Raw genomic sequence first — 144179 nt, 5'->3', positions numbered from 1 at the left:
TTCTCCTCGAGAGGCTGCGCAAGCCTCAACAGTGCAACCTTGTTAACCTTGTGCCCACAGAGCTCACCGAGAGACAGTGAAGTGTTAGAACTGCTCCAAGATTCAGCACCCAAGGACGACTTTCGGGAAAACAGCCAGGGAAGCCAGGACAACATATTACAACCTCCGGACACATTATCCCTCTCTCCAGCATCCCCTCTTCTGTGCTTCTCAGAGAAAATGGAGGAACTGGTGTATGCTGGAACCAAACTCTCCCACTCTTTTGCTGCGAGCCCCCAGATATCAACAAAAAAGCGGCAAGCCCCGAAACCACCAAAGCCTGTGGGCCCAGCTCGCCCTCCTCCTCCTCCTGCGAGAGCTCTTCGGCCCCTGCCACAACGCCAGGGCCCTCACCCTCCTCCATCTGTTCTAGGTGAACCAAAAACAACCGATAACAGCTCTCAGTGATGTGTGTCGGGTCCCCGCTATGATAACAGTGACTTTATCAAATGTTTACAGAACTAGCGGGAACCCAGTGTGCCTGTTGCTTTCTCTATTTCTGTTTCTATTATGTGATAGAAAGCCTAAGGCCTTCCTCAAATCGTTTGGCAAACCCATTTAATCTGCTGCCTATTACATGTCAAACTAAGATTACTGTAGAGACAGAAAGTAAGACTGTTAAGTTAGCACTTTTAAACATCCGCTCACTTAAAAATAAATCACTTCTAGTCAATGACTTAATAACCACAAACAACCTAGATTTTATGCTTCTAAATGAAACATGGCTTGAAGATAGCTGCAGTGGTACAAATACTGAATGAAACAGCCCCTCCTAACTTTACTTTTATGAGTGTCTGCAGAGCTGTTAGGAGAGGTGGAGGTGTTGCTGCTCTATTTAAAGATGTCTATCAGTGCCGGCAAGTGTCATTTGGTGATTACTTGTCTTTCGAATACCTGGGTATTGTGTTAAAAGGTGCTCCTCGCATTCTACTTATAGTTATTTACAGGCCTCCAAAATACTCTCCAGCCTTTGTGGAGGACTTTACAGAACTGTTATCAGCAATTTCCTCTGAGTTTGACTGTTTTGCTATTACTGGGGACTTTAACATCCACATAGAAAATGCAGAATCCAATATGGCAAAAGAAATCCTAACAGTTTTGAATACTTTTGATCTGACTCAGCATGTACATGGACCCACACACAATCGTGGACACACTCTAGATTTAATTATCAGTAAGGGTCTAAACATTTCATCCATTGTCATTAAGGATGTAGCGCTATCTGATCATTTCTGTATTTTCTTTGATATTGATCTCTTCAACAAGCTAGATCTATCTCGGTCAAAAAGCGATGCTTAAATGAGAATACTAGTGCACTGTTTATGAAGGCTATATCTTTAACACCAAGCATATCTGCAGACTCTGTTGATTTTCTCTTTGATTCTTTTAACTCAAAAGTACAGAATTGTTATTGATAACATTGCTCCTGTGAAAGTCAGGAAGAAAAGTGGCAGACAAAAAGCACCGTGGAGAAACTCAACAGCAGCGCAAAATATGAAAAGACAATGCAGAAAAGCTGAGCGCATGTGGCGAAAGACAAAACTTGAAATCCATTATAACATCTATAAAGATATTCTTCATGCTTTCAATGTGGAATTAGGCAAAGCTAGACAGACCTTCTTCTCAAATATAATAAACAGAAACTTAAACAACACCCGCACTCTTTTTGCTACTGTAGAGAGACTAACAAACCCCCCAAGTCAGATCCCCAGTGAAATGCTCTCAGACAGCAAATGCTGTGAGTTTGCTTCCTTCTTCTCTAAGAAAATTAATAATATCAGAAAGGCGATCAGCACATCCTTGAGCTGCACCGGGGTAAAACAGATCAGATCACAACCATCAGAAAGTAGCTAGTATGTCTGTTTTCGAAGCAATTGATGGTAAAATTTTGGAAGAAACAGTACAGCACCTTAAAACATCAACCTGCGTCCTTGACACACTTCCCACATCTTTTTTCAAAAGCATGTTTAACTGTTTAGAAGCAGATCTCCTAGAAGTGGTAAACGCCTCACTTCTCTCTGGGACTTTTCCAAAATCCCTGAAAACTGCAGTGGTTAAGCCCCTCCTGAAAAAGAGCAATCTGGATAACACCATATTGAGCAACTACAGGCCAATCTCAAATCTTCCTTTCATAGGCAAGATCATTGAAAAAGTTGTTTTCAATCAGCTGAACAAGTTCTTAAGCTTGAATGGATACTTTGACAACTTTCAATCTGGTTTCCGACTGCATCACATCACAGAGACAGCACTCATAAAGATAATAAATGATATTCGCCTTAACACAGATGCAGGTAAATTATCAGTGCTGGTTCTACTCGATCTCAGTGCTGCATTTGACACTGTTGATCACAACATCCTTCTTGACAGGCTGGAAAACTGGGTTGGGCTTTCTGGGATGGTCCTTTAAATGGTTCAGGTCATACTTAGAAGGGAGAGGTTATTATGTGAGTATCGGTGACCATAAGTCTGAGTGGACATCCATGACATGCAGAGTCCCTCAAGGTTCAATACTCGCACCCCTCCTGTTCAACCTATATATGCTGCCACTGAGCCAAATAATGAGAAAGAACCAAATTGCATATCACAGCTATGCAGATGACACCCAGATTTACCTCGCCCTATCACCTAACGACTACAGCCCCATTGACTCCCTGTGGCAGTGCATTGATGAAATTAAAAATTGGATGTGCCTAAACTTCCTTCAGTTAAACAAAGACAAAACTGAAGTCATTGCGTTTGGAAACAAAGATGAAGTTCTCAAAGTGAACACGTACCTTCACTCTAGGGGTCAAACAACTAAAAATCAAGTCAGGAATCTTGGTGTGATATTGGAGTCAGATCTGAGTTTCAGTAGCCATGTAAAGACAGTAACTAAATCAGCATATTATCATCTCAAAAATATTGCAAGAATTAGATGCTTTGTCTCTAGTCAAGACTTAGAGAAACTTGTTCATGCTTTCATCACCAGCAGGGTGGATTACTGTAATGGGCTCCTCACTGGCCTTCCCAAAAAAAGACCATAAGACAGCTGCAGCTCGTACAGAACGCTGCTGCCAGGATTCTGAGCAGAACCCAAAAACATGAACACATCACACCAGTCCTCAGGTCCTTGCACTGGCTTCCAGTTGCATTTAGAATTGATTTTAAAGTACTGTTGCTTGTTTATAAATCACTCAATAGGACCTCAAAACATTGCAGATATGCTCATAGAATATAAACCTAACAGATCACTCAGATCATCAGGATCAAGTCATTTAGAAATACCAAGGGTTCACTCAAAGCAGGGAGAGTCTGCTTTTAGCTGTTACACCAGCCGCAGCTGGAACCAGCTTCCAGAAGAGATCAGGTGTGCTCCAACAGTAGCCACATTCAAATCCAGACTCAAAACACATCTTTTTATCTATGCATTTGCTGATTGAGCACTGTGCTATGTCCGAACTGTTTGCATTTTATTTTATACGTATTATCTTTTTATTCTTTTAATTCCTTTTCCTGTTTTTATTTCATTTTTAATGTATTTTAAATCTTTTATGTATCATCCTGATTCTGACTTTTAATACATTTTAAATATTGCTGTCTGGTTGAAAGAGCTGGGAGAATTAGGAAGAAAGTGATTAGGTTAAAAATTTGGTAAATCTGGATAAGGGGACAAACCATGGGGAAATTTGAACTGTGGTGCATGGTTAAGATATCTCTGGATTACAGTCAGGACACTTTCCAAAGGGGGAAATTTCCAAAGGGGAAATTTGAACTGCGTTGCATAGATAAGATATCTCCGGAAGGGGGATTAGGGCTGTGTGGTGCAGTTTGAGGTGTCTTGGCAAAAGGGGAGATTGAAACTTTGTTTATCAGTTTGAAGTGCCTTAACAGGTAGCAGTCCTGTTGTGTGAGGAAGATCCATTCAGATCCTCTCTGATGGATAGATCCGTTTAGATCCACTCTGACGGACAAAAACAACAACAAAAAACTCCCTAAGACTTCCTAGCTCTTCTATCCAAATAGCAAAATTTCTCTGTTTTTACTGTTATTTCTATTCCTTATGTTCTATTTTTCTTCTTCTTCTTTATGTAAAGCACTTTGAATTACCATTTTGTATGAAATGTGCTATACATATAAAATTGCCTTGCCGTCCCTTGCCTAACAACAGGAAGAGGGAAGATGCTGGTTTTATACCTTGGTATTAATTGGAAGATTTCACAGACAGGGCTTAGCTTAAGATAGGACTAGTCCTTACTTCTATTATGATATTTATTAATTAATGATTATTATTATTATTATTATCTTAAGATGTCAGTGAAAGTTATTTTAAGTTAAAGGGATAATTCAACTAAAAATGAAATTTACTCACCCTCGATTCTAAACCTGTAAACATTTCTTTGCTGAAGACAAAAGAAGATATTTTGAAGACCCATTGACTTCCACAGTAGCCTGGAAGTTTCTAATATGCCAAGTAAGAAGCTGATTAGCTGGTTCAGGTGAGCTAAACTCTGTAGGACAGTGCAGGCCTCCAGGAGCAGGACTGGACACCCCTGGACTAGGCTGTTAGTCACCAAAACTGACAGAATTAATAATTAGTGAATTATACACACTGTTTGTTGACACTTGAGTGATTCACAATGTATTTCCATATTTCGTGTTTCTGCAGAAGTCAGTCATGTGGGCAAAATCATGAGGGTGAGCAAATAAATCTCATTCTTCATTGTTCATTTAAGCAACAGAGCAGAATACCGTTAATCTTTAGATACTTAAGTTATGTTTTAACAGTGGGGGGCAAGCACTTTTTCACACAGGGCCATGTGGGTTTGGATTTTATTTTCCCTTCATAATAAAAACCTTCATTTAAAAACTGCATGTTGTGTTTACTTGTGATATATTTGATTCATATTTAAATTTGTTTGATGATCTGAAACATTAAAGTGTGACAAACATGGAAAAAAAAAAAAAAAAAAATCACTTTTTCACACCACTGTATTTAGTGACATGGTTTTAAAGCTATATGCTATCCTGTTTGTTGGCCTTAAAACATCTTAAAAATGCACATATGTACACCAGGGAAATCTAAATTTTCTAGGGAAACATGCCCCCGTACCCCCCAAACAAACAAAATTTTCTGACCTTGGTAATCATGAAACCCTGCGTACGGCCGGCTTATAATCTATCAAATGAAATCTGAGGTAAACGTGTATTACTGTGATAAACTGTGATAAACAAAAATAAATGGGGCCAAACGCGATTGAATGTAAAGGTTTGTGTCTCGTTATTCTATTAATAACTACCGATTGATTTTGTATTTCTATCAGAAATTAAGAATTATTAGTGTCATTGTAAATAGTGGTGCAAATATCTAAGCTATCTAATACTTCAAATCTCAAGGTTAAATCAGAAGATTTTTTGTAAAAATGTTTCTGTAACAGCTGCCAAAAAATAGTAGCTAGTAAATAATAGCTCCACTGTGGTTTTTAACAAAACAAACAAAAAAAACTTTTCACAAATATTTTTTAAAACATCGTTTGTACCATATTTGTCACTGTTTTAATTTTAATATACAAAAAATTATCTGGTAAAATAGTTGGTTTTCTATGCACTTCTGTGATTGTAGACAATGCATGACTTTTATTTTGGAGTGACGACATGACGTCATAAGAATGCGCCGCGCTCCTGCATCTGTGATTCTGCTGAATAAAGGTTTGTTTTAAGAATTTAAGCTCTTTTAATCGATAGGAACAGTTAAATGATTTATAGTTGTTACCGTTTTTTAAAGTGATGTGAAATTAATTAATTTACTATCTAATGTAACATGGTTATTCTTTATCTAACTGTAATGAAGGATATTTGTGTGAGTAAAACTCATATCCACTGATGAGAAACAGTAAACCTGCGTCTCATTTCTCTCTATAAATCATAAATCAGTTTATCATGAACACGAGTTCAGTCTCTGGAGAGTAATGATGGAGAAACTGAACTTTTCAACTCCGAGTCAATTGAATCAAACACTTTGAGAAATGATTCAGTGAATCACGACTCGTGCTGTTCGAACAGTGAACATGAACGAGAACAACAAACATTAACAAACTAATTATGTTTTCATCAAAGTGTAATCATTTAAATATAATCTATAATTCATTAAATACCATATGAGGATCATAAATGCCTGAAATATGAAGTTTATTAATTTGTAGTGTTAGTTTTGAGTGGGTTTTTTTTAGTCTAACAGGTCATTGAAGACTTTTAACTCTGTTAATTATTCTGTACTTACAGATGGAGTTTATTAAAGAGGAAACTGAAGACATGAAGATTGAGTTTAATAAAGAGGAGACTGAAGAAATAAAGATTGAAGAAACATTCAGAGTGAAACATGAAGATACTGAGGAACAAACAGGTTGGTTTTATTCTCACAGCTGAACTCAGTCATTTGATCATTATTAAAATGTCCAGCTCTACAGAAATAGAGAATATACTGAAGTATAATCTTACAGAAAATATTAAAGAATCCATTCATTACAGTATAATATCATTCAGGTATAAATTCCTTGATCATGAAATCGTTTAATTAAGGTTTGCACATGCTGAATGAATCAAATGATTAATAAACAGCAGCACAAACTCTGTGAAATCAGCAGCCCTTCTGGACTTCGGTAAAGTTGGTTTTATATTCGCACATTCGGACATCCGTATTCAATAGCCTTGTTAATCACACTACATTGGACGTTCAGTGGACATTCACAAGTAAATATGCCATTAAAACAATACTTGCCTATTTTGATCGACTGTGAAAAATGTTGTAAGTTGACAATCGTTGGTTGTCAATATCATGTCACTGCTTAAAATTCGCAAACATTAATTTATTGCACATCAGTGTTTCCATTAAATGTGACCCCAAACCACAAAACCATGTCAAAATGTATGCATTATGCAATATTAAGTAAAGATCATGTTCTATTAAGATATTTTGTCCATTATTTTAGTCCATTATATTGAAACAAATCAGTCTAGACTTTGAGCATGTCAACTTTCTACAGAAGCTGAAACATCAAGATATGACGTGAAATATTTTTAAAAACATACGAATAACGAATAATAATAACTCCAAAATTTTAAAATATACAATCTACTCCATTTTACTGCAAACTTCACTTGATCTTGTGTTTCTGGTGTCCCACATTCACATGTGTATGAAAGGAAGTCAGTGGAAGGAGAAGTCTGCTGTGAACGGCCCTTAACAATTACACAGTTTTAGGAAAATTAATTAAATATCAACTTAAAAATTGATGTTAAAATATGGCTGTTAATATCATTTTGTCATTGATCAAATATATTACTCAAAATATTTCAGAGCAATGTTTTCTTTATTTTCTTAATATTATTTATAATGAATTATTAAGAATTATTTAAGGGAAGGTGGCAGAGCAGCTATTTGGGAAATTCTGTAGCCAGAAGACCTCCATTCAGTGCTGAATGTCTTAATTCAGTAAATCTTGATGTAAAAACATTTGAAATTGGAGATTAAACGAGCAGCTAAAGTAAAATTGAGACTAAAGTCTAAAATTAAGTGAACTTCACAGGAGCGCTGAACAGACGTACACACTCATTATACCTTCACCAGACCACTGGATTCTGTCTTTGGAACGACAGCTGGTCCTTTACGATTGGATGATTAATGTTAAAGTTTCAGGGACATATGCAACTAATTTATGCAAATGCATCAAAATGATCGTAATGTTTTGTAGCAGTTGTCTATCACAACAAGTCTCAATTTTATCACCTTTAACTTCATATTTCTCTCTTTAAATTATTTTGATTTACTGAAAATTAAATGACTTTTTTTCTCTTTCATTTCAGAGCTGATGGAAGTGAAGCAGGAGAGTGAAGAACTGAGTGAAGTGGAGGAGGAACATCATGACAAACCTGGAGAAAAACCTTTGAATCACTTAAAGACTAAAAAGACATTTTTAAAGAAAATAAGAGCCAAGAAATCTACAACCTGCACTCAGTGTGGAAAGAGTTTGTCAACCAAACAACATCTTAAGATTCACATGAGAGTTCATACAGGAGAGAAGCTGTTCACATGTGATCAGTGTGGGAAGAGTTTCACACGAAAAGGAGATTTTAAGGAACACATGAGGATCCACACTGGAGAGAAGCCGTTCACCTGTGATCAGTGTGGGAAGAGTTTCACACGTAAAGGACATCTTAAGGATCACAAGAGAGTTCACACTGGAGAGAAGCCACACACATGTGATAAATGTGGGAAGAGTTTCACACGAAAAGGAGGTCTTAAGAGGCATATGAAAGTTCACACTGGAGAGAGACCGTTCACATGTGATCAATGTGACAAAACATTTCTAAGGTCATCAGACCTGAAGAGACACCTGAGAGTTCATACAAAGGAGAAGCCACATTCATGTTCTGTGTGTGGAAAGAGTTTTTCACAGCTGTGTAGTTTACAAAAACATGAGAAAATACACACTGGTGTGAGAGAGTACATGTGCTTTGAGTGTGAAAAGACTTTTACTACAGTAAACCATTTAAAACAGCACCAGAGAATTCACACTGGAGAAAAACCTTACAAGTGTTCATACTGTGACAAGAGATTTAGTCAGTTATCAAATCTGAAAACACATGAGAGGATCCACTCTGGAGAAAAACCTTACAAGTGTTCATACTGTGACAACAGATTCAGTCGGTCAGAACATCTGAAAACACATGAGAGGATCCACACTGGAGAAAAACCTTACAAGTGTTCACACTGTGACAAGAGATTCAGTCAGTCATTATATCTGAAAACACACGAGAGGATCCACACTGGAGAAAAACCTTACAAGTGTTCACAGTGTGACAAGAGATTCAGTCAGTTAGCACATCTGAAAACACATGAGATGATCCACAGCACAGAGAAGCCACACACGTGTGATCAGTGTGGAAAGAGTTTCTCTTTTAAAAGTCACTTGAAGATACACATGAAGATCCACGCAGTGGAGAAACCACATCACCACTCTCTGAAATGAAGTAGTTCATTTTTATGTGCTGAACAAAAAAATCTTCTGTGTAAGTTAGCCACAGCCAAATCTCTCCTCTCCAGCTATAGTTGGCACCATGGGTGACAAGTTTTATTTATTTATTTTTTGCAGTTACAAAACGTCTTTTTGTACCTACATCAGCAAATTATTCACAAAAATTTTAAGCAAAGTTTAACCCTTTAACGACCCAGTGGTCCGCTGGCGGGACGATAGAGTTTTATAATGTTAAACAAGCTGTTTTTTTAAATGAGGAGTATGCCATCTAACAAATCATTTATTATGCTCGCAGTGCGTCGGTTAAATGAATTGGGATATTCATTTAATAATAAAAGTGGCATAATAATAATAATAATTAACAGCCCTGTGCGCCCATCTGCTATACGCCACTGTGAAGGGATAAAAGGTGTTCAGGCATGGCATCAAAGTGATAACCTGTTTAATCCAAATCCACATGCGTGGACTGTTCAATATTCAGTACTGCAATGTCTGAGTCTCTCCAGTCACATGATGTTTCTCATGTGTTTTCAGTCGGCGCTACTACAAAGAAACGTTTACTAGACTGTGGACTAGCTTTGCTCTCTGAACAGTGGCAGTCTGCAGCTGAATTTTTGTGATCACTGCAGCTGAATTTTTGTGATCACTGAAGCCCCGGGTATACTTCGGTCATCCGCGTTTGTGAATTTGATGTATGTAATTTTCATCATGCGGCTGGCGTGAGCAGTCTACATGAGGCTGGCTGAAGGGAAGGAAAATATGTGGTAGAAAAAAGTGTACAAGCAATAGGGATAACCGCACCCTGGAGAGGATTGTGAAACAAAACCCATTCAAAAATGTGGGGGAGATTCACAAAGAGTGGACTGCAGCTAGAGTCAGTGCTTCAAGAACCACTACGCACAGACGTATGCAAGACATGGGTTTCAGCTGTCACATTCCTTGTGTCAAGCCACTCTTGAACAACAGACGGCGTCAGAAGCGTCTCGCCTGGGCTAAAGACATAAAGGACTGGACTGCTGCTGAGTGGTCCAAAGTTATGTTCTCTGATGAAAGTAAATTTTGCATTTCCTTTGGAAATCAGGGTCCCAGAGTCTGGAGGAAGAGAGGAGAGGCACACAATCCATGTTGCTTGAGGTCCAGTGTAAAGTTTCCACAGTCAGCGATGGTTTGGGGTGCCATGTCATCTGCTGGTGTTGGTCCACTGTGTTTTCTGAGGTCCAAGGTCAACGCAGCCGTATACCAGGAAGTTTTAGAGCACTTCATGCTTCCTGCTGCTGACCAACTTTATGGAGATGCAGATTTCATTTTCCAACAGGACTTGGCACCTGCACACAGTGCCAAAGCTACCAGTACCTGGTTTAAGGACCATGGTATACCTGTTGTTAATTAGCCAGCAAACTCGCCTGATATTAACCCCCTAGAAAATCTATGGGGTATTGTGAAGAAGAAGATGCGATATGCCAGACCCAACAATGCAGAAGAGCTGAAGGCCACTATCAGAGCAACCTGGGCTCTCATAACACCTGAGCAGTGCCACAGACTGATCGACTCCATGCCACACCGCATGGCTGCAGTAATTCAGGCAAAAGGAGCCCCAACTAAGTATTGAGTGCTGTTCATACTCATACTTTTCAGTTGGCCAAGATTTCTAAAAATCCTTTCTTTGTATTGGTCTTAAGTAATATTCTAATTTTCTGAGCTACTGAATTTGGGATTTTCCTTAGTTGTCAGTTATAATCATCAAAATTAAAAGAAATAAACATTTGAAATATATCAGTCTGTGTGTAATGAATGAATATAATATACAAGTTTCACTTTTTGAATGGAATTAGTGAAATAAATCAACTTTTTGATGATATTCTAATTATATGACCAGCACCTGTAAGTGGTATCTAAATACATACAGAATGCCACCTTAAAATAAAAGACATCAAGAAAAAAGTGGCATACTGTTGAGATAACATTCGCTTTCTTCGCTTTCAAGACCAGAGTACCTTCCTGCTACTAAAGACAAATGCACATGGTTTTGAATGGTATGGCTAGATGAAAAGTAGCACTGATCATGAGGACACAATCCGAAGTCCGTACAGTTCAATCCGTAGAGTTCAGCAAAAGTGTAGAGTTCAGGGCAAAGCAATGCATTTTTTGTAAGAAAAATATCCACATTTATAACTTTAAACTACAATCCCTGGCTTCCAGTAACAGCTAAACAAAAGTTCGAGTTTCGGTCGAAAAGTGGCAGAAGTTTATTTGCCCTGGAATTTTTACTGAGGTTGTGTGAGATGAACAACAATGCTATTTTTGCCTTGCCTCTAAACAACAACATATCTCTGACTATCGACACACAAAACTATCATCTATCGGGACAAATTAAAGACTAATTAAAGGATTAGTTCACTTTCAAATTAAAATTTCCTGATAATTTACTCACCCTCATGTCATCCAAGATGTTCATGTCTTTCTCTCTTTAGTCCAAAACAAATTAAGGTTTTTGATAAAAACACTCCAGGAATTTTTCTCCATATAGTGGACTTCAATGACCTCCAAACGGTTGAAGGACAAAATTAAGCCCCGGGTATACTTCGGCCGTCCGCGTTAGTGCACCGTCCGCATGATGTAATTTTTGTCATGCGGAAGGCTCGCGGCCGGCTGCACACCCCGTCTGCGCGCAGCCCAAATTTCGAGACCACGCGGACAGTCCGCGTGTAACAGCACATGCTCAAGTAGTACAGATTAGTCCACTAGGTGGCAATACGCACAGAATTGAGCACGGTTTTCAGCCGTCGAAACAACATGCGTGAAAAAAAGAGAAAAACACGACAATAGACGGCAAACTCGACAAGCATTTGTGTGAAGAGATTAGAAAGTACCCACATTTGTACAATTCATGTTTGAAAGAGTACAAAGACGTGTTTAGGGTGGCAAATTCATGGAGGGAGATCTGTAAAAATATCGCAAAGGATAGGGACTTTTTATTGTTACATTGTTTCAGATGGAGTGCTCCAGTGAACCTGGATCTTTGTCGTCGATCAACCTGGAATGCATCAACCCAGACCCCGTTGACCCTGTTGAACCAGTTGCCCTTCTGTCCTCACCATCATCTTCCTCATCACACTCTTCACTATGCATGTCTTCATCGGCATGCACATCTGTGCCGTCGCATCTTTGCTCGAAGAAGAGGAAAACAGAGCAGTTAACTCCAGTCCAAGAAGCCATAATGGCGAGATTGCAGAAGTACGACGAGGACAAGGAACTTTAGGACAAATATATGTGCTTTGGCAAGATGGTGGGGAAGAAGCTGAGCAAACTGTCCATGAGAAGAAAGGCCCACGTGTATTTGGAAATTTCGCAAGTCTTGTTCAAGTGGCAGATGGAGGGCTGTGACTCTTGATAAAAATAGACTACCTGTTTGTTTGTTTGTTTTTTACTTGTGTACTAACGTTTCTACTTTGCACAACATGCACATAACACACGTTAAGCAAAGACTGTATGTTTACATAGTTTTATGTAACCAATTTGCTTAAAGGTACAATCTGTAAGATATTCACAGTAAAATATTCAAAAACCACTAGGCTAGTGTTATATATTTTGTCTAGCTGATTACTAACAATATTTCTAATGTTTTCAACTACTTGTAAATCATGAGAAAATTCCCATTCTAAACAGTGACACGGGGCAGTGCAGTCGCCTGTCAATGACTTCAGTTACCCTTTGTTACCGCCTTTACTGACGTAGAAACCACATGACAACAGTGTCGTGGACAAATGCGGAAGTAGTGTCTAGCGTCCAGCAAACCACTAGCTTGCTTCAAGCAGTTCCTTATTTACTTCTTGCGCGTTTTATGGTGGATTGTGTTACTTATTTATGGAACATAATTACTGTTTACCATCTGCCGCTGGTTCTGTCGACAAGGACAGCTCCCGTAAACCTCATACTCATGACCGGAAAAGCGGAAGCGGCGCCGGTGTCATAATAAAAGTCCCGCTGCTCGTGGGACGTGTGTTGATCAATCGCTCCAGCGGCCTCATTCAGCTCCCGCAACACTCGGTCCTGCTCTGCTTCATACTACAGTAACGTTAATAATCGCATCCATGAACATGAGTTCTTCCTGAGTCCAATCCCTATTTTGCACCGTCCGTTGAGATGGAGACCACATGTCCCAAGTTTCCGCTCTAAAACTTGGTGTCATCAAACTACGCCTTTGTTTTGAATAGGCTTCTAGCGACCTCTAGCGGAAAAAAATATCACAGATTGTACCATTAAAATAACATTAACTCCAGGTCAAACATGGCATGGCATTGAGAAACTCAAACAATAACCAACAAACTCTGACTAAAACCGGGACCTATTTATACAGAGAAAGACTAATGAGGTAACAAGGGGGAGGGGAAAATCATCAAGGCAACTAACAAGGGTGGCCATAGTAACCAACAAGGGAGTGAGGGCAAGCACAAGGTGAAGATGGACATGACAAGACAAGAATACACTTCAACACAAGAGTCCCGGACTCAGACACACACGTACTGAGTTCCTTACAAAAGATTACCACGACAAACTATTTTTTGTTTGGATTGACTTGCACAGATAAATTCTTTCTGAATTGAATTTTTCGAACTAAAACTTTTTTGATCTGATTTATTGAACTGTTTTCTTCTGAACTGTTATTTTTGCTTTGTGTTCAATTCCAAGGATTTATTTTTTTGGAATGTGATTGAGTGAACTGCTCAAGTTAACAACTGTGAACTTTGTAAATGTTTATTTGAAAATTGATATTAATGTAGTATTCTAGGAAAATTATATAGCCTAGAGGGTGCACCCAACAGAATAATTTAACGAACAAACAAAGAGTCAGGTGAAATTGTTCACTTACTGTCAATTGAATTTAATTGAAAAATCTGTGTTGTTATTGAACAAAAATTGTGACAAATTGTTGATTTAACATTTTTATTTATTTTTTCCCTTTAAAAAATCATCAATTTCTTCAATAGTTAATTTGAATACAAAGATTTGCTTTATTCTGTAACCGGTGTTGTCTTTATTACATCTCCATAATCGAACCTACTGGCCTATGGTGATATTATGGTTTGACAGTAAAGACAATGAAATAAGCAATACATATATAATAAATACATACTAAAACAACAGTGTTAACACACTCTAAAAAATAGTTTTGTTTTTTTTAACAGGAAGAACATCCAATAACAAGTTATACCCAGATCAATGACCAGGTACCCATCCTGGTCAAGTTTTTTTCTGGAGATGATTTCAGGCTCTCCAGAAACAACATCAACATGCTGGTCCAGATGCTGCCCCATCAGAAAGCCCATGGATGGAGCCATGAAATCAAAGTGCTGGTTATGGTATATTGGCTTGTCTGTGGAGCGTCCTACAGGTCACTTCAGACACTTTCAGCATGCCACTTGCGACGGTTTGTATCACTGTTCACAACATTGTGGAGGAGATGATGACCATCCTCCACAAACTTATTCATTTCCCTAAACCAGAGGAGATGGAGCAGGTGGGGGCTGGCTTTGCTGACCTTGCTGGTCATGAGGCATTCCGGCATGCAGCTGGTGCCATCGATGGGTGCCACATCAGAATTCTTCCTCCTGCAGAGCCACAAAAAAAATGTTACATTAATAGGAAACTGTTTCCTTCTATAATACTGCAGGGCACCTGTGATGCCAAGGGCACATTTATAGATGTGTACATTGGCAATCCAGGCTCTGCTCATGATGCCCTTGTCCTGCGTAGATCACCGATGTACCAGCAGGCTCTGTATCCACCAGCTGGATACTTCCTTTTAGGAGATGGTGGATACCCATGCCTGCAGCATCCTGTTGCAATCATGACACCATACCGCCAGCCTGTCTTAGGTAAGAACACACACACAGATGACAGAAAATGGTTACTTTCATGACTTTGAAATATACCACACATTTTTCTACATGATTTTTGAAAAACAGGTCAAGTTGAAGCATCATTCAAGGGCAAGGAACATCATCGAGTGTGTCATTTTCTTAAGGGCCCTGGAGGTAAGGCCTCTGTTCGGCCCAAAGGTGATTGGTGCCTGCTGCATCCTCCACAACATTTGTGTGACAGCAGGTGATATGATGAAAGAGGAAGGGGAAAGCCACGGAGAAGACGACAACGAGGAGGACACGGATAATGCAGCAGTGGATGAGAGGGACCTGTCTGGGAACCGTCTCCGTGAACAACTTGCTGTTCAGCTTTCTGCTCCTGAACAGCTGCCTGTGTGTCTGGGTGAACATGACTACACTAGACAGTAAACCTCTCCAGATGTGTGTGAACATAAACAATTGTAATATAGTTAAAATATTACACCGTATATTGTATTGAAAAATAGATATGAATAGATGTGTACATTATTAATGTGTTACTTTCATTATAAGTCATTATTAATTGGTTAATTTTTTGATGTAGGTATGTTTTTCTGGATCATTTATTTATTAATTGTAATTAAATAATTTTCATAACTGCAAGACACTGGGTTGTATGTTTTCTATTTAATTCTTAAGTTATTGTAATTTAAACAGAGTTATTACAGCACTTTTCTGATTCTTAATGTCTGTGCATTAGCTGCAGAGTTTTTGTGGTGGAGCAGGTCCTGCAAGGAAAGGTGACGGCGGCATTTGTGAACAAAAAAAAAGGAAAACCTGTCCTGAAACAAAAATATAAAGTAAGATCATTTTGTTACTTCTTATAAAGAAATGTCATTAGCCGTGGATGAATCTACCGCTGGTAGAGATGTGGGACAGCTTTGTCTCTATGTGAGATTTTCTGATGGGCTGTGCTTTCGGAAGGAACTGCTGGGATTAAAGGTCCCGTTCTTCGTGATCCCATGTTTCAAACTTTAGTTAGTGTGTAATGTTGTTGTGAGAGTATAAATAAAATCTGTAAAATTTTAAAGCTCAAAGTTCAATGCCAAGCGAGATATTTTATTTAACAGAAGTCGCCTACATCGAACGGCCAGTTTGGACTACATCCCTCTACTTCCTTCTTTAATGACGTCACTAAAACAGTTTTTTGACTAACCTCCGCCCACAGGAATACACAAGAGTTGCGTTTGTAGAGTGTGTTTGTTGCCATGTCGTCGAAACGCTGTTATTTTCATCCCGCAGTCCAATCACCGGGTCTGATTCCGGCTCAAATTGATAGGGTAAAATTAAAGACATGTTTACAATAACACTGAGCGCATGCATCTCCACGTTATGGTAAGAGGCGTGACCTTTCCGGGCAAGATGCGCTAAACTGCTGTCGAATCACAACACAGGAACCGCTGGCACAATCAGAACTCGTTACGCATTTCTGAAGGAGGGACTTCATAGAACAAGGAAGTCATCAGCCCGTTTTTATGACAGTGGAAACAGCGGTATACAGATAAGTAAATTATGTGAAAAATACTGTGTTTTTTCACACGCGAAACATGAACACATGTTTTATTGCACACTATAAACACAATCAAAGCTTCAAAAAACCACGAAAAACTGGACCTTTAATTCCATTGGCGGGGCATGCAAGTGGTGCGATACTTTTTAAACTCTTAATTTCATTTCCATATCAGTACAAATGATTTCCATCGCTTTTCCCAACACAACAATCTGCAGAAACTATTTTTGATTTTAATGTGAAGTTGTTGTTTTTTCAATTGAAAATAGTGGCTTAGACCACAGTTTCTGCAGAGCTACTGGGTAAATAGCAATGCATTTTATGATCATGTAAAGAGGGTAATTTAATTTTGCAATTACTGATTACCTATTAAGGAACTATCTTTGTCCTAAATTGACCTACTTACTGATTAGTTCATCTTTTTTCCATATGACCAAATAGTGGTAGCCAGCGGCGTTACTAGGTTTTAAAAACATCAGCAGCAGGTTATTATTGGGGGCTGGATGATAAGATAACATGATTTCCAAGAGCATTTTTTTTTCTTTTCTTTTTTCTTCAAAATTTTAATTGGTAAACAAAGTAGCCTAACACAAGTAACAATGGGCAGGTTTCCCGTACGGGGATTAAGCCTAGTCGTAGACTAAATGTCATTTTAAACCTGGATTTATTGAAGTAGCTTTCTCACACATGGATTACAATAGTCTCAGACTTGCACTAGTCTAGACTTAAACAATCGGATTTCTAGAAGTAGGATTGGACCTAATTCAGATCTAAATGAAGTCTTAAATTAAACCTGGTCAGAAGCAGGTTTAACCTCAGATTAAAAACTTCTTGCCTCAAGGCTCTCGTCCACAGTAGCAGAAAATGGATTACCTCGACTATTTCAACGACAATCAGAGACCACCACCAAGACCAGAAAGAAGGTTGCTGAAAGACAGGAGCAACCCACTAAATGATTTTGATGATTTACATTTTCTTGACTGTTTCCGTATGTCAAAGGAAAATGCAACAGAAATAATTGGTTTGCTGCAGCCCAAGCTTTCAGGTGACTTAGTCAGGGGCACCCCTATTTCTCCTTCCTTACAAATATTAATTACCTTAAGGTTTTTGGCATGTGGAACCTTCCATCGTGAAACTGGGGATTTGTGTGGTGTAGGTGAATCAACAGTGTGCAAAATAGTACACAAAGTCTGCAGTGCTATATGTGAACTGAAAAAGGATTTCATCAAATTCCCAAATGCTGCTGAACAGGCCACCTACAAGGTAGATTTCTGTGAATATGGGAACTTCCCTGGAGTCATTGTTTGTATCGATGGCTGCCACATTCCCATCAAGTGTCCCTCTACAGCAGATGCTGAGGAATTCAGAAATCGTAAAAACTGGTTTTCTATAAATGTACAAGGAGTGTGCACTCCCATTATGCAGTTCTCCAATATTGTTGCACGTTGGAAAGGTTCAACTTATGACTCAAGGATTTTCCACAACTCCTCTTTGTACGGTCAGTTTGAAACAAGACAACACTCTGGAATTCTACTTGGTGACAGTGGGTATGCACAGACAAACTTCTTGTTCACCCCTTATCTCCATCCAGTCAGACCAGAGCAACAGCGCTATAACCAAGCTCACATGCTCACCAGAGGGCTAATAGAGCGCATGTTTGGTGTATGGAAGAATCATTTTCAGTGTCTCCGAAATACACTGCGGTTTGAACCTAGGAGGTGCTGCGTTGTTATTATTGCAACAGCAGTGCTTCATAATTTTCTTAAACAGTGCGGCTGCCCAGACCCTGATATTGAAGATGATGATGATCATTTGAGCATCTTGACTGTTCCCTGCGCCCCCCAAGTCCTGTGTCAAGATCAGGTCATCTTTGTATGGAAAAAAATGTAGCATTACATTTGACTTCAACAATAAAGGTCATTACATAATTTTTGTTACAAGACATGACTTGCATTTAATTATGTTGGGTGGGATAGCATGTTACTGTAAATGAGACGTGTCCTATCAAATGAGTCTTTGAAAGATTCCTCACCTGAACTGTCCAAATGGTCATCATCTGGAATACCTTCCAGGGGTTGCTGACTTTCAATAATCCCAGCCAACAAGTCCCCCAACTCCTCTGTGTCTGGTGGAACTGGGAGTCCCCCACCTGTCTTGAAACGCTCTTGACGCGTAGCAGCAGTTGTTTTTTTCAGGTTTATTTTTATGTTTTTCCACAGGACCTTTACAAGATAATATATACTCTGAAGTAGGAGTTCTATATAATATTGTTTTCTTTTTACATTTAATTAATGAAAACATTTATAATTGACTGATTTGTAAGAATGGGGCAACAATAAATCTTACCTGAACTTGTTGGAGTGTCCGTTTGGTTACTTTTTCATTTGAGTTGAATTCATTCAATATGGAAATCCATGCCTTCTTCTTGTTTTCTGTACCTGAATCATGCTGTTTGTTTTCAATTACAGGATAGTTTGATACAATTTGTTTAAAAAGGGTCTTCTCAAATTCACTGAAGTTTTTTGAGCGTTTTCTTCTGCCTTTATCCATTTTTTGGTTAAGTGTAGTGACTCCTGTTCCACACACTCCTTAAGACTAATGAATTACAAGTATTCCATACCAGGTTTTTATAGCAACCTCTCCTTAGCCACATGTGCATGCCATTAATCTAATCGGGTTTCCAAAAGATGGGCCGTTTCTCAATATGCGTACTTGTCTGTACTTGTGTTCTTGTGAAACGTCATCAGTCGCTGTCCAAGTTCTGTTCCAATTCAAAGTTCACATCTAGCCAAGTTCAGTTCAAATCCCCGGATGTGTTCTTGATCCGCCCCTTTTACCGAGGATGCATCGAGAGGTGACTTGTGCAGACTTGAGAGAGCAAGGTATCCCAGAATGCATCACGCACTAACCAGCAAACATCATAGTAAAGGAGAAACCCCGCATAATTTAAACATATTACTGTTATTATGTCATGATATGTAGTTTTAAGAGTTTTTCAGGCGAGAATGTGCTGGTTTAAAGCTCAAATTTGTGGTTTATTGATAAAGATATCGCCTTTCTGAAAATTTAAACTGACGTTCTCGGAGCTGTGAGATCCAGGCAATCACCGGACGCACAGCGCCCAGCCGAGAGCAGCCTTACCTCGGCTAGTCCTTCTGACATTTGCCGCTGGCTCTGTTTTGGCTGAGGGCAACGTGACGTTTCATAACTTTATATGGCTATTTAACTTTTGTATCCTAGTAAAGCGCTGATTTTATACGCTTGACTGAATTGGTTGCTTTATTTCTTATTGTATATTCTTAGACCTTTTATAATGGCTATTATTGAACATTAAAACTGACATTTAACAAAAAGAGACAGAGTTGTGTTTTATGTTATAGCCCATTTCATTATAGTGAAGATAATCAGAGTATGCACAAATAGTATTGTTAAATATTTTTGAAATATATACGAAACGAGGCAGGGTTGTTTAATATTTCGTTTTGTTATAAATTTAAGCATACATTGCAGATAATCAATCACTCATTGCCTGAAGCTGTTTTTGTTTGTTTTTTAAATAAAACGAAAAGAGACAGAGTGGTGTTTTATAACACATTTCGTTTTATTGTTGACTAAATATAGCCTACATACAGAGATAACCAGAGAAGCCAGAGCGAGCTGAGTGACGTTATCAAGAACGCTGCTGTTCCATTTGCAGAATCACCGGACTTGTGTTCTCCCGTCCACGGGAGTTTGTTCTCCTGAGTCGAACTTGCCAAGTCCCAACTACCAAGGACGCGAGCCCGAAGTTTGCGAACTTGGTTTTGAGAAACGGCCATGATCTCACTGGTCCTTGATTACCTTAATGTGAGACTCTGTAGTCTAGAACTAGTTAATCCAAACTTAAGCAACATCTCAGAAAGTCAGTTGTTTAGTGTGGATTAATTTAAGTAGAATTAGCCTAGTCCTGGTTTATTTTAAGCCCTTAACGGGAAACTGGGCCCATGCGATTAAGACCTTAATCTTATTATGAGAAATAATCGCATTATTGGTGCACATGTTAATTTATTTATTTTTTAAAAATCTTTGAATGGTGCAGTACTAAATGACTTCGTCTGACTAATTCAAATCATCAGAATTCAAAACACTGGAGGCTTACTGTATAAATATGAACATGTAACTGACCATAATGCAGTGCACTGTCATTGTAAAAGACTGTAATTAACCCATCATTTGGAAAGGAGTTCTGAACCTCAAAATACTCTTTAGTCTGAATCAAAATGAAATACTACAGTATTTCACAGAGGGTTCAGGAAAATGCAGCTGTGCTTTAAGAATACTTCTTTAGTTAGTCCACAGCTCAGTACCTGACCGCTGTGTAATATATAACGAATGTAGCGGTTATTAATAAATTTATGGATGAAATATGAATATAATAATTCATAAGGTTATGAATAAATTATGATTCATATATCGACCCAACGGGGAATTAAACATATATTGTGAATCAATTACAACGAATTATAATCAATTACATATATGATTAGTTCTGGTTTAATAATTATTTAGAGAAACTGTTCGTTTGTCCAGCAAACTAGGTCCCTCACAGAATATTATAAACAGAGTTATTCTCTGGCCATGAAAATAACTTGCTATTATAGCATCAAAGCATAAAGCGATCGAAAAACGTTAAAGTGACTTGGTCTTCAGTTGAAAGAACGAACAGAACAATCGAGCATGAATTAAAGTGTTTAATATATGCAGCTATGACTGAGATTATACGTCTAAAATATATACAGAAGGTATACACATATATATACACAAGAGTGAAAATGAAGAAAAGACATGGAAAGAAAGATGATCAAAGGATGGCAAATTCTTTGTTAAACCTTTTTGAGAGAGAGAGAGCCAGCACAGAAATCAGTTTAGACAAATTCAGATAAATGATAATACTTGCTTATTGGTTCAAGTCCGTGTGTAGCAGTTTCAATGCGCCTGGCTGGGTTGGTCCTTTCAGAGAGGGTTTCTCCGGCGGGGTTTTCAAAAGAGGTTTAAGCTTAAGTAACTTAACCGAAGAGAGAGAGAAAGAGAGAGTCCAGAGAAGTGGTCCCGAAGATGGGCGCGATGGCAACGCGTGGTCACCGGAGGCGTCCGTGCACGAGGTGCTCGTGAGTCATTCGGGAGACAAAGGAGAAGGAAAAGAGGAGAGCGGAGTGAAGGTGTGTGTCGTTGTCTTTATGGGAACCCAGGCTAACACACCTCCTGAATTGTAGCGACCAATAGATGCGCAGCACTATTTGGCGGGCAAAGTTGCTTTGTTTGGTCTCCTAGCTGAATTTGCATACTTGATGATTATCCGATCGGATTTCGAGATGGAGTGCGTTCTTCGCAGGATCATTAAACACATAGAAAAATGCATTTGTCCGCTATGTGACACATCTCAATGAATAGCTCGAGTCCGGAGCTTTAAAACGAGATCAAACTCGATAGGTCAGAAAGGCATAGAGAAGGAGTTATGGTTTACAGACAAAATTCTCTCATTAAAATGCACACTAGCACAAATACACTCATTTAACACTAGGAAACATGCATGCGCTTCAAAATACAGGATGGGTATACGTCAGCGTAGTTGTATTTTACATATACAGTCAAAAATGTATGATTGTGTGTTTTTGTGTGTCCCTGTGTGTGTGGGGTGTTGGAATGTGGATCTGGTCAGTCTCTGGGGGGGGGTGCTCCTTTTGAAGTCACCAAAGTGAGGAAGTTGGACTTTTCTGTTTACCATTGCAGGCCCACAAACCTGCCGAAAGTCACAGCCGTCCGGCGCCGATTTAGTGATTTATAAACAAAGTTCACCAGGTTAAAAGCGTTCTGAAAACTCCAAAGCTTATTGACTCTGAACGGATCCATCCAGGCGTTACAGCTGGAGCGAGGTCTTTTCCTCTGTTTCTTCTATATTACAAGAGGGTCTGTCATCACCAGAGCGGGAACGGTTAGCTTCACCCTGTTCTAGACAGGGGAAAAAACAAAACAAAAATATAGCTGCAAGCAGCAATTACGGGGCCAAGCACAAAAGCGGCACAAGAAGCAGGCCAACATGGCTGTGAGCATCAGACCAACAGCAGCAGTGAGCAATTAAAGACCTATTAAGATAATTTTAGGCAAAAGAGTTGAAAAATGATCAAAAATGAGGATTTACTGGTTTATGACTTTTGACCTATAGGTGGCGCTGTGACCAAATTAATGTGGTATTGTCAGAGTGAGGTGACAATGACACTTGCAAAGTTTGGTGTCAATATGTCAAAGCATTGCAGAGATACAGCTTCAAGACTGGGTTTTGCATCATGCCTCAAATTCTTTGCTCTGGTATAAGAAAACGGTTTGATGTATCGACTTGAAGTCAATAACTTTTTGTCGGCATGGTCTGAAGATGATATGGTTCAATTTTGGAGTAAAATTGGAGCAACGGTCTAGGAGGAGTTCTAAAAAGTAGGTTTTTATAGAAAAATAATATGGCGTACAGGAAGTTTAGCCCACTATGGCAAATTTGATATCTATGTTCTCAGCATGACTGAAGGAATCTACTGAGACCAGTTTTATTACAATTGGTTAATATTGGTTAATATAATCAGAAGTATTGTCAGGGCATGGGTAAGATATATGTGTCTGGGATGTGTAAATGAATATGGATGTTTAAAATTGTAGCTTCTGTATAAATTAACATAAGCAGTCTACTTATGCGTAAAGCAGAACTTATGCAATTTATGACACCATAAGTAGCGAAGTGTGTCAAGTGTAAGTTATGGTTTAGGTGTATGTAAACTGCATATATTTGTTTGGGCCAAAGGTAGAATTGTAATTTGCAATGTGTAAATATTCATATTTTTCTTATACAAAATCATTGTTTTGCTTTAGAAGGTTTTTATTAAAGGGTTAGTTTACCCAAAAATTATTTCACCTTTATGCCGTTTTACACCTGTAAGACGTTCATTAATTTTTAGATCAAAAATAAAGATATTTTAGTTTAAATCCGATGGCTTTGTGAGTTTTTCATAGGGAGCAATGACATTTTTTTCTATCAAGATCCGTATAGGTACTAAAAACATATTTAAATCAGTTCATGTGAGTACAGTGGTTCAATATTAATATTATAAAGCAACGAGAATATTTTTGGTGCACCAAAAAAACTAAATAATGACTTATTTAGTGATGGTTGATTTCAAAATAATGCTTCATGAAGCATATAAGCATAAATTAATCAGTGTGTAATCATAAATTAATCAAATCTGGTGTTCGGAGTGCCAAAGTCATGTGATTTCATTAGTTTGGCAGTTTGACACATGATCTGAATCATGATTTTATACAGTAATTCATTTATGATCTGATGTTTCCTGAAGCGGTGTTTTGAAATCAAGTATCACTAAATAACTTGTGAAGTGGGGCTAATTTACATGTTCATTGAACCATGTATATTAAAGGGATTCTTCAGGATTTAGCATTAAGCTTTGTATTAGTAGAATACCACTAGTATTTTCTTATTACCGTGCTTTCCCCCTTCATATCAGCCCGAGATGAGAGATTTATGCATTTTTATTCTGTAAAAAAGCCTCAGCAAAAATCGTCATTTTGCGTCATCAGAGGCTTTTTTGGCCAGAGGCTTAAAACTACAGCCAGTAATAGCAGGTAGTTCCGCATTTTTTCACCACGCCCATACATATGCGCGTTTGAGGTTACTCACGGACATAGATCAAAGATTTTATCAAAAGTGGGTGTCAGTTATATTTTTAAGCTTACAGTAATTAACATTATTTTGTTATAGTCTGCACTACATCAGTGGTTCATCTCGCAAATTTATCGGTCTCTGCAGTCATCTCAACCAATACAGCAACAGGCTTTTGTGGTAACGTTAGCATAAACAGATAAATTCAGTGGCTTTACTTTGATAACAGTCAACTTATATGCAACTTATATGTAATTGTCTATCTAACGTTCCTTTGCTAAGTTTGCAGTTTCACTGCTACCTACAACACTACATATAGGCTACTGTGTTATCAGAAATAGAGGCTAGTATCAGCGAGTCTTACCTCTAGGCGAATACGCTTAGGCCGTGTGTCCACCAGAGCGTTTTTAGCCAGCTGAAAACGCTAGGCGCTCTGCTTAAAACACCCGTCTGTGAGCGCTTGAGAGAGCTTCTGCAGCGCAGCGTTTTTTTCCGTTGAGACGCTTTGTTGCTATGACATGGAATATCCACGGCACTGTTTCCTTGTAAATGATTTTGCAGGAATTTGTTTCAGCCTTAGGCCATGTGTCAATTTAGCACAATTTCGCTGTAAATGTATGAACTAACTCACGATTTATAGAATTAATATGTAACAAAGCAAGCCTAGTTGTTTGAATTTTCCTGGTAATTTCCTGGTAACCGATAGGCGTGGTTTGGGCGTGGCCTCGCAAGGGCAGCAAAACAAGTGCATTCTGGGAGTTGTTGTCTTTCATCCACATTAGTGAAAAATACATTTTCTGCCTTTTCTCAGTCTAGAAAGCTCCAAATTCAAAAATAATTTCACATTTCTACTACATAAATGACCAATTTTAAATACACATTCATCTTTCCAGGGGTGAAGTACCCCTTTAAATGAGGCAAGGGTGTAGTGTAACATTCAAGGTATTTTAAGTCATGGACATTTTTTTTACTTGATTTTTTATTTAAATGTCATTTAGGTAAGCAAAGATGAGTTTTAAGGTATAAAATAATTGATTACATGGGGACTTAAATTTTGTAATATTGTATTTATTTGAGTGTTTGCAAAGTATGGATTGATTACTTTATATGCGTTGATAAAACATTTTATATCTAATGTTGACATTGATTGTATAAGTAAAGAAATGACTGAATAGATAATAATATATTAAGCAATATAGTATTTTGTCTAAGTTCATATTGACTGAGTGAATTTATAAGTTGTGTTGGGGAAAAAAAAAAATGATAATGACGTTGATTACAAATAGTAACAAATTAATTCTATAATTATGTATGTTATAAATTATGTTCTATATTTTTTTACAAAAAGAGTTATGGTAGTTTATATTGGCTTTGCCTTAAATGTTAGTAATTTGATGTGTATGTGTCTTTGTTGTTGTTATATGGAATTAAGCAGGTTTGTTTGTTTTGAATTTTTAGATCAAAGTGACGGTGAAAATTCCTCAAATTACTGAAGATCGGGAGAGTTTCACACGATCCCATCAGAGAATGAAGAATAAGAACCTATAATGTTGCAGATAAAACACACAGCATCTCCTTTATGTGTATGGGGAGGTGAAATTCTCTCAAAAGCCAAGTGGTACAACTTGACAAATGTGTCCATGCAGCAGTTTGGTGGAGAAATGTGCATATCCACAACAGCTCAGTCAAAATTAATGATGTTAGGAGATCTTGAGATTGAGGTATTTCGAGTTTTTGACAACTACACAGTTTTTGAAGGGCAGGTTGTGACAGCAGAGGTAAATGTGGACTACTTGTGTCCAAAACAGCATGTAGTGGAAAATGTGAACCTGACAACAGCCATCACAAGATGCCAACAGTGTGGGGCGTATTGCAGAACAGCTTCAGTTTTTGCACTTTTGCGTTCAAAAGTTTCTGTTGAAGATGCAACTGGCAAAATGAGTGATTTTGTCATTGATGAATTTGTTCTGCAGCAGCTGTTAAATTTAGTTTCTGAAAGATTCTTTGAGACAGATAGTTTGGTGTCAAAGCTGCTTGTGCAAGAGGGAATTCAATTGACAGTCAGAGGAAACCGTGTTACAGCAGATGCAATTTTGCCTGCATGTACCAAATCTACTAAAGAAATGGATCAGGCAAAAGATTCAGTTCCAAGTGCAAATTGCAGCACGTCAGCAGAAGTTCATCTCATGTTGGAGGACTTTTTTAGGAATGACTGTGGTGAAGAGGTCAATTCACTGGATGTTGTGAATGAAAAGGAGACTGTGAACATTGAAGATAATGGCAAGGGCAAGTTGACTGATTGCAGGACAACAGAACAGGTTGTTGAAGAGAGTGAGGAAAAAGAGCCGGAAGCATCAGCACGTCCAAAGTATGGCAAATGTGACAAAAAGTTGAAGCATTCTGGGAACTCAGGAAAGAAAAAGTTACTAATTATGTTTATTTATGGAGTTGTAAATATTACAACTTAGTTGGTTTTTAAATTTTTTAAATTGTGTTAAAAAAGTTAAAATAGTCATTTAGTGAAAAAGTGTTAAACACAAGTACTGTTATTATTTTTTAGTTAAATATGTTTGTTAGAGATTAAAGGTAAAAGTAGGTGTGGTGTTGTGTTCTGAGAATTAGGATAAAAGTTTAAAATGTAGCAATATTGTTTATGTCCAGTGTGAAGTTATTTTAAAGTTTTATAATTAGTCATTGCAGTTTAAAATTGATAGCAGTTAATTGTGAAGTTGTTTTTGTAATTTTAATGTTAAATGTTTAAATAGATGTTAATGTACAATTGGTACATTTAGTAAGTACTTATTTTTGATATTAAAATATACAGTATGCAAATGTATATGTATATTTCTTTTGTGAATTATTTTAAATGTGAGAATTGTTGTTGTTTTCAAAATAAAGGTTGCAACACTTGCTATGAGGTTTCATGTTTTAAAGTCAAAATGTTAAATAATAATTGACTAATAATTGAATGTTATTAATAGGTCATACAAGCAATAGTAGCTACTATTAGGTTTATTAGATTTTTGTGCTTAAAAATGTGAAGAATTTATATAACAGCTGTATCGTTATAGAATTAATATAAATAAATGGGTTATTAACTGAAATTAAATAGGAAATTGCATGGCATAGTTTTCTAAAGGTTAAATGCACTTATAATATTTGTGAGAAATGTGTCTGAAGGAAAAAAAATTATGTAGTCACATTTAAGTTGGTTTTTATTATTATTTAATATAATTATTGTAAACAAATAATGTTAAAAATATATGGATTAGGCATTTTATTTTTTATCAAATTAGCAATTTTAGAGTATATCCGTTAATCTGAGATTGATTGCTTATGTCTCGTTTGGTCACACGGTATCGCGTGAGTTTGTCCATACCATAGACAGTAAAAGAAATGGACACAGCGACCCCATTGGAACTCAATTGAGACAAGTGAAGCCCATTTTTAGCGATTTTTAGCACTTCCGTTTCTGACGCGCAGACTCAAACTAAGCTTGATGACGTCCGCAACCTGTCTGACAGATGTAAATCTTCTAGTAGCTGTGCGTGCAAACTGCCATCGTTAATCTTGCAGAGACGGCGATCTTGAGCGGGGAGTTCTTTGGCGTGAGTGAGCAGGAGTAAGTATTCTGATTAATTATTTTGTATAGTATTTTAAAATGTAACGCCAGTACGCCATATTAAGTTAATGCATACTATTGCCTGCGAGCTTCTCCTCCTGTCTGTACGGTAATTTCTCTACTGTGCGACAGAGAGTCGAGTGGTTATGACGCAATCGTTAGCTTATTTTTACAAAAACTGTTTCTACGGGGTGTTTTGCGATGCATCTCTAAGCACCTTTACCTTATTTTTATTATTCTCAGGTTAGGTAAGAAAGTCAAATCTGACCTAAATTATAAGCATCTCAAAAATACTTACAATCAGACAGAAGACTTCTCCGTGGTCTGTTCAGGCTCAACGACTTAAATTAATGCCACATGAGGCCGAGTTTAGTTATAAAGTTATAAGTTCATTTATTTATTACACTAATACTACTAACATTACATATATTCTACTAACATTCTATACAAGTAATTAAATAAAGTATAAGTATTGAAAAGTTCTTCAGTCAAGGCAATATCAGCGATGGAGGCATCATCAGCTGGTTCTGGTGTCGGAGGTACAGCCTCAGGTATGAAGCAGCCCCTCCTGTTCTCTTCATGGTCCAGCCTTTTATAGACTATCTGACCACTTGATGTCATCTTCTTGGGAATTCCCCTTATCTGAGTCTATATATAGAGGCCTCTCCTCTTTGTTCTGGACTCTTTTCCTCTGCTGCGTCCTGCTCTTCTGATCAAGACATCCCTCAACGGCAAGACTGCCTTTCTTTCCAATACATGTTATTTCCCCTCTAATCCACCAACATGTCACTAACAAATGCATTTCCAGTTGTTTTGTATTCTTTCATAAGTGATTAATACATGCTTTAATAAAGGCATTACAATACCAATTGTCTGTCATTCTTTAGTAGTTAATACATGCCTTAATAAAGATGTTACAATACCAGTTGTCTGTCATTCTTCAGTGGTTAATATATATGCTATTGGGCTTTTTTCCTTCCTACATTCTTTTGATGTGATCACATCTTTTCATTTACATGAACAGTTATCAATCTTTCTGTTTACATGAACAGTTATCAACCTTTTTGTTTACATGAACAGTTATCAATCTTTCTGTTTACATGAACAGTTATCAACCTTTTTGTTTACATGAACAGTTATCAATCTTTTTGTTTACATGAACAGTTATCAACCTTTTTGTTTACATGAACAGTTATCAACCTTTTTGTTTACATGAACAGTTATCAAACCTTTTTTGTTTACATGAACAGCTATCAAACATTTTGTTTCACTGTTTACCCATAAACAAGTTATCTATATATACAAGTTATCACAACAGCTGTACTTCCTAAACAGCTAACTTCTTTTCACTTGTTTACACACAAACATGTCACTGAACATGTTTCTTCCTCCAAGGTATCTCTTTATGATAGCTGTACCTCATAAACAGCTAACTTCTGTTTATCTTCAAATCACAGTTGTGTTGTTATTATTATTCTTTATAAATCACTTATTTCAATAAATGTTTTTTTTTTTTCTTTTAAGTTTCAGTTGTGTTGTCATTATTATTCTTTATAAGCAGAAGAGGTAAAAGTAGCCTAGAAAAGTTGCATTTCCTAATGAAGCAGAGTGTGGCTCATATCAACACCCCCCTTCATGCAACTTTGTTCTACATTTGTTTGTTTACTTTTAATTATTGCATGTTTCTCTCCCTCTTGTATTATACTACTTTAATCTGATATCTGATCTGATTTAATCTGTCCTGTTTTTGTTATAAGCTTTATTTAATATTTAGTCCACCCAGGGTCGTCTGTGTTTGATTAATCAATTCATTTTCTAATGCATAATTTTGCCAGAGTCTCAAATGTTTGTACTTTGCTCTGTTGCCATTACAAATGTATTATCTTGTACCTTATAAGGTTTCCTTATTAAATCAAATACCTTCTTGGGATCTTCACATAGAAAGATACGGCCCCTTCCAGTGACTAGACAATCTACAGATGTCAGTCATGGGAATCATGGTTTCTTGGTATTTATACCTTTCCATGGGCCGCGCATTTCACTGTGCTTTAACCAAGAGGTGATGTTTCAAGGGCTTACTTTATTCCTTTTAATCTTAGTTTTAAAACACCTTTTTTACATTTAAAAGTTCCATATTTGTTTGGCAAGTAAAGCACATATAATCTCCTAGTTTTTGTATTTGCCCATCATAACACAGATTTCTGACCTTTGGGTGGAACCATTTTAAAATGTTCATTTGTTCTATATTTTCACATTATTTAATTGCTCATTTGCCCTTAAAGTATTTTTATTCATAGTAAATATTGCTTAACAATAATATTTACTAACATCAGTTTTCTCCAGGTTTTTACTATCTGTTTTCTCACTTTGTAATTATTATATTCTACACTGTGTAGAAGTAATTCATTATTCGCTTTCTTTTCATCTCATTACATATATGCATTTTCACAGGCCTTTGCAATTGCTATTACAATATGGTCTCACTTATTTCTGTTATCAGATGCTTATTTGCTGCTCTCTGTGCAGATATTCTTTTCTGCAAGTTTTACAAAGTTACTCTTAAAATGTTCTTTCAAATAAAAAAATAGTCTTCATAATCTTTTTCTAATTTCCAATCAGACAACATGTATCTGTATTACATGCATGCAGTATTACTCTGCAGTCTTAATAAAACAAAATGGAAATGTAGGCATACATATTCCTTCACATTGTGCATTACAATTCATTTATACATTCATTTTTCTAGGCATATACAACACAACAGCGTTATACACCTCATTGTATAAACTCATCTGACTTGTCACTTATGCTTGTTGTCAATCGATGAAAATCATTCTGTATTTGTAGCTGCTTATCTTTATTTAGTAGCTTTGTTCATCCAAACTCTTTTAAGTTAAATACTTAAGTCTCCTTATCTTTTACATCTCTCACTAGATCCCAGGTTGTTTTGCCAAGTTTCTCTTGTTCTGTGTCTATATTATCAAAAGCATGTTGTTTTATGAGCTTTCAGAGCACCTATTCACCTGTGTGAAGGACTAACCTATAAATCCTGCTCAGACTCCCTTCGTACACATCTTTTTTTTCTGCTAAACTGCAGATTCCAAAAAACTCAGCCTTTAAAGAACAGTCTGGTTTTTTGATGCTTTATATTTATTGCAGTATTCAAGATCTTCACCCTAATAATTTCTTCTATGTTGTTTTGTATATTCTAATCTACATACAGTACTTATATTGCCTAATATTTTCTTAGGTCTTTTATTATTATTTATTCTTCAATTGTCATTGTAACTGCATCTTAAATTGTTAAATCAAAATCCCTTTAAAGATACATCTGTTTGTTTGCCGTCCATATTTGTAATTGCTAGTTCAAACATTCATGTCCTGTCTATTTGAATGGGGGATCCTGAAATCTCAAAAGCTGCTCACAGAACTCTTAATTACTCTATACATGATTAATATCATATTTCAAATTAGCAACTAATTTTGACATGAACTGTCACATAAGTGTTGTTTCCCATGCTTAAATATAGTTAAAAGGCTTATTGTCTAAACTACATCAGCCAATGCACATGTGCAATCCCATTCATTAGCTTCCTGTTTCTATGGGAACTGGAGCCTCCAATGGCAGCTATAGTGACTTTTCCAATCAACGATTGGTTTCCTTTACTTAGATGGGGGGCTCTATTTCACCTTGTTATGCATTACCGTTTCTCTATTCAAATAATAGAATTGAAGCGTTTTTCTTTATCTGTAATTGTTGGTTAACTACAATATCTCCTATTAAACCAAATGATTTAAACTATCACCTGATCACTTACAGTCTCTTTTTCTTTACTATCATTACTTTGGCATCTAAGCACTTCCTTTAGTGAGGCTCTGTTTACCAGTGACTTTCATAACTTGTTTTATACATCTGTCACTCTGTTATTCGGTCTTATTTTATCTTCCCATCTTTAAGATAAAGCCATGTTTCCATTTCCCAAATCTTGATTCTATCTAAACTGATAGTATTTTCTTTCTTGTTTATATTCTTAAAACATAATTTATTTCTCTGTCTATTTAGCTTAACTTTATATTTTATTTATTTATTTTTTATTTATTTATTTTCTTAAGGTCCTATTGTCCTTTATTTTCTATCATATCTTGGGCTGTTTTAACAAAACCCAGGCCTAAATGCTCCATATTTATTGCTTCTTTCATAATTGTCTGAATAACTTAAATGCTTATGTACTTATAAAGGCCCAAATCCTGCTTTGTTTATATTTATAATTGTTAATTATAACTACAATTATTTTATAATTATTTTTATACAGGCAGGATTTTCATAATCTTTGCATTTTGTCTGGCTCATTGTCCATTATTTATTTTGTTTCTCTGTCTCCATTTTATGCCAGCAGAAAGTTTGACCCTTCTGTGCCTCAGCTCTGGTCATAAATCTTCCCACAGAAACTCTTAACATACTCACAGACTGGAATCTGTGTTCCAACAATAGTCATTAGATTAACTATTGCTTTAAAATCTGTGTTTGCATGTCAGAAGATCTTCTACAGATGGATCACTCCCCCCTTCTAGAAGATATTCTGGCATCAGTACTTGTATCTTTAATCAATTATTTGTTAATAATTGTTCATTAAGATTAATACATTCTATCCAATCGTTCAGTACTGAGGTAATTTATTTCAAACTCTCCTCTTCTTGGGAAGTTAATTTTCTGTTTCGTTTTTCTTTAATTCATTTTCTTTTTAGTTAATAATATGTCCGTCAATTATTGTTTCAGCTGAATATTGTTCCTTATTAAGCTGAAACATTTTATTTTATATATCAAAGCAAGAATTTAAAGTCTAGTTTTTGTTCTTTTGGATTGTCCAATCAACTAGAATGTTTTGCCTTGTATCTTATCATTTAACATGAATTTAACGACACCAGAATCACCAAGCTGTTTACATATTGCCTTGAGTTTCGTATTATTATTTCCTGCTGATCAAATCACTAAATCCATGCCCAAATTCTGTCTATCATTCATCAATAGACATATCTTATTGAGTATTCTCTCATACCTAATATTCACAGATCCAATTTGGTACCCCGTCCAGAAACACACTTAGGCTATTATTTATGGCCCTTTTCTAAGACGTGTTGTTTCGCATTCCTGACGAACACACACACATAGAAATATGTCATTTTTTACGAGTTTTTTGAAAGACTCTTAATACTACAGGTATTATATTTCATTTATTTATTTGTTTAAGTTTGACCTTTATAACGTTTTGCCTTTAATTAGTCTCTGCAAATAATACCTGTTTATTTTGATGTTTTATTCTTTCTCAGTTCAGTCAGTCACAACAACTGTTATTTGTTTTTTTTCTAATTTTCTCTCATTTTCATGTAAATTTCTCTTTATTATTTTTTTTTTCATTTTAACATGTTTAATTTAACAAGTTTTATCCCTTATTTCCATTTTAATTTGTATTAAATCCTTTCTTAAGTTTATATTTCCAATTTTTTCCCATATAGCTCCATATAGCTTATATTTTATTAAATTTTAATATTTCAATACATTTATCTTATATTTAAGTCTTTATTTCACATTAAATTATTTTCCAAAGTACTCATTTCACGTCCCGAGACACTAATTCTCAGATTTTATTCAGAACCATGTTTTCTCTTTACAGCTAATAGTTTTTAGCTTGTCCTCTAACAATAAGCATTATTCCTGCTCTTTTTCAACGGTCTTATAGCATCTTATAATGACCCTTCTATTTAGTTTTTTTTTTTTTTTTTTTGTTATTGTATTTTTTGTACCAATAACTCTTACATTATATTTATACTCCATCATATAGCTTTTGAATGGAAACATTATATATTTCATATATTCTCAATTATTTGAAAATCTTCAACTAATTTTTCCACTGTATCAATATTTTTCAATATACCTTTATTATCAGTCTGCAATTTTAATTATTCTACTTATTCTAATTAGCTTTTCCTCTTAATTTTTATTTACATTTTAACATACACTTTAATAATACTTTATTTTAAAGTCTTTTAACTAATTACTTATTAACAAGCATATTACAATAACCATGGCTAATTAAAACTTAAGCACATATTAATGCCTTATTTTGCATGATCTTATTCTGCATCCTTAATTCTACCCAATAGCTAAACTATACTTCACTAACTACTAATCAAGTAAATCAGGAGTTCACTAAGGGAAAAGTCATAGTCTATATGTGTTCCCTATACTACCACAATGGTTACCACAACCTTTTTTGTTTCATTTCTAAATTAATCATTAGTCAATAATGGTTTTTACATAATCTATATTTAAATTCATTTAGATTAATTTATTTATCATACTACACTAATTCCTGAAGTGTTTTCACAACACACACACACACACTCAGCAAGCTGCGTCTGTTACCGTCACGGAGTGGCTCTATCTCCTGACCTTCTGACCTTACTACTTTAACTCCCTCAGCAAACACTGCATGCCTCTAACCACGTAAAAAGTACCTTTCCTTAGAATTTCTTCTGCTCTTCATTTTGAATTATGATCTTTTAAAATATTTTTTTAATATTTTCCTTAATGTTTATTATTCGACTTTTAATCTTTTATGTTCATAACGTTATTCATAGTAAGCTATGTCGTAGTTTTATCATGGAGCTTATTACAACTTTAAATCAATGCTGTTATTCCTCTGTTTACAAGTAGAACTCAATCTCAGTCAACATCCAAACAGGTATGTACGTACTTTCATAATTGGTTTTATGTGTATTTTAGAGCTTTTGGTTCATCTTTGTTCTTCATAATGTTGTAAACTGTACCATTTACTGTTTCTTTAACAAATATCTTTATCTTTTGTTTTATTCTATTACTTTATTAAATTTGCTATTTTGACTCAGTTTATTAACCAAGTCTCTTTTTGGTCTTTTTGTCTCAAAAACTCCTTTTCATTTAAGGGATTTTAATTCAGCTTATGCTCTCACCAATTTAGTGTGTAAATACTGTATTTAATATCCTCTAAATACACACGTATTTGTTAATAATTCATTTTTTTTTATCATTCTTCATATTTAGTTCTGCTTTTCCAAGCTTCTTTATCGTTATCTTTATAGTCTTTGCATTGACTAAAACTGACAAACGCTATTTTAAATATCATTCCTGCTATAAAGTATTATCACCTACAGACACATTGTAGGTCCTTATGGCAATCTTTCTTTGTTGTTTATAGAGAAAGCATTAATTCTCACCTATTTTCCTTAATAGCATTTGGTAAAAACATACCTTTTATTCAATTTTAAATTCTAGTAATCAACCTCCCTAGTTTTATGTGCTTTCATATTTTGGAACTTCTCTAATCCTCCTATTACACTTTAATAAGAGTCATATATTTGTTTAATCTTGATATTGTTATTTCTTCAACAATATCTGATAAATATGTTATTTAGTTTTTTTTTTGTTTGTTTGTTTGTTTGTTTGTTTGTTTTCATATCTTTGTCCATCTTTACACATATTTCTTAGCTTATAAAAATATTTTTGTATTGTCTAATCTGTTCATTTTCCATTAGTTTTGAACCTTTTATCCATCACAATTTATAATTTAAATTTGTATCCCTTTTTCTTTTATATTTCTTAATATGTTGCTTGTCTTTGCATACGTCTACATCATGTATCGTTTATATATAATGTCATTTACTTTACTTTTAATTACTTCTATGGTAATTAATTTTACATTATTTTATGTCGTTTTTTCTTGATTACATTTGTTTTTTTATTAAACTCCTTTTTTATTTTCCATCAAAGCCTTTTCATAGCTTAACTTGTTTCATAATTTAGATTTTTTTCTGTCATTTTAATTGTTTTTTATTTTTATTTATTTTTCTAAACAAATATGTTAGTAGCTATTTTCCAGCACTTTTTTCTTATGACACTGTCTTTTTCTATTACCTTTGTGTTTAATCCAACTTTAAAAGTCCTGTTTGACTTTTTCCATTCGCTCTGTTACTGTCTCATAAATCTTTTGCTTGTGTAGCTTACTTTATTAAAACTGATCTGACCTAGACTCGCTCTTTCTCCATGACTATTTTTTAATGTTTCTTTGGTCATGTAATTCAATTACTCATTTTGTTTACTTAAATTCTTCTTTAATTTAAGTGGTAATATTATTCTATTAACCTAATTTTAGGTAATGCTCCAGCATCAATCATAGTTTGACTTTCTCTTAGTCCTTCTCACTTAATCAGCATATTTCTGATTTTCGTGTTTTCCTCACCGCCTATTTGTTTTCTTATTGATTTTGTTTATCTCTTATAATTTTAACACTAACATGTTTAAGTTTTTTACTCTGATTTCTAGTCTGCTTCCTCTGAGGCTCGTATAATCAAGCTGTCTGGCTAGATTACTTAACTGCTTTACTGTCATGAGTTCATTTATGTATTTCATCAGATCTGCTTTTACTTATTACTTAATCTTTTCAATAATCTAATGCCACTAATTCTTTAACACATATTACTTATTTTAATTCTCTTTAGTTATTATTTTATCCAGCTCATTTTCCTTTTTAGAGTCCTTGTTTGTTTTTAAACACTTATAGCTCAGTTTTCCTATCTTTCTGTTAAATTACCACTGTCCAAAAACATTATCCACATTTCTTATAATTCTTGTTCTTAGATGTTCGTACAACGTAATGTAGGCTAATTAACCTGTAGCTCTTATTTACTTACAAGTTAAATTCTTATTCAGGAATGAGTTGGGTTTTGTTTCATTTTTTTTTCCATGTGCCTCACCTCACCTTTTTAAAACAGGACTATAATTTCTTGTTCCCTCGTTCTCTGTTTCAATTCAGTATTTTAAATCCAACGAGTTACTATAATTATCTTTAATTTTTTCTTATTTTGTCATTTAATTTCTTTAGACCTTCTGTTCTCTTATTCTTCTCTCACTAAACTCCCAGTGTCTGGGGTAATTGTAAATCTTCATGTCTCTGGTTTATCTGTTTCTCTCCGAGACTCTTCTCCCCCTCTCTCTCAGATTTTAGACAGATTTTAAAGGTCCTCTTTCTCTTATTTTCTTTTATTTTTCCTTATTAATAATAATCTTTTTAGACTACTTGTTCTAAAATGTATTATTGTTATTCGGGTATTATCATCAGTTCTTTTATTCTTCTCTAAATTGCAATTGTCCTGTACACTTTATTTCCTTTATAAATCACTTCTCAAGCTGCATAATGCTCTGCAACTAATTAATATTTTATTTTTGCTTGTTTAATTTATTCTTGGGACAACCTTCTTGTCATATTTCATTAACTAATTTCATTAGTCTTTTTGCCTTTATTTAATTTTAGTCCCTTTCACTTTTTACACTTATTTTTTTCAACTATATATATTTATGTTTTTCCCATTCAAGCCTCTTTTAATATTCTATAATGTGATTCACTATTGTTTGCTCTCTCTATGCTATAAAGAGTAATTCAAAATCTCACTACCACAGCTGTCTCACAGTGACTGTTGTAAATCTTCTTCTCACTGCAGGCATTTCACAGGCTGCTGATGAGCCGCAACTATCCTAGCTGCTCATTCCCTGCTTATCACTTTCATGTTATATTTGTTCTTTTATTTTCTCTAATTTGTCACTTTTAACATATTTACTGTTTATTTTCTATTACATTGGTACATCGGTTATTCCACATATCAATTGCCCTGCTTTTACAGGATGTTCATATTGTCTTGTCTCAACTAAAGTTAAATGTATCTATCCTATTTGTTTCTTAGTATTGTTTATTTCTATTTGTTCGGTTTTTATTTCTAAACATTAAATTTGCTCTGCAGATAAAGTTTCCTCACAGCAATCTTTTCTAATAATAGGCTTTCGCTTTAGTTCAGGTACCAGAAGACAGATCTTATCTGTACTGTCACTCCTCTACGAGATTTACACAGATTCCATGGGCCTCTTTCTTAGAATGAATAAAAGGTCCTATTTTTGACTTTACGATCTTTTCTCACCCATGCGCATGTGTGATTCTTAGAATGAACGCACACACATGAGAAAACACATGTATGCCTCACTTTCAGTTATGAAAGCTATTACCTAAATTTTCAACAACCTGTCGTTCTTTTGACAAGGAAAATGCATACATTTGTTTAGACCCTGATGTTACTCCAAGCACTTTTCCGTGTCAAAGACAGTTTTTAAACATATGAGTGGTGTCGTGGATTTAAATGTACACACACTCCTAGATCTAATCTGTTTACGCACACTTTTTATCTGAGGCCCCTTTCTCTTCAAACACTCACACACCTCACTGTTTCTGCCCCGGGCTTGCCCGTTTCACTATTACTTTGGTAAAAAATCTATTGAAGCTCTTCTCATTTTTTCCAGGCTAATATAGATGTATCCCATGATTATTCTATTTTTCTCTTTCTTATGCTCTGATTGATTCACAATGTCTTATTTTGATCTTATGATTCTTTTAACAATATAGCCTCTCATTGTTCTTCCTGAACTCTTTTTAACTTCCTAATACACAGTATATTTTTATTTTTCCTCAATTTGTCATGTTAAACTGTATTTATCCTACATTCACCATTTCATTTATTTTTAAATTATTTAGCGTTTAAGTCCTATCATCCACTTTTAACTTACTTTTAAGTATTTTGCTTATTCTCTAACCCAATCTGGACGGGATCCAAAGGATCAGCTTACTCATTTCAGTTTCTTTAATCAATGATTTCACTTTTAAAGCTACTTTTTCTCCCATTCAAGCATAATACTCACATTAACCTGAATGAAGAGTCTGGCTTTCTGTTAGTGAGGCGTCCCTCTCCTGACAGAAAGCCCTGTCTCTTCTGCTATTCCAGCCTCTCAGAGACCTGCCATATGAGATCTTATCTCACATCTGTTGGCTAAATAAACTCTACAGCTTCCTAAGCTCGTACGGTTTATTCTTTTTTGTGTGCGCACTCAACCCTTTCTGGGTCGAACCTAATAATTCATCTTAGAATTATTGTATTCTGTTTTAGGTCTTACAGGATATAGTTTTCTCCTCAGTAACTTCTCATCTCATGCTCTACATATTTAACACACTAGCGAGTATTAAGCCAACTGTCGAGCAATTTGGTCATCAGTCCTGGCCAGTAACTGATGATCAATCTGCCCCGGGCACGTTGGGCGCCATGTTTTGTGATGTGTCTCTAAGCACCTTTACCTTATTTTTATTATTCTCAGGTTAGGTAAGAAAGTCAAATCTGACCTAAATTATAAGCATTTTAAAATACTTACAATCAGACAGAAGACTTCTCCGTGGTCTGTTCAGGTTCAACGACTTAAATCAATGCCACATGAGGCCGGGTTTAGTTATAAAGTTATAAGTTCATTTATTTATTACATTAATACTACTAGCATTACATATATTCTACTAACATTCTATACAAGTAATTAAATAAAGTATAAGTATTGAAAAGTTCTTCAGTCAAGGCAATATCAGCGATGGAGGCATCATCAGCTGGTTCTGGTGTCGGAGGTACAGCCTCAGGTATGAAGCAGCCCCTCCTGTTCTCTTCATGGTCCAGCCTTTTATAGACTATCTGACCACTTGATGTCATCTTCTTGGGAATTCCCCTCATATATCTGTCTATATATAGAGGCCTCTCCTCTTTGTTCTGGACTCTTCTCTTCTGCTGCGGTGTTCTGGCCCACCTGCTCTTCTGATCAAGACATCCTTCAGCGGTAAGATTGCTTTTCTTTCTAATACATATTAGTTCCTTTCTAACCTACTAACATGTTACTAACAAATGCATTATAATAGCAGTTGTTTTTCATTCTTTAATAAGTGATTAATACATGCAATAAAGGCATTACAATAACAGTTGTCTGTCATTCTTTAGTAATTAATATATACTTTAATAAAGTCAATACAATACCAGTTGTCTGTTCATTTTTTAGTAATTAATATATACTTTAATAAAGTCAATACAATACCAGTTGTTTGTTCAATTTTTAGTTAGTAATTAATATATACTTCAATGAAGGCATTACAATACCAGTTGTCTGTTCATTCTTTGATGGTTAATATTTGTATGCTATTGGGCTCTTTTTCTTTTCAACATTGTTTTGATGTGATCACATCTTTTTGTTTATCTGATCAAATACCAATCTCGTACAAGTATATCATTCTCGTACAAGTATATCACTCTCGTACAAGTATATCATCTCGTACAAGTATATCATCCCCTACAAGTATATCACTCTCGTACAAGTATATCATCTCGTACAAGTATATCATTCTCGTACAAGTATATCACTCTCGTACAAGTATATCATCTCGTACAAGTATATCACTCTCGTACAAGTATATCATCTCGTACAAGTATATCACTCTCGTACAAGTATATCATCTCGTACAAGTATATCACTCTCGTACAAGTATATCATCTCGTACAAGTATATCACTCTCGTACAAGTATATCACTCTCGTACAAGTATATCATCTCGTACAAGTATATCATTCTCGTACAAGTATATCACTCTCGTACAAGTATATCACTCTCGTACAAGTATATCATCTCGTACAAGTATATCATTCTCGTACAAGTATATCACTCTCGTACAAGTATATCATCTCGTACAAGTATATCACTCTCGTACAAGTATATCATCTCGTACAAGTATATCATCCCCTACAAGTATATCACTCTCGTACAAGTATATCATCTCGTACAAGTATATCATCTCGTACAAGTATATCATCTCGTACAAGTATATAATTCTATACAAGTATATCATCTCGTACAAGTATATCATCCCCTACAAGTATATCATCCCCTACAAGTATATCTCTCTCGTACAAGTATATCATAATTCTATACAAGTATATCATCTCGTACAAGTATATCATCTCGTACAAGTATATCATCTCGTACAAGTATATAATTCTCGTACAAGTATATAATTCTCGTACAAGTATATCATCTCGTACAAGTATATCATTCTCGTACAAGTATATCATCTCGTACAAGTATATCATCTCGTACAAGTATATCATCTCGTACAAGTATATCATTCTCGTACAAGTATATCATCTCGTACAAGTATATCACTCTCGTACAAGTATATCACTCTCGTACAAGTATATCATTCTCTTATATATTTCAATAAACATTTTCAAATTAATATCTGTAGTTGTGTCTTTCTTTTTGTTAATATGTTACTCTTGCAGACAGGAAATGTACTTTCAGTATCAAAGTTGCATTATTCTAATGAGACAGGGTGTGGCTATCAATAACAGTTCCCAACACTATCGAGGCCCTCAAACGCATCAGGGATGCTACTACCTGGGTCTTTCCTTTCCTGTCTTCACCAAGACCTTGATAACCCCCTTAGACTTGGAGATTTCACCATCCATCATGAGGAGGAGAGGAACAGGAGAGGGCAGGGTGTTGAGGACTTGCCACGGGAGAAGCAGTGGTCAAGATTTGTAAGAGAGGTAAATGTTTTTGTTTGTTTGTTGGGGTGTTTCCCAGATTAGAATATAAAAGTGTACTAGGTCTAAAATTGAAGGTGCTCTTTGGTTTGGGGTTTCGAAGTTTCAAAAAGCAAAGAAGAATCCAAGGCACTCTTCCAATTAATTAAAATATCTTAATTGAAATGGCATGTTAAAACCAGCCAGTTTGCCTTCATAATGAGTAGTGAATACAGTAGCAAACTCTAGTTCTCCACACCATTGTCTAGATTTAAACTTTTTTTTTTTTTTTTGAACACAGCATTCTGAATTAAAGCATGTTAATTCATTGGAAGATTGTCTTAGATTATCTGCTGTTTTAAGACTTTCTTTTCTGCTAATTGTAGGTTGCCAGCCCTTACATCAGTGGCCTGATACATCACATAGAAAGCAGGTTTCAGAATCTTGAAATCATTGGGGCTTCAGTGTTTTGGGACAACCGGCAGCTACACTGTGTGATGATCAGAACTACTCCCACCTTCAGATCCTGGCAAAAAAGTTTCTCCCTGGGAAGGAGACCTTAATTCTCCAGGAGTGGCAGTCCTTCAAAGAGCATATGCTTGGAAAAGGGTCATTCAAAGTGAGTGAATATTGAAGATGACCGTGATCTTCAACATAAACATTATAGTTTTATGTATGATGAATTAAATTAATTTATCTTTTTTTTTTCAAGATTAGACATTGTGCAACAAATTTAAAAGTTATGATAGCCTTCAAATCCCCCAAATCTACCTAATGTTTTATCACTTATACACTTAATTTTACTCTTACCTGATGGGAAAGTAATATTGTAAATAAACCCAACTCACTTTACACCTACCTGTCATCCAATGAATCCTTACTCAATCTCAAATGTTTTTTTTTTTTTTTACATTATTCATTTTAACCTGCAGACACCTTGTTCAATTTAAATAATGTAAACTAACCTCTAAAATCATTTTCCTAGAGCAAGAACCAAGCCGAAATTATGACCCTGCTTGCCAGTGAGTGTGACGAACGGACGCAGATCTACCCATTACTCAGCCATTTGGCAGCTATTGGACTTACCATCCCTCTGTCCACAGTTAACTGTGAGAGAGATTTCTCCACAATGGGCCAAACCCTGAAGACTTTAATTATAAACAGGCTTTTGAATGGTTTTTCTTAAGGCCTAGGAAAATCAGATGTACAGATTCAGGGTGCAAAGTTTGCCATTAGAAAGTTTATAATAGTAAATTTTACTATTATCATATTTATTGTATTTAGTTTGCCATTAGAAAATTTATAATAGTAAATTTTACTATTATAAACTTTCTAATGGCAAACTAAATACAATAAATATGATATGTAAATATGTAATATGCTTGATTATTCTAGAAGTAAATGAATTAATCAAAGATAAATTGTTTTGCTACATATGTGAGATTGTTCAAATGTATACACTACGTTTGACCCCATTTATGAATTATCATTTCCGGTTTCTTTTGTATGTGACCTACCATCAACATTCATTTTTGCAACTAATAAATAACTTGCTACTAGAGTACAAAATTGTTTACAAAAGAACAAATTTCTTCATTTATGTAGTCACTTCTTGTAGTCACAATTTTGCTCTCAAAATGCACCAGATTTATGCATTTAAATTTAAAATGTACAAATTTTTCTTCCGGGGGGGGCATGCCCCCCTAGAGGAAACGGTGTCCACCCACCACAGTCTCCAAAAATCCTGTGGGAAACACTGTGAAGGCACCTCATTTAACTGATTTCGGACAGACCTCTCAGGCAGCGATACACTTTACAGTTTTTTCTCAGTCGCTTTGGTGCATTTCTCACATCACTGTTTACATTTGCACAACAGTTAGTTCAACCTCCACAATATTTAGTCATTTGTGCACATCATAGTAGCAGTTTCTCATTCCTTCGAACAAATTGCAAATGCTTTTGGACATGAATCAATTGCTTTCATACAACTCTCTGCTGTTTTATAACATTATCATTTTCTTATGTCATGTCAGTCAAAATTAACTATACTTGTGAATGCTGAATAGTCATTCCATATAAAACTAATAGTCCTCATTTCATTGCTTGAGTCATTACATACAAAAATGTTGAACTAGTTGTCAAAATCTGTCAAGCAAATTTTACACATTTTTTTTTAAATCTTTTTTTTCCTGAAAATGTCTCCTAAATTGAACAATTTCTTTCAAGTGAATCTCAACTTTCACTGATGAGAAGGGGTGTGTGAAGCATTAGTTGCAACCAATGATAAGCCACTTCTCCACAATCACTGTCAGAGCTGAATCCCATAAACCCCCACTTTACAAGCATATACGAACCAAGCAGGACATAGTGTGTACCATTTCTACAATACTGTGACACAGAAATGGAAGGTCGCTGTGATGTAGATGAAATTATGTGGCCAGACAGAGAGGAACGTCTGGATGTGCATGATTGATTAGAGTACTATGTATGTTGTATGTTCAGTTCCAATATGTACTGTAATATTGTTTACAGTTGTGCACAGCTCTACCCAAAGGGAGTTTATGTTTATTGTAAATAAGGGTGTATTTTTTCTTTTGCACAATGCTGTGAACAAATTAGAATTGCAAAGAGCATATGCAGTAAAAATGTGAAACATACATATTCAGTGTCTTGTACTCAGTTACCTCAATAAATACAGTAATGTGTAACTTTACTGTATTTTTCAAATGGCTGTGCAAATAGTGCTGTCTTGAGCATTTTCAGGTAGTGTCACCAAGATCTGACTTTTTTGCATTGGAAAACATTGACAGAGTAAACTGTCATAATGAAAACATGACAAAGCCATTTGACTATCTTGTTCATAAACAATGGTGTCAGGACTTTTCATCTTGATGACGCTGACACTTTCATTGACACGAATACTTGCTTTTGAGGAATGACCTATCCATTTTGAGCAAGTGACACGCTTTTGCAGGTTATCAACTAGGTTTTGCAGTTTGTACTAATTGTTTTGAGAACTGCATTAACTGTTGTGCAAATGTGAATAGTGATGTGAGAAATGCACCAAAGCGACTGAGAAAAACTGTAATGATCTACAGCAAAATAGAGCGAGCTTTGGTGAAAACTATACAAATATCTAGTTACTACAGTAGTAATTTCTTAATATAAATGACATCAAAAGTGGAAAATGTTGGTCAGAAATGTACATTGACTCAAAACTGGCCAGCAAACACAACTTTTCAGACCTTTATTTTTCTAGCTCAACTGTCACAGAATGGAAAGTATATATATATATATATATATATATATATATATATATATAAAACACTGACTTTGACTATTAATGTTTCAATTCAGTCACATGAATAAACTCATACAACCTTTTTAACGTTTGTTTGTAACGTGTCACTGTTTTAATTTAAATACAAATATTAAATATTTGTATCTAAATATTAAAATAGTTTGCAATGCATCTCGTGATTGTAGAAAATGCAGCATCTTTTTTTTATTAAATGCTTAAAAGAAAAGAAAAAAAAATAGACAATGCGCGTCTGAACAGGACTTTTATTTTGGAGTGACTACATGACGTCATAAGACTGCGCCGCGCTCCTGCATCTGCCGTAATTCTGCTGAATGAAGGTTGGTTTTAAGAATTTAATCGGTTTAAATCGACAGAAACAGTTTTAATCGTTTTACCATCGATGTGAAATGAGTTTATTTACTATTTAACGTAACATTGTGATTCTTTATCTAACTGTAATGAAGGATATTTGTGTGTAAAGCTCATATCCACTGATGAGAAACAGTAAACCTGCGTCTCATTTCTCTCTCTATATAAATCATAAATCAGTTTATCATGAACACGAGTTCAGTCTCTGGCGAGTAATGATGGAGAAACTGAACTTTTCAACTCCGAGTCAATTGAGTCAAACACTTTGAGAAATGATTCAGTGAATCACGACTCGTGCTGCTCAAACAGTGAACATGAACGACAACAACAAACACTAACAAACTAACTAATCATGTTTTCACCAAAGAAATATCATTTAAATATAATCTATAATTCTTTAAATTCCAAATGTAGAAGTTTTGAGTGTTTTTGTTGTTGTCCAACAGGTCATTGAAGACTTCTTAAAGATGGAGTTTATTAAAGAGGAGTTTGAAGAAATAAAGATTGAAGAAACATTCAGTGTGAAACATGAAGATATTGAGGAACAAACAGGTTGGTTTTATTCTCACAGCTGAACTCAGTCATTTGATCATTATTAAAATGTCCAGATCTACAGAAATAGAGAATATACAGAAGTATAATCTTACAGAGAATATTACAGAATCCATTAATTCCAGCATAATATCACTCAGGTATAAATTCCTGTTTAATTGATCATGAGATTGTTTAATTAAGGTTTGCACATGCTGAATGAATTTCATCATGCAGCGCAGTTCAAATTTCCCCTTTGGAAATGGATTTGTATAAATCACATTTCATGTTGTGGTTGTTTGTTTAGTCATGGGAGCTGATCAATTGTTGTTCATGGTTATTGTGTCACCAGCTGGCAGCAATAAGTGTGGCACATATTCAAGCCTTTAAAATAATCCTGTTATGAAAAACTGAGAGAGAAAACTGAGGTGATTATTTTTGGACCCTCCAAAAACAGAAATTCTATAGCCAATTACTTAGACAATCTTACTCCATATATTATGTGACATGCAAAAAATGTAGGTGATCTTTGACTCTGAGCTTTGTCTTGAAAAACTAATTAGCTCAGTTGTTAAAAACAGCTTCTATCAACTGAGAATCATTTCCAGACTTAAATCAACACTTTTTCTTTCAAGATTTGGAGAAAGTTATTCTTGCATTTATCACATCATGGCTGCACTATTGTAATTCGCTGTAACTTGGCCTTCCTCAATCTTCATTGCCACATTTGCAGATGGTCCAGAATGCAACAGCTAGACAGTTAACTAGTGCAAAAAACAAGATCATATCACTCCAATTTTATCACTTCACTGGCTTCCTGTCTTTTTCAGAATTCAATTTAAAATGTTGCTGATTGTTTTTAAAGCTCTTAATGGACAAACACCATCCTATATCTCTGATCTTATTTATTTGAACTCAGCTCCTAGGTCCCTCAGATCTGCCAATAACTTACTTAGTATAAGTGCATCTACAAATCAGCTCCATTGCATATTCCAAGCAATCAAGAGCTCAGAGAGGTACATTTAAAGTAGCTAGACAGATTCTGCCAGTGTTGGTTCAGTGTAAACAACGATGTACTTCTGAGTCCTTAAGGTGGAGGGAAGTTAACAAGGGAAGGGCATAAAAATCTGAACTTCAGCGCAGCCCTGGAGTACCTCAACAGGACACTTTGTAGATTTATTTGAAATATTTGTTTCCAATCATGAGTCTCTAATAATGAGCTGATGAATGATGACACACTTGCATGATTTTAAAACATTTACAGGTAAGAGTATAACCATAGTTATAGTATAACCAGTTTTGTGCTGAGGAAAACACATCCCATAAACATTCATTCTTTCCGTCTAATGTCATTAGTGTGCTCTCTCTGTACTGGGCCCTGGCCCGCTTGAAGGGGCAGTGAGATCGCTAACCGTGCCGGAGTACAGAATGGCTACTACTATTGTGTGTGCTATGTCTGACATTATTACAACAACAAATATCTTCTTTTTGAATAGCATTGAATAGTAAAACACTTTTCAATTAATTTAAATCATTCGAGTATATTTAGGTTTATATTGGGTCCGGTTCTCACCTTATTGATGAACAGGAATTGTAGTTTGTAAATTCCTCCATCAATGTCAGTTCTCCTCTAACAAGCTGAAGATCTTCATGATTTCAGCATCCAGTTAGGCGCATCCTCAATTACCCCATCAAATTCGGCCAGAAATCTTGGAGTAATCCTTGATGACCAGCTGACCTTCAAAGACCACATTGCAAAGACGCTGCAGCACGTCTCGTCTTTAACTAGCCCAAAAGAGCCCACGTCACGCCTCTCTTCATCTCTCTGCACTGGCTACCACTCGCTGCTCGCATCAAGTTCAAGGCGTTGACGCTTGCTTACAGATCTACCACAGGCTCAGCACCCTCCTACTTCCACTCACTCTTACGAGTCTACACTCCTACCAGAAACCTAAGCTTATTAAAGGAGCGAAGGCTTGTGGTACCATCACAGAGAGGCACGAAATCACTCTCCAGAACATTCTCATTTACTGTTCCTTCCTGGTGGAATGATCTTCCTGCCTTCATCCGGAATGCAGAATCCCTGGCAATATTCAAAAGACAGCTGAAAACTCATCTTTTTCATGAGCACTTAACCTCCTCCTAAAAAAAAAACAAAACTTCTTATACCTTTCCTTTCACTTTCTCTAATCCCTCTCTATTGTAGTTTATGATACTCTGAGCACTGCCTAAAACTTGTATTGTGAGCACTTCTTGTGTCTACTTGCCTTGTCATGACGACTCGCTTGTTGTATTCCTCACTTGTAAGTCACTTTGGATAAAAGCGTCTGGCAAATGAATAAATGTATATGTAAATCTTAACCAGATGTGAAAAATACAGGAGATATACAAAATGTGCAGTGGTGGGTCCCTTTGGACCAGGTTTGAAAACCACTGCTGTATAAGATCTGTAGATGGGCAACTCTGGTCCTGGAGGGACACTATTCTGCAGAGTTTAGCTCCATCCCTGATCAAACAAACCTGTAAAAAATGAACCCAACCCTAAAATGTAACAGTAAAGGCTGATTTTTATTTCTGTGTCGCACCTACACCCGAGACTCTGCGCAGTAGTCTATACTAGGGGTGTGCACAAATAGTCCAATATTTGAATATTCAATCTGTAATTAATATAAAAAAAATAAATAAAAAGACCATTTGAATTTTACTTTGTTGCTTTGCAGGCTGTAATGCAGTGAATCCATGATAAATCCTAAGAACTAAAAATATAAAGTTCTGGCATTAAAACTCTAGATGGCGCAGACTAATAGGTCCTTTAACACAACCTGCTAATAATCACATCATTATCTATAGGTCACAGATGATTGGTTCCTGCTGGATTAGTAGCCAATGAGCTTGCATGCTTAATCTTTAAATACATGAGTTAGCATTGCATAGTAGCGCAGCGTGCTTCAGAAATCATCTAAGATAAGTACATGGGTTCTTATACTATCACTGTTTGTATTGTGTAGTCTGATTTATCAATTCATGTCATATCAACAGTGTTTAATGCTTAGAGAGATTTACTAAGCATTTTAGCAGCTAGCGCATATGCATGTTGTATAATGATACAGAGACAAGCTTGCTGAACTTTAAATGGAAATGGGGTTCGCTTGTATCACATTCTAACCAGTGGTGTAGTCTACGTGATACGCAGGTATACGCCGTATACCCACTAGGAAAGGTCAAGGATTTCCGTATACCCACTTAAAAAGCGCGAGGATACGTAACCATCCAATAAATCACAATAAGATTTGTGGTTTGTTGCTTTTGACATGAAACATAGTATCATATTTCAAATTCTGGCCATTTTACTACGAAATAAAAAAACACAAATACCGTTTTGGCGCTCTTCAATGTGTCGTGACCGCTGTAGCACCTCTTCAGTTCAAGAGAAGCGGCAGCATGAAGCGCCCGTGAACTGATCCTCTTCTCTGCTTTAATACCAGTTACAGCGCGAAATAAACATGAATGAACCTCCGAAGGTAACGTTATGTTAAAATATACAGAACAACTTAACTAAATCTATATCATGTCTCGTGTATTCGCGTAATCAGTGTTTTAACCGCGGAAAGACATTATAACAGCTTGTAAACAATGTCACGTAACGTCACATTTACCTCAGAACAAACATATTCAGTGATCATAAACTCATTAATCAGCTAGAAAAGTGAACTCTAGAGAGGAGCATTCAGCTAAATATATGCACATTACATATTAGGCCTAATTATAATTTTTAATGTTCTTCAATAGCCTAATGAATGTTTGAATAAAATCCATCAAGTTGACAGCCACCATTTATATTTCAAAAAACGAATTGGATAATTTTAAAGTTAGTAGGCCTACTTTATTTTTACAAAAAAATTTCCTCAAGTGTAGTTTAAATTTGTATACAAATCACTTCATTTTAACCTTCAATATTAATGTAGTACCAAATGATTCCCATTTACAGCATTAGTTGAGTTTTTTTTTTTTTTTTCTTGAGCAAATTTGTTATGTAGCTATATCCAAAATAACTGATATTGAATCGAATTTCAAGTTAGTGATTTAAATGCATAAATATAATGACAGATTGGCAGGAAATCACAGAAAAACTACAGAAAAACAGAAAATAAAGTCCAAACGGGGTTATATTGTGACATGCTGATAAGCCTCATCTTTCCATTATTGTTACAATAATGGAAAGAATGCTGGGTTAAAAACAACCAAAGTTGGGTTGAAAATGGATTGGGTTGTTTTAACCCAGCAGTTGGGTTAAATGTTTGCCCAACTTGCTGGGTAGTTTTATTTAACTCAGCTATTGTTTAAAAATTACTATATGGCTGGCTTGAAATGAACCCAAAATAGATTGGAAATTAAAAATCAGACACAATTATAGAGGCAACAATAATAATCAAAAGGTGATCATTTATTAATAAACTATTTAAGTGTTTATTGTTCAATTATTATATTTAATATTCATAAATGTAAATTTCCAACCTATTTGGGGTTCATTTTAAGCAAGCAATACAGCAATTTTTACACAATAGTTGGGTTAAAACAACCCAATTGCTGGGTTTGTCCATTTTCAATCCAACTTGGGTTGTTTTTAACCCAGCATTTTGTAATAATAGTTGCAATTTGCACTCTTAAATGTGCTTTTAAACTTGCCAGCTGATAAAACCTATGATCCAGGGATCATATTCATATAACATCGAAGGCTATCTCAACTGGCTGAGTTAGATGGTGACTGACACTAAACAGTAGAAAATCATCAGGTCTCTTCAGCTGTAAATGTCATTGGATGTTAAAGTCTTGTTTTGCCCAGATTTAAGTCTTTCAGAATGCTCTAAATTCAATACTATATTCATTAGAGAGTGTGGCAGTGCTTATGGGGTGTCGATCTGGGACGGGTGTGAGGCTGTGAGGGAAAAATCACAGTATACTCACTACAAAAAACTAGACTACACCACTGTATATATATATATATATATATATATATATATATATATATAATATATTACAGTTTTTCTCAGTCGCTTTGGTGCATTTCTCACATCACTATTCACATTTGCACAACAGTTAATGCTTAAGTTCTCAAAACAATTAGTACAAACTGCAAAACCTAGTTGATAACCTGCAAAAGCGTGTCACTTGCATCAAAATGGATAGGTCATTTAACAAGTATTCGTTCAAAAAGTGTCAGTTCAAGATGAAAAGTTGAACCATTGTTTAAACAAGGTCAAATCATTTTTCTTATGACATTTACTCTGTCAATGTTTTTGCAAAAAAGTCAGATCTTTGACACTAAAAAAAAGCAAATATAAAAAAAAAATAAGTAAAGTTACACAACTGTATTCAGTGTTGTGCCAGTTCATACCTAAAGAGAACTAGCTCAAAGTTCAGTTCACACAGATGATAATGAACTAGTTCATGTTCATAGTTCTTTTTTTTTTTAAATGAACTAAGTTCACATATCTAAAAATGAACTAGTTCACGTTCATTTGTTAAATTCTTTTTAAGATAGGCCACTATCTTACTCAATAGAACCTCTTTACCATCCATTACCAGCTGCAAATCACTGCAACTCCAAAACTAATCAAAATTATTGTACCAATAAACAAGAGACAATTATTATAGCCAGGAGAAAAATAATATTTACCCCTTAAATAATGTGTAATCATGATATGTAGAAATTGGAAAAAACAAGGTGCAGTCAAGGTATACTGTATGTTCAGTGAAACTTTTATTTAGCCAGCATGAACCAAATTACAGGACTTAAAAATAAGGTATATTCAGGTTCATGGGGAAAAGATCATTTGTCTACTGACAAAAATCCAGCATATTCTGAACGGCAGTAACTATGTAAACCAGACCAAAGTAGTCATGTACTGTAATGTAAACTTAGCTTGGGCTTACCCTGCTTAATGTGCAATCCCACTCAACCAACACATTTTCACACCTTCAAAAGGAAGTAAACGAAGTGAAACAGCAGGTCCTTTACTAAATGCAGTGAGCTTAACTTGGGTGGGTGTGCTTGGCGGCGGTCCTCTCTTCGTTAATGATTTCTTGCGTTCATCATTCAGTCGCAGATATTTGCCAAGATAGCTCGGATGGCGTAACTCGATGTGTCGTTTCAAATTTGAACTCGATGTGGCTGACGTACGTACTTGTTTGTTTAGTCCCGGTGGGCACAGTTTGCACAAAAACGTGAGGTTTTTTCCGTCTGAGTCTTCCTTTGTTTGTACATAAAACTCTGCTAAGTGCTCTTCAAAACTGGCTTCAGCTGTAGCTAAGTTTGAATCACGTGAACTAGTACTAGCACTAGTCATGATGCTGCACCATCAAGGTGTTTGCTGTAAACAGTCGTGTCGTAAAACCTGAGTTTTCAAATGAGCGTGAACGTGAACTGCGCATGCTGCTCATTCCTGCCAGAGTGAGCGCCGCTCTCGTTCACGTTCATTGAATGAAAAGTGACTCGTTCAGTTCAGCGTTCGGCGAAAATATGAACGCGTTCAGTGAACGTCGTTCATTGAACGCGTTCATGCACAACACTGACTGTATTTAGTGAGGTAACTGAGTACAAGACACTGAATATGTATGTTTCACATTTTTACTGCATATGCTCTTTGCAATTCTAATTGTTCACAGCATTGTGCAAAAGAAAAAATACACCCTTATTTGCAACAAACATAAACTCCCTTTGGGTAGAGCTGTGCACAACTGTAAACAATATTGCAGTACATATGGCAAATCTTTACTGTAACACTACTGTACACTACAATACACTAAATGTGTGATGCAGTAAAGCTGTACGTCTAAATGTAAAATGTACAGTGACAAGTTCTTGTCCCACTGCAAGCTTCATGTATGACACGATGACAGTAGTGCAGTGCAGATTGTTTAGTGCTGAATTACTGTCCATTTATACACACCTGTTCTCCCAACGAAATGTTTGAATAATTGAATTTACAGTGGTTCTCCCAACATTTGGCTGCACCCTTCGACCAGCCTCAGCCACTGTGAGGCCGTGATTGACAACATGATCCACAATTGTAGCCCTGATTTCATCAGGGATCTGCCTATGTACTTGGCCTCTTCTTCCTCTTCCCCTGTTTTGTCCCCTTCCCCTTCTTCCCCGCACCCTCACCCCTCTTCCATGAGGCTGACCTTCCATTTCTGTGTCACAGTATTGTAGAAATGGTACACACTATGTCCTGCTTGGTTTGTATATGCTTGTAAAGTGGGGGTTTATGGGATTCAGCTCTGACAGTGATTGTAGAGAAGTGGCTTATTATCGGTTGCAACTAATGCTTCACACACCCCTTGTCATCAGTTAAAAGTTGAGATTCACTTGAGAGAAACTGTTCAATTTAGGAGACATTTTCAGGAAAAAAAAGATTTTAAAAAATGTGCAAAATTTGCTTGACAGATTTTGACAACTAGTTCAACATTTCTGTATGTAATGATTCAAGCAATGAAATGAGGACTATTAGTTTTATATGGAATGACTATTCAGCATTCACAAGTATAGTTAATTTTGACTGACATGACATAAGCAAATGATAATGTTATAAAACAGCAGAGAGTTGTATGAAAGCAATTGATGCATGTCCAAAAGCATTTGCAATTTGTTCGAAGGAATGAGAAACTGCTACTATGATGTGCACAAATGACTAAATGTTGTGGAGGTTGAACTAACTGTTGTGCAAATGTAAATAGTGATGTGAGAAATGCACCAAAGCAACTGAGAAAAACTGTAAATCATTTGTAGATGATGAACTCATGAAAACCACTGCCACAGGTAATTGGGCAATATTTATTTATTAAAGATTTTATTTTTGGCATCTTATTGTAGATTCAAATCTATAAATCAAAATGTTTTGCATTTATAAAAAAAAAGTTGAGCACCCAAGGCTCTATCACTATTGCCTCAATGGTATTCAGTGTCTTTGGGTGGATTATGACTGTTTGTGATTTGGTCTTAGTGAGTTAGGAGTCCTCTTGACTACTCCTAACGTTTCACAGATTTAGGAGCTAGTTTTAGCGCTAAAATGCTTTGTGAAATACTCTTAGAGCAAAAATTTAGGACTCCTAAAATTAGGACTGAAACGTCCATTTTTTTAAGAGTTTCTCCTAAATCGGCAAGTTAGGAGCTACTTTTAGCCTTAAGATGTTTTGTGAATACGGCCCCTGAATTATTTGTCGTCGCAAAATGGACCAGGCATACATAGATAGCATACACACGGTTCCTATCGCTCTTCGAAGCAGCAACAGTACATACAGGTGCTGGTCATATAATTATAATATCATCAAGAAGTTCATTTTTTTATTGTAAATTATTTTTAAAAATAAAACTTCATATATTCTAGATTCCCTACATGTAAAGTAAAACATTTCAAAAGTTTTTTTATTTTATTTTTTTTATTTTTTTTAATTTGTTGATTAGAGCGTACAGCTCATGAAAGTCCAAAATCCAGTATCTCAAAATATTAGATTATTTCCTAAGATCAATCAAAAAATGGATTTGCAAAATGGAAAAGTTCAAGTTCTTTAAAGTATGTTCATTTGTACACTCAATACTTGGCCGGCAGCACATATTACAGCAAATTGACTTGCTCCTAGCACAAACTACAGCATCAGTGAAGTGTGGCATGGAAGTGATCAGCCTGTGGCACTGCTGAGGCACGATTGAGCCTTCAGATCATCTATATATTGTTGGATCGACTGTTTCTCATCTTTCTCTTGAAAATATCCCATAGATTCAGGGGTCAGGCATGTTGGCTGGCCAATAAAGCACAATAATATCATGGTCAGCAAACCACTTGGAAGTGTTTTTTGCACTGTGGGCAAGTGCTGAAGTCCTGCTGGAAAAGGAAATCAGCATCTCCATAAAGCTTGTCAGCAGATGGAAGCATAAAGTGCTCCAAAATCTCCTGGAAGATGGCTGCATTGACTTTGCACTTGATAAAACACAATGGACCAACACCAGCAGACGTCACGGCCCCCCAAAATCATTACTGACTTCAGAAACTTCACACTAGACTTCAAGCAGCTTGGATTCTGTGCCTCTCCAGTCTTCCTTCAGACTCTGGGACCATGATTTCAACATGAAATGCAAAATTTACTTTTATCTGAATAGAGGACTTTCGACCACTGTTCCCTGTCCAGTTCTTTTTCTCCTTAGCCCAGGTAAGATGCTTCTGACGTTGTTTCTGTTTCAGAAGTGGCTTGGTAGTCCTTTTCCTGAAGATGTCTGAGTGTGGTGACTCTTGATGCGCTGACTCCGGCTTCATTTGACTCATTGTGGAGCTCTCCCAAGTGTTTAAATCGGCTTTACTTGACAATATTCTCAAGCTTGTGGTCATCCCTGTTGCTTGTGCACCTTTGCCTTACCCAATTTCTTCCTTCTAGTCAACTTTGCATTTAATATGCTTTGATACATCACTCTGTAAACAGCCACCACATTCAGTAATGACCATCTGTGACTTACTCTCTTTGTGGAGGGTGTCAATGATTGTCTCCTGGACCATTGCCAAGTCAGCAGTCTTCCCCATTAGTGTGGTTTCAAAGAACAAGAGATACCCGGAATTTATACTGTAGGGATGGTCATTTAATGAAACTCAAATGTAAATATACTAATATTTTGAGATACTGGATTTTGGACTTTCATTAGCTGTACGCTCTAATCATCAAATTAAAAAAAAAAAAAAAAAAAAAAAAAAACCTTTTGAAATGTTTTACTTTACATGTTGGAAATCTAGAATAAATGAAAGTTTCATTTTTAAAAATAATTCACAATAAAAAAATGAACTTTTTCATGATATTCTAATTATATGACCAGCACCCGTATGTTTTGGCGGTAGATCTGATGGGGGGTGAGGGTGAATCATCATCTTGCCTTCTGCATTTATGGGGGATCTCTGACATCTCTGGGCTTGTATTGTCTAATATCATGTCACCTGTTCTGTTGGGGGGTTATTCATGTACGCTATAATGTACAGCAGCAGCATGTCTTACTTGCTCACAGCAGCGGGTTGTGTATTTATTGGCAGTAGCAAGTCCCATACTTGCTCTGCAGCAGCAGCAGCAGCAGCAGCAATAATCAACAGCAGCAATTAAGCAGCAGCAGTGTAGCAGATCTATTCCGCCAAGACCAAAAATATCTACATTGTCATATCCATTACCATACCAAACACTTCAAGAGTTGTCATGACAGAACTTGCAGTTATAACTAAATGCACCGGGTGGTGCTGTGGATGTTTATGTTTATTTTTATTTTGATCATCACAAAATGTCGGCTGCCTCATGAAGTTTGGAATTACTTTGATGAAAGCGATCTTACAAAATGGAATTACCTTTGATCAAATGAATTAATGAAACAGTTATCATTATATCAACACCATAATGATAAAGCACATGAAATCAAAACACCCGTCGAATGAGGAAAGACCGCTGTCCATCACTGGATTCACGACAGGTAAGCGCAGCTGTAACCTGAGTGAGCCGAGAAGATAACTTATGTGATAGCAAAATGATTTTGAGTCATATGTTTCCTTTGAGTTTCATCGAGGGAGATATATTTACGAAACAGAAAATACAAAGTGCTGCTGTTAGAAACTTAGCTTAGCACAGCGTTATGTATCGTTATCTTTGTGTCTCTGCAATGTCTGTCAGCACGGCTCATTTTCTCACCCGAGCATGTGGATATTATTGTTTTTTCTCAACATGAACATGTGAAACAATGTAAACACGATAATCATATGCTGACTCGAGTGTATTATGTACATTACGTTTTGTACGATAACTGGCGCTGTTTGCTTTATTAGTGTTTTTTCCATTCGCGCTGCATGAGCTTAAATGCTTTTGTTCTTTATATGTGTAACGTATGGGACGGGACAACAGAAACAGTCCAGGGTCAAAAACGCAGGCAAGGATCAAGTAACACGGAGACAAGGCCGGATACAAGGCTAACCAATAGCTGTGTCTCATTTCGAAGGCTGCGTCCTCCAGAGGTCGCAGAGGTGAAAGGTTGCAGAGATGAACATTGTAGTCAATCACAGACCTTTTGTTGAGCGCATAAAAGCAGTGATCTCATTGCAACTAAATTTCTGTACACTAACAAATGCTTACATCTTCACTAACAGTGCAAACGCGATATAACTAAGAGATTCACTGAATAAAACAGGAGTTTGCATGTCAGTCACTGATAAACTCACGCTGTTTGATTGACAGCTTCAGCGTGCTGCTCCAACGATTGCAAAGGGGGCTTTCTTTGAGCTTTCTTTATATAATTTAATCACTGTTAAATAATATTTTCATCCTACTAAGAGAAACAATGCAAGGCGAAGTTTAATCACTGGTTTGATTTACTGACACACAGACTGTACATGAATCATTAGCCCTTTCAAGCGTGAGTTTAAAATATTCTAACTGTCCCCCCAGAGTGAGTTTTTTTAAGGCGACTGTTATTTTAGAATGTTTGCCCTTATTGTTTCCATCTTTGTAGTTACTTGGGCCCATTATGTGTGTCTGATATGAATAAATGTTTGAAAATTATATATGAATGGATTGTTATTGCTCCTTCCACTGATGTCTGACATCAGTGTGTATTTTATAAACTCTAAATATATTGTTTTAATGGTGCTTATGCGTATTTAAATGTCTGTAACCTTAAAAGAAACGTTATGTGGCTGAAAACACTGCATAGCTGTGATATATGACGAGCTGCGCGTGTCCGTCTCACAGTATAAGCGCGAAAGCGCAGTTTGAATCTGCAGTTATGTGACGTCGCTGAACGTTCGAAATCCCATACGTGGGACCATACGCCCAGGGGCACAGAAATAAAAATCCCACATGTGGGACCGTACCACTCAAAGGGTTAATATCAGATCAAGCATTAGATTTAACACAGTTACTCACATGTTGTTGCGTTACTGTTGAGTCCAGGCACTGCACAATATTTTGTAATCCTCAACGACATGTTTATTACTTGGTAGCTCGATCTGGTTTAGCACTACATAGACCTATGTTACTTAGGCTACCTATTCTATTGCATGTCATGCATGAATCGGTGGGCGGGGCTAAACAGGCAGGGATGAAGTAGGTGTTGATCTTCCTCTGCGGAGGTGGTGCTTGCTGCCCTTTGACGTCATAGATCCCCACTTTGTAGATTCTGTCGTTTGCTGGGTCTGGTGTCAATTAAAGCTACAGTTTGTAATAATTTTGCCCGCTAGAGGTCGCTAGAAGCCTATTCAAAACAAAGGCGTAGCTTGATGACACCAAGTTTTAGAGCAGAATCTTGGGAAATGTGGTCTCCATTTCAGAGACCAGTTCAATCTACTTATAGTGGACTATTCTTTCTCCTTTATTTCTCTATCTATTATTTCTTTTAACACATGTTCACTAAAGGCTACAGCATAACAACACAAGTACAATCTACAATGATTTTTCACATCATATGTATTGACAGCACAATTTATTTTGACAGTAAAATTATGATAACTACACTGTAGCTGCTACAGTAACTAACAAAATCTGTCCAATACTGGATTTCATAAGTGTCTGAAGAAGACAATTTTCACATGCCACCATTACATATTGCGTCATGCTATATTGCAGTACAATACAGCAAATATAGTTTGACAGTAAATGATCAAATTAATAGATTACTGTTTAGTCAGATGATATGAAAACGATTACCACTTGTTCAACAAATATATACACTCGTGTACATTCAAACACAATAATTGGGCATACATAGCAAACGCGAGTAGATTACATACAAAGTCAATGCAAAGACGCGATCAGACTATGGATCAGACGCGTCCTCGCGCGGGTCTAGAGACGCAATGCCCCTCCTCTTGTCCTAAACTCTTCTTGGGTCGTTTGGTTGGCCCGTACGCTTACGTTTACGGGAGCTGTGCTTGTCGACAGAACCAGCGGCAGATGGTAAACAGTAACTATGTTCCATAAATAAGTAACACAATCCACCATAAAACGTGCAAGAAGTAAATAAGGAACTACTTGAAGCAAGCTAGTGGTTTGCTGGACGCTAGACACTACTTCCGCTTTTGTCCACGACACTGTTGTCATGTGGTTTCTACATCAGTATAGGCGGTAACCAAGGGTAACTGACGTCATTGACAGGCGACTGCACTGCCCCGTGTCACTGTTTAAAATGGGAATTTTCTCATGATTTACAAGTAGTTGAAAACATTAGAGATATTGTTAGTAATCAGCTGGACAAAATATATAAGACTAGCCTAGTGGTTTTTGGATATTTTACTGCGAATATCTTACAAATTGTACCTTTAATGCTTTTATTGGAATAACAAGGAAGTTTTCAGCTTTTATTGGAATAACAAGGAAGTTTTCAACTCTACAGGAAACTTATCAGGATATTCTTATAGTATGTTGATCTTTAAATGTAAGTAGTTTAAAGCTTGTTTTTGTTTTAAACTTTGTTCTTCCTAATATAATCCTCCTTTGTCCTTTGTCTCTGTAACAAATATCTGTTGTACATAAGCCAGCTCCTCAAGCATAACCCAAAATAAAACAAGTAAATACATTTGCTTTTCAAATTACATACAAATGTATTAATAATTCTCATTCTTTCATTGGCTGAGAGCGCAACAAGGTTGCTGTGAACGCGTTGGCATAGCAACGATATACTTCCTGTTTTCTTTCCTGCCTGTGTGTCCTACTAAAGACGTCTCATTTAATTCTGGCTAAGGATACTCGGCCCTATTGAATATTATCATATACTGCATCCTTCACAGGATTCGTCCTCTTGAAGATGCAGCCTTCAAAATTAAATGAGACAGCTATAATTTAGCAAAGAGTGTGTGTGAATGCAGCTTATTAAGTGTCACTGATGGGAAACGGGGGTGTGAGTGCATGATTGGTTCCTAGGTGGGGGATTGTGGGAAATGGAGTCCATATGATGATAATAGAACATGGACCCAGGGCACATGTAACAATATGTTTTGTTTGCACATATTGTTTAATTCTTTGAACTAAAAGAAAACCTTAAGATATAATGTAAGCTTGTTTCGTATATTGCCTAATCGTAAGCTTGTCCAGAAATGGTTACAAAATCTTGTTGAATATAAAAAAAATATTGTCTTTCTCGTTCTACATGTGGTATTCACAGCCAACACTGTACCTACGGGGTACACATGACACAGAAGTAAAAGTCAGCCTTAAGTCTTCAGGAATGCTTGAAAATTACAGGCAGGTGTATTTGATTAGGGATGAGACTTAACTCTGCAAAAGAGTGGTCCTCCAGTACCAAAGCTGCCCATCCCTGATCCATAGGATACAAACATGTTGTTGGTTTTGATGCTTTAAATGTCTAAATTGTTTTATGTCTATTTTTGTCCTAGATCTAATGGCACTGAAAGAGACGAGTCATGAACTTAATGAAAGGCAAGAAGAGGAAGAACATTATTATAAACATCATGATTTCATGACTGGGGAAAGACCAACACAGGCTTCCTCACAAGAAAGAGCTCAAAAGACTGGAACTAAAAGTTTCTTCACCTGCCAACAGTGTGGAAAGAGTTTCAGACATAAAAAAACCTTTAAAGTTCACATGAGAATTCACACTGGAGAAGAGCTTTACATCTGCCAAGAGTGTGGAAAGAGTTTCAATCAAAAGGGAAGCCTTACAGCCCACATGAGAATTCACACTGGAGAAAAGCCTTATACTTGCCAACAATGTGGACAGAGTTTCAGTCAAAAGGGAAACCTTATAGGCCACATGAGAATTCACACTGGAGAAAAGCCGTTTATCTGCCGACAATGTGGACAGAGTTTCAGTCAAAAGGGAAGCCTTACAGTCCACATGAGAGTTCACACTGGAGAAAAGCCTTACACCTGTCAAGAGTGTGAAAAGAGTTTCAGTAGAAAAGGAAAACTTGAAAACCACATGAGAATTCACACTGGAGATAAAACTTTTACCTGCCAACAATGTGGACAGAGTTTCAGACATAAAAAAACCTTTAAATACCACATGAGAATTCACACTGGAGAAGATCTTTACATCTGTCAAGAGTGTGGAATGAGTTTCAATCGAAAGGGAAGCCTTACAGTCCACATGAGAATTCACACTGGAGAAAAGCCTTATACCTGCCAACAATGTGGACAGAGTTTCAGTCAAAAGGGAAGCCTTACAGTCCACATGAGAATTCACACTGGAGAAAAAGTTCACACCTGTCAAGAGTGTGAAAAGAGTTTCAGTAGAAAAGGAAAACTTGAAAACCACATGAGAATTCACACTGGAGAAAAGCCTTTCACCTGCCAACAATGTGGACAGAGTTTCACACATAAAGGAAGCCTTAAAGTCCACATGAGAATTCACACTGGAGAGAAGCCTTACACCTGCCTACAGTGTGGAAAGAGTTTCACACGTGAAGAACACCTTATAGTCCACATGAGAACTCACACTGGAGAGAAACCTTTCACCTGCCTACAGTGTGGACAGAGTTTCAGTCAAAAAGGAAGCCTTAAAGACCACATGAGAATTCACACTGGGGAGAAACCTTTCACCTGCCAACAATGTGGACGGAGTTTCACACATAAAGGAAGCCTTAAAGTCCACATGATAATTCATACTGGAGAGAAGCCTTAAGCCTGTCAACAATGTGGACAGAGTTTCAGACATAGAGGTAGCCTTAAAGACCACATGAAAATTCACACTGGAGAAAATCTTTACATCTGTCAAGAGTGTGGAAAAAGTTTCAATAGAAAAGGAACACTTGAAATCCACATGAGAATTCACATTGGAGAGAAACATTATGCCTGTCAACAGTGTGGAAAGAGTTTCAGTCGAAAAGAAAGCCTTAAAGACCACATGAGTACTTATACTGGAGAAAAGCCTTAAGGCAGGAACACACCAAGCCGACAGTCAGTTGTCGGGTAGTTTTTTTCAGCCACACAAAGCCGGAGCTTATCCTATCCAATCTTTTTTTTCCTTGTCTCAAGAAATATCTGCGTCCACACGAAACCTCTGAAACGAATCAAAATAATGTAGTATACATGCCAGACCAGTATGTGGTGCTGTAATTCTGCTACAGAGATACACTTAAAGCAGTGAATAAGACTTGGAGCATGTGCATAAACCTTGCATGCTGTATACAAACTATAGTAAAGCTTAGAAATAATGCTTTATTTTGGCTCTGTAGATTCTATAACATTAACACAAGCATCTAGAGTCTGCTATTGCTGTTGTTGCTGTTTTGTGCTGTTAGCGGCGTCTGACTAGGGTCGACACGTGGGGTGATGACATCATCATTTCTCAAAATATACAGAAAGGTTGTACACACAAAAACGCAAACCTATCCAATAAAAAGTTTGTGCATATTCACAAAGATGTGTCTCCATGTGCACGGGGCCTAAGTTCCCTTTCAAGGGAACTCGCGCTGCGTAAATCACTATGGGAACGCCTCTGCATGATGTCGTCATGAAGCACGTATGAAATCTGTCCAATCAGGAGACGGAACGTCATAGGCGGGTGACGTCACTGACCAGGAACTATAAAACCCGCCCGAAAACACTGTCATTCAGCTTCTGTGTCTTCAGCAAGTGTGATACTTACAAGAAGCTTACTTTGTGTGATACTGTCTGTCCTATTTATTGTTGTCTGTCTTTTGCAAAGTTTGTTGAAATGGCGAGTGAACAACTATACAGGAAGTGTGTGCACCCTTGCCTGCGTTTTATCCCGGGCGGGGACACACATGAAATGTGTGTTGTTTGTTTGGGAGCGCAGCATGCCCAGGCAGCTCTCGAGGGGGCTGCCTGTGTGCATTGTGAACAGCTGCCGCTACGTACGCTGCGCTCCCGCCGAGCCCTCTTCGAGGAGGGTGGCTCGGCTCGCGTTCCTCAAGGCTCGGGTCCCGCTTCTGCCGAGGAAGGCCGGCGCCTTATGTCTTGGGGTTCGGAAATGGATGTAACAGAGGGGTTAGAGACGGGCCCTGCCTTATCTCTGCCCTCACCTGTTGCATCCAGAAGTGTATCCATCTGGAGGCAGGAAGCACGTGTTGCGGTTTCTTCCGCTCCGGTGGATACGGTCACGTTAATGGCATCTAGTTCTGAGGAGCTAGATGTTGTTAGCGTGGCCACGGGGGAGGCTGAAGATCCGCCACTTCAGTCTCCTGCCAGCGAGGAGCTTATGGAGGTGCTTTCTCGTGCTGTTGCCAAGTTGAACATCGATTGGCCAGCCAAAAAGCAAGTGCAGATCGTGAGAAGTAAACTGGATGAACGCTTTCTGCCATCTAGGTCTGCTCAGCCTCCACGTCGGGCATTACCATTTTTTCCTGATCTCCACACTGAGGTGTTGAGATCGTGGAAGAAGCCGGTATCTACCTGTGTTTACACACCTCAGACCTCCATATACAGCAATGTGGCAGGAATGAGAAAACACGGGTATGGGGCGATGCCAAGAGCGGAAGAGACACTTGCGAGCCATCTCTCTCCGCAGGCGGCATCGTCCCTCAAAGCCCCGACGTTGCCCACTAAGCCGCTCAAGACCACTTCAGCGCTAGTGGGCAAAGCGTACAGTCAGGCTGCAGCATGCTTGCACACGATGTCCATCTTGCAAGCATATCAGGCTGATCTGCTGAAGGATTTGGGGGAAAGTGATGAGGTTGGGGCAGATCGGATACAGGAGTTATGCCTTACTGCCGATCTCGCTTTCCGTGCCACTGAGACAGCTAAGTCTGTCGGGCGTTCCATGTCTTCCTTGGTGGCTACGGAGCGGCACTTGTGGCTTAATCTCACTGAGATTAAGGACAAGGATAAGGCGTTTCTCCTTGATGCCCCGCTGAATCCTTCCAACCTGTTTGGTGATGCTATCTCTACCGTCACCAACAAGTTCCAAGAGGCGAAGAAACAGTCTGCTGCCTTGCAGCAGTTTCTCCCTCGACGGGCCCAAATTCCCCCTGCTGCTGGGCGAGGGCAGCAGGAACCGAGTACAAGCTCCTCGCAGCACAGACAACACCAGAGGCAGAGTGTTGCTACCCGACCTCCCCCTCCGAGGAGCTGGGAACCGGGTCAGCGTGCTCAGCCGAAGCCCTCGAAGGGCAAGAAGGATCTGAGGGCCGTCATTGCCGCTAAGAGGGCTTCGAAGAAATCCTGACGCCATAAGATCTGTCAGGATTCTGAGGGCGGTCCCCACCAAAGTCAGACAGCATTCACCTCATTATACGGTGCCTGTGTGTCTTCGGTGCCCTCAGGGGGCGCTCTGCCAACCCTGCCACAATGCCGGGGTCCGCCATTACAGGGCACTGTGTTAGGTGCTCATGTTCCACCAGAGACCAGCCTCGAGAGGCTGGTTCCCTTAGTAGATTTTTTTGTCAGAGTGGAAAAATCTGTCAAAAGTATCTCAGTGGGTCCTGCGAACTATAGAAAAGGGGTATGCGATTCAGTTCAGAACACACCCAACCCGATTCAATGGGATTCTGACCACGGTGGTAGATCCCGAGCAGGCTCTGGTGTTAGCACAAGAAGTTCAGACACTCTTGCAAAAAGGAGCAATAGAAAGGGTTCCTCCTCCCAGCAAGGAGTCAGGTTTTTACAGCTGATACTTCATTGTGCCAAAGAAAGATGGGTGATTACGTCCGATTTTAGATCTATGACAATTGAATCGAATAGTAGCAAAGCTCAAGTTCAAGATGCTCACAATAAAGCATGTCGTGTCACAAATCAGATCAGAGGACTGGTTTGTGATGATAGATCTGAAAGACACGTATTTGCATGTGTCAATCCTCCCGCATCACAGAGAATTCCTGAGGTTTGCTTTCGGGGGCGAAGCATACCAATATCGGGTTCTTCCCTTCGGCCTAGCATTGTCACCCCGCACTTTCACCAAATGTGTAGATGCGGCTCTAACGCACTTGCGTATGCAGGACATCCGCATATTAAACTACATAGACGATTGGTTGATTCTCGCTCAATCAGAGCAGATGGCAGTTCAACATCGAGGTGATGTTCTCGCTCATATGGAAAAGTTGGGGTTGAGACTAAACGCGAAGAAAAGTGTTCTTTCTCCAGTTCAGAGAATCATTTATCTGGGCGTGATATGGGACTCTGTGATTATGAGAGCCCGTTTATCTCCGGCTCAAATAACATCAATCCTCAATGCAGTCTCGGACATAAAGCTAGGCCAGTCACTCACTGTAAAACAGTTTCAGAAAATGTTGGGTCTGATGGCAGCAGCATCCAACGTTATACCTTGGGGCTTACTGAACATGAGATCCTTACAGTGGTGGCTCAAAACCAAGGGGTTCTCACCGAGGGGGAATCCGTTTCGTATGATCAGAGTCACGCAGCGCTGCTTACGTGCTCTGGCCATATGGAAGCAACCTATCCCAGGGACCTGTGTTGGGAGCTCTCAGTGAGTTTAACAACGCACGTGATCATTCAGCGGTTAGTTTAGCGCAGCGGTGAATTTAACAACACTCAACTGCAGGTAAAACGGCATTCAGAGGTGAGTTTGACCAAAGCAACCCTCAACTGCAGGCAAAACGACATTAAAAGGTGAGTTTAACATGCTCTTAGACGCTTGCAAGTAAGCAGTTTTAGCGTTTTCTTGTCATAGGATAACGTATCGGAGGTTTGATTAAAAACTGTTGAGTCAGGACAATAAGTTGTGTTTAGAAACTTTAGATTTGTAAGGTGGCCATTTCTTATGACGATAAATGTTAGAAGTAATTATAAAAATATAGCTTTCTGCACCAAATGTGCAGCTTACGTTATTGAATTCAAGTTTAAGTAGCCTATTAGGCTAACGTTACATTAGCTCACAACTATTATCCAACATTATAAATGTAATTTATTTATTTATTTATTTATTTATTTATTTAAAGTTCTGCTGTGGCTTTGTTTGGGAATTTTTTTATATTAAAATAAATGGGGAATTATATATATATATATATATATATATATATATATATATATAAATAAATTCCCTATACTTGCATTTATTAACTGTTATATGTATGTATATATATATATATATATATATATATATATATATATATATATATATATATATATATATATATATATATACATACATACATACATACATACATACATATATATATATACATATATATATATATATATATATATATATATATATATATATATACATACATACATATATACATACATATATATACATATATATATACATACATATATATATATATATATATATATATATATATATATATATATATATATATATATATATAAATTCCCTATACTTGCATTTATTAACTGTTTGTCAAATTTTGTTAGAAATTGTAGTTAACAATATTAACTTGTTTTTTCACTGTATAAAACGAATATCACATTCAATCTAGCCCATTCTGGCAACACAGATTAAGAGAATACTGATGTGAAATGTTCAATTCTGTTTTTTTTCCTCTTTTCTTCTTTAGGTCCCTCAAATTTGGCAGCTTCAAAGCACCACAGACACACACAAAGGCACTTTTAAAAGCCACGCCCATCTTGTTACTCTGTACTCATCAGTCAGTCTCTCTCTCTCTCTCTCTCTCTCTCTCTCTTTAAAATATTTTCAAAACTCCGACAAGAATTGATGTCATGGCAACGCGTAGTAATGCAGTTGTGGAAACACGTGCATTTCCCCCTTGACGTACGTGTAGCAAATAGCATTGAATTTTAGGCTACCTACTTGCATTTTCATTCAACAGCTTGGATGTAAACCCAAAACTGCATTAGACAATATGGAGAAAAACTGTTAATTCCCTGTTTGTAAAGTGATAATAAAGAATATGTTTCATTTCATGTTAGATGTGAGATTTTGAATAGGCTATTCTTTTAGATCTATTAATGGGACCTATATGCAACGTTTGATTACGTTCTGCAACTTTAGTATATAAGTGCATCCAAATATATAATGTATTGGTTTAGCCTAAAAATATGATTAGGCCTATTATTCATCATGGGACGACATGACTACAGTCAAACCTGTATATTTCATGATACAATTTATGACATTTTTCATACATTTTTGATCAGCTAAAATACAGTATTTAGGACGTGAATTTGCGGAGCACACATGCATCCCTGATCCAACCTTTACTGTCATTGGATCCAACTAACGTGTGTGTCAATGAGTTATTATTGTGTGCGCACTTACTCTTCTTCGTTTGTTGATTACAATAGTCCAGACAGCCCTCCGACAAACAGCGCCCCGTGCTGTGTCTGCAACCACTGCGCACTTTTGTCACTACTAGAATGTTGTGCAGATACAGATTGTCCGAAATAAATACATGACTAAAGTAAACCCATTTAAAAACTGTATTATATTACTCAAAATCTAGACTGCAATTTAAAGAAATAGAGAAACATTATGTAATGTGTTTGACCAATTACATCATTGAAAAACCCAGGTGATTTGATTCTACAAATAAATTAAAAAGTACACATAATAATGCTTCCAAATCTGACCTTTTGTTAGACATTTAGATTTGACTTAAGTCAAACATTGTCCAATAGAGCATAATACAGTATACAGGCCTTTGTTCTTTTGATACTTATATTATGACCTCAACACTTATGCACAAAGATATATTTATTAATGGCTATACAGAGTAAATGTCCAGTAAAATGAACCATATTACGCTCCATTAAAAAATGGAAAATGAACAAATGAATGATATTCTTTTTTATTTGCACTGATTAAAATTACAATGACAAACTCCAAACTGGTGCTAACTCCAACATCTCAAAGGCAGGACAAAGGCTCCCAACTGTTCTTCCATTTGGTCCCACTGTTTCAAAAGAGAGTAAGAAATCATATGAGAAAATGCAGCAACTGTTTTAATCTTGTCTTATTCACTATCCTATTTCCTATCCACTGCATATTCAATGCAATTTTCACAGCTGATATAAACTATTTCAGTGCTGCTAAATCTGCACAGTGCCATCTGTGTATAAAAGCCATAAAATCCAATAGCACTGTGTATACAATTTTGAATTCAGTGCATTCTTACCACAGTAATTTGTACATATTCATATTTCTTTAGCATTATATAGATGTATTCTGCTACTTTTGTTTTATTATTCTACTACAAAGATTTGTATCAACCGAGAAAGAAAACATAACCAAGTATTGCACTATAAAAGTACAACCAGATTTTGAAAAAGTTGACAGTATTGAAAATGCAAAAAAAAAAAAAAATTCTGTTCACTCTGTACTATACTGAAAACACATTATTAACAAATAACGTCTTTGAGTATTTCATTTATTTTAGAAAATATACACTAAATTTAAATCTGATGACTGCAACACAGTCAAAATATTTGCGACTGTTTACCACTGTTTTATGTAACATCACCTTTTTTTTTTAAATAACATTTAATAAGCTTTTGGGAAGTAAAGATGCCAGTTGGTTCAGTTTAGCAAGAACACTTTTGCCCATTCTATTATACATGTCCTCTGGTGAGTTTTTAATCCAAGCAGACTGTGGTTTGTCATTGTCCTGCTGGAAAATGCAAGGACTAGTGTGCTAGCAAAATTACTGTGAAACCAAAAAATGTATGTATAATGTCAAATGTATAAAATGTACTAAAACACAAATGTTAGTCCGGACTTTTAGGTGTGAAACTGCCCTGAGACGTTTTCACTACTCCAGAGCCCAGCGGGAGTGTGCTTCACTATCTTATGCCAAAGTTTGCAACCAATTATATTTTTACTAATACTGTGAGACCGTAATACCGTGATCTTTTTTCTAAAAGTTATCATACTGTGAACATCTCAAACCGTTACACCCCTACTTCTTTTTATTTAACCAGGTGAGCTTTTAAAGAGCACATTCTCAATAGAAATGGCGACCTGGCCAAGATAAAGCAAAAGGTGCAGGATGACAAAGAAGTTACACATGAAATTACACAAAATTACACATTAATTGCACGGAGGGATAGAAAAAGAAAGAAATACAGATAAGATACAGGATGAGAGGGCAACACAGTAAAGGTGTAGGTATATGTACAATTATTGCAGCACAATCAAACAGAGAGGTAGAAGAAGTGGGTGAATAAAGTGACAAGGCAACTACCTTAGTAGTAAATTAACACTGGGCGTAATTGTCCAAGTCAAATGTAGCGCAAATGGCATATACAATGAACAGGCAGAAGCTCTAATAGACTCCTTAGGAAATAAAAAAAAAAGTACTGACTGCTGAGTATTGTTAATCACAACTTTTGTCAACCAGGAGCTAGTAGGAAAGTACCTGAGCATTAGGAGAAGGTTGCAGAGTTTATGGTTAGTGATCTAGTACATTATTTATCCTTACTCAGTCTTCATCGGATGAATCAATGTCATCATGGAGGTAAGGAAATTCCTCACAAACTGCTTCTCCATCTTCCTCATCAATTGAGAGAACACTTGGATCCACCACAATCTGCCTGTGATAAAGTGAACACAGGTTAAATGAAATGATAAATATCTTGCATCCTCACTTTCTCAGTCCTGTTGAGCTCATAAAATGACACCATCATTTTAGTAACTAAATATTTTACTTTGTAACTTTCACACAATGCAATATCAAAAGTATGTCTACAAAGAAAGATTAAGCTATTTTACAAGGTACAGTACAAGACAGGGACCGAACATGAGCACCCACCTATATTTTGACTTCACCTCACTCATTTGATGTTGTAGGTCACTCAATCTTGCCAACATAATGCAGCACAGTCCCTCGTATGCCTCCACAGACATGTTAGTAGGACAGACTTAAAACGTTTTAAGATTGGTTAGGGGCAAATGTATCCTACTGCAGCTTTTTACAGACACATACAATGTCCATATTTCTGTCCTGATGATCTTTGCTAGGTTAATGTATCAGCATTAATACCAGTCATTAGCTCATTCATTGAATATGGCTACATATATCTTAAGTAATTTTATGCATATATTGCATGTATATGCATGTATTTTTTTTTAGACCAAATGGCATGAAAAAGAAAGACCTGTTAGTGTTTACTCCACAAACCTGTCAAATTATACAGTATCTCAGAGACAGTAATGAATACTTACTCCCTTCTTTCAAGTCACCTCTGACCAACTTTATATCATCACCTAATGTCTTGGAGACACCAGCCAGGAACTGCCAGTGTTGTTTCATCTCTTTAATGAGAATAGTCTTTTCTTCTTTTAAACGAGACAACAGCATTATCTTGTCAAACACAATCTTCTTTTGTCTCAAGGGCACAGTGGATTCTGTAAAGATAAATACTGGTAATAGCAAAAAAGACAAAAAGATTGACCGACAGTGAAAGGCCTTGCAATGTGATATAAAACTACATACCGTATTTTCCAGACTATAAGTCGCACCGGAGTATAAGTCGCACTTATATTTCAAGGCCCTTTAAATAAACACTTTACTGGTCACCAAAGGCATGGTTATAATTTTATGCTTGTCTACTTACAACTTAGATGTTTAAATATGTTCATTGATATTTACAAATAGTTAAAATGAGTGTTTCCCCGAGTGCCAATATAGAATAGACCAGCCAGACAAGTAAAAAAACTGTGACTAATAGTCCGTAAAATACGGTAATAGTGGTAAACAGATGCACTACAAGTCATTTGTCCCAAGCCATTTAGCATTTTAAATGCTTATATCACAAAAGTGATGCATCACTCTAAAAAGCATTTGAAGTTATTTTGTGAAGTTGTTTAATTATCTTTAGGTTGCTATGTAATTGTTTGTGGTTGTGTTGAACTAGTTCTGTTACAAACTTTGTCAGCACATTTGAATTTAAAAAAAACTAGGATCACTATATTCTCAATAATAAAAAAAGCAAATAAAACGATTTATTTAAAAAAAAACTATCGTCTACCATGCCCCTCACACTGGGAATGATTTACAGAGAGAACTCAAGATTGATGCTTTGGTTCCTTTAGGGCATTTTAAATCCATGCCACATTAGAGGATAAACTCTCGCCAAAATTTAACCTATAATGTTTTTTTTTTTTAAATGTATTCGAGTCAACCGTTTCATTAATAGCATAATTAGGATTGTGGCGAGTGGGGCGGGCCGAGGGACGTGGGAACAAGGAGTGAGGCCGGCGGAATGATTGGGAAATCAGTGACACCTGCGCCCCACCGCCGGTCTCGAGTCCAACGTAGGAGATGGAAGGATATAAAACTGGAGCGACGACCGTGAAGGACGAGAGAGGACCAGGCCTGGGATTTTATTTGTGTTTTGCTTTTTATTTGTGCGCATCAGTCGTCCGTGAGGGGATGGTGCGCTGTTTTGTTTATTTTGGAATTATTAAAATGACATTTGATTGTCCGCCGGTTCCCGCCTCCTTCGTCCCGATGATTGTGAAGGTTTTATTATTACAAGGATGTAAAAGCCACGTTTAAAATTTATTGTAGTCTCATTGGGTCTCATTCATGAAACACGAGCAGAACGAATTTGTGTAAATCGTGTGTAAAGAGGTTCTGGCGTAAATTTTCGGATTCATTAAAATGTTCGTATTTTCCAAATGTTAGTTGGTACAAAAGAAATCTACACCTGCTCCCAGCCACGCGTAAATAGTGCGTTTACATCCGAACGTTTTGCTCATTAATAAGCTGCATTTTAATTCACCTTAATCGGTAAATATGTACACAGCATTTAAAAAAAAATATTATATATAGTAATTACATATATTTTTTCTTTTTACTTTTATACCAGTAATAGCATCTGCAAACGGAACACAAGTCCGCAAGTCTTTTTTATATATATATGCTCATATATAGTTGTCAGTCGGATTTACAGCAGGTGAATTCATCAGTTTCTCCCGAAATATATGCAAGTAAGTGGCTGGTGAACTGGAAGAATAATAGAGTAAACTTTATAGTTACTTAGGCCTATTATGTGTGTCTGATATGAATAGATGTTGGCAAATTATATTTGAATTCACTGTTATTGCTGCTTCCACTGATGTCTGACATCAGTGTGTATTTTATAAACTCTAAATGTATTGTTTTAATGGTGCTTATGTGTATTTAAATGTATGAAACCTTAAAAGAAACATTATGTGGCTGAAAATACTGCATAGTTGTGATATATGACAAGAGCTGCGCACGTCCATCTCGCAGCCAAAGCGCGAAAGCACAGTTTGAATCTGGCATTTATGTGACGTCGCTGAACGTTCGAAATCCCATATGAGGGACCGTACGCCCAGGGGCACTGAAATAAAAATCCCATATGTGGGACCGTACCGCTCAAAGGGTTAATATGTCTTTTAATACAGGCATTACAGATGCATGGGGAGGAAGGAAGATTTATGTGCTGCTTTCAAAAATAGGGCCCTACAAAATCTTCTTTTCTGACATACATAAAACTTCTCCTGGTGAGGAGCTCGAGAGTGAGGTACACAACCAAACATTTTTTATTTTTTACTTTGTTGTTATGCACAATAAACACAACATGTATGCACTTTCATGTAAACCTCGTTGTCAGCAGGTCATCAATGCATTCATGCACCTTGAGATCAAGAAATGTAATGCTCGGTCAGCAGAGCGCGCCTTTTATATTGACAGTTATGAAATGGCCAGCGTCTGGAAAGGCCATTCAACAAAGCGGAAGGTTGGTCTATTCAGTGTCATTAATATAAGGCTGCAAAAGCTTTGAATTCTAAAAAAAATCTCTTGTATTTTCAGATTGACTTGTCAGTGTACCACTATGTAATTGGTATCATAAACGACCACTGTCACTGGACAGTTATGGTATAGGATGCAACTTGCTTTGTTTTTTAAATAAACTAAACCAAAACGGTACACTAGTGTGCATAACTATGTTTCTGTCACAGACACACCAGGCTCTGCACCCAGCCAATCACGTCGCACTCCTTCACCAGAATACTGATCACACGCACCTGACATCCATCACCAGCACAATCAGCAGCACTACAAAAGACACTCACAGTCACTCAGTCATTGTCCGGTCTCGTTAACGCATACTTACCTGAATGCTTACCTTACGGACTCCTTACCTGTCTCCAGTGTGTCTCCTAGATCCTCCATGTTCTCCAGTCCTCCGTGAGAGTCTTTGTGTAAACTCGGATTCTGGTGTGAAGATCAAGTCAAGTATTACTGTCTTGTTTTCTGCTCTGTCTGGAAACCGCATTCTGAAATACTCACCCGCTACTGCTCTGGTTGTCTAATAAATACCATAACCTTTACCTGTGTCTCCGACCTCCTGTGTACTGTAACAGAAGACTGGACCACACCACTGAGCAACCACGATGAGCACTCCCGATCCATTTCAGGACTTGATAACAGCACTTCGTCGCACTCTCAACAGTACACTAGCACCACCAGTGAGCACTTCCGCATTCCACGTCAACGCTTCTTCTCCCACCGTTATCGCCAGTCCCATGGCCAAACCAGCGCCCTTCTCTGGCTCGGCGGAGGATTGCAACGGATTCATCCTGCAATGCTCGCTGGTTTTGGAGATGCAACCGCACCTGTACCCTGACGACAAGGCTAAAGTGGCTTTCATCATCCAACAACTGGACGGTAAAGCACTCCGCTGGGCAGAACCATTATGGACTCAGAACAGTCCTGTCGTACAATCACTTCCAAAGTTTATTAATCACTTCAAAAAATTATTCAGAAAACCTTCATGGGATTCTTCCTTGGGTGAAAGTCTGTGCAGTTTGAAGCAAGGCGTTTTATCTGTTTCTGATTATGCTTTACAGTTTAGAACGCAAGCGGCAGCAAGTGGGTGGAACGAACAAGCCCTTATCTCCAGGTATCATCAGGGTTTGGACCCCCGGTTGCGGTTGCATCTCGCTGCATTGGGCTCGAGAAGTTCATCCAACTGTCAATCAGATGCGCCACTCGTATGCAGCTGTGCATCAAAGAGCACCAAAACCAGCAGTCATCTCCATCTTTCCTCCGCCAGCCTGAATCCGTCAGTTGCCCAGAACCAGCCAGCATGGAGATGCAAATAGACAAATCACGTCTTCCTCCCACTGAGCGACAGAGGAGGCTGACTCAGGGTCTTTGTTTATATTGTGGTCATCCTGGGCATTTCAGAGCTGAAAGCCCCACTCGTCCAGTGCGATCTATGGTGAGTGTCATACTACCTATGTTAAATCATCAAAATCCACTCACTATTATCGCAAACCTTACTGCTGCTGACATTTTCCTTCCAGTCAATGCCTTCATCGACTCTGGGTCAGCTGGAAATTTCATCTCTGGAGCCCTCTGGAGCCAGCTCAGCCTCAAGACCATCCAGTCACTGAAAGTTTACCAAATCCATGCAGTAACTGGCCGTCCCCTCTGCCAGGTGCGTCACATGGTGGGTCCTCTACGGTTGAAGATTGGCGTTCTGCATAAAGAGGAAATTCATTTGCTGGTTCTGGAGGATTCAACATCTGATGTGATTCTGGGGCGCCCATGGTTGGAGCAGCATGACCCGAACATCTCCTGGCGGACAGGAGACGTCCTGAAGTGGGGTAATAACTGTTTCTTTGGATGTTTTCCATAAAATTTCCAAGTTCCAAGTCAAGTTCCAAGTCAAGTTCCTCGTCGAATTCCTAGTCCTGTCCTGAAGACTCCTTGATCTAAGAAGTTCCAAGTTTCGTGTCACATCCATTGAAAGTCCAGTAGAAAAAAGATCTGTTGATATACCTGACTGTTACTCCCACTTCAGTGACGTTTTCTGTCCAACAAAGGCTTCCAAGCTGCCTCCCCATTGGCCATGGGACTGCGCCATCGACCTCAAAGAGCCAGTGCCCAGGGGAAAAATATATTCCCTGTCCATCCCGGAGGAGAAGGCCATGGAGGAATACATCACTGAGGTGCTCTCACAAGGTTACATCCTCCCGTCTACTTCCCCTGCTGCTTCCAGCTTTTTCTTCGTTGCCAAGAAGGACGGAGGCTTGCGGCCTTGCATTGATTACCGGGCCCTTAACAAGATTACAGTCAAGTTCAGATACCCCCTTCCTCTCGTCCCATCAGCGCTGGAACACCTTCGCGGCGCCACTGTGTTCACCAAGCTGGACCTCCGCAGCGCTTACAACCTCATCCGGATACGTGAGGGGGACGAATGGAAGACAGCCTTTGTGATACCTTACTGGACACTACGAGTACTGCGTCATGCCGTATGGACTTGTCAAGGCCCCCTCTGTATTCCAGGATTTTATGCATGAGGTGCTCCGGGAGTTCCTGCATAAGTCAGTGATCGTCTACATCGATGATATCCTCATATATTCCCGGAGCCTGGCCGACCATCGCCGTCACGTTGCGGAGGTCCTCCAACGCACAACCAACATAAGTTCTGTGAAGACAACGTCTTAACGTCTTTCAAAGCTTCAATATCTATAATACCGGAGGACGGGGATCACGGCCTCATCACTGCCTCCTGGAAGACTTGCCCTTAAGAAACTTAAGATTGTTTCCCTCCTCTTTATTTTCCCACCAACTTTCGCCCACAAGTTTTAAACCAATCCCACGAATCTGCGACTCACGCAACAATTTAATTATGTTAGCCATTTCAAATGTTCCGGTTAAGAACCGCTAAATAGAATGAAAAATAGTGGCCACCAGGGGGCAAACAATTTCGGTTTTGTGGCACATTTCTGTACTAACAATACAATATAATCCCTCAAGATGGTGCCGCGCATGGCAGCCACAGTGCTTAGCTCTTCAGTGTTTGTTCTGTTTTTGTTAGTTTTTCCTGTTTTCTGTTTTTCAAACACCATCAGTTTTACCAGGTATGAACTGCTGAACATTCGGCAGTACACACCACAAAATCTTTTACCGGATTTCGATTATTCAGACATTTTGTTGAATGTTGTAGTCGGCGGAGCAGCAGCGCTGTTTAGACGCTTCAGGACGCGCAGACCGGGGTAGCGCGCCGGCGCCCTCGTGAAGCTCAGACAGCGCGGATTAAGAACGCCGCTGCCTAGCATCCATCTGGCGAATCTGTGCTCTCTGCCCAACAAAACGGACAAACTCCTTCTGCTCTCCCGGACAAATAAGGATTTTTTGAACTCGGCTGCTCTGTGCTTCACGGAAACCTGGCTGAACGACGCCATTCCGGACAGCGTGTTAAGTCTGCCGGGCTTTCAGCTTTTTAGATCAGATCGCGATGCAGAATCAACGGGGAAATCGCGCGGTGGCGGGATGTGCTTCTACATCAACGAAAGGTGGTGTTCAGATGTAACTGTGTTAAAGAAGATGTGCTTTCCCGATCTTGAAACACTCTTCATTAACTGCAAACAGTTCTATTCGCTATGGGAGTTTTGCTCGTTCATTCTGGTGAGCGTCTACTTTCCTCCGCAAGCACACGTGAGCTCGGCTTTACAGTTACTCGCTGATATGATCACAGAGAGCGAGCAACAGCACCCAGACTCTGTTTTAATTATTCTCGGGGACTTTAATAAAGCAATTCTCTCACGTGAACTGCCCAAATACAGACAGCATGTTACTTGTCCCACCAGAGACAGTAATATACTCGACCATTGTTACACAGCAATAAAGGATGCATATCACTCTGTCCCACGGGCAGCTTTGGGGCTCTCTGACCACTGTCTAGTTTATCTCATACCGACCTACAGGCAGAAACTGAAATCAGCTAAACCTGTAGCAAAGACTGTAAAGAGATGGACCACTGAAACAGAGCGGGCTTTACAAGCCTGTTTCGAATGGACTGATTGGAGTGTTTTTGAAGCTGCTGCCACCGATCTGGACGAACTCACAGAGACTGTAACTTCATATATCAGTTTCTGTGAGGATTTGTGCATTCCTACAAAGACTCATTTAACTTACAACAANCAGATTAGCTGTCTTTGCTGCCTGCGCCGGTACCACAAATCCTGTGTTCAGCCATCCACCCTGGAGACTTATGTTTGGGCGGCTTGCCTGGATTGAGGACCTACTCTAATGTTCCAAAAAATATTGTTCTTTACCTATAAAACAAAATAAAAATTTTGTAATATGCTATCTAAAATCACTTTGGTGGAAGAGACTCATTATTATTAGTAATATAATTATTTATTCATTTTCTAATGCTCGCTTTTTTCATCTGAGGAAAGAAAAAGCAATTTAGCGTAAACAAAGTCCAAGCACTTTTGCTGGATAGCCCACATAGGAACAAATTCATTTTCCCATGAAGGGCATTTCTAGGGGCCAAGCGTACAATGTCATGTGTTAATATCGTGCATTTCATACCGCAGCACTTTTCCAAAGCCATTTAGCTGGATCCACCTGAACAATTGACTGAGGGATTGACTACAGAAAGTCTGGTTACTGTGTCAGCCAAGGACATACTATGTGGTTTAAAGCCATTTGTTTTAGCACTATTTTCATACTCCACAACTGTAACGGCGGTATTCCACATCAAGCCTCCAACAAGGGCAGCAAAGGCAGGATTTATGGACCACAGCTACTACCACTACTGGAGGAGGCTTCAGTACAAGCTGCGGGTACAGTATATTCTCGGTAAGTGCTTACAATGGTGCCAATCACATTATGGTCTACTTTAAGTGAGCTATGTTTGGTTAAAACTCACCCAAGTCCTGTTCCCCAGAGCAGTCAACTGGCAGGACCAGCCAAAATCCCCTGGCATCTCACATCCAGCGTGCCATTGCCAAGGAGAATGCGTGGACTTCCAACATGCCCTCCGTGGACAGTGTTCTGCTGGCGTGGGTGCCCTGCCATGAGTCATTGGCTGCAGAGAATGATCCTGTGATCATTGCCTCCGTGGTCCAGCAGAATTCAAAAGGGCTGGCCATTAAGAGCTTTGAGTGGAAAGGTAAAGGTGTGTCAGCTTTGACTTCCCACTTTTTGAATACAACTGGAATCTTATTTTAATTATGTAAAGAGTGAAGCAGTTTGCTCAATAGCAATTTCATTTACCTTTGTGCAGGGGTCACTGCCACCATGGAGTTCAAGAGGAACCAGGTAGTGTGTGACTACCACGGTGAAGTGGTCTCCAAGCAGGAAGGGGAGCGGAGGCTGGAGACCCTCACCGGGGAGCCGTCATACCTGTTTTTCTTTAATGGCAAGACTTATGGGAGGAGGATGAACCATTCCCGCAACAAAAACAATGTGCGGCCTCAGAGAGTTTCTTTAAAATTTCTGGATGGTCCCAGGGAATGCGTTCTCTTCTTCGCTCTGTGGGACATTGCCGTCAGTGAGGAGCTCCTGTGGGATTACGGGGTTCGCAGATCATCATTCCAAGGAGAAGGGTGGGATCTTTCTTGGCTTGATGACTGACTTGGCGCAGAGCTGGCATCATGTAGCCCTTCTTTTCAACATCTCCTTGTCACACAAATACATTTCCCCAATGCATGAATGTAAATACTGTATCAAAAATAAAACAAAGAAAGAGTGTTGCATTGCATACTGTAAATACGAAATAAAGTGGGTCATTCGCTTTCAATGCATCTCAGCATGTGTGCTTCCTTACTTTACTGTTAAGTAATCAACTTCCATTTAATAATGTGTAAAAATAATATGAAAACTTTTATAGAGCACTGAATACCATTATTTCACTGCAGTTTTGGCCAAAGACTGCATTTTGGCAAAATCATTAATCAATTATAATAAGATTTTTAATTGGCTTCCAGAGTATTTTTGGCAAAGCCCAATACTTTCTGCAGACTTACCCTATAGTCAGGGTCTCATGTTGTCCACCAGAGGGCAGCAAAGACTTAGTCATGTGACACATGAGCGCTCGTCTCTGACCTTATGTTAAAGGCGCTCTAAGCGATTTGACGCGTTTTTAGGCCCAATTTTTTTTTTGTCACGTACAGCAAACATCTCCTCACTATGCGCTAGCTGCCTGTCCCCTGAACACACTGTAAAAAAACGTGGTCTCTGTAGTCGCCACAAGCTCCGAAAACTGTAATAAAAACAAACTGGTGCAGCCTGGACCACTTAACATAATAAACATGCTCCAGCCAATAACCGAAAAGCAGTGTCAATATGCAAGCTACTTACATTTTAAATGCGCGTTCATGACTGTTTCAGGAAGCATGGACGGGAGGGCCAGGAGGAGTAGGAGGGAGGGTCTAGCTATCCTCTGTTTTGTTTGACAACACTTCGAACGTCAACAGGAAGTTACTCCGGTCTGAATCGCTTAGAGCGCCTTTAAAGACGCAGATTATAAACAGGAAAGAGAAGAAGCGTTAAAGTGGTCCATTCAATCCTTTTTACATCGCGTGGCTATTTCTACTTTTAAATTTCACTTTATTTAATATTGCAGTACTTTTTCTTATGCATTTGCAGTAATATTTTACTTAACATCAATAAAATCTGTCAACCTTAGAAACAGTCCTATAAAGCTATCAGGTGCTTAAAATAAGTTCCCTTTCAGTCGGTCACGTTCGACGTACGTCAGTAGTGACCGACGAATTGGGATATCGCTAGAGAGCTCTATCAGCTTCGAGTGAACTAAAACAAGCCAATGGAATTGGCGTGCGATATTTTATATAAATAAATAAAATAATAAATAATATATAAATAGGAAGCAGATGCAATCGCACTCTGTCTTTCGCTTCGGAGCCAACAGTTGGTGTCCAGCTTCAGACTTCACAAGAGTGAAACTAAACAGCCTTGGAGATTCAGCGTCTGTTTGTGTTGGCGTTAAGGCACAACAGCGAGGTCGCGAGCTTCCCGGGGAGCCTGAGCTTAAGCTCTCAACTGCTGTTTTAACAGCAACTGAATTCCCATATAAAACGCAGTTGTCTGTTGCGATTTGGGCCGGTTCCTCCCGGTGTGTTCGGGGAGTGGTGTACCTGAACACATCGCGTCACTCCCTGTGTGCTTCAGCACGAGAGAGCTGACTCTTCCCCTTCTAAAAGAGCTTCACAGGAGCTCTTATCTTTTTCAAGACGTCATTCTGTCTGTGCGTTTCTGGAGGCGGTCGTTTCCTATCCTCACTGACGGCCACAATCACTTTCTCTCATGTCTGCTTAGCGTGCTGAGACTGTGTTTGTGGGTGGTTCATATTCTCTTATGAGAATATGCCCACGTCGGCGCGTTGTTTGTTTCGCCTTTCTCGTAAGGGCTTGAGCGTTCAGCGCGGCGTGTGCCGTCGAGCTGCCGGCTGACAGCGCGCGTTGCCATGGCAACCCTGCGCGTCGTCTGGCGCTCTAGATGCATGGTCGAGACTTGAGTGCCTTTAATGAGGTGGAGTCCCCTCACTTATTCCCCGATCTAGTTTATTTTTCTGAATAAGAAAAATACTACTTTGGTTAATAAGCCTGGGTGACCAGAGGATCACAGTGGGGCTATACCCGTTATTTGTTGATAAATCGCAGAACAGCGATGACAGTAAGTTCCGAGTTTCATAGTGATTCAGCGTGCGAACTGAACGTGATATATGAGCCACTGTTTGCGTGTTTAACCGCAAGGAAGCGGCACAGTAATTTATAACGGCAAGTCACAGAAACAATCCCCCGACCAACATTGATCCAGATGGAATGACTGAAAATCCAGGAAAGAAGACGAGAAGGATTTAAACTGTGCTTCTTGCGGGGTTGAGCCAATGGAGTGGAGAATGTGAGCCGGCTGGGAACTGGATCTGCGCTGCGGCGCGGCTCGGCTCCGGGTTTACTGAAGGCCTGCTGCGGCGGCCTGGCGCTGGAAGAAGGCCCGTTCCGTCGCGGGAAGAGGCGGCATTGCCCGAGACTCGAGCTTGGTGCTCGGTTGCCTTATTGTCATTTTTCTATGACAGTAATGATTGAATGGGCCAGAGTATGGAAATACACAGAAGGATATCGCGGATGATTCGGACGTGGTGACAGGCCTCGGCGTTTTGGCATGCAGGGACCCGTTTGTTTGGGCTGACGCCCCTCCGAAATAATGCCATTGGATTGGAGAAAAATTGTTCTTAAGGCCAGAGGATTGTGGCAAAGATTCCTCGAGGATGAAAGATTCTTCATCGGACGCGACTTCGGACATGTTAGGAACTTAGGGCGGGACCAAATTCTGGAAACTGTCGAGGATCCTTGGGTGAGTTTGACTGTGATTATATACAGGCCTGAACTCATGCCGATTGGGTAGATATGTTGATTACAGATTGTTGACAGCTGGTTGAGATGACGTAATGATTAAGATGTTGTAATGATTGGGTATCTTATTTGACTTGTTCCTCCTGAACTACGTTTATAAAACATCATTTAGTGAGTATGCAATGATTGACAACATATGGCATTCCTCTTATCATATAAAATATAGTCTGTTTTTATTATTTATTTTCATTTTAATTTAGTGATTTTAAATTCAAATTTACAAAAAAACCCAAATTCATTAAATCTTGGGCACAATACATAAAATACAGTTGGTGTCACGTGCACTCCCTTTTGGACCCCTTTTTGGACTTGTTGTTCTATTTCCCGCCACCAGTTTGTCACCATAGCAACTGATCACATAATCATCACACCCAGCTGTTCCTTATCACCCTGCTTGTTAGCCCTTGTATTTTAACCCTGTGTTTCTAGTCTTGTGTTGTCCGGTATTGTTTGTACTACGTTGGTGTATGTTCCTGTGAATTCCTGTTTCCTTCCAAGTAAAGACTTATTCTGATTCTATCTCCTCGTCGTGTGCTTAGTATACCAGCTACCGTAACAGAATACCGGACCAAAACAGTTATACAGTTTGCGGCGTGTGTTTGTTGTTTTCCGTCGCAGTGTTTTTCGTGTTTCACTCTCCGTTCCCGTCACCATGTACACACCCGCATTTCTGTTATTATGCCTTGAGCAGAAGGACCGCTCCCTCGAGGCACATTTGGACAATTTTTTGTTTCTTGCTCCATCAACACATTTCCCGGACAGCAGCCTTTGCAACTTCCTGTATGCCGGCCTCAACACCGCCACCAAAGTGCTGCTGTCCGGGGAAGGACCTCGAGGGAGCTTCCGGGATTATGTGGAGTGGGTGCTGGAGATATGTGGATCTTCAATGACCGTGGATTTCTCCAATGACGCCAGTCCCACTCCTACTCCAGTGCACAGGCATCAACACCCTGACTGCGAGGATCGGTAGCATGAGCCCACCGCAGACCACGAAGAGGACTTTGCCGCGACGTTCGAGTCAGCGCCTACGAGAGCGACCGAGCGGGACATCGCCACGGATCCTGAGCAACGCAGGACTGACCAGGTGTGCGAGCCGGCTGTACCATCCATCGCCGAGGGAATCTTAGTGGATTACGAGGGTATTAAAGTGAGCCCCACCCAACCCCCTGCCACTGAGAGTGAGTTTTTGGTCAACACTGGAGACATTTTTTCTGATTTAGAAGAGGTGACTATGCAAACTGTTGTACTACAGTCTCTGGCCCCTCCCAGCCTCCCTCTCACCACCTCTTCAAAATTTTTTTGGGACTCTTTCATTTTCTGAAGAACTGTTTAGCACACTCCAAACCCCTCCTCTGTCCCCAGCCACGCCTGCTATCCAGTCGTCACTGTCTCCCGTCAGTCCCTCAGTTTCCCCATCTCCTCTCAGTGGTAGGGTTCCACCTCGGGACTGCTGGGAGCCTCCTCCTGGACGTGAGGAGCCTGGGGCGCGACGCAGCCATGGGGCGCAGTCTTGGCTGTGTACTGGATGGTTTTGCTACTTCCTCTGTTCAAGGCTCCCCTCTGGACTCCATCACTTGCATCTCCCTGGTCACCATCACCTGCACCTCCCTGGACTTCTGCACCTCGCCTCCTCCCGGGTAACCGTCCTCCTCCTGAACTGCCTCCTACACCATCGCAGCCATCTCATCTTCGTCTTCCCCTCTCCACGGCACGAGGACGCGCCTTTCCGGGAGGGGGCGATATGTCACGTGCACTCCCTTTTGGACCCCTTTTTGGACTTGTTGTTGTTCTATTTCCCGCCATCAGTTTGTCACCATAGCAACTGATCACATAATCATCACACCCAGCTGTTCCTTATCACCCTGCTTGTTAGCCCTTGTATTTTAACCCTGTGTTTCTAGTCTTGTGTTGTCCGGTATTGTTTGTACTACGTTTGTGTATGTTTCTGTGGATTCCTGTTTCCTTCCAAGTAAAGACTTATTCTGATTCTATCTCCTCATCGTGTGCTTAGTATACCAGCTACCGTAACAGTTGGCTTCATCCTGTATTTTGATTTAGTTAAGTTGCATTTTTTTTGTATACTTTTATTTTTGGACTGATAACGTCAAATAATTGTAAATGAGAGAGTCAGTGCAGTGATATCAATGCGTTCCTATTGGTCAGTGTTAGAGGAGCTCAGCTTTTTTAGCCTGACAGTTAGCCTGCTCCGGACGAGGGTTAGTTTCGCAGCATAAGTTGCCACCGTGAATGAGCTTGAGCTATGTAGCTCAGTAGGCTGTCACATTACCTTCTGATTAAGGACGCGGAAGTGTTTGTTTATGTAGGTCCTGTCTCTCGGGGAAGCCAAGTCACGCCCACACCAGATGGATGACACGACAGGTAAACATAATTTCTTACTGATGTAATTTCAGTTTGACAACAGTAGGAGTAATAATTGCATGGACTGTGATACATTCAGTTGCTGCCTCATTTGTTAATTATTCTTTCAAATCATCAACTAAAGATGCACATGAATGCATGCATTTTTAAATATTTGTAATTGCTAATGAAGGAGAAAGAGAGAGAAATATTTAAAAAAATGGTACTTTTAGACCTTTGCTGTCTGCTGGAGAGGAGCGTATAGGATGATGAATCAAACCAGTTGTAAAGTTTCCAAGAATCTCTTGTAGTGTTGGTACATCAGAGAGTCTGTAGGCCAAACGGATATCCATAACTGCAGTTCTTCATTTACATGTTAACATGATTCAACAATAAACAAACTTTATACCCCAGTGAATAATTTTTTTTTTTTTTTCCCACTTGCGTTCATTAGGTCATAATTTACTTTCGAATGTTCACACCTGTAGTTAGTTGTAAATAACTAAATACATTTTTAAAATAATTACATCCACAGAGATGCATTTGCCGGACAGTGGCGTGGACAGTCCTGGGTTCAGTAGTGTAAGTAAAAAAAAAAATGCTGCATAAAATAAAAGGATAATAAAATACTTTTTAAAAATTGCCTTTATTTCTAGACCGCACCCACTGAACTCATAAGCTGTACAGTAAGTTGAGCTTTGTGCATGTGCATTTACACTGCGACTATTATATGATGTGCAGTTTGACAGTGTGTTGAGTTGTGTTGTTCTTCAGGACAGTGAGCACACCTCCTCCGCTGACGAGTGGGTCCAGCAGGGCCCCAATCTTCCTCTTTTCCCTCCACCTCCTCATCCACCTCCACCACCTCCACCTCTTCCCATTTTATCTCCTTGGGAGGATCTAGTCACAAACAGCAAGCCACTACAAGCTTTGTGTACAGTTACATTGTTTTTTAGTTTTTCCTCTATTTTTAAACCAGTTGGTGCCCCTATAGCTGACATTAATAGGGTATGTTCTTCACAGGTATTATTAGTTGCTAAGAAGGAGGCTATTTTTCTGGACTCATGTCCAAATGGGTTTGGGGATGAGAAATACCGAACCATATTTAGGTTTGAAACGCATAAGCAGAGGACATTAGCAAGGTTTGACCTGTGACCAATTAAGGCTAACACAGAGAACAGAAAGTGCATGTAGTTACATGCTACTATGGGAATTAAAGTTAATACATGATAGGGGCGTTTCCTAATTATTTTATTTATTTATTTATTTATTTATTTATTTTCATCCAGTTAAGTCTGAAGAGCACTCTGAAAATCTTCAATCTGATGACACTGTGTAACAGCCTTAACAAATACAGATCAAACTGAGTGAAATGGAATGATATCCTGTTCAGGCAAAGCCTTGTTCTCTGGCTTTAGGTTTGAGTAAAAGCCTTGTTCTCTGGCTTTAGGACTGAGGAAAAAACCTTGTTCTATGGATTCAGTTTTGCATAGTTTTTTTTCCACACAACTTGCAGGAGCAGTGGCTGATGGACCGTGGGTGGAGAAGACGGGCAAAGATTTTGATGTAACTTTGCTTACGATGTAATTTTGCCATTTCATTTTGCTCAGCGAACACCTGTATATGGTTGTCAACATCACATCTGAGTAACTCTATATTACTTTTCAGCCATTTCCAGTTCAGTCAGATGGACAGAGCTGTGGGATATTCATGCTTATGGTAAACTAATACAATTTCTACTCATTTTTTCCTGTTTGTCCTAAATCTCCGTAATCATTATTTTTCTCTTTAACAGTATGCCCTCTACATCTGTACTGGTGCCATGTTTCACTTTTTGGATGTAAGTTGTAATTCATGGAATGTATGTATCCAAGAATGTTTGTTTTTTAACAATGCAAGACTCCAATATTACATGTGTATTATAGACTGACATACCATCTATTCGGAAGTGGTGGTGTCTCCAGATTCTGGAGAAATTCTCGATCGCAAGGTAGGACACATTTCAAGCAGTAAAACATTACTCTGCTTTACAATTATGCTACATTAAAAGTACCATACTTTTGAATAGGCATGGGCAGAACTTCGGGCAGCGCTTTGCCTTCTGGACAGAGGAGGCAGAACAGCTGATGGCAGGCACCCTACCACCTATTTATAGGATTTATCGACCCCAAATGTCAAGGTATGGCCAAACTAACCAGACAACCATTTTTACATATGCATTCTATATAGGTAGGTCTCAAAAAATGTGAATATTGTGGAAAAGTGTGTGAATTACTGAATTAAATGTAAAACTTGAAACTGAAACATTATATAGATTTATATGTTACATCACGTGATATATTCAAAAATAGAAGATCGTAACAAACAGTTCAAGTCAAGTGGGTCAGATGTACACCAATAATGCGATTCTTTCCAATGATCAGAGTAAGGAGTTAATCGCAGTAAGATGTTTACATGACTGGAGCAAGCCTCTTCACTCCTACATGCAGTTTTTATTTTCTGATTATTCACACATAGCCCAATGCAGAGCACAAATGATGAACTCATATACTGTCCAGTTTTTATTTACGTACGTTAAATAACAAACGGGTTCTTATGGACGTATTTTGTTATTCTGTGCCGTGATGAAGACAGAAATATTATGTCGGTGCCCGTAACAGTTTTATACACTGCTGTCACGTTATCTGAGCTGTTTCTGGATGAAGGCAGACTTCTGACAGTGAGTCGTGTTGAAAGAGTTCAGGGAAAACTTCTAAACTAAACTAATGTCAAGTTTAAAATGAATACACACTTAAGGTGCGTGACAAACACACGCGCACTTCAGTTAGTGCGATTAAAGTGTTTACATGGCCGCATACTGTGATTAAAAACATCGTACCTCACCTGTTTTAATACGATTATAGCTGATGCGATTTCGAGCTTAATCACATTATTAAGTATTGTGTTTACATGAGGTAAAGTATAATCGCAATATTGCTAAAATCCCATTATAATCGCATTATGAAGGTGCATGTAAACGTGGTCAATGTTTCACCTTTTGTCTCCTAGAGACATTTGTTAATTTCTTTTTTTCTTAGTCTACACTCGGTACCCCATAGTGACAGCAAAATACCGGAATTGTAGAAGTTTTTGCAAATTAATAAAAAATAAACTGAAACATCCAGAATTTCAGAAATTGGAACCTGCTCACACTGCCAAAAGTACCAATACCTGGTTTAATGACCAAAGAGTCACTGTGTTTGATTGCCCTGCAGACTCGTCGGACCTGAACCCCAAACGGAATCTATGTTAGGGTGACCAAACGTCTTTATTTCCCAGGACATGTCCTGTTTTCACGCCCTGTCCTGGCCGTCCTGGTTTTTTTTATAAAGTGATGAAAATGTCCTGGTTTTCATTGTTTTTTACTGGGGCATTAAATTGACCGGCACTAGGGCATTCTGCACCTGCGGTGCTGCATGTGACGTAATCCCTGATAGGCTGCCGTGGGGGTGGCGCTGTTTATACTCAAGGAGCGAGCAGACAGCAATGTAGCATGCCGAAGCGCAAGTGCATATTTACTGATGAGCTACAGAAGAAATTCCCCACTTTCTCTCCCGGTCGGGACAAGTGGGAGGCTGCGTGCACTGTGTGCAAACCTGGCACATATGTTTCGGTGTCCAGTGGGGGTGCCAGTGTTCTCAAAGCTCACATGGACACGGAAAAACATAAAAAAGCTGTGCGAGGTGAGAGTAGTTCAAAAAAGTTGACGGAGTTCTATGTGAGACCCGGGAAATCAGAGGATGCTGTGAATGCAGCGGAGGGTACGTTGTCATTTCATATAGTGAAACATCACAACAGCTACAGGTCCATGGATTGCACTAGTGCATTGTGTCCACAGGGTTGAAGTGGGTTCAGAAGTATGCAGGTACAGTGTGATTGACACCATTTTCTTCAAACATACACTTACAATACTTTGTATATAATCTGAATTATTACTGAAAATGTTTATGAAGTTGACTGATAATGTTGGATCTCTCTCAGTAGATGTGACTCTGGATCCTGATACAGCATCTCCATATCTCATCCTGTCTGACGATAGAAAACAAGTCAGTGAAGGAGACATTAAGCAGGAGTACACAGAAAACCCAAAGAGATTGGATGATTCTCATGTTCTGGCAAAGGAGGGATTCAGTTCAGGGAGATTTTACTATGAGGTGCAGGTGAAGGGAAAGACTGAGTGGGGTTTAGGAGTGGCCAGAGAATCATTTAGCATGAAGGATATCCCAAATCCTGAGGATGGATGCTGGATAATGTGCCAGGTTGATGAGGATACATATATCTTTGGTGATAATCCAATTGTAGTTTTGTCTCAGAGCGTGAAACCTGAGAAAGTTGGCATGTTTGTGGATTATGAGGAGGGTCTGGTCTCTTTTTATGATGTGGACTCTAGATCTCATTTATACTCTTTCACTGGGCAGATGTTCTCTGAGAAACTCTATCCATTGAGAGAAAGACAGAGGACTGAATGTACGCTTTCAATGGTGATTTAATTGCAAAAATAGGCAGAGAATCCAAACTGTGGGTTTATTTGGATGACAGTTACGGTTTACAAGGATAAAGAGATTGAATTTAGGAGGCCGGATCTTCTAGAAGATGCATTTCAGAGAGCTTAATCACTCCATCATTGGATTGGACTTGTATTTCAAATGTGCTTTCTCTCCAAGAAGAGATACTTGATGTAATCAATGGATATTTTGGGATCACGTGGACATTTGGTACCAATAAACAAATTATTCATTAAATTTCATGTTATCCTTGTCATAAGCTAGTCTTCCTTTCACTCATCTTCTCACTTGTATCTTTGTTTTTAATCTCTCCTCTCATCTTCTTGTTTTTACTGTCTACCTGCCACTAAAAATGCAAATGTGGTTCCACCCAGTCGATGGCTCCAGTTGATTAAAACTCAGATTGGCGTCCATATTCATGAGTGGGTGTCTAGCTGAGGTTACGGTGCCAGCCGTGGTCTGCCTGCCTCTTACTGCTGTATGATTGGATCTGAAAGGACTCACGGTTCATGGCAGTGTGTGAGACACCCTGTGCGTTTGTTTGTACACATTTGTGTGGGATAAAGAATCACATGTCTGGGTAAAACCTCAGCTGAGGTCTGATTCTCGTTTATTGTCTTGCAGCAAGTAAATTTTATGGGCTGGCGCTACAGTCAGAGGATGATGAAGTGTTTTGAAAGGACATAGTCTCTTGAGAGAACATCTGATTTTCTTCTGCTTTGTACATTCTCTTACAGTCTTTTTTAAAATGTACACTCTCTTTCCCTTTTAGTTGAGGAAGAATTACTTAAATGCTTTTATTGGGTTTGAAAGAACAAATACTACACTGTTTTAGTTTAATATATTACAAGGAACGTCTTTATATAAGAAATTTCTTTAGCTTTTGCATACAAGTTTTCAGAACTTGTATTTTAATTTGGCTTCAAATGTTACTTACACAACCATAATGTAAGCATTGAAATGTAACCGATTATTGAAACTTAACATAATTTATTACTTTATAAGTATATCTAAAAACCATCTACTATTAAGTACTATAAGCATTGTCAGCCATTTAGCTAAATTTAGCCATTTTGTTAACTGTATAGCCATTTAGCCATTTTTAACCACATTTCATCTCAGCAAACCCGAAGAAAAGGCAGTTGCCGGCATTTGCTGGCAAACTAGTTTGTAAGAATGCTTTGTCACCTTGCTTTACACCTTAATTTATTACATTTTATTGCATTTCAGTTACTATGAGTAATTTTTACTATTTCGGTTTTGTTCTCTCAAACACACACACACAAAAAGCTGTTTTCATGATATTCACAAGTTTTAATGTAAATCTTAAAATATTGCATTGAAAATGATAGATTGAAACCCCAAAATGTGCATAAAAATGTATATGCTTGCTTGAGGTGGATACGTTATGTATTCATTGACACTGTTTTTTTTTGTTTTTTTTCCCTTGATATCCTGATTTTTTTACAAATTAAATTTGCTTTGATGGAAATGAAAGGTGAAAATATGACACTGAGAGGGGGAGAGGGGGGCGGCAGGAGTGCTGTCTAGATAAAGATGACGCACTGCACCATCAGGCTCTGGGACTGAGTGCAGAGCTGTTGGTCAATGGCAGTGCCTCTGCAATGGGGCTCTGTGTGAACTGGAACCAATACTACACCCGTTGTCATACAGGACACACCAACCCACATAAAGGAGTGATAAACTTTGACAACATAGGTTACGCATGGATTGTCATATTTCAGGTATGAGACTGATCCAAGTGCCTTTTGTTGAAATTATACATCTGATTCAGTCTGTTTTGGGTGATCCAATCATAAATCAACAGCGCTAAATATTGGTGTAAATGCGATCCAACACATTGTTTTTTTTAATCCAGTCACTCAAATCATGTTCGGATGAAGTCAGAACTGCATTTGACCACAACTCATGTGTAGTGTGTTGCAAATACTAATCCATCCTGATACATTTTGGACAACAGTGAATGGCCGCCTATACACCTGTTCTGTTAAACAAAGGTTTAAGGAAATTAACTCTGTTTTGCTTTTCATGAGAATTGAGCATAAGATATTATGTGTGATTAAGACAAATCTAACAAAAGTGAGGTTTTTACACTCTTAACACTTCTAACTCTTATATGTATGTAGCGAATTAACTCAAAGGGGAAATATTAATAATTATTCATAACTCATTATTATGATTAATTATGAATATGTAAATCTGTTAATCAGATTAACTGGATGTAGCTACATTAAGATTAATATTACAATCAATGAACCTGTTCATCCAGTGAACACTTAGTGTTGATCGTTTATTAATTCTAAGAAATGTTCATTTCCAGGTTCTGGAAAAATAACATTCTTATTGTACCGTGTTACTAAATCACTTAAGAGGCAATTTATTAGCAGACGGAGTCAGAACCAAACATGTATTGTGCACAGTCTTTATTAACTAACTCACAAACACATAACTAAACTAACAAACACATAACATACACAAAGGTCACACACATACATACTGTAGGTAAGAATGAGTAATGATAGGGTTGAACCGGAGGAGGTACTGTTACTAGAGCTATAGGAAAAGTCAAAGACAATCTGGAAAGGAATCATCAGTTTCTTCAGCAATGGCAAAGGTAAGTCTTACAAATTAATACTAAATCACTGTTTAGTGTTAAAATGTAGGATACTTGCAATATGCCTTTAGGCTGAGGAGCGTCAGATCGCCAGGTTGAGGAGAGATCTCGAGGATTTTGTCTGAAGTAGTCTTTTCTATGTTGGATGTTGAGCACATGGCTACTTTGTAGGCCGAGGCCAGCAGGCCTTGCAGGCCTGGCCTAGAGAGGCCTTTAGCAAGGAGACGTCTGTTCGGTGCTTCCAGAAGCAAGGAAAGAGTGGGAGTGTCATTGCTCTCTAGCTTTTAACCTCTGGTCAAAGTCCAACCTCTAAAGGTTGATGCAGCCAATGAAGGTGCTGTATTTCCGGGTGACCACGCACCCCCTTGTCGAGGCTTTTGCGACTAGGCAGAGTTTTTGATGAAGAACTATTAAAGATTCTTGAAATACTAATGTGCTGCACAGGTATGGACATACTGCATACACAAGCATTTAAATCTTCTCGTTACGAACGCATGGACACTAAACATGGCATAATTGAAGTTACCTTCAATGTATCATAAAACATACACATACATACGTGAATACAATGATTGTAATACAGCAACGGTAATAATGGATACCATTTCCTGGTTCATTTATAGACCAGCCTGTCTATACATTGATGCCAGAGAGTCTGTGTTATGTGTGGATAATGCAGGAAAGATGTATGTTTTTGTGTGTCTCTTCTCTGCTCTCCATACGGCATTCTTTGGTGCAATAAAACTTGTAACTGAGAACTTCTCGGGGGATGGAAGCCAGACCCCAGAGTTAGCTTAAAACAAGTACTGGTTAAACTAATACAAAAACTGTCTGATTTGACTCAGTCGTTACATATGTATATACATTAGAGACGAGCCGGATACTCGGCTGAAACGAGTATCCGGTACGGATAAAGCACTTCTGCCGAGTACGAGTATTATACGAGTAATACGAGTCAATATCTGTGCTCGGATTGAATGAAAATCATCATTGGGTAGCTGATTGTGTCAGCGTTCTGTGATAGGCTAGTCACAGCGCCCCTCCCCTACACACATACAGATGAGCTCTCTGTCTGTCTCTCCCTCAGTCACTCGGGTTCGCGGGTCTTTTCCGTTAACGTTTAGGGTTTCTTCAGCTTTTTACTTTGGGTTGTAACGTTAATAATACGTACTTACCAGTAGAGTTCTGGTAAACGTGGGTTCGTTCAGACGTGGTGCTTGCTTGGTAGAATGTGACTCGCATTGCGTCTCTGCCTGTCTGAGATTTTTTTTCTTTTTTAAACCTTCAGCTGTCTCTAACCAGTAACCAGACACTGAGTGTCTGACACGTTTTTGCTGTATTTCATAAAAACATAAAGGTAGTAAGCTAGTGTTATAAATATTACAAATTAATTATTAAGCTACACACACACACACACACATACACACACACACACACACACACACACACACTCTCACTCTCTCTCTCTCTCTCTCTCTCTGCCGGTCGTCAGAGTTTTTTTTTTTTTTTAAGTCAACTGGCTCTAACCAGTTTTTTTTACTTCACGCACTGAGTGTCTGACACTTTTTTGCTGTATTTCATAAAAAAATAAAGGTAGTAAGTTAAAGTTAGTGTCATAAATATTACAAATTATTTAAGCTACACACACTCTCTGTCTCTTCCTCTCTCTGCCAGTCATCTAAGTTTTTTCTTTTTAACCATCAGCTGGCTCTAACCAGTTTTTTTTTTACTTGACGCACTGTCTGACACTTTTTGCTGTATTTCATAAAATATAAAGGTAGTAGTGGTATAAATAATATTACAAATTAAGCTACACACACACAAACACTCTCTCTCTCCCTCTTATGATCAGTGATACAGAATAATGAGTGATACAGAGAATAATTCAGCTGACACTGAACCACCTGTCAGAGTTTGCTTAACCTTGCAGGACAGTGAGGGTCAAATCAGTGAAAACAGTGGCAGTAGCACCCACATTTCCCCCACTGAGGCCAATATTGCATCTGGTGATGGAGGTCCTCCTCCACCAAAGACCAAGAGGACTTCTACAGTTTGGGACTCTTTCACTGTTTCTGAAAATGATCCCTCCAAAGCCATTTGCAAGCTTTGCAAGTCAAAGCTAAGCAGAGGCAGAGATGCAAAACATTACAACACAACATCTCTACATAACCATCTGCTATATGTCCATCACATGAGAAAGCCCACTGTATCAGCCACCTCCTCTCCTCTTCCTTCTCAGGTCACTGGTGTTCAGCTGGGTGCTGCTAATGGCTCACATTTATCTTCCTCTTCAGCAATACTCACTGCATTTGCAGCAAAGCAGCCATTCTCAGCAAACCATCCCCGGTCAAAACAAATTACAGAGATGATTAGTAAAATGATCTGCACTGATCTTGAACCTTTCTCTGTGGTGGAGAGGAGAGGTTTCAAGCAACTTGTTGGCTTTTTAGAGCCCAAGTATAAGATCTCATCGAGGCACTATTTCAGTCGAACTGTAGTGCCTGAGCTGTATGAGGCAATGAGAGGGGAGTTGGTCCAGTCACTTAAGGCAGCTGAAGGAGGTGTCATCAACCTCACTACAGATCTCTGGACCAGCAATCACAATGCACATGCATATCTCTGTCTTACTGGGCACTGGTGTGAACGTGTAGGGGAAGCTTCAGTACAGAGGAAAGCAGGGCTGCTAAATGTTGGTGTGCTGGACATTGAGCACACATCAAACAACATTCTGTGCTGCCTTAAGGAAAAGATGAGAGAGTGGGAAGAGTCTGTTGGTCAGTCTGTCACAATATGGTTTGTTGTTTCAGGTAATGCAGCCAACATGGTGAAAGCTTTGACTGAATATGGGCACATTCGTTGCGTGTCCCATAAGCTTCACTTGGTGGTGATCAAAGCACTGGAGAAGAATGGGGTTGTGACATCCCTTCTCTCCAAAGCCAGGAGCATATCTGGCCATGTTCATCGCTCAAGCAAAGCCAGCAACAGACTACATGAGCTGCAAACACAATTGAACCTCCCCCAGCACACGCTCATAACAGATATAAAAACAAAAAACACCTGCTGGTGGAGCAGCGCAGGGCTGTGCAGATTATGACACAGGAGTCTAACATGGGTAGAGCTCCAACAATCATCTATCCAAATGAGTGGGGGTTAGCATCAGACATGCTCACTGTTCTTAGTCCTTTTGAGGAGGTCACACGGGCACTCTCAAAACACAGCGCCTCCATCTTTGAGGTCCTCCCCCTCCTGCATGGCCTCTGCTTCATCATCAGGTCACTGCATGTGGGAAGTCTTGCAGCTGGTGAGGAATCTGAGGATGAATCTGATCAGTTCATGGCTGGTGATGATGATCAGGATGCCACAGTGGGGCTGGGCCAAGATGTTGCAGTTGAGTCCAGGGAAAAGTTAGGCACAGCAGCAAGGAAACTGGCAGCCAGTCTGAGAAAAGAATTAGAATGGCGTTTCGAACCAATTTTTGCAAACTCCACATTTCTGCTTGCCACTCTCCTTGACCCCAGATATAAGGTCAGCTGTTTTCCAAACAATGTTGATGTGGAGGCACTGAAGAGGACATTACTCCTCAGGATGGAGCTCTGTGACCCTGTGGCTACACCTGCAAGAAACACAGAAGAGATACCTGCCACCAGCAGCACTTCAGTCTTGTCTTTCCTGCAGAAAAAGAAATCGGCTGCCAATGAGGACACATTTACCATCAGGTGATATGGAGGCCTACCTGACAGATGGGGACATCAGCCTTACCGATGACCCAGTGAAATACTGGTCAGGCAAGCTTCAGTGCTGGCCCAATCTTGCACGCTTTGCACTGCAGTATCTCAGTTGTCCACCTACAAGTGTCCAGTCTGAGCGTGTTTTTAGCACAGCTGGAAATGTGGTCAGTCCACAGCGTGCAAACTTAGACCCTAGCCATGTGGAACAACTGGTCTTCATTAAAGTCAATGCAGATCTGAAAAACAGCGTCGGACTATTTGATCCGTAGAATACAGTCCCCCCGCTCTCTCTCTCTATCTCTCTCGCTCTCCCTCTTAATCACTCTCTCACACACACACACACACACACACACACACACACACACACACACACACACACACTCACACACACACACACACACACACACGCACACCTGGTGTGGAAATAAAAAAATAAAGAACCAAAAAAAAAAAAATCACACTGATCATAAAAAAATTAAATGTTAAAAAAGAAAGTTATGTTGTTCATTACATTTTACTTCATAATTGCACTGCATTGTTTTGTTTTCATTGTTGCAAAACTTGTTCTGTAATATAGTTCGTTTGCTATCGTGATCAAAACCATTGATCTGAAGCTCAATCCTGATGCTGTCCTGTAAATATTTTTCTAATCAGCAATAAATATAACAATTTCTGATCAACCCATATCAATTACATGCTTAAAATAACATACTGGTTAAAGCCCCGCCTATTTCAAGACAAGCTCCGCCTACTTCCGGGTTAGGCCCCACCCACTCCGAGTACAGATACAGATACAGATAATTCATATGGTTAACAGATACAGATACAGATACAGATAATGCTGTATTCGCTCATCCCTACTATTCAACCCATTTTTGAGCCACAACAAGACATTTCTGTCAGATTGTCAGGGAGCTCAATCTGAGAAAAGATCATGACAAATAACAAATAATAATAATAACAAAAAACAGAGTTTTAGTGTTACCTTCAGTGACACTAAAACTCTGTAAACTTGATTTTTTTTTTTCTCACAGTAATTTTCAACTATGCAAACACATTTGGATTGAAGCAGCAAACATTCAGTGTAAGAGTAAACAAATGACATAACATTATTTAATATTTGAATCACAGCTTATAGCCTATAGTGTTTTGACATCGACAACCCAAGTGCATTTTACCTCAAACTTGCGACTAGTTAACTTGCTACAGTAGCAATCGCTTCTCAGGTGGACATTAACACGCTGACAAAGTTATATTCAGAATTAAAAATATTTTTATACCACTTTTTAATGTGTGTTTGTGTAAAGGTGTTCACAAAATACCAACCTTTAGCGAACTTGCTTTCAAAGTCGAACACTCGTTCTCATGGAGACGCGGTGTGCACGGAGGGGAGGGGCTGTGTGTGTGTGTGCGCGCGCGCGCGCGCGAGTGTAGAGTGAGAGGCGCAGGGAAAGGAAATGCAGCTGAACGTTATTTGTTCTATGAAAGACATTGATAAAGACGAAAACTAAGGACATTTAACCTATAATTTTATTTTATTTTAGTTAGTTTTGCCAAACACACATTACAGTTTTAGTTAGTTATCGTTTTTGTAATGCCTCGTTTTTATTTTATTTCAGTTAACGACAATGTTTTTTCCCACCTAGTTTTCGTTAACGATTATAACCTTGGCGTGTACTCATACTGGTGCGCTTCCTCCCTGCACTGCGCAGACAGCTGGTGGTGCAGATGAAGACCATTGACAAGGTGGCAGCCTTCTGCATGCTGCTCATGCTTTTCATCTTCACATTCAGGTGCAGACCACACCCACACCCTCGTTCAACCAGTTAGAACCGAGCTTGTTGCACAGTGCCACCAACATTATAGCTAAACTTGACAGTTTGATTCATAAAACTGTACTACATGAATTAATTGATTTAAAAACTGTACAACATTAATAATTTTTTATTGAATGTAATTCTGGAATTATGCACTTAAATGATAATACATTTCATTTTATTTCACTGTCAATACAGCATTCTTGGAATGCATCTGTTTGGATGCAAATTCAGCATGAAGACGGAGGATGGAGACACCATTCCTGACAGGAAAACCTTTGATTCCCTGCTGTGGGCCATTGTCACTGTGTTTCAGGTCAGAACAGAAACTATGCTAGCTCTACATAGTAAGTTGTAAGTCCATTGTAGGTCCTTAATTACAATGAATAGAGTAGACATTTTTTCATACTCGGTCAAATGTAGTCAAGTGTGTTGTAAATAATTGATTATTTTTGTCAGGCAAACACACACAGAAAACACTGGTCTATTGCACATTTAAGTAATTAAATGTTTTTTCCCTTTACTCAGCCGTCCTCTGTCCTCTACTGTTTCTCAGACAAAATGCTTGCGTGTGTATTTCAGATTCTGACCCAGGAAGACTGAACGTGGTCCTCTATAATGGAATGGCCTCCACCTCCCCATGGGCGGCTCTTTACTTTGTGGCTCTGATGACTTTTGGGAATTATGTCCTCTTTAACCTGCTTGTGGCCATCTTAGTGGAGGGGTTTCAGGCAGAGGTATAAAAAAACCTTCTACAACTGTCTCAGTTACAGTATTAAGTTTGTCTTTCTTAAGCATGTGCATTATATATACAAATATGTAATTATACAAATATTATACAAATATAAATTCAATATTGAATAGAAATTGAATCTAAAATACAGTGTATGTTAACTCAATTTAAATCTACGGCTAAATATGTAGCTAATATGCAATGTGATCTCCCCTTGAAGAGGCTCAACCTGTGGCACACAAGTTGAACTACATTTACATAATTGGCTTCCTAAAGAGTTAGTTCACCCACATTTTTGGGTGAACTAACCCTTTAAGGATGCAGATTTTTGCACAAACTAAGTAGCTGCTTTCTCCAGATAGTCTGGGGAGTTGAACTGCATTGCTGATACGGTGCTGCAGTGTTTGGCCCATCTGTCATACTGGGGACTGTGTGAATTGTGAACTTGTTATTAGTAGGTGTAAACCTGCAAAGGCTAAAACAAACACCATCTTAACACACCCCGAACCGTTACTTTTTCTAATCTGGACTGGGATTTGTTTGTTTGTTTTTATAACAGCAAAAAAGTTATATTTTTGGCAAATGTAAAGGCCTGAACTGCATTAGTAAAACAAAAAGTGTGCAGGATATGTACATACAATCTATTGTAGAAAACAAAACTTGCAAATGTCTTCTTTCTTTTGTCAATGACAAAGCTCTTTATTGAGCATGCAGCTTGTGCATGACTATGTACTGCAGGTAAAGCAAATTAATGCTGGTCGCTATTCACTGCCACTATATTGCCATGTTTCTATTATTTTTTGTGAAAGATTTCTCATGAGCTCTTGGAGAAAAAACACTTTAAATTGACTTTTGAAAGGTGCTGCATGGTGTTGAAACTGAAACTGCAAAATGGAGTGAATAAAATGTCTATAAAAACTGCATTAAAGTGTCAGTGCTGGAAATATTCTATAATGATTTCCCACAATTGTATTACAAGCTGCATAATTACAGCTGCATCATGGTGTCATTTCTACAAGTTCAACCATCTTTCTAGCCAAGTACCTGGCAAATCAATTAGACGTTGAGACAAAATGGATTTTAATTGTGCAAAATCTGTTTTACAGAAAACGCATTTGCAAAATAAACAGTTAGTTAAATGGCAATTCATCACATTTAAACAAGCATCCATTTGAATCCCTATTTATTGATGTATTGAATCAAGACCATTAACATTCTTATCTACCCTAAACACTTTAAACTCCAGACAATTTAGAGCTGTAGTAATTAGCTGTAGTTCTTGTTCAATTTGCTGATGCCTCTCTCTTGTGTGTGACAGAGTTTCTGTCTCCGTCTCAGGAGAACTTTGGAAGCATATAAACCTAAGTGCTGTAAAGATCATGAGGACTGGTCCCTTTATCTGTTCTCGCCTCAGAACAAGTAAGCATTTGCCATCTCCTATCGTCTACTGACCAGTTTGTCCTTTCAAAGTTTCATGTTCACTTTTGTAACTGTTACATAATTCTGTCCTAGGTTTCGGATGATTTGTCAGAGGTTAATTTCTCACAAAATGTTTGATCATGTAGTTTTGGTATTCATCTTCTTAAACTGCATCACTATTGCTCTGGAAAGACCCACTATACAGCCACCTGTAAGTTTGCTTTAGTGAAATCTCATCCTTAATAGTCAATTTGAATTTAATATTTGAGATTTTCATGCTTATTGGATGTATGATACATTCTGTTTTTCATTTCAGGAGCGAATGTTTCTCAGTATATCCAATTATGTTTTCACTGTGATTTTCGTTGCTGAAATGACCGTGAAGGTATGATTTTGTTTTTTCTAATGTACAAAGAGTGTTCATTCCACAAAACAATCACATTGATGTGGTATGACTTGTGTTAAAGGTGGTGGCCCTTGGCTTCTGCTCCGGGAAGCACAGTTATCTGCAGAGCACCTGGAATGTTCTGGATGGGGTGCTGGTCTTTGTCTCTCTCATTGACATTCTGGTCTCTCTGGCTTCCACTGGTGGAAACCGAATCCTTGGCATCCTGAGGGTTCTTCGCCTGCTGAGAACTCTGCGGCCACTAAGGTGAGTCAGCGAAAGGTCCCAACGTGCCTGTCTGAGGCACGGTCAATCAATGAAATCCGCTATACAGGAAATAAACTGAAGGTCAGTTGTGTGGTTGCATTATCTCCCGAGCCTACACGCTAAAAGCCCCTTCTCACTTACCGATTCAACAAAAGTCTATTATCCTTGAATTTGTAGACCAAGCGGTGGTAAGACCAAGGTAAGACCAAGCGGTGGTTTATCAATCTTGAAGGTCACCCAGTCTATTGTACCATTACATAAATGTTACTGCAATCCAGACAGACTGAAATAGGTTGTGTCTTTGTTTTTCACTTAAATAGAGTGATTAGTCGTGCTCCTGGACTGAAGCTGGTGGTGGAAACGCTAATAACGTCCCTGAGGCCCACTGGGAACATTGTGCTGATCTGCTGTGCCTTCTTTATTGTCTTTGGCATTCTTGGAGTTCAGGTAATTGCCTCAACCACTACACAATACATGCTTTTCAACAAAAATATGAGGGTTTTTTTTAGATAACACAGCATTGATATTATCTATCACAACTCTTCAAAGGACAGTTTTACCATTGTGAAGGTGCTGACACCAAAAACATCACCAATATGGTCGAATGTAAAGATAAAGGTTACAAATGGATTCGGAGAAAGTACAACTTTGACAACTTGGGACAGGTAACTGTTATTCACTAGACATTATTCATTGGTTTGGACACATTGAATCATAATAAAGTGATTGGCTGAGTGAGGTCATGTTGCCTTTTCATTTTTATAGGACCTTCAGAAAGCATTTTCTGCTGTAATTTGTTTGAAATGATTCCCAGACTGTCATTATGAGCCCTGTTACTGCACTGAATAAATGATGGTTTAGCCGTTTACTGTTTCTCTTCCGTAGGCTCTCATGTCTCTGTTCGTGTTTTCCTGTAAGGACGGATGGGTCAATATAATGTATGACGGGTTGGACGCTGTCGGGGTGAACCAGCAGGTTTGCATCTGCTTTGCTCATTCTGGCCGGTGCTGTTTCCGTATTTGTAAATTCACATAACTTTTGTAATTTGTCATATGATGGATGTGTCCTCTCTCTACATGTCCTTCACACCTGCAGCCTGTGAGCAATCACAACCCCTGGATGCTCCTCTACTTCATCTCTTTCCTGCTGATCATCAGCTTTTTTGTGCTGAGTATGTTTGACGGAGTGGTGGTGGAGAACTTCCACAAGTGTCGTCAGGACCAGGAGGAAGAGGAGGCGCGTATGCGTGAGGAGAAGAGGCAGAAACTGCTGGAGAAAAAGCGCATAAGTAAGGAGAATTGCGGGTCTGGTCGGTAGTCTATTTTTCTGAGCACTGCCTGCTTCCAGAGCCTGAGAGAGAAAGCTAGAGAAAGATTTTTTTTTATTATTATTTTTTTAAAAACAAGCAGTCATAAGGCTGAGTACATTAAAAAAATGTGCACATTTTGGCACAAATTCGATGTCAGCCTTGGATTGTGATGGACTGCAGCATGTTCCTGCATGAGATGCAACACCAAATTCTGCATGACAAGCTAACAGGGGAAGTTTGCACAGTACATATGGGGTCAGCATCAAGGCCAAAGCAGCAGAGCGTCCTGCTATGAATATATAATAGAAGAGAGTTTTATTTAAATAGAAATTGTACAGTACTAATTAGATTTTACTTAACGTGTTAATTTAGTGTTCATTTTCCTTCCATCAGAGCAAATCAAGATTGTAATACCAAGTAGGGTGTAGAGTCAGCGCATCTCACTAAACCAAACTTACTGAGAACAAAGTGAGCAAGAAGCCATTCGCACATCCGTGCATGCAAAAGCGGTTTTCAAGGTTTACGACTTTGAAACTTGAAAAGATGCTTTTAATACTGTAGAAGCATTGCACAATATGCAGCGTAATGGCCAAAGATTTCAGTCTGTATGTATACTTGTATGTGAACGGCCACCAGGTCTACACTAATGTTCGTAAGTTTGGGGTCAGCAAGATTTTTCAAAAGAAGTCTTTTAGGCCCACCAAGGCTGCATTTATTTGATCAAAAACAGTAAAAACAATAATACTGTGAAATATTATTACACTTTGAAATAACTGTTTAACTAATATTTATTTTAGAGTACTGAACTCAAACATATGTAAAACGACATCAAGGAAAGTTACATCATATTATCCAGTTGAGAGATCCGAAACGGTTAGTTGGTTATGGTCTGTCTGTCTGTCTTTATCAGTTTGGCACACTGAGGGAACTATTAGTGTTGTCTGGTCCACTTCTGTGAGCATTAAGGACTCTGAGAAAGCAGGCCATGATTTTACGTGACTAAACCAATAAATGTGTAGAAGTGTTTTCTTGTTTAAGCACCATACCTGCCAGGGCAAAGCTTCCTGATAAATGATCTTTAGCATAAAAGCCAACAGTTTTATCTAGGTTTGTCACACTTGGCTCCTCTAGCCTTTACTGCAGTCAGGGGATTAATCGTGTATGTGAGTCCATAGCAGTTGAGTTTTATTTCTCTAGATCTATTCAAAGCCCATCAATGCATTAATCTGGGATAGATTGAAGGTCGTCTCACAAAACAGTGAGTTTAGAAGGACAGGAAAGAAAAGAAGGCAAATATTTGAATACATGGTGTTTCTTCAACTTTGGCCATGTGGACATTAAGAAAATAGTTTTGTAGAACACATTTGTCATAAATCGCAAGAGAATTGTGTTTTTTATCAAGCATTAAAGATGTCCACCGCATCTGAATCACGTATTGTGTAGGCATTCTTTGATGGAAATGACATTTTTAACATTTTTTTATTAAAATGGCATACTCATTTGAGTTTGCTAATTAAATGGCTAGCATTTTATGCATCCTAAACACAATGAAATGATATTTTCACACTTTTGCATAATTTGACACAATTTTAATGGAAAAATATTATGCTTACAAGTGAGATTTAGCTCAATGTTTCACTCAACTATACACTCAGTATTATTTCATCATTCTTTCATTCTTCCATACAATAAATCTTGCAATTGTTTATTTCACATTTGTTTAGATGATCATATTTGGTGATATAAATAACATCAAACCCCTGGGACACAAAGGTGCCTTGAAGTTGAAGAAACATCCCTATATACAACATATCCAAATAACATCTGTATCTGTCACATATCCAAATAACATCTGTAGATTCTCACATGGAATCTGCTTCCACAGAAAGCTCAGTGGATTGCCTCAAAATTGGAATATCGAAGTTGTACCACTCTTGAGCTCATTTATGAAATATTTAGGCTAATAAAGCGTCATTAAGAGTACAGTAAGTTCAACTCATTTTATATTCTGCAGAATACAGCAGATTTTCCCCAAATTCAGAGCAGAAAATGTGGGAAATATCCACAGATTCCATCTGGGCCTGACATTATCCCATCATATTGAAAAACAGGCTGTTTCTGTGTGCAACTGTAAAAGACTTTCAAGGTGGTCATGAGAGTCGTATCTGCTAGGAGAGATGCTCCATGTAATGGTTATGCTCTACCTGCATGTTGAACTCTATCAGATATTCAGTAGCTCAATGGCTTCTCTCTTGGCATATGATATTTACCTGTAAACATGCTTTTATGGCAGACTCAGAAAGATGGATTCAAACTCAAATCAATTTTGTGGTTGCTGTCATGTCCAATATATCACACACAGTTCAACTAATCGATAAACAGTCACCTCTAAGCTCTCCTTGGTAAACACTCAATATGTCCCCATCACCTGAGCTACTCGCAGAAGTCCTTTCATATGTTCTCCCACACACTGCCATGTTTACAACGGCATGTTCACCAAAGCAGCATGCTTGAAATCCACGAAGGCACAAGTGCTGCATGAGAGGACTGTTAATGGATAGTATCTCAATAATAGCATAGTGATGGCAAGATAAAGTACTGGTCCTCTCTGCAGCAGTCGTCCCCTTATACCCAGTGCCTTTTGCCTCTGCATCAGTGATTTGGTTTATCTGCATTTACCCTGCACTGACTCTTCTGTGCTGTCTGTCTGTCTGTCTGATTGTATCAACAGAGGCCCAGCAGAGACTGTACTATGCAGATTACTCTCCAGCCCGGCTCTACATCCACACACTGTGTACCAACCACTACCTGGACCTCTTCATTACTGGCATCATCTGCATCAATGTAGTCACTATGTCCATTCGAGCATTTCAATCAGCCACCTGTGAGTCTGTGAACTACCATTGCATGAAGTTACATTTTATCATTGAAACCAAAAGTAACTTATTTTTGTGAAATGTTCTGCTTGGAAAGCATTTGTGCTCTTTCATTAAAATAAATGGCACCTATTTTTATATAAACGCAAAGGCATTTGTGCATTATTAAATGTGTTTTAAGTGTCCATATGCTGCTTTACTATAAATTGTACTACATGTAAAACTGGTGAAATAATTTCTCCTATCTTCCACAGTACCTTGAAGAGGCATTGAAATACTGTAACTACGTCTTTACCGTCATCTTCATAATTGAGGCTTTGCTCAAACTTGTCGCATTTGGTTTTCGGAGAATCTTCAACGACAGGTATTGTTGCCTAAATGACTCTAATGTGAACAGAATATAATGTGAATACCCTGTACATAAGTTTAACAATGGATGCATGAATGCAAATCTGTATTGTACTAAAGAAGTTTCTGGAAGTTAAATCAGTATTCTGAAGGGCTTATTAGGGTGCACCTCAAATGGTATACTTACTATATACATACTTTCTGTAAGTTGTAAGTGCTTAACCCGATAAAGTTAATTAAAGACTCTATCAGCTTCGTGAGATCATGATCCCTGTTGTTTATCAATAATCCCACATTAGCACATGTACAGGTGCAATCAACCATATGTTGTTGTATTTGCAATATGCTTATAAATCTGTGTGTGGTTTGTTTGCTCAGCTTGCTTAATGTTCAGACACCGATTAGCTAAATTACACTCTTTGCTGGATGTAGTATTTTAATTGTATGATGCTTTAATGTGCTGGCAGATGGAACCAGCTGGATCTAGCCATAGTCCTGCTCTCTATCATGGGCATCACACTGGAGGAGGATCAAGATGAATGCAGCGCTGCCAATCAACCCCACCATCATCCTGCATTATGAGGGTGCTGAGAATAGCTAGAGGTACTGCAGGTTTTTTTTAGCTTCTTTTTATTTTTTTCCCCCAAACCATACAAAATGTATTTAGTGTGGTCCTATTACAAATGGATGTGTTTTTGGATATGGGTTTCTCTGTGCTTCTTGCCCAACAGTAACTGAAGCTTTTGAAGATGGCTACAGGCATGAGAGCCCTGCTTTACACAGTAATGCAAGCTTTACCACAGGTACCTAATGTTATGTGTTTTTATATTCATTCATTCCTTCATTTATTTGTTTATTCATCAATTAATTCATTAATATGTAAATGTGTTATTTTTATAAAAAATATTTTATAGCATTTTTTCTTTTCTTTTTTGGTTTATGATATTATTTAACATGGCCAGATACATTAGGTTATACCAATGTGCTTTTAAAACAATATTTTTAATATGTTGTATTATAAATATTATGTATTATATATTTTAATATTATATATGTGTCAATAACGTGAGGGGTAATTTTTTGTCTAAAAGCCTTAATAATAATAAAAAACAAAGATATGACATCCAGAGTGTGTAAGGTAGTACAACTAGATCTCTTTTATTGAATCCAAAAGGTTTTAATTATATTTTGTTACATATAAAGGTATTTTAAAGTTTTTGTGCACACGGTTTAACCATCCAAAGGCCAATACAGTCATTTCATTTGTGATTAAAATATCTTAAAATGTAATAAATGTATATGTTTTTTATTCTGGCATGTTTTTATAACATCATATATCAACATAGTGCAACATGGTATTAAAATTATTATGTGTAGAAGTCGTTGCTTTGTTATGAGAAAGAATGTCCAGAAAAATTTATTTCATTGATGTCATTCGGAGCAACCAATATAAAGGGAACATTTTGGATCAAGTTCATGCGGTCAATATCATGTGACAGGACGTGACATCATTCTGTCACCTGCAAAGGACCACATGATTGTGAAGCAAAGTAACTAACTCTCTCTTAACTAATAGAAAAATTCATGTTTTCACTTGCTCATACACATGTCCTGAAACATCAGGTCATTTGGTTCAACCGCTATAAAACATGGAAAATGTTGCACTAAATATAAAAGGTTTGATTGTCCTTTTGCTTGCTAGCTAGATATCAGTCTGTTAGCATTGTCTGAAAATATCGTCATTCGGTTTAACCAAAAGTGTCATTCGGTAAAACCGAATTTTTTGTTAAAACAAATTACTTTTTTGGTGACAAATTTTGCCAATCTTGCAAAAAAAAAATTACAAAAGCAGTGTTAATTGATTATTAAAAAAACAATTAATTTTGAAGTTTTATTCAGTGTCAACAATGAAATTATATCTCCATGTTTTTTTACACTTTTAAAAACCATATTCGTCAAAGACCCATATATATTGTAATTCAAATACATACAGTTTATATTAGAGGCAAAATATTTTTGCAGTGCATACAGTATGCCGTTGCGTGTATGTGTGGATGTTTGCTTTAGAGAGATGTAGATGTACTGCACAATTGCATTTGTTTGTGTCTTTCTGTGGATATGTAAGACATGGGGGAGGACAGAGAAAAAGTTGGAGATAAAGTATCTATAACACAATGCTACTCCCCATGATTGATTGTTTAATAACATACTGTGATAATCCGCTTTCTCTCTTTAGGTGGGAAATCTGGGCTTGCTGTTTATGCTCCTCTTCTTCATTTATGCGGCAATTGGCGTGGAGCTTTTTGGGAAACTAGGTCAGTGCTGCAATCCTGCTCACTGTTCATACTGAGCTCTCCATTTCACAGTTTTAGCGGCTTTGCTCTACCTTAGCTGCCACTCTCATTTAGGTCGGAAATGCTTCAATTTGGTCCCCATGGGCATGCTTCTCTCACAGTTTTAGAGCTCTTTTTAGTCTACAGTACTGTCATATTGGAAGAAGAACCTAAATTAGCGCTGTTGATCTTTGGAGCTTGCTCCTGCAATGGTAGCATATTTATGAGATAGCCTCTAGGCTCAAAGAGACATTTCTATGCTACTTATATCCCCTTGAGAGGCCTCTGGAACACAAATGACAGGATTATGCTTTCTCTTAAAGGGCAAGCACTCTAATTACTTTCATTAGCCTTCAACTTTAAAATCATTGCTAATTATTGTGTCAGACGTGTCTGGGGGTAACGGCTCATTTGCTTCTTTAATGATAATACCGAGGACTCTGTCAGGTTATCTTCACTTTTAGCAACACATTCAGTGATAATCTGGGAGTCTAGCTGTGCTTTTTGTGTGTAAGATGTTTAAAAGTACTTGACGCTTGTTAAACTTTTGACTACCAATATTTTCATCTAGAATGCACTGACAAAACCCCATGTGAAGGACTAAGTCGATATTCTACGTTTGAGAACTTTGGATTTGCCCTTTTAACGTTATTCAGAGTATGGACGGGGGACAACTAGAATGGCATAATGAAGGTACTATAACGCAGAAGAGTTTTTCATTGTTCTTCTGTAACTGTATTGAGAGAGTTTCACAGGTGCAGGTTTAGTCATTAACATGTTGCATATGTGCAGGACACTCTGCGAGAGTGCGATCAAGCAGAGAATAAGAACTGCGTCCCCTATCTGCCTCTGGTCTCCCCCATCTACTTCGTCACCTTTGTGCTGATGGCTCAGTTTGTGATGGTTAACGTGGTGGTGGCTGTATTGATGAAACACCTGGAGGAGCGCAAAAAAGAACGCTAAAGAACATGCAGAAATGGACGCTGAGATTGAGACGAAGATGAAAATGGCTCAGCGTCTCAGCAGGGAGTTCTTCAGAACCTGAAGGCAGGGCAACTTATGTTGGACCACGCCCAGATTCACCCAGACAGGTATACATGCCCTGGTTTGCCTGAATTACTCATGAACAAACATGTATTTATGTAATTGTATAATGAGGGGTTTTCAAACTGGGGAACCCCAGGGGGCTGCAAGAGAGTGCTGGGGGTACGTGTAAATAAATATAATACTAAATGTATTTTTAGGGCTGTCAAAGTTAACATTTAGCATGATTACATGTTCACGCTGTCCTGTGTTTATTCTTTCAGGAGGCAATCAAAAATGATTCCATCGACGTGCAAAGTTTCGACTCCAAGGACAATCTTGAAAGACAGGCAGGGATAACCACAGGCTTCAAGCTGCATGTTCCTCGGATCGGTGGCCCCAGCATCCCTCAGGCGTCACCCTTGCTTCCCCACATGGACAATTACCCAGTGTCCGCACCTTCCAGCAGTCCCATAGCCAGCACAATATCCATTCTCGACCTCCCAGCCTGGCCAGCAGCAGCACCAGCCCCAGTGGCTCCATGTTTGACTCCGCTGATCCGACCGATGAGGAGGTCCGCCATGTAGCGTCTGGATAGATCCGGCGTAGTCAATCAACTTTGGAATTTTCAGAACGCTTTTAGCATGCTGGACTGTGTTGTAAATCTCACCGGCTCCGGCCGGTCCAGAAGAACAGACACTTTGACACGTTTGTTACTCTGTCAGAAATTGAACAGAGGGCCCCATTTCCTAGCTCTTGGGACATCAAAGGGCCCCTCATGTGGACTAAGTGCCAGATCACATTCCAATACACACACACACAAAAAAGCACACAAAAATGCATTGAAGACTGTTTGTGTAAAATATAATTATGCCAAAATGTACCCGTCTTGTATGTCAAGTGCATGTATGTTTCCTAGTGTTTAGGCTTAGTTTAAATGATTGTAGGTGTGTTAGTGTCATTTCTAATGATAAATTTGTCTGTAAACCATAACTTCTTTTACATGCTTTTCTTGTCTTAATTCGTTTAAACTGATTTCTGTGCTGGCTTTTAAAGGATTAACTGTTGTAATTTGCCATCCTTTGATCATCTCTCTTTTCCTGTCTTTACTTCCGCTTCTGTATATATGTATCTACCCTGTGTATAGCCGTATAACTTTTGTATTATTAATTTTACATATTAAATACATTATATCCATGCTTTTTGTTCTTTTGCTCATTCAACAAAAACCAGGTCACTTTAACGTTTCGATTCTAACACAATCACTTTAGGTTTGATGCTATCATAGGAACTTATCCTCGTGGCCAGAGGATAACATTTCCGTTATAATAGTCTGTGGAAAACTTACCGGTTTGCTGGACAAACTGATAGTTTCTCTAAATAAATATTAAACCAGAACTAATCATATATGTAATTGATTATAATTTGTTGTAATTAATTCACAATATATGTTTAATTCCCCCCTGGGGCGGTATGTGCATCATAATTAATCATAAAGCTTTATGATTTATTATATTCATATATCTAACCCATAAATTGATTAATAACTGTACAAATTCACTACAGCCACATCAACAGTACAGCGCGGCTGTGGGCAGGGGTCCAGGCAGAAGCACGGAGTCACTCCCTCTCTCCTTACGCCACCTCAGGGACGCCGCTTCCCATGCTCATGAAGAACTGCAGCAGTGCTGCCGACTTAGGCGAGTTAAGCATCAAAGACCCGAAGAAGTGCTTCAGTGTGGACACTAAGGGTTTTCTGGAAAAACCCCACGGTACCGATGACCATCGCAGGCACTCAATTGAGATTTGCTCTTCAGTAGATGATGGGCTGTTTGGTCAAGAACTCAGCGAAAAGAGGCACGTTCCTACGCGCAGACAGTCGTTGCACATTCCCCGGAAGAAAAAGATGAGCCCTCTGTAGCGCCCCCTTCCTCTAACTGGGAATTTTATGGGTGATGCCCTGGTTCTTTAACCCCTTAACCAGCGCCCCCCTTTTTGAGCATTTATATGAAAATGCACTATCCAAACTTTAATGTTTATAATTCAAGAATGCTTTGGAATACATTGGTAACATTGGTCTTGTTTTAAAGAAGACTCAGTAGGTTGTAGCTGAAGTGAAACCACTTCAAAAAATTAAAGTATGAAAAGGTTATAAAAGTTTACTGTAAATCAAATGTACTGTATTAAACATTTTATATTTTATGTAAAATATATATTTCACAGAATGTGTGTTTGATGCATCCAAAATGGCCGATATTCATATTAATGCATTTTTATTAATATTTATGTTAATAATTTATGGCTGATGATTTATCAGTTTTACTTTTGCTTTCATATATTCATGTACTCCTACTTTATATATTTATTCTTATCATATTTTCAAGTATTTACTTGTTATTGTACCCTTATGATCATTCTTCTTTTATATTTAAGAGTATGTAAACTCGTTATATTCATGTCTTTATTCATGTCTTTCTATATATATGTCTTTAAAGTATTAAAAATAAAAAAGTAAGATGTGACCCTTGTACATAACATGCATGTTAGCTTCCTAATTAGCAAATGAAATAGTTCAGTTGTGTTCCCTTAATGCATTGAAATGCATGAAACGCAGTAACTGTTGACCGACTGTGTTTTTCCCCCATGTAGGCCACAGTCGTGTGCTGTTGCAGATAGTTGGTGTGGTGCCCAGTCAGTTGCTTCTTGAGCTCCTGAGTTGCCCGTATTGCACAAGGGCCCTGGAGAACTTGGATCTGGAGCTCGGATGATTCAGACTACTCCAGTTTAGAAGGAGACGTGGTGTATGAGTTCTCCCATGGAGCAGAGTTCAAACCCAGCCGTGCACCCCATCATGAAATACTGGAGGAGCGTAACCGCCTTGCTCAGTACTGGGAGGACTTCCGAGACCGACTGACATGCATAGTGGATAGCAAATACTTTAATCGAGGAATTATGATTGCCATCCTTATCAAGCACCATTGAGTATGGGGATTGAATATCATGAGCAGGTGAGTGCAAGTGTGGGTTCCTTCATGAATATTCTGAACACTTGCAGTGCTTTAACAGAGTGTTGCAGGGATGGTGTATTTTTGTTGGCCAAATCCCGAAAACAACTTAACATTTTACAGCACTATTGCCATGAAGACAGGGTTTTTTAATGGAATTCTGGTTGCTTGAATGCTTGCTCAAATGCTTGAAATAAGGTCTTTGGTTAACACCAGCTAAAGACATTTTCACGTTTTATTCTATGGCATAAAATACATCAGTTATACCCCCTTGTAATTTTATTAAAGCTTTTACTTGTCTTGAAAAAAAGCAGCTGCTATCTAGTGGCTAAATAGGGGCTACGGAGGATGTCAGAGACATTAAACATCATCACAGCCCTGTTGTGTTTACTATTGTGCTCTTGCAAACCATTCTAACTCAAAGTTTTTAAATCATGCTGGAAAGAGTTTTCAGAAGCTTAAGTGGTGGTGATGGTGATGTTGAAGTCACGTGACTGTGGTGTAGTTCATTTAAAGCCTACGTTTAGCTTTTTATTCCTGCCGATTGTATCTAGGCTTCAATATTCATAAAAGTTGTGTTAATTTGTGAAGATTATCATGATGAACACAATGTGTACGTATCATAATTTTTTGTTGTTTCACAGAACTTATTTTCTGCAATAATCCAAAAAATATCCTTCTGGCTTTTTGTCGAGGGTGATGCTAACTCCTTGTTTGGCCTACAAAAATGTGCCATCACTGTCATAAGGATGCCATCACAACATAAGGATGGTTGATATGATGATTGTTAAATGACTGTTAGTAAGGAAACTGACTATATCATAAAGTATTCCCCAGCAAAATGTCATTATGACTTGTGCAGAGGTTAGCTATCAATTTATTTTTCATTAATAAACAGTGATGAGGATTCATAGCCTTATTGGGCAAACAGATCTCCTGGTTACATAACTGTGTTGTGCTGCAATGCCTTGGTCTCTCCTCACCATGTTGTTGGGATGTTACCACTCGTGGTTTCGCACCCAATACTGTGGTTTGACATTTAGCCAATCTGATAGAGGTCTCACAGTAAGGAATGTGTGTGGATGCAGTACTGACATTTTCTGCAGCTTGTACTGAGGATAATATTGAAGAACTGAGTCTTGTGTATAAAACTGAATCATTTTATGATTGGGGAATTAAACATTTACTGACATTGTAATAGTAATAAAAGAAACACTTAATCTTGGTTTAACAATAAGGATGGCCCGATGGCCAACTGCCAGGTTTTTCGGTTACTTGACTCTAGTGCCAAGATACTGTTTTCATGCCTTGCAAACTATATGATGTACTAAATGTTGTAAATTCGGTTCATTTAAATATGTCATCAAGTTTTTTAGCTTTCTAACACAAATTAAGTTATGTCAAAATGGGAGCTATGCGCTACAAACTTCTGTATTCTGTAAAACAGTTTGCATCACTTAGGGTTCAGGTCTTTTGTATGTGCTGTGTTAAATATAGAGCCGTTTTACTCTAGATACCTTTAGGGCCCGTTCACATATCACGTTTTTTCCATGAGCAAGACAGTTATTTCAGATGTAGCCGTGCGGCAGGCGCGCTCATAATGGAAGCGACGTGGTCGCGACGCGCATGCGGTGCATTTTCCAGGTGCAAAAATTCTCAACTTTTCAGAATGCCGTAAGCGCACCGCAGGTCATGTGACAAGAACCAACCGATCAGCTTCTGCCTTTCCATAACAAAACTGAAAGCTCAGCCGAACAGTTGATCATAGCTGCACAGGGTGGTTTTTTATTTCTCATCTCCATCAATATATCTAGTAGTAGAGCTAATGCAAGTGCTAGAAATCATTAATCCTTAGCTAATACTTCCTCCTCATCGTGGAGAGTGCAGTTCAGTGTTGCATAGCAATGACAGATGCCACGGGAGCGCAATCGCTTGTGGAAAGGAGGAGAAAGGGATGCGTTTTTAGATGCAATATGTAAACGGCCCCTTAAAGGAGCAAGAAAAGATGAGCATAATGTCTATCTTATATGCAGATTGATATATAAAAGTTTTTTTTAATTATTATTGTTATTATTCTCACTAATATTCAGATATTTAATTCTAATAAAATGCCAACAATATAAAGAACTAGATGGGTTAGCTGATTACCTTAAAAGTCCATAGATATCGTCGTCAGCCGTTAAAGGATTAGTTCACTTTAAAATTAGCCCAAGCTTTACTCACCCTCAAGCCATCCTAGGTGTAGATGACTTTCTTCTTTCTTATGAACACAATCAGAGTTATATTAATAAATATATTATATTGTTAAATATGGATATTTTTCTTACACAAATGCTTCGCTTCGCTTCAGAAGGCCTTTATTACCCCCCCCGGAGCCGTGTGGAGTACACATTTATGATGGATGGATGCACTTTCTTGAGCGTCATACTCGTTGGTCCCATTCACTGCCATTATAAAGCTTTGATGCTTCAGAATATTTATTAATAAAACTCTGATTGTGTTCATCAGAAAAAAGAAAGTCATATACCCCTAGGATGGCTTGAGGGTGAGTAAATCTTGGGGTAATTTTCATTTAATGTGAACTAATCCTTTAACACTTTCTCCGACAAACAGGTACAATGAGACCTGTTTTCCTGTTTGTTCATGTGAAGTTCATTGCATAAAGTCTGTTGCATAAAGGGCATGTGATAAATATTTGTACTTTGTCAAAAGGCAGTTTGGAGAGCGATTTGGTTGAAATGAGGTTCAGCTGCACCTTGACTTTACATCAAGATAATAAGCTAATAATAGATCTGAACAAATTAATTATGTGTGATTATATATGATTGATTGGTTGCTCTTTGACTAAAGTGTGGCTTGCTGAATACCAATGTGGGGCCGAGATAGCACATCTGCTTCTGAAGTTAAATCTTTAATCATTATGTTACTTTAAAGAACAGTTAATGTTCTCTAATTAACCTAAGACATGAAATAGGGCTCTTTTTATCCTTATTTCAGAAGCAGAAGAGGTGAAAATTGTTAGCAGCTATTTGTTATGGTGATTTTTGGGTTTAGAGACATCCTTGCATAGAGATTTTTTGATAAATTTTAAAGAATTAACATGAATTCTTCAGTAAAATGCTTGTTATTTGTGCCTTTTGAGAAGGGACTACTTTTTTAGGTGGAAGAAAATGTGATTGTGTGACTTACAGACAGTTAAAGGTGCTATAGAGGATGTTTTCGACGATTGAGAAACCAAAGACTGTTAGTGAGTTTTTGAAATGAGCACATGCGTAAGAACAACCCCCTCCTTCACAGCTCATTACGAGGGAACGCCTCCCAAAACTCGTGCATGAGTATTGGAACACGAGTGTTTGTTTACCACCGGCATTCGCTGTGTCGTGTTAGTGGATTCATTATGTCGGACTCACCGCAGGTAACTCATAATCTGCAGTTGTTACTCCTGACAAAAACATTGCATGCGGCGCCTGTGGAGTGTGGAAAGTTACTGGAGCGAGCACGTCTCTCACAAGGAACGTAATGGCAGTGTTTGACAAGCCAGAGGGCCAGTCGTTTATGCGATGATCACACAAACAATTGGCTGATGTTTTTAAGGCCCTACCTCGTGCACAGATGATGTATATTGATATTATTCCTTTCAGTGCACCTAATAAATAGTCTTTTATCAGTTAGTAAAGACAGTTTCAAGTAATATTGCAAAAATGTATAAAACAAAACATCCTCTATACCGCCTTTAAACACCATTAAATCCCTCCAAGATTTTGAGTTATGCTTTTGAGTATGTTTGATAGTAGCACATTTTAAACATCTATTTATTGGCGCTGCCTGCTTGTTGGCTAGTCTTCCATTATATGTGTATTTAATGTGTAAACATGCTTTCCAGTTTTAAATTATTGTTGACATGTCACAAAAGCTTTTTTTTTTCTTCATCTGTGGTGGTAACAAGCCTTCATAGACCAAATGCATTAAATAAAGGAAAAAAAATGTAATTGCTTAAGTAAAGAGATTGCCTATAGTTAAAGGGATAGTTCACCCAAAAATTAAAATTCTGTCATCATTTACTCACCCTGTTGTTCCAAACATGTATGAATTTCTTTCATCTGCTGAACACAAAAGAAGGAATTTTGAAGAATATGGGTAACCAAACAGTTAAAATGGGCCTTCCATAGTATAGAAAAAAAATACTATGAAAGTCAATGGGGACCATCAACTGTTTTGTTACTGACATGATGATATTTTAATTTTTGGGTGAACTATCCCTTTAATACTGTGTATGTTGATTTAGACAGGTTGTTTACTGAGTAACTGCCGTTTATTTGAAATCAAATATTTCAAGGTTTATCCATACAGTTGGTGTTTGTTCAGTACTGTCAGCTATAGGAATAAATTGTCACTATAGTAATTGAGGGAGGATTACAGTAATGAGATAAGGCTGGTTGCATTGATCTATGTACTGATTGCTCTTAGCATAGTGGGGAGAAAGATCAGCAACTCAGCAGAGTCTCCGCACGCTCGAGTCAATCAGCCACCTAATCGGATTTACATGGGGCCACTGACAGTCTTCATTACTGCATCAGTCAAAGTCACTCCACTGAGCCTAAAACACTTTTCACCCCATCACTAAAGATAGATGCATGTCTCGACTGCACATACAGTAATTTTACTTTGATAAATGATAGACATGTTCATTACCTCTAAGGCTGAGAACGTATTGTATGTTTAAAAATTAATTTGTCACATTGCAGAAAATTAGTTAGTTACAGCAAAATTGTGATTATCACCAATATACTGTTTTAATTATGAAAAAACAAGTACTGTTTCAAACACGCTCTCCATCTTCCATTAGTTGGTTAAATAGTGTTATTATGTCCACTGAATTGAGCTGAATAATATCTTCTGTATACTGTGAAGCTAGTTTGAAACAATCTGTATTGTATAAAATGCTATATAAATAAATACGTGACCCCAGTCCAGTCGGGCTGCTCTAGCAAACTGCAATTCTACTTGCTGCTAGTAGTGGCACAAAAAATGATACACTTTAAAAGAAATAATGACCCATTACAGGATGTAAAATAGACATTCATTTATGATTCAGAACTCATCATCATCGCGCATGTTTCTGTCAAACACATCATGACATGTTTATCTTGAGATTGTGCTGGTCACTGAATGGTTTAGAGCTGTAAAATGATGAGCATTATCTCAAATAGCTGCAAAAGTGACAGACAGTGTTGTAGTTTTACTTTCCTTTTACACTTTCTGAGTTGTTCTGCACTCAGAGGTGCATAAAGAAGTGGGGAATGTCTGCTATGCATAATGGGATATAATGGAGGATGGGGTCAAAAAAGGTTGCAGTGGCCGACTCCCTCTGGAGAAGTGTGGCTGTCCTCTGCTAACATCACTCTCCTTTAGTCTGCCATGTTGCCACCACTGAAAGCCCAGTGTCCCAACATGCATTTTCACTGTCATTGCTTTTCCACTGCTCTGTCCAGCAAATGTGCTTGTTGCTTTAATCAGGGTTCCCGCGGGGTCTTAAAAAGTCTTAAAAAGTCTAAAATTCTGAACTTTAAATTTAAGGCCTTAAAAAGTCTTAAAAACGGCCAGATTTTCATCTGAGGTCTTAAATTTCATTTAGTCAGGTCTAAATATTTTTTTTACCCATTTCCAGAAACGCTACCTGCTGAAAGTTATTACAAAGTAGCGAGTCGTAGTTCTTTCTGGGGTATATTGGTGTTGGTATACGCGGTGATAAAACTACAAATCCCGTGATAAATGCAATACCTGCCCGCGAAATACGTCTGCGTCTCCTCAGAGTTACTTTCAACGAGACATGGCTAGATCACAGCGATTTCTGCTGTTGGTTACAAGCGGTACCCAGCTCCATGTACGAGGCCCACTGCAAACTTTGCAACAAAAAAAAAATAAATAAATTAGGGACTCTGGGTGTGAAGGCGCTGGAGTCACACGCCAGAGCGGAGAAACACAAGCTAGCCGCAAAATGCCTTCGGCGGACTCGGCCTATTAGCCTCACCACTGCCGTCGTCCTCCTCAATGCCTGGTCCCTCCGGTCTCCAGCGCAATATCATCGCAGCTCTGTCGAACAACCTTCGGGGTACTTTTGGATCGACTGACACATCGAAAGCCGAGGTGCTTTGGATACTACACATGGTGACTAAACACCACTCATTTAATAGCAACAGTGAGATTAGCGATCTCTTCCAAGTGATGTTCCCTGATTCAGTAATCGTGAAGATGTTCTCCTGCGGGCCCAACAAGATCGCTTATGTGGCGAGATTTGGATTGGGAGAGTTTATAAAGAGGGAATTGATTCATACTCTTACCGGGCCGTATGTCGTAATGTTCAATGAAAGCCAAAATCAGACCACCAGGACCAAGCAGCTTGACGTCCACGTTCGTTTCTGGAACAATGGAATTGTTACGTTAAGTCGACTGTCGACGACTGTCGAGGTACTTGGGCTCACAGTTCATGGGACAGTGCGGGACACACACACACATCAGATAATCATGACTGACAGACAGACAGACAGACAGACTCTCTCTCTCTCTCTCTCTCTCTCTCTCTCTCTCTCTCTCTCTCTCTAATTATCCCGAGGTAAGTATCTATCTAACATTGATTATCTGGTGTTTGTGTGTGCTACATTGGTTGTTACATGGGTTGGAGTAGCATGTTCAATCTCTAATTAATATGCTGTTTTGTAATGTAAATAAATATGAGATGAAATCTATTCTATTTGAGGGCAAGTTTGTTTTAGCCTATTTTCATTTTGGGCCTAAGGTTTTGGGCATTTGGCACATTGATGGGTGTGGAAGGTTACTAATGTGATTGCTTTATCTGTAAATTAAATTAATGCTTTTTCAGTGACTGAATTCATTGAAATAAAATGATTTTTTCAGAATTTCTTTGATTTGAATATTTTTTGGTAATGCGTCGTGTAGGTCTTAAATTTCAATCTTTATGGTCTTAAAATGTCTTAAAAAGGTCTTAAATTTGACTTACTGAAACCTGCATGAACCCTGTTTAATTCTGGAGTAAACTAATCCTTTAACTATTTCAAGTGTGAAAAGCTCTAAAGTTTTCAATTGTTTGTTTGTGAGTTTGTTAGCTTGTGAACCATCCCTGGTCTTGTTGTGGGGGGATTAGCAAGAGGGTCTGGGGAAGAGGGATCACAGACAACATATCAGAACACAGTTGTTCAGTACCTTCAAACTAGAAATGCGCTGATCCTCTCTGTGACTGGAAAAATTACACTTCATTTTGTTGGAAAAATTATGCACAGACTGGAAGATTGCATTTAGAATTCATCACGACTGAGCTCAGGCTATGCCACTGCATAATAGCATGTGTCTCACTTTGAGGAAAATTACACCAAACAATGTTTTTGCCCCATGGTATGTTTTCGAATCTGTTGCTTCAGAGTTGTTCTGGCATCTCAGTTATGAGATGGGTATAGATAATGTAATATAAACATATTTAATTGGTAAGAATTGACAATAAGGTTTCATTTGTTAGCATTCGGTAGTAGGAATCATGAACTAACAATGAACAACCATTTACAGCATTTATTCATTTATTAATCTAGATTGTGTTCATTTATATGGTATTATTGTTCTTTGTTAATTCATGTTTGCTCATAATACATTAATGCTAATTTAATTTTATATGTAGAAATTACACACTCTTTAAAAAAGGATCAGCAGGGTTCAATATAGACCCTAGAGTTCTTTAAGTTTCTATATGCTTTTTCTTTTAAGAGAGTAGATTAATAAATACTGTATTGTTTGTAGTTATGTCATGATATGCATTAATGCAGTTTTATGGGTCTGTAAAAGCAGGTACACACACATACACACACACAGTCAACCCTGATCACACTATGTACACTTGAATGTGCTCAATAGTTTTGCAGTTCTCTGTATTATATACAGCACTCTCACAGACTCCCACTCTCGGGGCGTTTCATGTGATGTTGTGAGCGTAAAGGTGTGTGAAGGTGCCATTATGAGGGTCAGTGATTAAGGTCACTCACATGTTGTATTCCCAGCAGTATCTTGGCATGATTTTGGCCTGCAGAAGGTAATGAGGTGTGGCTCTGTTTCCTCTCACAGCCCCCGGAGCTGACACATATTCTGGAGATCAGCAACATCGTCTTCACTAGCATGTTTGTCCTGGAAATGCTTTTTAAACTGCTGGCCTTTGGTACCTTCAGCTATATCAAGAACCCCTACAATATCTTTGATAGGATTATTGTAGTCATAAGGTAAGATCTGTGATATATCTATATCTATATCCCTGCTGAAAAATCCATAAACCAGCATCTGTGCTGGTTAAAACTGGTATAGTGGTGGTCTAGCTGGTTGACCTACATATTCATGCTGCTCTCCAGAAAAACTGAGCTGCTGTAGCTGGTCCTTCCGCTTCCCATGACCAGCATCCCATGCAAACCAGCATGCAAAAAAATACCTTATGCTTGTGACCAGCTATGCTGGATTTTTCAGCAGGGAATTATGTGTTAAATTATTTTATATGGAAAATTGATAAAATACTTATCAGATATACACTACTTTTGTTCTCTCGCTACCGACAAGTTTTTAATGATTTTGCTCATCAAAGCTGCATTTATTTGATTAAAAATTCAGTAAATTTATAACAGTAATATAGTAAAATAACTTTTCTATTTTTAAATAATTTAAAATGTAATTTATTCCTGTGATCTCAAAGCTGAATTTTCAGCATCATTACTTCAGACTTCAGTGTCACATGATCCTTCAGAAATCATTACAATATGATGATTTGCTGCTCAAGAAACATGTAATTATTTCTTATTTCTTCATTTCATATCAACCGTGTTGGGGAAAGTTATTTTTACAAGTAATGCATTACAATATTGCGTTACTCCATAAAAAAGTAACTTATTGCAATACTTACCTTACTTTTGCGTTACTTTAACTTATCTGGCCGGGCTTGCTTGTTTGTTTGTTTTTTAATAACAAAATGTTATTTTTGGCAAATGTAAAGGCCCTTTCACACTATAAGTGAAAGGAATAAGCCTCAAGGCCCGTACACACCGGGACGAATATCGCACGCGTTTATCGTCAGCGTTTTTCAAGACGTTTTTTGTGTTCACACCCAAGCGATTTTCACCGGCGATGCGCCGAGTGAAAGTGCAAATTCACTCCCTGACAGTATGTGGCGCTTGTGCTTAACGGTAGTGCAAATAAACATATGATATTAATAAAGTTAAAGAAGATAAAAAAAAATGCATATATAAAATAGCATACATACATATATATATATATATATAGTGCAAGTGAACGGTAGTGTAAATAAACATACTTATGAAACAGACATTCTCAACTATATTTCTTGAATGTAAAAGGAAAAAAAAGTAAAAATACAGAAATAATACACATCTGTGGCAGAGCACCCATAGTGTGCATCTCAATCAGCTCTCTACTTCACTAGTCAGGGCACTGATCAGGGATTCGGCCACATTCATTTACATGGTATACTGATACACGACCTAGGAAGCTAGGGAGCTGTTTGAGACGCAGGGATAGTTTGTAGGGGTCTTCCTCGTCTACTTTCTCTCCGTCGTCTTGTGTGCTCGGCAAGACCATTTTGTGCTTGAGCGCCACCAAGTCGTGTTTTACTGTAACTTCAGCAGCTCCAGGCACGTGAACAAAAGCGGCAATCTCATTGGTCGGCCAGTTTTTAACGCGGCGCGTCAAACCAAAAAAACGAACCCGAGGCGTTTTAAAAAAAATGACGCTTTTACGCCTCGCTTTTTTCGCGTCGGTGTGCACACTCACATTGGCGCCTGTTGTTTAGTCATGAGGCGTTAAACGTCGGCGAAAATCGCGTGCGATATTCGTTCTGGTGTGAACAGGCCTTCAGGCTGAAGGAAATTCACACCTGTAAAGTAAAATTGAAACACAAATGTGATGTTTATCTAAAGTAAGTTTTGCTTATTAGTATGGTTGAATTGGATCATCATGGAAGGTCAGCAGCAAAGACATTGGTTAATAAAGTGAGATTAAATACATAAAGTATATTTGTGTTATTTAACATATTTAATTAGTACAGGCTTCATATATTCTAATTCTAGTTTGCATTTCACTGTTTTTCTCATTTTGTTCATCTCACAAAAGTATGAATAAAAGTATTACTATCAGTATATTTCTTACAACAACAAAATCTTATTGACCCCAAACTTTTGAATAATAGTGGATAATAAAATATTTAAATAAAATAATACAAATGTTATGAAAGGTTTCGTGATGATTAAATGAAACGGTTTTAAATAAATTACATTAAAAATACCTAAACTTTGTACCTAAATACCTAAACTAAACTAAATTGATTTATAAAAAAAATCCATGGAAATGTTTTGCATCAGCTACCCAGGTGCTGTTGTGAAAGATAGTATGAAATTTTAGCAGGGCTTCTTGTTATTACACAGTATTTTAATTGCTTGTAAGCATACATATGCAATGTTGAGGTTATGATTTTTTTTTTTAAAAACTGTTTTTAAAACTATTAAAACTTTTTAAAACTATTAAATATAACCATGTGTTTTGGTGGCAGTGTGTGGGAGATCATAGGGCAGGCGGATGGGGGTCTTTCAGTGCTGAGGACATTTCGTCTCCTGCGTGTACTCAAACTGGTGCGCTTCCTCCCTGCACTGCGCAGACAGCTGGTGATGCTGATGAAGACCATTGACAAGGTGGCAGCCTTCTGCATGCTGCTCATGATTTACATCTTCACATTCAGGTGCAGACCACACCCACACCCTCGTTCAACCAGTTAGAACCGAGCTTGTTGCACAGTGCCACCAACATTATAGCTAAACTTGACAGTTTGATTCATAAAACTGTACTACATGAATTAATTGATTTAAAAACTGTACAACATTAATAATTTTTTATTGAATGTAATTCTGGAATTATGCACTTAAATAATAATACATTTCATTTTTATTTCACTGTCAATACAGCATTCTTGGAATGCATCTGTTTGGATGCAAATTCAGCATGAAGACGGAGGATGGAGACACCATTCCTGACAGGAAAACCTTTGATTCCCTGCTGTGGGCCATTGTCACTGTGTTTCAGGTCAGAACAGAAACTATGCTAGCTCTACATAGTAAGTTGTAAGTCCATTGTAGGTCCTTAATTACAATGAATAGAGTAGACATTTTTTCATACTCGGTCAAATGTAGTCAAGTGTGTTGTAAATAATTGATTATTTTTGTCAGGCAAACACATACAGAAAACACTGGTCTATTGCACATTTAAGTAATTAAATGTTTTTTCCCTTTACTCAGCCGTCCTCTGTCCTCTACTGTTTCTCAGACAAAATGCTTGCGTGTGTATTACAGATTCTGACCCAGGAAGACTGAACGTGGTCCTCTATAATGGAATGGCCTCCACCTCCCCATGGGCGGCTCTTTACTTTGTGGCTCTGATGACTTTTGGGAATTATGTCCTCTTTAACCTGCTTGTGGCCATCTTAGTGGAGGGGTTTCAGGCAGAGGTATAAAAAAACCTTCTACAACTGGCTCAGTTACAGTATTATGTTTGTCTTTCTTAAGCATGTGCACAAAATTATATATACAAATATGTAATTATACAAATATTATACAAATATAAATTCAATATTGAATAGAAATTGAATCTAAAATACAGTGTATGTTAACTCAATTTAAATCTACGGCTAAATATGTAGCTAATATGCAATGTGATCTCACCTTGAAGAGGCTCAACCTGTGGCACACAAGTTGAACTACATTTACATAATTGGCTTCCTAAAGAGTTAGTTCACCCACATTTTTGGGTGAACTAACCCTTTAAGGATGCAGATTTTTGCACAAACTAAGTAGCTGCTTTCTCCAGATAGTCTGTGGAGTTAAACTGCATTGCTGATACGGTGCTGCAGTGTTTGGCCCATCTGTCATACTGGGGACTGTGTGAATTGTGAACTTGTTATTAGTAGGTGTAAACCTGCAAAGGCTAAAACAAACACCATCTTAACACACCCCGAACCGTTACTTTTTCTAATCTGGACTGGGCTTTGTTTGTTTGTTTTTATAACAGCAAAAAAGTTATATTTTTGGCAAATGTAAAGGCCTGAACTGCATTAGTAAAACAAAAAGTGTGCAGGATATGTACATACAATCTATTGTAGAAAACAAAACTTGCAAATGTCTTCTATCTTTTGTCAATGACAAAGCTTTTTATTGAGCATGCAGCTTGTGCATGACTATGTACTGCAGGTAAAGCAAATTAATGCTGGTCGCTATTCACTGCCACTATATTGCCATGTTTCTATTATTTTTTGTGAAAGATTTCTCATGAGCTCTTGGAGAAAAAACACTTTAAATTGACTTTTGAAAGGTGCTGCATGGTGTTGAAACTGAAACTGCAAAATGGAGTGAATAAAATGTCCATAAAAACTGCATTAAAGTGTCAGTGCTGGAAATATTCTATAATGATTTCCCACAATTGTATTACAAGCTGCATAATTACAGCTGCATCATGGTGTCATTTCTACAAGTTCAACCATCTTTCTAGCCAAGTACCTGGCAAATCAATTAGACGTTGAGACAAAGTGGATTTTAATTGTGCAAAATCTGTTTTACAGAAAACGCATTTGCAAAATAAACAGTTAGTTAAATGGCAATTCATCACATTTAAACAAGCATCCATTTGAATCCCTATTTATTGATATATTGAATCAAGACCATTAACGTTCTTATCTACCCTAAACACTTTAAACTCCAGACAATTTAGAGCTGTAGTAATTAGCTGTAGTTCTTGTTCAGTTTGCTGATGCCTCTCTCTTGTGTGTTACAGAGTTTCTGTCTCCGTCTCAGGAGGACATTAGAAGCATATAAACCTAAGTGCTGTAAAGATCATGAGGACTGGTCCCTTTATCTGTTCTCGCCTCAGAACAAGTAAGCATTTGCCATCTCCTATCGTCTACTGACCAGTTTGTCTTTTCAAAGTTTCATGTTCACTTTTGTAACTGTTACATAATTCTGTCCTAGGTTTCGGATGATTTGTCAGAGGTTAATTTCTCACAAAATGTTTGATTATGTAGTTTTGGTATTCATCTTCTTAAACTGCATCACTATTGCTCTGGAAAGACCCACTATACAGCCACCTGTAAGTTTGCTTTAGTGAAATCTCATCCTTAATAGTCAATTTGAATTTAATATTTGAGATTTTCATGCTTATTGGATGTATGATACATTCTGTTTTTCGTTTCAGGAGAGAATGTTTCTCAGTATTTCAAATTATATTTTCACTGTGAGTTTTGTTGCTGAAATGACTGTGAAGGTATGATTTTGTTTTTTCTAATGTACAAAGAGTGTTCATTCCACAAAACAATCACATTGATGTGGTATGACTTGTGTTAAAGGTGGTGGCCCTTGGCTTCTGCTCCGGGAAGCACAGTTATCTGCAGAGCACCTGGAATGTTCTGGATGGGGTGCTGGTCTTTGTGTCTCTCATTGACATTCTGGTCTCTCTGGCTTCCACTGGTGGAAACCGAATCCTTGGCATCCTGAGGGTTCTTCGCCTGCTGAGAACTCTGCGGCCACTAAGGTGAGTCAGCGAAAGGTCCCAATGTGCCTGTCTGAGGCACGGTCAATCAATGAAATCCGCTATACAGTCATTGCTCCTGTTAGGAAATAAACTGAAGGTTAGTTGTGTGGTTGCATTATCTCCCGAGCCTACACGCTAAAAGCCCCTTCTCACTTACTGATTCAACAAAAGTCTATTATCCTTGAATTTGTTTTAGAGGTAAGACCAAAGCGGTGGTTTATCAATCTTAAAGGTCACCCAGTCTATTGTACCATTACATAAATGTTACTGCAATCCAGACAGACTGAAATAGGTTGTGTCTTTGTTTTTCACTTAAATAGAGTGATTAGTCGTGCTCCTGGACTGAAGCTGGTGGTGGAAACGCTAATAACGTCCCTGAGGCCCACTGGGAACATTGTGCTGATCTGCTGTGCCTTCTTTATTGTCTTTGGCCATTCTTGGAGTTCAGGTAATTGCCTCAACCGCTACACAATACATGCTTTTCAACAAAAATATGAAGGGTTTTTTTTTTTTTAGATAACACAGCATCGATAATTATCTATCACAGCTCTTCAAAGGAAAGTTTTACCATTGTGAAGGTGGCTGACACCAAAAACATCACCAATATGGACGAATGTAAGTTACAAATGGATTCGGAGAAAGTACAACTTTGACAACTTGGGACAGGTAACTGTTATTCACTAGACACAATTCATTGGTTTGGACACATTTAATCATAATAAAACGATTGGCTGAGTGAGGTCATGTTGCCTTTTCATTTTTATAGGACCTTCAGAAAACATTTTCTGCTGTAATTTGTTTGAAATGATTCCCAGACTGTCATTATGAGCTCTGTTACTGCACTGAATAAATGATGGTTTTAGCCGTTTACTGTTTCTCTTCCGCAGGCTCTCATGTCTCTGTTCGTGCTTTCCTGTAAGGACGGATGGGTCAATATAATGTATGACGGGTTGGACGCTGTCGGGGTGAACCAGCAGGTTTGGATCTGCTTTGCTTCATTCTGGCCGGTGCTGTTTCCGTATTTATAAATTCACATAACTTTTCTAATTTGTTTTTGTATTGAGGCATTCTTTGATGGAAATTACATTTTTAACATTTTTTTTATTAAAATGGCATACTCATTTGAGTTGCGCTAATTACAACCCCTGGCTAGCATTTTACTGTCATCTCTAAACACAATGAAATTATATTTTCAGCACTTTTGCATAATTTGACACAATGTTTAATGGAAAAATATTATGCTTACAAGTGAGATTTACCTCAATGTTTCGCTCAACTGTACACTCATGCAATTGCAATTGTTTATTTCACATTTGTTTAGATGATCACATTTGGGATATAAATAACATAAACCCCTGGGACACAAAGGTGCCTGTAGTACAGGACATATCCAAATAACATCTGTATCGGTAGTCCATTTATCCAGACTCACATGGAATCTGCTTCCACAGAAAGCTCAGTGAGATTGCCTCAAAGCTAGAGAATATCGAAGTTGTACCACTCTTGAGCTGATTTATGAAATATTTAGGCTAATACAAGCAGTCATTAAGAGTACAGTAAGTTCAACTCATTTTATATTCTGCGGAATACGTGCAGATTTTCCCCAAATTCAGATGTCAGAAAATGTGGGAAATATCCAAAGATTCCATCTGGGTCTGCAGCATGTATCCTGCATCATATTGAAAAACAGGCTGTTTCTGTGTACAACTGTAAAAGACTTTCAAGGTGGTCATGACCTGAGCTACTCGCAGAAGTCCTTTCATATGGTTCTCCCACACACTGCCATGTTTACAACGGCCATGTTCACCAAAGCAGTCCATGCTATGAATATCCAGAATAGGCACAGAGTGTTTGCATTTTGAGAGGACTAGTTAACGGATTAGTACTCGCAATAATTAGGCACTAGTTTGATGGCAATGTGATAAAGTACTGGTCACTCATCTGCAGCAAAGTCAAGTCCCTTTATACCCAGTAGCCTTTTTGAGTTTTTCTGCACCTTGTGACCCTAAACGTGACTAAACAAATAAATGTGAAGAAGTGTCTGTCTTGATTGTAATCAACAGAGGCCCAGGGCAAGAGACTGTACTGATGCAGATTACTCTTCCAGCCCGGCTCTACATCCGACAGTTTTATCTAGGTTTGTACCAACAGCTACCTGGCTCCTCTAGCCTTTACTGGCATCATCGGGCATTCAATCGTAGTCACGTATGTCAATCGAGCATTGTCAATCAGCTCACTGGTGAGTCAGTGAACTACCATTGCAGTTGAAGTTTGCATTTCCCTAGATCTATTGAAACCAAAGAGCCCCTCAACTTCATTTTTGTGAAATGTTCTGCTTGGAAAGCATTTGTGCTCTTTCATTAAAATAAATGGCACCTATTAGAAGGACAGGAAATGCAAAGAAGCCAAATATTGTGCATTATTAAATGGGTGTTTCTTCAAGTGTCCATATGCTGACTTTAAGAATAATAGTTTTGTAGAACTACATTTGTCATAAACTGGTGAAGAGAATTGTCTCCTTTCTATCAAGCATTAAAACAGTGCCCACCACATTTGAAGAGGCATTGAAATACTGTAACTACGTCTTTACCGTCATCTTCATAATTGAGGCTTTGCTCAAACTTGTTCGCATTTGGTTTTCGGAGAATCTTCAAACGACAGGTATTGTTGCCTAAATGACTCTAATGTGAACAGAATATAATGTGAATACCCTGTACATAAGTTTAACAATGGATGCATGAATGCAAATCTGTATTGTACTAAAGAAGTTTCTGGAAGTTAAATCAGTATTCTTGAAGGGCTTATTAGGGTGCACCTCAGATGGTATACTTACTACATACATACTTGCTGTAAGTTGTAAGTGCTTAACCCGATAAAGTTAATTAAAGACTCTATCAGCTTCGTGAGATCATGATCCCTGTTGTTTATCAATAATCCCACATTAGCACATGTACAGGTGCAATCAACCATATGTTGTTGTATTTGCAATATGCTTATAAATCTGTGTGTGGTTTGTTTGCTCAGCTTGCTTAATGTTCAGACACCGATTAGCTAAATTACACTCTTTGCTGGATGTAGTATTTTAATTGTATGATGCTTTAATGTGCTGGCAGATGGAATCCAGCTGGATCTAGCCATAGTCCTGCTCTCTATCATGGGCATCACACTTGGAGGAGATCAAGATCAATGCAGCGCTGCCAATCAACCCCACCATCATCCGCATTATGAGGGTGCTGAGAATAGCTAGAGGTACTGCAGTTTTTTTTAGCTTCTTTATGTTTTTTTCCCCCCAAACCATACAAAATGTATTAGTGTGGTCTATTACAAATGGATGTGTTTTGGATATGGGTTTGTTCTGTGCTTTTGCCCAACAGTAATGAAGCTTTTGAAGATGGCTACAGGCATGAGAGCCCTGCTTGGACACAGTAATGCAAGCTTTACCACAGGTACCTAATGTTGTGTGTTTTTATATTCATTCATTCCTTCATTTATTTGTTTATTCATCAATTAATTCATTAATGTAAATGTGTTATTTTTATAAAAAATATTTTACAGTATTTTTTCTTTTCTTTTTTGCTTTTATTATATTATTTAACATGGCCAGATACATTAGGTTATACCAATGTGCTTTTAAAACTATATTTTTAATATGTTGTATTATAAATATTATGTATTATATATTTTAATATTATATATGGGTCAATAACATGAGGGGTATTTTTTTGTCTAAAAGCCGTAATAATAATTAAAAAACAAAGATATGACATCCAAAGTGTGTAAGGTAGTACAACTAGATCTCTTTTATTGAATCCAAAAGGTTTTAATTATATTTTGTTACATATAAAGGTATTTTAAAGTTTTTGAAGTGCGTACGGTTTAACCATCCAAAGGCCAATACAGTCATTTCACTTGTGATTAAAATATCTTAAAATGTAATAAATGTATATATTTTTTATTCTGGCATGTTTTTATAACATCATATATCAACATAGTGCAACATGGTATTAAAATTGATGTGTAGAAGTCGTTGCTTTGTTATGAGAAAGAATGTCCAGAAAAATTTATTTCATTGATGTCATTCGGAGCAACCAATATAAAGGGAACATTCTGGATCAAGTTATGTGGTCAATATCATGTGACAGGACGTGACATCATTCTGTCACCTGCAAAGGACCACATGATTGTGAAGCAAAGTAACTAACTCTCTCTTAACTAATAGAAAAATTCATGTTTTCACTTCGCTCATACGCATGTCCCGAAACATGAGGTCATTTGGTTCAACCGCTATAAAACATGGAAAATGTTGCACTAAATATAAAAGGTTTGATTGTCCTTTTGCTTGCTAGCTAGATATCAGTCTGTTAGCATTGTCTGAAAATATCGTCATTCGGTTTAACCAAAAGTGTCATTCAGTAAAACCGAATTTTTTGTTAAAACAAATTACTTTGTTTGGTGACAAATTTAGCCAAGTCTTGTAAAAAAAATTGACAAAAGCAGTGTTAATTGATTATTAAAAAAAAACAATTAATTTTGAAGTTTTATTCAGTGTCAACAATGAAATTATATCTCCATTATGTTTTTTTACACTTTTAAAAACCATATTTCGTCAAAGACCCGTATATATTGTAATTCAAATACATACAGTTTATATTAATAGAGACAAAATATTTTTGCAGTGCATACAGTATGCCGTTGCGTGTATGTGTGGATGTTTGCTTTAGAGAGATGCAGGGATGGTAGTGCACAATTGCATTTGTTTGTGTCTTTGTGTGGATATGCAAGACATGGGGGAGGACAGAGAAAAAGTTGGAGATAAAGTATCTATAACACAATGCTACTCCCCATGATTGATTGTTTAATAACATACTGTGATAATCCGCTTTCTCTCTTTAGGTGGGAAATCTGGGCTTGCTGTTTATGCTCCTCTTCTTCATTTACGCGGCACTTGGCGTGGAGATTTTTGGGAAACTAGCTCAGTGCTGCAATCCTGCTCACTGTTCATACTGAGCTCTCCATTTCACAGTTTTAGCGGCTTTGCTCTACCTTAGCTGCCACTCTCATTTTTAGGTCAGAAATGCTTCAATTTGGTCCCCATGGGCATGCTTCTCTCACAGAGCTCTTTTTAGTCTACAGTACTGTCATATTGGAAGAAGAACCTAAATTAGCGCTGTTGATCTTTGGAGCTTGCTCCTGCAATGGTAGCATATTTATGAGATAGCCTCTAGGCTCAAAGAGACATTTCTATGCTACTTATATCCCCTATCACTCTAATTACTTTCGTTAGCCTTCAACTTTAAAATCATTGCTAATTATTGTGTCAGACGTGTCTGGGGGTAACGGCTCATTTGCTTCTTTAATGATAATACCGAGGACTCTGTCAGGTTATCTTCACTTTTAGCAACACATTCAGTGATAATCTGGGAGTCTAGCTGTGCTTTTTGTGTGTAAGATGTTTAAAAGTACTTGACGCTTGTTAAACTATTGACTACCAATATTTTCATCTAGAATGCACTGACGAAAACCCATGTGAAGGATTAAGTCGACATGCTACGTTTGAGAACTTTGGAATGGACTTTTTATCGATTCCATCGACGTGCAAAGTTTTGAATCCAAGGACAATCTTGAAAGACAGGCAGGGATAACCACAGGCTTCAAGCTGCATGTTCCTCGTATCGACGGCCCCAGCATCCCTCAGGCGTCACCCTTGCTTCCCCCACATGGACAATTACCCAGTGTCCGCACCTTCCAGCTGTCCCATAGCCAGCACAATATCCATTCTCGACCTCCCAGCCTGGCCAGCAGCAGCAGAAGCACCAGCCCCAGTGGCTCCATGTTTGACTCCGCTGATCCGACCGGCAAGGAGGTCCGCCACATCGACAGTACAGCGCGGCTGTGGGCAGGGGTCCAGGCAGAAGCACGGAGTCACTCCCTCTCTCCTTACGCCACCTCAGGGACGCCGCTTCCCATGCTCATGAAGAACTGCAGCAGTGCTGCCAGACTTAGGCGAGTTAAGCATCAAAGACCCGAAGAAGTGCTTCAGTGTGGACACTAAGGGTTTTCTGGAAAAACCCCACAGTACCGATGACCATCGCAGGCACTCAATTGAGATTTACTCTTCAGTAGATGATGGGCTGTTTGGTCAAGAACTCAGCGAAAAGAGGCACGTTCCTACGCGCAGACAGTCGTTGCACATTCCCCGGAAGAAAAAGATGAGCCCTCTGTAGCGCCACCTTCCTCTAACTGGGAATTTTATGGGTGACGCCCTGGTTCTTTAACCCCTTAACCAGCGCCCCCCTTTTTGAGTATTTATATGAAAATGCACTATCCAAACTTTAATGTTTATAATTCAAGAATGCTTTGGAATACATTGGTAACATTGGTCTTGTTTTAAAGAAGACTCAGTAGGTTGTAGCTGAAGTGAAACCACTTCAAAAAATTAAAGTATGAAAAGGTTATAAAAGTTTACTGTAAATCAAATGTACTGTATTAAACATTTTATATTTTATGTAAAATATATATTTCACAGAATGTGTGTTTGATGCATCCAAAATGGCCGATATTCATATTAATGCATTTTTATTAATATTTATGTTAATAATTTATGGCTGATGATTTATCAGTTTTACTTTTGCTTTCATATATTCATGTACTCCTACTTTATATATTTATTCTTATCATATTTTCAAGTATTTACTTGTTATTGTACCCTTATGATCATTCTTCTTTTATATTTAAGAGTATGTATACTCGTTATATTCATGTCTTTATTCATGTCTTTCTATATATATGTCTTTAAAGTATTAAAAATAAAAAAGTAAGATGTGACCCTTGTACATAACATGCATGTTAGCTTCCTAATTAGCAAATGAAATAGTTCAGTTGTGTTTCCTTAATGCATTGAAATGCATGAAACGCAGTAACTGTTGACCGACTGTGTTTTTCCCCCATGTAGGCCACAGTCGTGTGCTGTTGCAGATAGCTGGTGTGGTGCCCAGTCAGTTGCTTCTTGAGCTCCTGAGTTGCCCGTATTGCACAAGGGCCCTGGAGAACTTGGATCTGGAGCTCGGTGATTCAGACTACTCCAGTTTAGAAGGAGACGTGGTGTATGAGTTCTCCCATGGAGCAGAGTTCAAACCCAGCCGTGCACCCCATCATGAAATACTGGAGGAGCGTACCGCCTTGCTCAGTACTGGGAGGACTTCCGAGACCGACTGACATGCATAGTGGATAGCAAATACTTTAATCGAGGAATTATGATTGCCATCCTTATCAAGCACCATTGAGTATGGGGATTGAATATCATGAGCAGGTGAGTGCAAGTGTGGGTTCCTTCATGAATATTCTGAACACTTGCAGTGCTTTAACAGAGTGTTGCAGGGATGGTGTATTTTTGTTGGCCAAATCCCGAAAACAACTTAACATTTTATAGCACTATTGCCATGAAGACAGGGTTTTTTAATGGAATTCTGGTTGCTTGAATGCTTGCTCAAATGCTTGAAATAAGGTCTTTGGTTAACACCAGCTAAAGACATTTTCACGTTTTATTCTATGGCATAAAATACATCAGTTATACCCCCCTTGTAATTTTATTAAAGCTTTTACTTGTCTTGAAAAAAAGCAGCTGCTATCTAGTGGCTAAATAGGGGCTACGGAGGATGTCAGAGACATTAAACATCATCACAGCCCTGTTGTGTTTACTATTGTGCTCTTGCAAACCATTCTAACTCAAAGTTTTTAAATCATGCTGGAAAGAGTTTTCAGAAGCTTAAGTGGTGGTGATGGTGATGTTGAAGTCACGTGACTGTGGTGTAGTTCATTTAAAGCCTACGTTTAGCTTTTTATTCCTGCCGATTGTATCTAGGCTTCAATATTCATAAAAGTTGTGTTAATTTGTGAAGATTATCATGATGAACAGAATGTGTACGTATCATAATTTTTTGTTGTTTCACAGAACTTATTTTCTGCAATAATCCAAAAAAATCCTTCTGGCTTTTTGTCGAGGGTGATGCTAACTTCTTGTTTGGCCTACAAAAATGTGCCATCACTGTAGCTCTCCATATTGATTGTTGTTAAGGAAAAACATAAGGATGGTTGATATGATGATTGTTAATGACTGTTAGTAAGGAAACTGACTATATCATAAAGTATTCCCCAGCAAAATGTCATTATGACTTGTGCAGAGGTTAGCTATCAATTTATTTTTCATTAATAAACAGTGATGAGGATTCATAGCCTTATTGGGCAAACAGATCTCCTGGTTACATAACTGTGTTGTGCTGCAATGCCTTGGTCTCTCCTCACCATGTTGTTGGGATGTTACCACTCGTGGTTTCACACCCAATACTGTGGTTTGACATTTAGCCAATCTGATAGAGGTCTCACAGTAAGGAATGTGTGTGGATGCAGTACTGACATTTTCTGCAGCTTGTACTGAGGATAATATTGAAGAACTGAGTCTTGTGTATAAAACTGAATCATTTTATGATTGGGGAATTAAACATTTACTGACATTGTAATAGTAATAAAAGAAACACTTAATCTTGGTTTAACAATAAGGATGGCCCGATGGCCAACTGCCAGGTTTTTCGGTTACTTGACTCTAGTGCCAAGATACTGTTTTCATGCCTTGCAAACTATATGATGTACTAAATGTTGTAAATTCGGTTCATTTAAATATGTCATCAAGTTTTTTAGCTTTCTAACACAAATTAAGTTATGTCAAAATGGGAGCTATGCGCTACAAACTTCTGTATTCTGTAAAACAGTTTGCATCACTTAGGGTTCAGGTCTTTTGTATGTGCTGTGTTAAATATAGAGCCGTTTTACTCTAGATACCTTTAGGGCCCGTTCACATATCACGTTTTTTCCATGAGCAAGACAGTTATTTCAGATGTAGCCGTGCGGCAGGCGCGCTCATAATGGAAGCGACGTGGTCGCGACGCGCATGCGGTGCATTTTCCAGGTGCAAAAATTCTCAACTTTTCAGAATGCCGTAAGCGCACCGCAGGTCATGTGACAAGAACCAACCGATCAGCTTCTGCCTTTCTGTAACAAAACTGAAAGCTCAGCCGAACAGTTGATCATAGCTGTACAGGGTGTTTTTTTCTTTCTCATCTCCATCAATATATCTAGTAGAGCTAATGCAAGTGCTAGAAATCATTAATCCTTAGCTAATACTTCCTCCTCATCGTGGAGAGTGCAGTTCAGTGTTGCATAGCAATGACAGATGCCACGGGAGCGCAATCGCTTGTGGAAAGGAGGAGAAAGGGATGCGTTTTTAGATGCAATATGTAAACGGCCCCTTAAAGGAGCAAGAAAAGATGAGCATAACGTCTATCTTATATGCAGATTGATATATAAAAGTTTTTTTTTTAAGAATTATTGTTATTATTCTCAGTAATATTCAGATATTTAAATCGAATAAAATGCCAACAATATAAAGAACTAGAGGGTTAGCTGATTACCTTAAAAGTCCATAGATATCGTCGTCAGCCGTTAAAGGATTAGTTCACTTTAAAATTAGCCCAAGCTTTACTCACCCTCAAGCCATCCTAGGTGTAGATGACTTTCTTCTTTGTTATGAACAGAGTTATATTAATAAATATATATTTATATTAATAAATATCCTGACGTCGCATCAATTAAGTTTTTTTCGTAATTTGAATAGGGAAGGCGTAGGACATAGCGTAAGCATCTTGAACTGCGAGAGTTTTACACTTTCTTCATAAATTGAATATGGAAGGCGGTCTGGCAGAAGCTAGATATTTTACTTTCTAACTTGTTAAATATGGATATTTTTCTTACACAAACGCTTCACTTCACTTCAGAAGGCCTTTATTAACCCCCCAGAGCCGTGTGGAGTACACATTTATGATGGATGGATGCACTTTCTTGAGCTTCATACTCGTTGGTCCCGTTCACTGCCATTATAAAGCTTTGATGCTTCAGAATATTTATTAATAAAATTCTGATTGTGTTCATCAGAAAAAAGAAAGTCATATACCCCTAGGATGGCTTGAGGGTGAGTAAATCTTGGGGTAATTTTCATTTAATGTGAACTAATCCTTTAACACATTCACCGACAAACAAGGTACAATGAGACCTGTTTTCCTGTTTGTTCATGTGAAGTTCATTGCATAAAGTCTGTTGCATAAAGGGCTTGTGATAAATATTTGTACTTTGTTCAAAAGGCAGTTTGATAATGTGGGATATTCACTGATTGTGAACTGCTCTGAAGAGGTCGCTGCCTGTAGAATACGCAACGGCACCACCTTTTGACAATGAAACGCAGCGCTCATCCTAAATACTGGCACCAAATCACAGCACCCTCACTCTTCTTCGAGAAGGCGGATGACAGAGTAACTCGTGTCTGGATTGTTGGAAGTTCAATTATTCAAAGGCTGTATGCTCACATCTGTGAGCAGGGGCTCGCCAGGAGCCTTGGCCTTCGCTGCAGTATAACCTGGGAGGGCAAAGTAGGCAGACTCTGGGAGCAGTTGCTTCCGGTGCTGCGGTCTCTCAGAGCCACAGCTCCAGCTCCCGACATCTTGATTATTCAACTCGGTGGAAACAGCGTATGTTGGGAGGGCCGCAACCGCTTGGATTTCCTTCGGGAAATGCAGACGGACCTGGCTGAAGTCTTCAGGATGCTACCCAGAACCAGGCTTCTCTTTTCGTCCATTCTGCCCCGACAGAACTAGCGAGGCCAGACTGCTAGGTCTGCATACGGCGTCGAACGGAGCCGGCGTTGGCTCAACAGTGTGATTGCAGGCTTCCTGGCAGAAAGACAGATGCGCTGCATTCGTCACTCAAAGTGGTCAGTGCTTTTTCCTTCTCATGGAAAAAGAAAGGAGACAGGGTTCCCACTCTTTTTCAGCGATCATTTTCCAAGACATTTTCAATTTTACAACAATGGGAATAAAAGACCGGGATTACGACCAAAAGTAATATATTGCTCTCTAAGTTTTTATAAAGTTTATTGCCATGACTGAACTATAAAATCAGTTTTTAATATGAGCTCTTAATCATACATTATGACTATGTTTCCGTAAAAAAAAAAAAAAAAGTAATCGCGACTTTTACTTTTCATCTCGCTATTCTGACTTTTTTTTCCTTGCAATTGCAAATTTACATAATTGTGACTTGATATTCGCAATTGCAAGATATAAAGTCAGAATTGCATGATAAAAACTTACAATTCTGACTTTCTTGCAATTGCAAGTTTATATCTCACAATTCTAAGAAAATGAGAATCGCAAGACTTAAACCGTCAAACGCCAGAAAAAATAACTGCGAGAAAAAAGGTCAGAATAGCGTGATATAAACTCGTAATTCTGGCTTTTTTTCCCTCGCAATTGAGAGCTTATATCACAATTATGTAAACTCGTAATTGTAAGAAAAATATTTAGACTTGTGAGATAAAAAATTGCAATTAGGCTAACTTTTTTATTATTATTATTATTATTATTCAGTGGCGGAAACAAGATTCCACAGTTTATTGTCATTACTTTGCTGATGCACACTTCTATTTTTTGGCAGGAAGTTTTGGAAGATCATTATCTTTGCAAGGTGGACTTTTCAGGATAAGAGATGGACTAAAAATAAACTCCAACACCTTACAGCTAGATTCCGGAAGATAAATTCTTCAAACAGTGGTACAAGAGGTTGTGGTGCTGGTCCTTTAAAAGTCACTCTCAATGTATCTGTCTATAAAGCCTATAAAAAAAATCTGTCTTCTTGTATTTTCCTACAATTCTGTATGTGATTCTTAAACGGGGGGCATTTTTTAGGATTCTTTACCAAATCCAAGTAGTGCTTCAATGACGTGTCGACGTCATCGATTACGTTGACTTCGAAAATACATTGACGTGCGTGAAATACGTCGACGCGTCACATTGTTTACATTCATCTCATGTAATGGCGGCTTCTGCTCCTGGGAATGGAGAAAGTTTTATTCTATCACAAAAACCTAGACCACGATTATCAAAAGAATGGGAATACTTTAAACAGAGGCCAAATAAAATGGTCCTTTGTTCCCTTTGCAAAACCGAGATGGCGTACCATGGCAGCACAACCGCGATGCACGAGCACTAGGGGTGTGACGCGAGATTAAAATGTGACGAGATTTCTCATCGAGGCCAAAAGTAGTCTCGTGATGTTGCCATGACAGAGTGTTAGGATGATTAGGAAAGAATATGCCACTGCTACGTTTACATTACGCCTCCACTGTCGTTTTGCTTTTAAATAAAAAACATTTAATTCAGTTGGATAACGGTTGCCGCCGCTCCCTATCCACAGAGTATGCGCGATCGTGAAAGTAAACGCGAGCGCGCATTCAAACGCGATTTCTAACAATGAATGACTATTTTATTAACTAGGGCTGGGCGATATATCGCATGCGATTGTCACGCGCATTTCGTCAGTAAAGCCGGTTCCCTGATTACCGCTAAATCACCATCACCTGCTTTCAAATGAAGCGGCATTTAATAGACAGAGCCGTAGTTCACTGACAAGCTACGCAATATCGTGTTCATATCGCAGATGAATCGCCTTCGATATTGAACGCGATATTGCGTGGCTTTTCAGTGATCTACGGCTCTGTCTATTAAATGCCGCTTCATTTGAAAGCAGGTGATGGTGATTTAGCGGTAATCAGGGAACCGGCTTTACTGACGAAATGCGCATGACAATTGCATGCGATATATCGCCCAGCCCTATTATTAACTAACATAAACAAAGATTAATAAATACTGTAGCAAATATTTTGCTCATTGTTAGTTGATGTTGGTTAATACATTAATGTTATTAAATGAGACCTTATTGTAAAGTGTTACCATTTTTATTTATGCTGTTTTTATTTCTATGATCAGTTTGTGGAAAGGAGTTCAGTTAGGAGGTCAAAAGTTGTAGAAGCTCATAAATCATGTACAGTAAGGTCTGAAGAGACTGAAAGTTCTGGAAAATGGTGGCGCTGAAGACTAAAGGGTTTCTGATGGTTTCACACTTAATTCTTCACCTTAATTCTTAATTCTTTTGCAGTTAACGCGTCTTTTCGTCTCCACCTGTTTTTGTCTGACCCAATGAGCATTTTGCTGTCCAATGGTCATGCCTTAACTGCAATTTCTAGTATTGCATCCTTCTCGTGGGAATTTAACCATTTTTGACCTTTCAGTCAGAAATAAATCTCTTTTTGGCTCATTTTATCTGTAAAAGAAAACAAGCCTTCATAAACTATAAATTTTCCATGTGTTTTCCAGGACTGGAAATTTTGTCAGGTTTTCAAGGTTTTCCAGGACGAGTGGGTACCCTGAGAGAACTAGCTTCTGTCATCAGCTATCTGACTGAGAAATATAATGCACCCACTGATGACCTTCTGAACATAGCATCCCTTGTTGATCCTCGTTTCAAGACGCTTTCCACAAAGATGACAAGGTTGAGGAATTGAATATATTTATGTTTACATTTTACACATTTAATCTACCTCTTAAAGCTAGACGATGTAGACAGACTTGTCTTTCTGGAAAAGAAAAAAAAATGTAATTGCGTTAACAAATTTTATGTTTACATTTAGCACATTTACTCTTATTTACCTTCTTTTGCAACATGTTTTAGTTTTAAATTAATTTTAGTAAGTGGTTGTCTTACATTTTTTAAGGCCAAATGTGTAATCTGTTTTGTTAATAAACTATACTTGAAAATGTAATTAATGAACCCTCAAATTTTTGTGGCTTCAGTCATAGTTGGGATACTCTTTTAAAACTGGCAGAATTTACAGTTTATATATCGTTATCGATCAATATGGGAAAAAAATATCGAGATTAGATTTTTGCCATATCACCCAGCCCTACATTAACATAAAAATAAGACTTAAATACGAGTGACATTTGATTAGGTGTTACAACACCAGGTGAAAGCCATGCTCCTTTATGACTTTATGAAACAATTACAAATGGTATGAGAAACAAGGGCCCTCAAAGTAAGCTGGAGCAATGGACCAGTTTCTAGCTTAGTGGAGAACAGAATTAATACTGGCAGTAAATCAATCACAAAATCATGTAATTTTGGAATATAGGGATAAGGGTATTAATCTATTAAAGGAATAAGGGTCTTATTCTATTTTGCTTTCAGCATTATTACTTTCTATTCCGTTTTAAACAAAACAAATAAACCATCAAACACGGTACAATATTATATACCCACAACTGGTATATAATACCAGTTTAACGAACGAAAGAGAATTGAACAAAGTTAAAGAATTAAAGAAATCCTCGTGATGCAGCAAGAGTGTCTTTTTCCCAGGTTCAGGAATCAGCATTTTGGATGGCCCTCCATCTCAAATCCACTAGAGAGTTTCTCAACTCGATCAATAAACTCACCATATCCAGAGTTTCACAGTTTCATAAACACCCGCTTCTACGGTGTTCATATTAGGACATTCTTAGACCTCAGTCGTACAACGAAAACGTTTCAGCCATTGGATGAAACGGCATCGCGCCTCAGACTGAACGGCTTCAGGTCTCAGGGAAAACAACGTCAGCTGTGAGGTCTTCTACTATTAGGCATTGGACGAAAAGGCATCGGGCGAAACGGACTCAGAATAAAAGGCATCAGGCGAAACGGACTCAGAATAAAGGCATCAGGCGAAACGGACTCAGAATAAAAGGCATCAGGCGAAACGGACTCAGAAAAAAAGGCATCAGGCGAAACGGACTCAGGTGGAGTGTGGGGCTTCGCATTGCCCCGCCCCATGTGACGTCACATGCACGCGGTTCAGATCAGAACAGAAGAGCAAGAAGGACAGATGGATGCAGAGGAGGTAAGCCCACATGATATATTTTATTTGTTTTAATTAAATGCTACACTAATTACGTTTTATACAGAACAGAACATACATTTCGTGAATTTTATTTGCACTTTTAAAAAGTTAGTTAGCTAGCTTTAGCTTGCACTCGGCAGACTATTGTGATGTTAAAGCGTGTTCGCGCTATTGGATTGCTTGATTAAAATGTGAAACAAAAAAAAACAGATAATAAGCTAACATTACACTAATCAAAAGCAAATAATAAGGCTGGAAATGATGGGGACGGACGGAAATAAGTTAATTGTTTTATATGTTCTATATTATAGATAATGTAAGTTTTTATATTTAAATACATCTGAAATATAATTGAGAGTACCACGTCCCCTCCCCCCAAACTTCAGTCCACTCAGTTAATGCCATTTCCATCAGTAGTAATATGCTAACGTGATATTGTATAACTTTTTTCAGAATAGAAATATGAAGTTCAAGGCCTATGACAGGCTGAGGAAACAGCTAGATAATGGTATGTAATGGGCTTTTTATTGTATAATTGAATAATGTTGTAGTTATATATTACATAGTGTATCACTGCATGTGCATGGAAATTTATGCAAGTTATATTCACTTGTACTTTGTCTTATTTGTAGATGAGCTTACTCAAAAAGGCTTTGATGCCAGAGTGAAGCATTTATTAAGTGGAGATGAGCATACTGTGGAGGAAGGAACATCAGGTATCCTGTTTTTATCTTTACATATAGGAAAACTTATATTTATTTAATTACTTTTCTTCTATCTAGCCTACATACTTTGCTTTTCTCTTTAACATTCTAGAAACAAAAGAAGTCAAAAATCAGAAGGCGTTTATGGGTAAGAAGACGAAAAATGTATAGCGTCTTACAGAAATATTGTCACCCTTGGTAAATATGAGCAAACTGGTTTGCCTTTTCATTATTCTGATCTAAACTGATCTAAAACCTGTGGGATGACCTGACAAAGAGAGTCCAATGGCATAGACCTCTGAATCTGAACAATGGAGTAATAGTCGCAGATATATTGTCATGCATTCTTCAGAAAATTCAGAGCTGTTATTTTGTCAAAAGGGGATTGCACAAAGTTTTAAAGGAAGGGTCACATATATTTGAGTAACAAATAAATAAAAATACACACATAAATAATTGTGTGTGTATATAAATATATATATATACAGTACAGCTCAAAAGTTTGGAACCACTAAGATTTTTAATGTTTTTAAAAGAAGTTTCGTCTGCTCACCAAGGCTACATTTATTTAATTAAAAATACAGTAAAAACAGTAATATTGTGAAATATTATTACAATTTAAAATAACTGTTTTCTATTTGAATATATTTCACAAAGTAATTTATTCCTGTGATCAAAGCTGAATTTTCAGCATCATTACTCCAGTCTTCAGTGTCACATGATCCTTCAGAAATCATTCTAATATGCTGATCTGCTGCTCAAGAAACATTTAATGTGTACAATTGTACAAAATATTTGTGTACAATATTTTTTTTCAGGATTATTTGATGAATAGAAAGTTCAAAAGAACAGTGTTTATCTGAAATCTAATCTTTTGTAACATTATAAATGTCTTTACTGCCACTTTTGATTGATTTAATGCATCCTTGCTGAATAAAAGTATTCATTTCTTTAATTTCTTTAAAAAAAAAAAAAAAAAAAAAAATTCTTACTGACCCCAAACTTTTGAACGGTAGTGTATAATGCTACAGAAGCTTTGTATTTCAGATAAATGCTGTTCTTTTGAACTTTCTATTCATCAAGGAATCCTGAAAAAAAAAGTACACAACTGTTTTCAACATTGATAATAATCATAAATGTTTATTGAGCAGCAAATCATCATATTAGAATAATTTCTGAAGGATCATGTGACACTGAAGACTGGAGTAATGATGCTGAAAATTCAGCTTTGCATCACAGGAATAAATTACTTTGTCAAATATATTTAAATAGTACACAGTTATTTTAAATTGTAATAATATTTCACAATATTACTGTTTTTTACTGTATTTTTAATTAAATAAATGTAGCCTTGGTGAGCAGACAAAACTTCTTTTAAAAACATTAAAAATCTTAGTGGTTCCAAACTTTTGGACTGTACTGTACAGTACAGTCCAACATATACAATTATTTGTATATTACATGTATATATAATTAAGAGTAATGGTTACATATTTTGTGAAAATTTTGATTTAAAGACCAAGAGGATAAACAAATTTTTCCATACCCTAGTTTGCTAATATTTACCAAGGAAAGTAAATTCAACTGTCATTATAACAAGTTGTTTGTTTGCTTGGTTGTCAATTCTTTCATTTCAAAATGATAGTTTAATAGAAATCTTATGTATGTATTACAGATGCAGCACATATTTTTACCAAAGCAAAACAGTTAATGAAACCACAGGTGAAGAAATGCCAGTTTCCCCTTCGTCAAAAAGGAAAACCCCTTTTAAAGGTTAGTAGCTGCAATTATTAAAGGTGGGGTAAGCCATATTTCAAAAACACTGTTTGGAAGTTAGTCGGGCCAGCACCAACAACAAATGGTAACCAATCAGCATTGGGGCGTATGATGCCAGACCTGCCAACATGTACGCATTTTGCATAGCGGGTACGCATTTTGACCTCAAAGTACGCTGGTACGATTTGTCACTCTATACTACGCAAAAACCCAGTGACTCCTCTGTGCACGCCTAGTACTCAAATCCTGCAAAAGAGTTCGACCAATCATAGCGCTGGGTTCATTTCCCCAAATAGCAAGCGGGGATGATTGACAAATGCGTATGGCCTATCAATAAAAAGACACTAATTATTATTATCAATAAAGTACCTAATTATGTTACATAGCCTAATTATTTTGTATGAAAACTAGCACATTAGTTACTTATGCATTTAAAAGTACCGTCTCAGTGCTGCGCAAGCTCTCTTTCATAAACAAACGCGCGCACACACAGAGAGGGAAGATCAATGTAAAATGAAAATTGGTTTAAAATTTGTTCTTGCTTGTTTTTTTTTTTGTTTTTTTGTCAGAAAACTTTTTGAATTATCCATCCGTTTTTTTTTTAAGATTCGGTAATGTTTAACACAACCCCACCCTCGTTATATGACTAACTTGTTGATAGCCTATTCTTGAATACTGGATGCGTTTTGCTCTTATTGGTCCTTTCTATAACTGTTTTCTATAAATATGTTTGTATTGGCAAACCTTTATTCAGCGAATGTTTGTCTTGTTTATAATTCAAAGACAGCACGTTACAAATAGAACCCCTTTTTTTTCTTTGGGATTTAGTATCATATTTGGATATTGTAATAATAAATTAAGTATTTGAAATGAATCACATGTAAACTCAATGTTTACTGTTTTCTAAGGGTTTCTTCATTTTAGACTAGTTTTCATTACAAAACCTGTATAAAAGACTCAACTGTCAGGTTAGTTGTATGTAAATACAGCCTACTTGAAATTGCAAACAAAATGTTTAGTCCATATTAAATATATGAATGCGATTCACTTGTGGTTGTCAGTTTGTATAAGCACATATTATGCGATGCAATATTAATCATGAATTTAAGAAATGCTTTTGAGCAGGTGGAGTGAAATTTTTAATTGTGTCAAATAAAAAAAAAACCTTTAACAGTCAAAATTAGATTAACGAAGATGGGTGTGTGTGTGTGCTTTGTGTATTGTATTCTCAAAAATGTTAAAAAATACATGACACCCCCCCCCCCCCAAAAAAAAAAAAAAAACTTGTACTCGAAAAAATTTTCCAAGGTTGGCAGGTCTGTGACGGTGAGGAGACAGAACGAGCAACAGAGAGATTTAAAGAAAGACGGCAGAAACAGAGATGAGCCACAATACAAAAGAGCTCAAAAGAATATCATTGGAATGAAGGTTTCTGATGGGGCAAGCGCTTTAGGACCCACGTTAGTATTAGAAAAGCTTTCCAGCGCTGGAGAGAGCTAAGCGTGAAGGCCTGAGAACAGACACGGAAGCTGCTTTGATTTTGCTTCACACGTGCATCATTCGTTTATCGTCTGTGCTTTATTTTCCATGAAGCATTATTTTTTTGCACATCAGCTGTGATGAACAGACATCCACTCGTGCATTGCATGTGAAACAGTGGCCAGCTAGTGATAGTTGTGAAGGTAAACCACTGCAAACTGACGACCACTAGAGAATGAGATGTTTAGTGTCATTGTTAGTGCACTCAACCCCATGCCAGCAGCGACTGAGATCCAAGATCGACTTGTAGCAGGGTGGTTAGGATTGGAGGGTGAGATTTGAAGGCTGACCAATGAAGAGAGTGGTGGTTTTGGGTTGATTTCAAATATCCAACAGCGTTAATAAAATATGGCTTACCCCACTTTGAGTCAGCTTTAAAGAGCCAACTTACTGATCTACTACTTAAGTTTTTTATTATTATTAAATTGGCTTGAAAAATGCCAATTACTGAAATGCTATTTAAACAACTTCTTCTGAGACCAAAATGTCTGACTACTTTCCCTAGGGCTTTCAAGCTAGAAGCACCAAATTCAGGTCTATCCATCCATCCAAAATTCTAGCTTTTTAAAGTACTAAACTTAAAACTATTTCATACCTAAAACTATTTCATACTTAAAATCATCCAACTTAATGCTGTCAAAACTACTTTTAACTTTCTCAAGCCAACATCAAAGTTTGTCTAGTTACATTTTACTATCTAGTTAGCCATTATGATTTGTATATAAAATGTTTCTGGGAAAATTAAAGGAATGTCAACACTTAAACCAACCTATTATTTCTCTTGTGTTACAAGATAAAAATGACTCCCATGGAGTGGAAACCAAGAACTGCAAAAAAACCAGGCAGATATCAAAAAATAATCCTTGAAGAGGCACCACCACGGATGATTGTCACAGGCACTGAGGGGTATGATGAACTCCTAAAACTTGGCCAGGAGGCATTTTGGTCAGACAAAGAGAGAGAGGGGAGTGTGTTTACCCTCTGCCAGGCAGATGGGACAAGATGGACGAAGGAACAGTTCCACCAGGAATTTGGATCTGTGGCAGAGATCCCGACCCTCTGGAAGCGAACATTTTACATTGGACGTAGAGAAATGGGTATCACAATGTTGAAATTATATGCAAATTTGCTCTTGTCTTAATACAAGTACAAATTGTCTTAATACAGTACCAATTGCATGTTGTATCTACAGATGTCATTTGCATTGATGAAACCAGCTCAATATCCGGTATGTACTGTACCATAAGTTTTGATGACTCATTTTAAATCCCATGTATGTTTTATAATTCATGATAGTTGTTCATTTAATTCTATTGTTTAGTATGCATTTCATTTATTTGTGTATTGCTCCCTTCTTTTCCAAGGAATTGAAGAAAGTGAAGTGGACTCATCTTTGGTAACTTAAGTTTACTAATTTATATTTGTAAATAAAGTTTTACTGAAAAATTACTGTTCAATATTTGGATGTTTAGATAAGACTGATAATCTTGATGGTTGTTTGTAGGATTTCCAACCAAAGAGATCCAGATATTTAGGAAGACCTACAGACCAAAGTGTAGTGAGGTGCTTAGGTTCAGGTCAACGTGCTGGGATATCAGAAAGCGCTGATCCAGTTCCAGGTTCAGAAAGATAACATGCATACATACATACATACTTAAATACATTCATACATTCATTCATGCATTCATTTAGAAGCAGAGAAACATCCTGAAGTCCTGATTCAAATTCAGAATTGGATACAGTGAGATTCATTAGCGCTGATATATTCTTAAAGGGGTAGTTCACCCCAAATTTAAATTTGATGTAAATTACAGCTTATGGTAACGATTACTGTCCAGCTCCAAAAAAGACCACAAAAGTTTTCCATGTGTTGTGCACTAGATTTCAAGTCTTCCAAAGCCATGTGATAGTGTGGAATAGAATCTCAATCAATTGCTTTTTTGCATTTAGAATATTCAAACAGGTCCTTATTTGGATACAACACAAAATTAATCAACAATGTCAATATGCCTTTTGAACAAAGCTCCCAAAAATGTCAAGATTATCAAGAACAAAGAAAATTGGTGTATTACTCATACAAAATGTCTTTCCTTAATGATGTATTTAATTTGTTACACTTTGTTTAAGATTCAGAATGTTTTTAAATTTGTAAACAGTACAGTAATTTGGACACATCATGCATTTCTATTATATGCATATATCATGCATTTCATTTGGTTAGTGTTGCCACTATCGAATATTTAGTAGTGCAAAGAACCTAATGCCTGTTTACACCACAAATAGTTTTAAATTTCACACAACTGGTGCAACTGTCCCCAAAATACTTTAAATATATTGCATAAATTTAAATGTATATTAAATGGCTAGTTTTTGTGGTTTCTGGAGCTTGACATCTGTGGTCAGAATGAACTGTCGTTGTG

The 144179-nt window shown here is 37.9% G+C and overlaps 3 protein-coding genes, 2 long non-coding RNA genes and 3 pseudogenes across 6 annotated transcripts in view; 7 read left to right on the top strand and 1 right to left on the bottom strand.

The window, feature by feature from the left end:
* Positions 1 to 9920, top strand: part of LOC125245239 (gastrula zinc finger protein XlCGF57.1-like) — a 23394-nt gene extending 13474 nt beyond the window's left edge. The window contains exon 3 of the mRNA XM_048155781.1: positions 8059 to 9920. Coding sequence (XP_048011738.1) covers positions 8059 to 9044 — 986 coding nt within the window. The 3' untranslated portion in view covers positions 9045 to 9920. The remainder of the gene's footprint in view (positions 1 to 8058) is intronic.
* Positions 9921 to 45378: 35458 nt separating this feature from the next.
* LOC125244492 (gastrula zinc finger protein XlCGF57.1-like) lies at positions 45379 to 61091 on the top strand. Its single transcript, XM_048154570.1, has 2 exons — positions 45379 to 45463; positions 59845 to 61091. The coding sequence occupies exons 1-2, from the start codon at positions 45379 to 45381 to the stop codon at positions 61089 to 61091; spliced, it is 1332 nt and encodes a 443-aa protein (XP_048010527.1).
* A 6051-nt stretch (positions 61092 to 67142) lies between these two features.
* Positions 67143 to 71331, bottom strand: LOC125245298. The gene is made up of 3 exons (XR_007179473.1): positions 69118 to 71331; positions 68788 to 68899; positions 67143 to 67263 (listed from the first exon to the last, which is right to left on the bottom strand). It is a non-coding gene; the product is annotated as an uncharacterized LOC125245298 (long non-coding RNA).
* Positions 71332 to 76289: 4958 nt separating this feature from the next.
* Positions 76290 to 78262, top strand: LOC125244979 (N-lysine methyltransferase KMT5A-A-like). The gene is made up of 3 exons (XM_048155379.1): positions 76290 to 76941; positions 77030 to 77260; positions 77369 to 78262. The coding sequence occupies exons 1-3, from the start codon at positions 76875 to 76877 to the stop codon at positions 77716 to 77718; spliced, it is 648 nt and encodes a 215-aa protein (XP_048011336.1). The 5' UTR covers positions 76290 to 76874; the 3' UTR covers positions 77719 to 78262.
* Positions 78263 to 79235: 973 nt separating this feature from the next.
* On the top strand, positions 79236 to 89779 carry LOC125245327. Of its 2 annotated transcripts, XR_007179490.1 has the most exons (6): positions 79236 to 84443; positions 84546 to 84596; positions 84673 to 84717; positions 84803 to 84867; positions 84946 to 86781; positions 86901 to 89779. It is a non-coding gene; the product is annotated as an uncharacterized LOC125245327 (long non-coding RNA). The 2 variants fall into 2 exon arrangements; XR_007179488.1 differs by having other exon boundaries at positions 84946 to 89779.
* A 5679-nt stretch (positions 89780 to 95458) lies between these two features.
* LOC125249187 lies at positions 95459 to 107649 on the top strand (annotated as a pseudogene).
* A 1629-nt stretch (positions 107650 to 109278) lies between these two features.
* Positions 109279 to 123844, top strand: LOC125249180 (annotated as a pseudogene).
* A 19-nt stretch (positions 123845 to 123863) lies between these two features.
* Positions 123864 to 128506, top strand: LOC125249172 (annotated as a pseudogene).
* The last annotated feature ends 15673 nt before the right edge of the window (positions 128507 to 144179 follow it).

The sequence above is a fragment of the Megalobrama amblycephala genome, linkage group LG1, assembly GCF_018812025.1.
Source record: "Megalobrama amblycephala isolate DHTTF-2021 linkage group LG1, ASM1881202v1, whole genome shotgun sequence".
NCBI classification, from domain to species: Eukaryota; Metazoa; Chordata; class Actinopteri; order Cypriniformes; family Xenocyprididae; genus Megalobrama; species Megalobrama amblycephala.
The sequence above is the reverse complement of the archived record's forward strand: the minus strand, read 5'-3'. Positions and strand labels throughout refer to the sequence as shown.

Excerpts from the sequence above, each read along its gene's own strand:
- LOC125244979 (XM_048155379.1), top strand. The coding sequence starts at position 76,875 with ATGGACCACAGCTACTACCACTACTGGAGGAGGCTTCAGTACAAGCTG. Across the intron at positions 76,942-77,029 it reads GCGGGTACAGTATATTCTCG|AGCAGTCAACTGGCAGGACC; the intron begins GTAAGTGCTTAC and ends CCTGTTCCCCAG. Across the intron at positions 77,261-77,368 it reads CTTTGAGTGGAAAGGTAAAG|GGGTCACTGCCACCATGGAG; the intron begins GTGTGTCAGCTT and ends ACCTTTGTGCAG.
- LOC125244492 (XM_048154570.1), top strand. The coding sequence starts at position 45,379 with ATGGAGTTTATTAAAGAGGAGTTTGAAGAAATAAAGATTGAAGAAACA. Across the intron at positions 45,464-59,844 it reads AGATATTGAGGAACAAACAG|ATCTAATGGCACTGAAAGAG; the intron begins GTTGGTTTTATT and ends TTTTTGTCCTAG.